Below are 121,683 nucleotides of genomic sequence, written 5' to 3' on the forward strand. Positions count from 1 at the left end.
AATAAATAAATAAATAAATAAATAAATAAATAAATAAATAACAAAAAAAAAACAAAAACTGGTAAAACAGGAGGTACACAGGAGTTATGTGCCTATAGCATTTCTAAAATCTAGAAGGACACATCAGACACATCTTCTTAGTTCCTCAATTAGGATAGAATGATTCACTGTACTTTTGGATCTACCCTCTGAACTTTTGGTTCCACCCTTTATTATGGAAGCTATCTCATGTTTGCAGCTGGGTCATGTTCTCAGCCTTCTTCCTGTATAAATTTGAGGATTGAAAGTTCAATTTTTATTTTTATTGTCCCTGCTCCTTTCAGTTCAAATTAGTGCTGTTTCCATAAGTATGACTATTTTTAAATCATACATTTGCTTTTTAAAGTTTTTATTTAAATTTCAGTTCATTAAAAAATAAAAAATAAATAAATTTCAGTTCATTAACATACAGTGTAATACTAGTTTCAGGTGTACAATATAGTGATTAAACGCTTCCATACCAGAAATGAACCCACAACTGTGTGGTCAATTTATCCTTGACAAGACAGGAAAGAATATCCAATGGAGAAAAAATAGTCTTTCAACAAGTGGTGCTGGGAAAACTGGACAGCAATATGCAAAATAATGAAACTGGGCCACTTTGTTATACCACACACAAAAATAAATTTAAAATGGATTAAAATCTAAATGTGAGAGCTGAAACCATAAAAATCCTGGAAGAAAAAAAAAATCCTGGAAGAGAACAAAATATGATTATTTTAAAAATCTTTGTGGTTCTCCTAGGAATCTTACTGAAATTTAATCCATTAGATAATAGGCACACTGCAAGTCTCTTCGAGATTGGACTCCCAGTGAGGCTACTGAAATACAACATACTTCAGATTCTTAGAAGCCCTACTATTTAAAGCAGAAGATCCATGAGACACACCTTTAAAACATTACAAGGACTCTTGTTTGACTGATTTTTCTAAGTTCTTTACAGGCATATTTTTCTTTTCATCTTTAGACCATGTTTTCCTGACCTTTTCCTATACTTAATCTTTGCCTGGAATCCATTTTTAAATGTTTACATCATTCATCATATGGAAAGTCCAGGAATTCTCCAAACCAGCAAATCCTTGATTTTTATGCTTAAACCGTTATTTCCTGAGCATCTCTCTCTCTTCTGGGATTTTACTACAGGCGACAAGAGGAAGCCAACTGGCATGTTCAACACTGTGCCTGGAAGTTACCCAATTCACTAAGGAAATTTTCTACTGTCCACAGTAGCGCTGAAGGCAGCATGTTACATGGAATCCCCTTCACTCTTGTTTCTAATAGTATTTTTCTGACTGTCCTTTGAGCCATCACTGTCCATCTCCTTGAGATTACCTGACTCCTATAAACAGTCTCTTTGCTTTTATTTCACTAACATTTTTCTTTTAAAGGCCTTCCACCTTTTACCTACTTGCTAATTTCAAAGCAATGCTCACCTTGTTTAAATTTTTGTTAGAGTAGCATCACACTCCCTATACCAAAATCTCTATTGATTATCCATTTCTACATAAACAATTACCCCCAAATGTAGTGGTTTAGCATAACAATAAATATGTTTTACCTCTTAGTTTCTTTAGACAAGAATTTAGGTGCTGCTTGACTGGGTAGTTCTTACTCAGGGTTACTCGTGAGGGTCAGTCAGACATCAGCTGGGGCTGGAGTGATCTGAAAGCACAAATGGCCTGGAGAATCCACTTGAAGATGGCTTGCTCACATGGCTATCAAGTTGATGTTGGCTGTTGGAGGAAAGTCTCAGTTCTTCTCATAGTACTATCTTGGTGTGTCATGACATGTTAGCTGGCTTCTCCATGAATAAGAGATTCAAAGGAACTAAGGCAAAAAATTTAACATGCTTTATGACTTAGCTTCAGAAATCAAACGGTGTCATTTCTGCACTGGTCACACTGCTCGGCCCTATTCACTGTTGGAAGGGACTACACAAAGCCTGAATATCAGAAGATAAGGGGCATTGTGAGCCATTTCAGAGACTAGCTATCCTGAGACTGCTCCCTTCAACCAAGACAGAAAATCAAATACAATACTGCATTCTGGGAGGAATGTCAAAGATTAGTGCCACACTAAAAGACTTACAGGATACAGAATAATGATCCCCACCATAGTCTCCACTTAATTCAACAGTCTTGTCCGTTTTAGGACTGGATGAATAAAGGTGGATGTCAGTAAGATTACTTCAAACAGCTAAATAATAGCCCTTCATTACTCCTAACTGTGGGAAATGAACAAGGGGTAGTGGAAGAGGAGGTGGGCGGGAGGATGGGGTGACGGGCCCTGAGGGGGGCACTTGATTGGATGAGCCCTGGGTGTTATACTATATGTTGGCAAATCGAAATCCAATACAAAAATATACAACAACAGGGGATCCCTGGGTGGCGCAGCGGTTTGGCGCCTGCCTTTGGCCCAGGGCGTGATCCTGGAGACCCTGGATCGAATCCCACGTCGGGCTCCCGGTGCATGGAGCCTGCTTCTCCCTCTGCCTGTGTCTCTGCCTCTCTCTCTCTCTCTGTGACTATCATAAACGAATAAAAATTAAAAAATATATATACAACAACAACAAAAAGAATAGCCCATCTTGCAGCTGCTTTGTGGGCTTTGGTATCTTCACTACAGTAGATTCATACAACTTTGGGTGTGTGGACTGTGGCTACTGATAAAATAAGTGTGTTTCTTCAATACTTTTCCGTAAGGAGTATCAGACAGTTCACAATCACATAGGATGGACTACAATACATATGCATTTATCTTGCTCCAAATTTGTATTATGTCTACTGCTTTCTGTTAAAAGATAGCCCCCAAAGATCAGGACTATCTAGAAATTCCATGAATATCACATTGGTACAGTATATTGATGATGTATTACCTATTGCTGCATAATGAAGTGTCCCAAACCTTAGGACTTAAAAAAAACCAATAAACATTTATTACCTCACATAGTTTCTGTTGATTAGGAATTTGGGAGAAACTGAGCTTAGTGGTTTGGGCTCAAGGTCTCTGAGGATTTTGTCATCAAGGTGTTGGTGAGGACTACAGTCATCTGAAGTCTTGACTGGTGGTAGAAGTCCCACTTTCATGTTGGCTCACCCAAGTGGGTGCTGATTATGCAGAAGAATACTTTGATCCATATGGATCACTCCACAGGGCTGTTTGAGGGTCCTCATAACATAGCAGGCAGCATCTCCTAGGAAAGCAAGGAAGTTTTCATGACCTTGCCTTGTAAATATTGCTCTATTCAATGTAAGGGGGAATACAAAAAAATGAGGAATAGCAGGGGTAGAGAATCACTGGGGATAGTCTTGGAAACTGGCTACCACACATGACATCATGTTAATTGGACCTGATAACTAAGAAATGGAAAGTACAGTTGATCCTTGTACAACATAGGGGTTGGTTTAGAGGTTCTGACTTCTGATGCAATTGAAAATTTGTGTATAACTTTTGACTCTTCAAAACCCTAACTACTAAGAGCCCACTGTTGGCTGGAAGGCTTATGAATAAAATAAGCAGCGAATTACCACGTTTTGTATATTATATGTATTATAGACTGTATTCTTTTTTTTTAATTTTTTTAAACTTTTATTTATTTATGATAGTCACACAGAGAGAGAGAGGCAGAGACACAGGCAGAGGGAGAAGCAGGCTCCATGCACCGGGAGCCCGACGTGGAATTCGATCCCGGGTCTCCAGGACCGTGCCCTGGGCCAAAGGCAGGCGCCAAACCGCTGCACCACCCAGGGATCCCTATAGACTGTATTCTTACAATAAAGTCAGCTAGAGAAAATAAAATATTACTAAGAAGATCATAAGAGAAAATTTATAGTACTGTGCTATATTTTAAAAATCCATGTATTAAGTAGACCTGGGCAATTCAAACCTGGGTTGTTCAAGAGTCAACTTTACTCTGCATGTCTGGTAAGTGATGTGCTCCAGACGGGGAGGGATAAATTCTGCAAAGATTCAAGGGCCTATCAAAACAGTTAAATGTTTCTGGGTTTATTGGTCTGGACTCTCTGGACTTCCCTCCAAAATAACGGACAAGTTATGTACCTTATACCTCCAACTGCTAAGAACAGAGCACAATGCTTAGTAGCCTGCTTTATGCTCCAGAAGTAGTACTTTCCATACTTATCTCACAATATTCTATCTCACTTATCATGTGGCACATGAATTCTTTTTTTTTAAAGATTTATTTATTTATTTATTTATTTATTTATTTATTTATTCATGATAGACAGAGATAGGGGGGCGGGCAGAGACACAGGCAGAAGGAGAAGCAGGCTCCATGCCAGGAGCCCAACATGGGATTCGATCCTGGGACTCCAGGATCGCTCCCTGGGCCAAAGGCAGGCGCCAACCTGCTGAGCCACCCAGGGATCTCCTGGCACATGAATTCTTGAATGGAGACTGCAAAAAGATGGTTTGCATTGCAGGTCAGGCTGCAGTAAAATAACTCTGCCCCTTCCTTGTGGTTCCCAAGATATCCCCATGGGAGAGGAAAAAATTTGGGTGGACCCCTCACAAGCCCCAGTAGGGAAGTTGCAGCACAGAACAAAGACTATTTCCTCATTTGTCCCCAACCTCAGTGTGCACTCTGCAATTATGCCAACTGTCCTGGCTAACTCTCAATTTGTCATTGCAGGTGGTATTTCCTCTGCCTGAAATATTTATCATTGTATGTCATGGCTCATTCTGTCATGTCTCTGCTTACATGCTATTTTATCATGAGTTAGGGAAGGACTATATTATAAAATTGCAACCCCCTACTCCTCACTCAGTACTGTCCTTTCTCTGCTCTATTTTCTCCAGAGGATTTAATGAAACACACAAAATTCTTCATTTATTTATTTATTTTTGTATATGATCCACATTAGAAGGCAAATTTGATGAGGGTAAGAATATTTGTCAATTTTTAAACTGTTGGATCCCCAATGTATATATAGGAAAGTGCCTATATAATAGTAAGTATTTATTGGATGGATAAATGCTAGACTCCCAATTTTATTGAATATCTAATGAACATCTTAATTTCAGTGTTCTTGAGATACTGATCATTATCTCTCATTGTGTATGGTAGGCAGACTACCTCCATCCAAAGATGTTCATATCCTAATCCTTGGAAATTGTGATACAACTTATGTAGATTACATGGAAAAGGAGAATTAGGTCGCAGATGAAATTAAGGTTGCTGATTAGCCGATCTTAAAATAAGAGTATTATCCTAGAGCAACTGAGTGGACTCAGTATAATCACAGGAGTCCTTAAAGCTGGAAGAGGGACAAGAGGAGGAGCTCAGAGTGCTGTGGTATTAGAAGAACATAACTAGCTTTTGCTAGCTTTAAAGATGGAAGAAGAGGGTGACAAGCCATGGAATGCAGGCAGCTTCTAGAAGCTGGAAGAGGCAAGGAAATGAACCCTTCCCAAGGCCAAAAGAAAGAATAGCCCTGCTAATGCCTTGGCATTAGCCTGGTGAGACCCCTGTCAGACTTAGGACCCCTCAGAACTAAGGTAATACATTTGTGTTAAGTCACTAAATTTTGTGGTGATTTGTTATGATTTCTATGGAAAATTAATACACTTCCTCCCTATTCTCTTTAGATCTACTTATTCTCCTACACCCTCTTTGTTACCAGGCATACAGTATAATACATGGTCATAACTTCCTTTCAGGAGTAGAGTTGGCCTCCTCAAATCCAGTTTCTATGTAGTTACTTCAGGAAACTTCAGCCTTCAGAAGACTAACTCCTACTTATTCACTCCTGTTTCCAGATCTGGAACGAAGCACATCTAAAGTTTGGATTCCTTTTTGTGTTTCTATTCTGTTTTTGATCAATAGAGATGCTAATCTTGTATTTAGGCACAGTTAAGTTTTATAACATTTTTAATGTCACCTTCCTTTCATAGTAAATCATGGTAAATTAAGTTTTATCCATTCTGCTTCTAAAATGTCCATGGGATTTGCCCCTTATTGAAATTGCCACTGGTACTGTTCTAACTTAAGTCTTAAGCATCTCTTTAAGGACTATTGCAGTAACTTCTTAACTAGTTTAGCTGTTTCCAGGCTTTCCCATTTTAAACCACTGTCTTCACTGCATACTGCCAGTTCTCATAAGATAAAAGGATGATGTTATTGACTACATTGTTGAAAAATCTTAACTAGCTCTTATTATATTTAAAGTCCGTAGTATTAAGAAACAAGTCGTACTAAGGCCACAGCCTTTGGAATCAAATCACCCGTGTTCTGAACTTTGTTTCAGTACAGGTTCTGGGTTAGAAAAATCTGGGTTTCCATCCTAGTTTTTCCATTTATTGCAAACCCAGGGCAAAATTCTATCCTCCAAAGAGATCATTGTGGTACTTACTCCAGAATGGTGAGGATTCTGTACTGTATGTAATACATATAAATTGCTTAATACAGTCACTGGCATAAAATGTGATCAATAAATATTAGCTGCTTAACTATGTAAGAAAGTATTCAATATTATTAAGATTCTAGCCCTTTATATTAGTCTGCTCAGACTCCCATAACAAAATACCAAAGACTGGGTAACTTAAGTAACATTAATTTTCTTACAATTTTGGAGGCTGCAAATACAAAGATCCAAGTGCCATCAAGGTTAGTTAATGGTAAGGCCTCTCTTCCTCACTTATCGACAGCATCTATCCTTACTGTGTCCTCACATAGCCTCTTGTCTATGTGCACAGGGTATCAGAGAGATCTCTGGTGTCTTCCTGTTATTATTAGGACAGCCATTCCATTGGGTTAGGACCCTATCATTATGACTTCATTTGACTTAATTACCTCTTTTAAGGAACGGTCTCTAAGTATAGTTATATTGAAGGTTAAGGCTTCAACATATGGAATTGGAGGGGACACAATTCAGTCTATGGTACCCTCCTTAACCTGACATTCCTGACTCATCTCCCTCTAGTGATATAAATGCCAGGCTCCTGCCACAGTAGTATTTCATGCCCAAAATGCACATCCTCCCTTTCTTCGCTAGTCAAAATTCTATCCAGTTCAAGTGCAGAAATAACTCTTCTTCCATCTTTGCTACTATGGTACTTTGTTCAAACCATTAGCATAGCTAACATAAGAATATTATTTTTCAGCTGAGTATTTCTTTTACATATGATGTTTTCTGTTAAACTTCATAATCATTGTATGATGTAATTATTATTAATAACTTTCCTTCGTGAATGCGGCAAGTGAGCCTCAAAGAGGTTGTTTATTCATCCTATCAAAATTGAGAACATTAAAAAATGTGCTTATTTGTAGAGGATGGTACTCTTCACTCACTGATCGTGAAACATTGAAAGAGAAGCAGGTTTTATGGGAAAAAAATGTTTTATTTGACACATAGCCAGTTCGAGCTACCTAGAACGTATCCAAGTATTATGGACAAATATTTGTGCAAATATTATGTACCCATTTAATATAGTCTTAGATTAACATACAATTTGGGATTTAATCTTCTCATTCTATAATATTAGCATAGTTAAGCATTAAATGGCAAATAATTTCTTTTGGTGGTTAGTGAAGAATAACGTGTTAGTGAAGAATGATGCTAAATTATTTATTTGTTTATTCTATATGCTCAAAATTCTTTTTGTTTTCACTCATATATTTTAATTTCTAAGCAGAGAATTTTTTTAAATCATGTAAGTGGACAGGATCTGAAGTGAATGACATCTTAAGAGATTATCTAGAGGTAGTCCTTTTATAGATAAAAAAAAACACAGTATAGCTAAAATGACTCATCCAAGATCACAGTATTCACATAAGAAGTAATATTCATATTTTCTCATTCCAATCAAAAGCCTGCTTTATGCCAGTGATTCTCAAACAGTATTCTGCAGAACATAAACTATGTGAGAAGCTTTGTGAATAAAATCATTTAGCTGTCTTTTAGCCTTGAATACAATCCTTTCTTAGAGACTTGCAGTGAACAGTTGTTTAATTTTGTTTAACCCGGAATTTAATGATTGAGCCCCCTCCCCAGCATGTATTAATGCTAGTAGAAAATGCTTTGGGAAATGATGCACTATGCCATACTTGAGAATGACAATGGTGGGCTTAAATGCTTGGTAGGAGAATTATCCTGCTGAGAAGAGGTTAGACTAATGCAAAGGATACACTTTCATTTGTTTGATGGATATACTCTGTTATTAGAAGATGTAGGGCAAATAAGAATAGTTTTATTAGTAACTGAGTATGGATTTGTTTGAGTAACTTGCCTAGAACATATTAATCATATTGTAGGGTAGGTTTTTTAAAGATATGATTTCTCCTAGGTAAAGGAATGCAAATACACTAAATTAGGAGTTTGAGGGCTTCCAGTTAGAGAATTGTTGTTTCCATGGTAGTTGCTAGGAACCAGGTAATGAAGTCATTGTACTCTGATGGAAATTTTGGGAAAGACAGGAAACTAAACACAGGGTTTGATAGAGTAATTAATTCTGTTGCTGTGAGGTAGTAAAGAAGGTTAGCAGGAATTAATCATGATGTAAATCTCAGCTCAGTTTTATGGCTGTGCCCTGACTTGAATCTGAATGAAAGGGATATATTACTAATAAAATTTACATATGAACAGAAAGTTTCTGATTTTTTAGTACTCTTTTAGGACTAAACCTCATTCATGCAACCTCTGTACATCTTTTTTTTTTTTTTAAGATTTTATTTATTCATTCATGAGAGACACACAGAGAGAGAGAGAGAGGCACAGACACAGGCAGAGGGAGAAGCAGGCTCCATGGAGGGAGCCCAACATGGGACTTGATCCCGGGACTCCAGGATCAGGCCCTGGGCCAAAGGCAGGCGCTAAACTGCTGAGCCACCCGGGCTGCCCCAACCTGTGTACATCTTAATAATACACATCATTTTAATCAAAACCAGAGATGGTTTTAAGAAAAAAAAATGCTAAAATATGGAGCAATATAAATACTTCAAAGTGAATCTACATAATTTTCAAGTAATTATAATAACAGAAAGGTATTATTGTTCTGTACTATATATAAATGCAACAAACTTGACTGCTTCCAATATGTGTTATGTTTATATATAATTAGTGAATAAGAGAATTTTAAATGAATATTAATTTGCATTTTTATTGTATGTAAGCAAGTTCACACTTTAGGTGTTATAACTAATGAATGAAGCAACATAAATAATTTAACATTAATCAAATATTCCTTGTTAAAAATATGTCCTAATTAAAAAATTTTAAACACTGCAAATAAAGAATATAGCCTAAAAGTGGAAAAGACCTATCAATGGACTGAAGATTTTGCCAGTCACTGTCGCTGGAGACTTAGAAAAATCACAGATCAAGAAATATTCTGTTTTTAAAATTACATTTTGGAAGTTTAGCCTTTTCCTCATATCTAAAATCAAGTCTATAACTACTATCTGTATATTAATGGAAAGAAAACAATCGTGGCCAACACCCCCGCCACTCACACAGGCTCTACAAACATAGACCCTTCTATGTCTTTCAGGAAGTGAAATAATCCCTTAAATTGTAAACCGCCAAGCAAATATTAGATGTTTAACTTGACCAATCAAATACTACTTCCCCTGATAGCTCATGTGCTGAAAGGTAATGAATTTTTAAATTTCCGTAAGGCAAGTATTAGTCCTTCATCTAATGCTTATTGCAATCCAGCAATGTTCAATGCTCCCCATGCTAAGTACTATGAATAAGACAAGTCCTTGACTTTCATAAATTTACATCCCAAGAGAATAAGTAATTCTTCGCAAATCCCAGGATGATGGTAACCATCGTAAGCAATTTCAGAAGCTAAAATTTTTACTCCAGATTGGAATGACCAGAATCATTTTTATTACAAAACGACATTTACACTATGTCTTGAAGAATGGATAAGATTTGCTTCGCAAAAATAGGGTCAAGAGAATCCCAAAGAGAATAAAAACTAGGAGGCTTATAGATATGGTTCAGGAACTCTGAGCAATTCTTTTAACTACAGCAAAGACGGCTGAAGTCAGAAATAAAGCATAAAGGAGCAAAGCCTTTTATCTGCAATCTGTAAGGAACCCATCCGATTTTTGCCCTTCTCTTTTAAATTCAAACCTTAGCCAATTCGTTCTCTTCTTTTCAAGCCGCACAAATGCAAATGTCTGCACAAACCAAGTGCAGCTGGATGCTTGTCAATGACTAAACCCTGGACTCCCCTCCACACATCCCACCCTTTCAAAAACTGGAGATGAAAACGCTCTACCTCTTCCAGACAGGCTGCTTTGAATGTCTATAAATAGCTTTGTAATCCTGCATTACATCTGGTAGAGACTTTTTTTTTTTTTTTTAAGATTTCATGTATTTATTCATGAGACAGAGAGAGAGAGGCAGAGGCACAGGCAGAGGGAGAAGCAGGCTCCATGCAGGGAGCCCGATGCGGGCCTCGATCCCACGACCCCGGGGTCACACCCTGGGCCTAAGGCAGGTGCTCAAGCCCTGACCCGCCCCCCCCCCCCCCCACGGGCGCCCCCAGGTAGAAACATTCCTAATGCAAATAAAACCACAGCCTCCGGTTATGTGTTGAATAGTTGGTTGGCCTTTACATGACTTACGGAGGCACCCAGTCTGAGTCTTCGAATTATGGGTGGCTCTCCACACAGACATGGATGTTTCCTCACCGAGACCCAACCACCGTCTTAGAGCCGTAGCTCAGTAGAATCAACATCACACATTTTAAAGGCGAGGCTCTGTTCCTACGCCCTACGGGCCTCGGAGCCTGCAGCCAGGACCAGGGCAGCGCGCCAAGGGAGGTGCTCCCGGTTGGTGACAACAGGCCCACGCCCAGGGAACGCGGCGCGCCAGCCCGGGTGAACACCGAGCACCCCACCTAAGGCCGGGGCTGAGACCTCGCAAGCCCGCTGCCTCCAGGGAGGTCCGAGGCTCTTCCGGCCCGCCACTTCCGCTTCCGGCGCGGCGACTCCCGGGCCCGCCCGGCGTCGGGGGGGGGGGGGCGGAGGCGGGGGCGGGGCGGTCGCGAACAGGGAGCCGGAAGTGGCCCGGCACTTCCGGTACGGGGAAACTCCTTGCTGCCGCTCGGGGCTGGCTTGACAGGCGCAGTGTCTGCAAGTAGCTCGGTGTCTCCTTGCGTCTTCCTCACGTCCACGCTCCGAGCTTCGTTTGCCGCAGCTGTCCCGCCACTCCTGTCTCCGCAGGCGCCCCTTCCCCATGTGCCGGGGCAGGAGTCCTGAAAGCGAAGACCCGCTCGCCGGTACCCCATCATGTCCGAACTGACTAAAGAGCTGATGGAGCTGGTGTGGGGCACCAAGAGCAGCCCCGGCCTCTCCGACACCATCTTCTGCCGCTGGACGCAAGGTACCCTGGCTGGGCTCTGGCTTCCCTGCACAGAGCCTCGCCGAGACGCCTCTGGCGCCACAGCCCCCCCCCCCCCCCCCCCCACGGCTTAACCCCCCTCCCGCCCTGCACTCTTGTCCCACTTGTCCTGCTCGGGTCTGAAACTGGACTTTCTAGAAACGCCCTGCCTGCCTTGGGGGTGGGGGTGGGGGAGTGGTTGAGCTGGAGAATGGTTACAGAGAGATGGTTACACTCAGGACCCGAAGTGCCTCTGCCCCTCCCTGGGCTGGAGAGACGGGGTGGTGATGGGGTGGTGATGGGATGGGGGGGGGGATGACACCGAGGGCGTGCCCTGTGCGCCCCCCCCCAGTCTTCACCCCCCCCCCCCCAACAAGGCTTCACGTTATTGGTGTTTGGTTTAATTTTGGGAGAGAGAGCCAAGTCCACTGGAAAGTCAAAGAGCCTTTGTTGTTTGTATCTTTTTTTTTTTTTTTTTTTTTTAAGATTCTATTTATTTATTCATGATAGAGAGGCAGAGGGAGAAGCAGGCTCCATCCCGGGAGCCCCGACGCGGGACTCGATCCTAGGACCCCAGGATCACGTCCTGGGCCAAAGGCAGGCGCTGAACCGCTGAGCCACCCGGGGATCCTCCCCTGTTTGTATCTTAACGATGTGGTTCGACGTAGGAGTCGGTGTATCAGTAGAGGGTTGCTTGCTGTCAGGTGCCCTCCCGACCCAACGTATCCCGGGTTTGGAGATGGGCTTAGTGATCTCTGAGGGTTAAAAGGAGCGTGGATCATAGCATTTCCTGTGCTGGTTTAAGGTTCCACACAGGATTTTGGAGTTACGTAAGGAGTTTTTTATTCATACGAGTAGTAATGAGATAAAAATTGCCATTTATTGAATTTCTGCGCTGTGCCAAGCTCTGCATTAGGTACTTCATACTAGTAGTTAGTTACCTGTGATTCTTAAATTATAACGAAGCACTGCGTCGCACACTAGGTAAGGTGACTTAGGAAAGACTTAGCAAAGTTAAGTGAGGTGAAGAGCCTTTGGAGTAGGAAGGGTCGTGTAATGGAAAACATCACAGGCCAGTAAATGATAGCTGTTCAGTGGTTGTTCAGTCGTTTATTTAGACAATACCAGTTCTCAAAGGATTTAGGGGAATTTTAGCGTAGTGACTCCCAAGTTCCTATTTCATAGTGTGTGTTTTGTAACAAAAATTCGGGGTTTAAGTAAATCCCTTCCTCTCTCTCCCAGATATGGCTCATTTAAGAGCTGGTAAAATTAGACCCATAATGTATTACGGGCAGCTTATTGAGTCCATCACTCTTGTTTTGCAAATGAGGAAAATGAGTGGTGGGGCTAAATGAACAGGCCAAAGTTGCACAAGTTGATAGAATGGGAGTGAATTTACAAGTCTCCCAGTTCTTAATATGGCTCTGTTTTCACTTGTTCCTGTGAGTTTCCAAACCTTAACATGTAATTAGTTTGGCTCTTTTTACACATTTTAATTACATCACTGAAGTCATATTTTCTGAAATCTTGGACGCCTGCATTTGCAGATTTTAAAGCTTACCTTCTACTTTGACTTCATTTATCCTAATAGTGAACTGCCCTGAGGTATAAGGGGCTTTGAAGATTTAAGAAAAATTTTACTTCCTGTGTAATTAGTCAGCATTGATTAAGCATTTACAACATAGAATAAGATAGTATTGAGCCTTTATGTTAAAACTGCAGATTCCGGGAGAATTCGGAGGCCTTTCTAAGGACTGGTTAAGCGAAGACTTTGGAACAGGTGTATTTTGGTCCCAGGTTCAAATGATTTGACTTAGTTAAGCCTCAGTTTCTTTCTCTATAAAATGCAGATAATAGTAGTGTCAACCTTACAGGGTCGTTGTGAGGATTGAAGGCATGTAAATCCACTGAGGCACTTAGCACGATATCTGACATTGGAAATTCTTAGGACTTCATTTAAAAAGTATTTAATTGGAAGGCTAAGCCAAAGATCACTCTCTGGCCATGACCTGATGATTACAAGAAATTATTGTTTATTTGACGAATACTTTATTTTTACTTTCATTATTTTTTTTTTATTGAAGCAAAGAGGATACGTGATAATTATTACTTAAAGTACGACGTTATGACATATGAGAATACTGTGCCAAGAAATTCCTTAACAGGATTCATTCAGCCACCACCTTTAAAGATATCTTTAAAGATAAAGATTTTTTTTTTTAGAATATGTTTATATTGTGGATATATAATTCTTCATGGTCTTATATTGATCAAGATTTTCAGGCAACCAAATATGTATTTTTAAGTTACCACCTCTGAATCAGAGGGAGGTTGTTAATTGGCTTTGCTTTGTTAACTGCCGTATTCATTTATTCATTTAGAGACAAAAATCATTGCTGACGATTGCTTTGGCAGTCATTTGGGATTATGAGAATAGGCACAAGACACTGCTGCACTTGCCTTACAGCATTTGTAATGTGACACCACCTTTGGCTCTATTTCCTAGTCTGTAACTTTGCTTTGACAACTGTAATCTTAAGAGTTTTTTGGAAGCAAGTTAAAGGTGTAAGATGTTTGGGGTAAATATTTGTGAAATTATGTTTACATTTTTGAATTAATATTGATCATGTTAATTTTTTTTGACACATTAAGACAAGCTGCAGGAGTTGCTGCAGCACAGAGTTGGATTTTTTAAATTAATTTGGCAGTTTCAGGTAATATGTGAAATCAGTGAGCCACAGAAGTGGCACATCGTTGTTTGAACTCATTTGGCAGTTTTAGATAATTCTCTCCTGCAGTTCCTTTTTCTTTGGGGGGAAAAAAGTTTGGTGGGGTTTTTGTTTTGTTTTGGGTTTTTTGCCAGTTTTTCTTTGAAAGACAAATTACATAATTTAAAGATTTGCAGTTGTTATTTTCTGACTTGGAAATTGAGTCTCCGGCTTTCTTTCCTCCTGCTTAATTTTCTGTGATCATTTTTTAAGAAAAGTATATTTTCTACCTCATTCAGAAGCACCATTTATCCTCTTTGTCCTTCTTCCCACAAACTACAGCAGTGTTCCAGGCCTCTGCAAGTCAGACTTGGTAGGTAGGATGGGAAGGAAGACAAGTAAGAAGCATAGCAAAATGAAGTACATGTAATAGTTAGAACATAAAGAAATAGAGAATTGTGGAATGGGGTGATGTGGATATGCCTTCATTTTAAGCTGAGATTTGAGCGAGCACCGGAAACAACTGAGTTATGCAGTTATCTGAAGAGTGTTCCAGGCAGAGAGACTAGCTGTTATAAAAAATGTGATGCAGGGGGATCCCTGGGTGGCGCAGCAGTTTGGCGCCTGACTTTGGCCCAGGGGCGCGATCCTGGAGACCCGGGATTGAATCCTACGTCGGGCTCCCGGTGCATGGAGCCTGCTTCTCCCTCTGCCTGTGTCTCTGCCTCTCTCTCTCTCTCTCTCTCTCTCTGTGTGACTATCATAAATAAATAAAAATTTTTTAAAAATGTGATGCAGAGTATTCCTGGCTTTTTGTTTAAGGAGCAGGAGGGAGACTAGTTCAGCTGAAGATGCAATGAAGGAAAGGAAGAGTAATAAAAAATGATGTGAGAAATCCCTTTCAAAGAATGACCAGTAAAGCCTTATAGGCCATGATAAGGGCTTTGGCATTTATTCTGAATGAAATGAGGGGTCATTGCAGGGTTTGGAGCAGAGAAGAGACATGGCATGACAAGTTTTTAAAAGGACTGATCTCACTGCTGGGTTTGAAGATAGACTGTAGTGGCTTGAGAGAGACAGCAGGATCAAATGAGAGACATTTGCAGTAGTGGTGGCTTAGTTGGACCAGGACAGTAGTGCTAGGGATGGTAGCAAGTGGTAGATAAACCAACTTCCAGCAGAACCAAAATAAAAGTCATCTAGAGCCGACAGGAATAAGTACTAATCTTATAAATTAAAACATTTTGACTTATTGGGAATTTCTGTTTTCTTTTTAGTATTGATTGTCTAGTTCAGTGTTCCGCAAACTTTTTCTGTAAGAGAGTGAGCTGCATTTATTGTTCTGTCTCAATAGTAATCTCTGCCATTGCAGCAAAAGCAGCCCTAGATAATATAGGTATGGCGGTGTTCCAAAACAGCATTTACAGAAACAGGTCAACCCCTGATCTAGATTATAAGCTCTTAGAAACTATTTTTTTTCCTTTTTTCCCTTTCCCCTAAGCTTTATTTATTTATTTATTTTTTTGTTTAACCTATAAGATTAACCCAAGAAGGAGAAATACATTTCCTATTTATATCAGTTCATTGTTTTGGGGGGGGGCTTATGGGAATGGGTTAGGGAATAGAGCTACAGTTGATTGAATTTGAACCTGTGGTATATGACAATTTTTGTTATGTAATATGAAAAAAAAGTTTAACAAATAACTTAGGATAAGTGAGGGATCAGTTAAAATATAAGTATCAAATGTATTTATAAGTTAATACATTTATTATTATAATAATTAACATTTTACCAAAGTAATAATGGTAAGTTATTATTATTACTACTACTACTACTATTATTATTATTATTATTATTATGAGAGAGTTAGCATGCATAAGCAGGGGGAGTGGCAGAGGGAGACAGAATTTTCAGCTGGCTCCCAGCCCAGGGCAGAGCCCAACTTGGGGCTTTGTCTCATGACTCTGAGATCATGACCGGAGTCGAAACCAAGAATCAGACACTTAACCGACTGAGCTACCCAGGCACCCTGAAACACCAGTATTGATTAATTTTTTCCAAAATGAGGGTAATGTGGATCATATCATTTCAGAAGTGTTTGTTGTTGGACACCTTTTATTTTTCTCAAGAATGGATATTCTTTTCTCCAACCTATCTGAATCATGTCACCTAAAATCCAGTTTTTCTAAACTTAAAATTTACAAGTTTATATGACAAAGTTAATTTCTTGGTACTTTGGATACATAATGTGTTTTTTTAGTTCAAAGTAACTATGATAATTTCTTACATTACACCATGCTTTACAGTTTCTGGAAGTCCTGTTTAATCCTTGCAACAAACATGAGAGATAACAAAGGATAAATGTAGTTTTCCTTATTTTAATAGATGAGGAAAATAAGGCACAGCTCAGATTTGATTTAACCAGTATTATCCAGTTTGTAATGATGATCCAAGTCTTTCTATGGGCTTTTGTTTACTTGAGAGCCTAGAATTATGGAGGCAGAAGTTAAAAATTGGTTTGAATAATATAGATACAGAGTAAGTCATGTAAGAGTAAAATATGGGAAAATTACGAAGAGGTTCATGGCTCAGGTTTAAATTAGTTAAGAGGTATAAAACAGATTTCTCTGTCTTCAGTACTATGAAATGTGATACAAAATTAAATATTTAGGATTAGATGGCTAATTTCAGATCTAATCAGAAAAAAACATTTTGTGAAAAGACAATTCCTTTTAAAGATAGGAAATATTGAATACATGAATACAAGAGAAATAACTATATCCTAAAAAATTTAAATTCAAGTGAAACCTTATTGTAAGGGGAGAAGCCTACTTAGCTTACTCCTATTTTAGAATACTTAATTTACATTTAGTTGACTTTATTTCATTTTGTGCCCTAATAGCCTTTGTTCATTATCACTTAACACAGTCAAACATGTATACTGTAATTATACAGAATATTAATGTAATTAAACAGAATTTGGAATACAGCAGATCTGCCTAGAATTCTCTCCATGAGGTTTTTATATCTAGCTTACAAAAGCAACTCACTATAATGCTTTTCAGCTATAAGTCCCACTCATGAATCTTGAAAACTACATTACATTATTAGTAATTCTAAGGAAGGTAAGAATGCATTACTGATTCATGTTTATTACATACCCCGAAGTTTGACAGAACCTAAGTTCGCCTCTACCCTTAGGCCCAACATCAGGGATCCTTTCCTTATTTCTAGTAGGAACAGAGCTAGATGGACTGGGGGACCTCTTGGCTGTATCTCCTGTTCTAGGTTGGACCTCTGTTTGGTTATCTTGACATGATAACCAGCACCATCAGATCTCATTTGTCCTTATTAAATTTGTTCTGTGCATTGTACTGTTTCTCATCCTCCCCGTAGCCTGTTGTCTATTCCGTTTCTCCCATGCTGCTGTGTATCGATGGAGAAAATTGTGGTCAGCATCTGCACAAATGTAGTCCTCAAACCTTAGCTGAGCCCTCAGTGTTTGTCTCAGTTCTTTATCTTGTCAGCCTTTCTTAACGTTTTTCAGAATTAACATTCTCCTCAATTTTCTCTCGTTCCCCTCATTCTTACTCAGTAATATCACTTCCTCTTTGCCTGTATATATAATTTAGAAGCCTGTTAAGATTCACTTCTAGGCCAGTGGCTCTGAAGATTTTGAACTCCAGGCCGTATTATACTCTGAAAAATTATTAAGGACTTCAATATGAAAAATAAAATTAATGAGACCTGAGGTATTGTTTTACATTCCTGTAAATCTCTTTGATGTCTGGCTCATTAGAAGATAGCTGGATCCTCACATTTACTTTCTGTTCAGTCTGTTGCGGTCATGTTGTTAGGAAGTGTAGAAAATCCAGCCTCACAAAGATTGTAATTGGTAAGGTGAGAGTCTTACAACAGCCTTTTCAGATAATTGTGGCCATCTGTCTTTGCTACTACACCACAACTTGACAGGTGGTAGTTTCTTAGAGGTTATTTGCAATATGGAATCTGAGCCACATGAATTCATTGGGAATTCATTCCCAATGAATGAATTTTTTGTACTCTGTTAAATTGAAAACCATTGGTTTTGTCTTATATTTTGAGTGGACCTTTACTTGAGCATTTATTTCTAACACTGTGCATTAGTTCTTTAGGAGTCGTTGGTCCACTGGTTTCTGCTGACATTTCCAAATGATAATACATTCCTTTTGACAGTATCAACAGTCCTATTACTATCACCACTGGTGTCATTAGAAAAATATCTAAGAATTGAGTCACTGTGTCAAGTTCACGGTGCTGGATGCGGGTTTTCCAAAATTTTAGTTATTGCTTGAAAGCCTGAAATTTTATCACTGGCAAAAATAACTGTCAGTTATTTTCCTTGAAGTATCAAGCTCACATCATTCACTTCATTCACTTCTGAGAAAGGGTTTGCCACAAACCCAAGTCTGAGTAATCATAGTCTGTCAGTAGCCTCTCAGAATAAAAACAGTGCTCTACAAAAAAGTACTTCCAGCTTGCAATTCAGAAAATTACACACATGCTTTTTCTTGAGACAAAGATCAGTCATCATCAAGGTATGTAGCAGAGGTGCTTTATGGATAGTTGCCATTTTGTCATGCAGAATATTTTTTAAAAGAACACTTTATTCAAGGTCAAGATTTAATAAAAGTAGCATCAGTAAGGGCATTCTTTAGTTAAATGGCTTTTTCTTTATGTTTGAAAGAGGGTGGTTTTATTTACCAGGATGGTGACTGCTAGTACAGTTAATGACACTGCCTTCATGTGTTCTAAGACACCAACAGTAACACCCACCATTGCTATTGTACCGTTGCTATGAATGTCAAGTGTAAAGGTCAAATAATGTCTTAGTATCCTCATATCCTTATGAGAATTATTTTTACCTCTAGTAGATCCCTTGAAAGGGTTTCAGATTTCCAAGGTTCTGTAGACCACACTTTGAGAACCTCTTTTTATCCAGTCCCGTCTCCTGCCTCCATCACTACACCACCACTCTTTCAAGACTTGGAGTCTTTAAACGTCCTCCTTCTCATATAATCACTCTTCTCTTTTTAAACTCATGGCCCTCAGTCTATATAAATAATAATTCTTTATCCAGCTACACTTTTCAGGTTACCATTTTTTTTACAATAATTTTTACCATTATTTTTGTCCAACCTAGAACAGGAGATACAGCCAGGAGGTCCCCCACTGCATCTAGCTCTGTTCCTAATGGAAATAAGGAATGGTTTAAAAAAAAAAAAAAAAAAAAGGTGAATCTCTTCACTTGTTTAAAAGTAGATCGCATTTACTTTTTGTCCTTGGATTCTGAATCACACCTCAACCCTTTAAAGTGGTTTTTCTCTCCAGTGCTCTAGGTTTCTTTTTTTGTATTTTCAGTGATGTGCTTAATCCAGTGTTTTAATTTATGTTTTTACTCAGTAGCATTTGTAGCAAATGACTACTCTTTACTTCCTGGAGGACTTCAGTGTGTTTGTTTTTCTCTTACCTTTCTAATCTTTGTCCTTTGCTCACTCAGCCTCTGCTTATTTTTTAACGTGCCCAACTCTGTCATCTTCGCTTTACATGTTCTCATTTACTTTGACTGCCATGTTGAAGATAATTCAGATTGCTGTGTTTAATCCTAATCCCAATTCCATCATCTTTGTTTTGCATTATCTCCTTTACTTTGACTGCCATGTTGAGGATGATTCAGATTGCTGTGTCTGATCCTAATCCCTGCCCTGAGTTCCAGACCCATGTTTCCCCACTTCTAAATGTTGCCAAGTGGTTATCTCACAACTAAACTTGGCATACCTAGAAACAAAATCCTCCGCTATCTTTCCTTGCAGCAGTCCAGAGAGCATGAACTACACAATATACTAGGAAAACAGTAATAAGAGAACAGGCAAGATACATGTAAGGCAAATAATAAGTAAATAAGCAATAATATATAGTAATCACAGATTATGAAAAATACTGGTTGTGCTGGGGATGGTAGGAGAGACCTACTAAGGTAGGATTATCAGGGAATATCTCTGAGGAGTTAACACCTAAAATGAGTCCTTAAGAATGAAAAGGGGAAAAAAAAGAATGAGAAGGATTCAGCTTTCTGAAAAGAGAAGGGGAAATGAATGGAGAAGGAATAGAGCTAACATAAAGATCTTGGGATGTTCTAAGGTCACTGTAGATAAAGTGAGAGTGAACTGAAGAAATGTGGGTTTGATAGTTATGGTGTCTTTTAAAGACATGAAAAGGAGTTTGACTTTCATTCTAATTGCCATGAGAAGCCACTGAAACGTATTAAGCAGGTTATGATAACATCTGATTTCCAAGTCTACCATATTCCTTTGGTAACTCTATGGTGAACAAATGACGATGGAGTGGGATCGGTGGGGAAAAATGAGGACATCTCATTGGAAACTCTTAACGGTACTCTAGGTGAGAGATGACAGTGGTTTAAACTTCAGGGTAGATCAGAGATGGGCTACAAATGGACATCTAGAAATCACGGTTTGGGGTCTTGAACCAAGAAGATCTTGCCTTAAAGTGACAGAGAAAGGTTAGCAAGTGTTTCAAGTGCAGGGCACAATATATTCAAAAAGGGTAAAAAACCTGAAAGAAAATAGATATTTGAGGACCTGAAAGAATCTCAGCCTGAAGTCTAAGAGGAAGAATGGTAAAGGATGAGTTAGGAGATTTAGGTAGAAACCAGATCATACAGGACACGTTAAGTAAATTAGACTCTGTTTATGTCTAGAGTTGTAATCTGGGCTGTATTTGAGGATTCCCTGATTATAACCAGTAATGGGAATCTTGGGAGTAGATGAGTTACCCAAGGAGAATGTATGAAATGAAAAGAACATAGATCCTAAAGCCAAGACATGAGGAACATTAGCTTTGAAGAGGAGTTGACCGAGGGGATGGAGAAGAAACTGAAAAGGGAAATTTGTAACAAGAGGGACCAGTAAAGCCAAGGGGCAAGGTTTTTCAGAAGAAATCTGTGGTTAGCATTTCAGGTGATTCTCTGGAGAGTAATTGAGAAGAGCTTGTGAAATCATCTGTACTGTTCATTGACCGAGTTGGTGAGAATGAATTTGGTGCAGTCATAGGTTGAAAACCAAATTTTGAGGGTTGAATAAATTGTGAGGTAAGGAGATTGAGACAGTGCATTTAGACAACTAAGTGGGCTTTGAAAGGGTGGTGGTTGGAGTTTGGGGTGGGTTTTTTTCTTTAATGGTCAACTGAATTTTTAAAAAAATTTAGACTTAACTTTTTTAGAGAAGTTTAAAGTTTATAGCAAACCTGTGGGGAAGCTACAGAAATTTCTCACATACCTCCTACTCCCACAGCATGTATAGGCTCTGCTATTATCATTACCCCCCACCAGAGTGGAGTATTTGTTAATAAATGAACCTGCACTGACATATCATCATCACCCAAGGTCCATAGTTTACAGCTCAGTCTTGGTGTTCTACATTCTCTGGGTTTGGACAAATGTATAATGACATTTATCCATCGTTATGGTTTCATAGTATTTTCACTGCACTAAAAGTCTACTGTGCTTTGCACATTCATCCCTCTTCCTCTCTCCCTCCACCAATCCCTGGAAACTACTCATCTTTTTACGGTTTACATAGTTTTGCCTTTTCCAGGATATCATATAGTTGGAATCATATGGTATGTAGCCTTTTCCAGTTGGTTACGTCCCTGAGTAATATGCACTTAAGGTTTCTCCATGTCTTTTTGTGACTTGTGAGCTCATTTATTTTTTAGTGCTGGATTATAGTTTGTTGTTTGGATGTACCACAGTTCATTTACCCCATTCACTTACTGAAGGACAGCTTAGTGGCTTCCAAGTATTAGCAATTATGAATAAAGGTGCTAGAAATATCTGTGTGGAGGTTTTTGTGTTGACATAAGTTTTCAGCTCTTTACTCAAAGTGCTTTTGATGGATTCTTAAGGAGGATTTTTTTGTTTATAAATATGTAAGATACATGTTTAAGTCCTATTTGAAAGAGAGGGATTGAAAGGTTAAGAGAGAGGAGGTGGGATGGAATAGGATCCTCTATGCAATTTCTTATCTCAGTTGCTCTCACCTGGTGTCTCAAGCTAGAAACTTCAGTCTGCTCTAATTTCTTTGCCCCACTTGCACACGCTCATCAAATCTTAATTTTTACCATAGGAAATACTGTTTAGGTGCAGTTTCTTCTCTCCACACTAATGTGAATTTTATTAAGTTGATACCATCTCCATATGGCTGTTCAAACAGTCTCCTCCCCGTTTTATTCCTTTAAAAAAGAGGGGAGAAAACAGTATGATCATATTACAGTTCAGTTAGGACTTGTCATGGTCTGGCCCTTCCCACTATTAACCTCTTGTCCGCTTTCCCTCTTCCAATGTACCATCTTCCCCATGCTACCCCCATACTATATACCCTCAGCTATATTAAATTTTCCTCTGCCCCATAAACTTGCCCTGCTCTCACCAAACCTTTTTCCTTTTAATAAAGGTGTTTTCTTCACCTAAAAATCATTCCTCATCTTCATCCTTGCAAATTCCTATTAAAAATCACCGAGTCCCCTGTTGTGACTTGACTCAGAGTAAATCATTCCTTTCTGTATCCAATAATACTGTATTCATACTTCTGTTTTATGTTCATTTGTTCATCTGTCTGTGTTCACCTGTATCATTGGCTCCTGTAGACCAGAGACTCTGTCATTCATGCATACATGCTGGATGCTTGCTGTAGTATCTTAGGTTCATTAAATGTTTGTGGGATGAATGACTAAAACTACAACAGTTAGTGAAACTTTACGTATTCCAAGCATATTGGAATTGGAAACCATCATTTTAAGATAACTAGACAGAGATCTAGGGAGGCGAAATGATTTCCCAGCAGTATTACAGAGAGCGTCCGTCACTCAGTCCTCTGGACTTCTGGCCCTGTGCTATCTGTAGGAACATCTACGGGTCACTCTCAGTCAGTGCTGGCTGGGTAATAGCGAAATTAAGATAGAGCTGGTTTGAACACATTCACTGTCTATGATGCCATTTAATTTTTAGTTTATACAATATGACTCAAAGATTGAAATGCAAAAAGATTCTGTATGGAAAGGGTCCTAAAAATTCTGGTTGAATTCAGTAGATAGACTCATCTTTCTTCAAATAAGTTATTTAATTTAGTGTTCTTTTACAGAGGTCCACACTTTATCCCCCTAGTCCATTTAGAGGGATCCCTAGGTAACAAAATTTTGTGTGTGCATGTGAGAGAGAATGAGAGAGAGTGCGTGCGTGTGTGTGTATGTGTGTGTGTGTGTGTCTGTTTACATGCATTTGGGGCACAGGGATGGGAGCATAGGCTCCAGATCTTTTTTCAGAGGGTTCCTTGATTCCCCCCCACCCCCCCGAAAGTTAAGAACCATTGTGCCTAAATAATTTGGAGATATTTTGCTTTTGTAATAAGTGATCTTTCTCAAGCAAAGTACATTAAAAATTCTTTGGGCTGCTGTTTGAATTACATTTTTAATCTTTGCTACTTGCTTTCATTTTTAGGGTTTGTGTTTAGTGAATCAGAGGGATCTGCATTAGAACAGTTTGAAGGTGGCCCCTGTGCTGTTATTGCACCTGTTCAGGTAACATAGACTACTTTACCAACTCCTTAGAGGGACATGTTCAAACGTTTCATACTTGACTTTTCATTTTCTAAACTGTCTATATGTAATGAGATATGATCAGTTATCTCTTTTGTTCATGTAAATTACTATAAATATCCAAAATAAAAAGTGAATTCAGAACATGGGCAGGTTATACAGCAATAGCCTTTCAGCTGTTTTTATTGTCAAGAAAACGTAATATGTGTTCCCTGACATTCAGAAAACGAGGAATTAATGATAATGACCTCTTTCTAATACAGTGATCCTGTCAAGTTATGATTTTTTATGCCGTTGTTAGGTATATCATAGCAATAGTATTATTTTCATTTGTTCTCTATGTAAAAATGATTTTCCTACAAAGTTGAAGATCAGTTAATATCTTCATGCTCTAAAACCCTACACATTTTAAAAATAAGTTGTATTTTATAGTTGTAGGCTGTAGCTTTGGCTTTTAAAATAAAATTGTAATAACTGACTTCAGAATTTCCACAATTTTTTTAAAAAGATTTTTTCTTTGCACAAGATAGTGTTAATCTGAATATATGTGTATGATTTTGCATCCTGATGTGTTGTTCAAATTTCAAAGGCTGATTTGCTGCAAATGTTACGTAGTTAAAACCATGAATTGAATTTTCAGTTTACTTTAATACCTAAATTGTCTGAACAGCAGTGTCATTTCACAACTGTGCTAAGAAGAGCTGGGATTTATTATGTTTTAATCAGCACGTTTTGAAAATACATATTTAATGTGATATATATTATTCATTGGGCATAAAGAATGCATTCCTGAACTGTTAGCTGCAAAGTAAATTTGTCTTATACCCCACATTATTAAATTAAAAATTTATATGATTCCAAAATATATCCTTTATGGATCATCATTTTATTTCTTCAAAGGGCAAAATTGATTTTTTTTTTTTTTTGCTTTAGTGGAATTATAAAAAAAATTAAGAAAAATTTGAATGTTTGAATGTTGCCTGGGAGTTACTTAATATAAATTTAACTGTAAATTAGTAGTAGAGTTGTTATACTTTTAGGCTGGGGCAGTTTTGGTTGCTAGCAGAATCTTATCTGAATTTGAAGATTCCTTGTCCTGTCTGTATTTAAATTAGGTTATATTGACACTGCCCCTACTGGATTTTTACTAAAAGTCTATTTTTACTAAAAGTCTATTTAACTATATTGTTAAATGTGAGATGTACCACAGGAGTCCCCTGTTTTATAAAATTCAGTATATTTCCACAATGATAGCTATTTTTGCAAGGGATAATTGTAATGTTCAAAGCCCTCTTGTATCTTTGAGGTGGTAATTTAGTTTCATAGTTACATAAATCTTTTCAATCAGAAGAATTTTGTGTTTTTTAAAAATATTTCAATGTAAAAGTCAGAACTACGCCATTGAGCCTAATGAAGGGAAATGAGCAAGTCCTAGATATTAAAACTTTTTTAAACTATAAAAATTAGAACATGATACTCTTGCCAAAAGAATAGGCATATTATGGAACCTAGTAGTTAATGCAGGAGTAGACCACGTTACATATAGCAATTTACCGAGAATTTATTATGTATCATGATAAAGAGGTAACTATAAATCAGTGGTAGAATAAAATGAAATTTAATGAATGTCACTGATAAGAGTGGTTGCCAGTTTGAGGGGAAAAAACTGAATGTAGGTCATCTGATACCATGTACCAAATATGTTCTTGGTACAATATTTAGCCACAGAAAAACAAATGCTACTATATTGTCAACACTAAGAGAAAGGGTGAGGTCCAGGCTCAGGAAAATATTTGCAGTGACTATTAGCATTAAGTGGATATTGTTTTTCTTATACAATGAACGTGTACAAATTGGTTAGAAAAACACTAAAACTCTAGTGGTGAAATAATGTGTATGCAGTCATAACAGGTGGAATAATGATGGACAGCCAAAGAATCATGATGTTCATCCTCACTAGGAATCCATAAAAGTACAAATAAAACAGTAACTAGATTCTATTACTTACTCTAAGTTTTAAATATAAAATAATTGCCAGTGCATGTAAGAGTAGGATGATGCTGGCATATTCATATTGCCATATAGTACATTTGTACTTTGATTTGGGGAAAGAATTTACATTATAACAGGAACCATAATGCAGATTTTTTTTGACAAAATCATTGTATTTCTTTGAGTCTTTCTTAAAGAAGTAATCCTTAATATGGAAAAAAGTTGTATTCAGTATGAAGTTTTTATATTTATAGTAGTAAAAGAAAAAATTTATAAACCTAATGTACTGTAGTTTAAATGTGAAATAAGGTTTGAGTAAATTTTGATAGCTCAATCGGCAATTAGTGATTAAGAATTATAGTTATGAATCCTGTGGGAAAACAGAAAAATGGGAAACATAATCACATACCCATTATGCTTCTCACTTGTAATAAAAATTTAAAGCAGGTATAAAAGAAAGACTGGAAGGAAGCATATCAAAGTATAACAGCGATCGTATTAGTGGTGAAATAATGGATATCCCACCTCACTTTTCCCAAGTTTTGTAATCTAGTTATATTCCTCAGTTTTATGGTTATTACCATACTAGGGAAAAGTTAGAAGCCCTTATTTGTAGTATTTGTAGATTTTACTTCTATTAAGAATGTTAGACTATTCCTTAGTTTTTTGTTCAAGCACTTTGAAATGATTGCTTATTAGGTGCCAGGTACTGTGCTAAGTGCATTATGTAGATTATTTCATATAATCCTCACTGCAACCTTTTAAAGTTTATGCTATTATTATTTTTGGTTAGTAAAGTAGTGGAACCAAGATGCACCCCTAGGTGTGTCTGACCTCTTAGCAATACACTACAGCTTTCAAACATGTGAGAAGCGTCAAAGAACTTCTTTCTTGGATCTGCCCCCTGTAGATTCAGATACAGTAGGTGGAGCCTAAGGATCTTCATTTTTAATAAACAAGTCAGGTGACTAGGATGGAAATGATCTTTCAACTGCATTTTGAGAAGGAAACACTATACTGAGCTGCTTTCTATCAATTCATGAGTGTAACATAGTTGACGCACTTAAGGAAAGTGAGAAAGCAATTTGTTTTTTCTTTTGAATCTTACAGTTTTTTTAGTTAAACCAGGAATTTAGGAACTCCTTATCTTATAATAAAGTGATGAGTCTCTTTATTCTCATATCACAAGTCAGAACTAATAGAGCAGAACCACCTTTGTATTTTGATTTCTTTTCCCCCAAGGAATCTAAGAGAAATGTAGTCTTTTCCCTATTTCTAGAGTCTTCACTTTGTGAATGAGCAGTAAGTTTCTTTAATTTTCAGGTTCTGTGTCTATTGTTTTGAGTCGGTTATTCTATTTGCCAGAAAATACATATTATGAAAGAAGAATTTTATGGATCTAGAATCAAGTTTATAGTAGTGTATTCTGAATAATATGCTCATTTACCATTGAATGTGAAGGGAAACTATCTGAAATTTTTTTAGCACTATTAAGTAGATAATAAAGGAGGTACAAATTAGGGTTGTTGTTTTTTTTTTCTATTTTAAAATAAAGGAAAATGAAGGTATGCTTATAATGCATTCTAATAACTATTGCTTTAATTGTATAAAGGCATTTCTTTTGAAGAAGCTCCTGTTTTCTTCAGAGAAGTCTTCTTGGAGGGATTGCCCAGGTATGATAGTGGTCTTCTATAAATTTTTCCTTCACCTTCTAATTTATAGATGATCTATGCAGCTTTCATTGGCATTAGTTGAACTGAAATTATTTATTTTAAAAAGTAAACTATAAATGGGATTTTTTTCTTGAGATTTATTTTTTTCAGTGTTTCAGAAAGTTCTGTGACTCCAAATTTTAATGTGTATACTCAGAAATTCCATTTCCCCAAGACTTCTAAGACAGAATAATAGAACAAAGGGCAAAACATTTGGCCTCTCACTAAAAGGTTGGGCCATTTCCTTGAACTGTTGAATGACAGTATGGGGTAAGGAAGAGTCCTTTGTGTTTTGTCTTAGCTCTGAGCAAGAACTCATAGTTATCTTTGTAATCCTGCAACTTTTAGGACTGTGCCTTACACAATGCAGATAATACTGCAAATAACTCTGGATTAAATCGCAAACTGTCCAAGCTGTCCTAGCATCTGCAATATGATTAGGTCAGAGAGCTGTGTGGTGCTGCCTGATAATAACAAACATTTGCTTAGTACTTGACAGTTCACAAAGTCTTTCCTTCCCTAAGTGAACAATTTCGGGTGAACCTCACAATGACTTCTGGAAGAACATGGGATATATTCTAATCCTAGTTTGGTATATAAAAGCAAAAACTGTTTCCATTCCAAACCATACCCATAGAATCTGTTGATTGTAAATTTAGGAGTTAAAGTGTCATTCGTGTCTTTTTTATTAATTAATAGCTGAAATGCAACATAAATTTTAGTAGAAAAGAAACCAAGAATACTATTAACATCAGTGTTTTATTGGTAAAATTTATAATATTTCTTGCATAGAAATATATTCACATTGATAAAATATATAGCATTGTTATAAATGTAAATGTCATGGTGGTTATAAAATAAAATGACATAATTCCTGCCTTCAAAAAACTGCTCATCTATTAAAAGAAGTAAAATTCTCCCCATAGCATAAAATTTTACATAGGGTACACATACACATCTTATCCCATTTGAAAGTTTCAGGGGGCAGCGCTGCTTTTGGAGAGCTATACTGCTTGAAAATGGAAGGTGGCTAAGTCTCAAGAACAAATTATCTGAGCATTTTTCTCATTGCCCTTTTCTATAGAGGTCTAATGTTCAGATCACCGCAGTCTAGTATCAGGAGTTTCTATATTATACAACATAACCATGATGGCATCTGCTGATGTCATGAATTGTGGTATTGTATATGCTGTGTGTTACCTCATTATCCTTACCCTGTGGGACAAGGAGATCAAAGATTAGACTAACTCAGAAATGAGGAAAAAATAGAAGTCTCAGCAGACCCTCACAATGTGCCTGGTTCTGACAGGAAAGGAGACCTCAGGGCTCCCGTTGCAGCCTAAGGAAGGGGAAAGATCAGTATCAGGTTATTCCAAGTAATGTATATATTCTTCCTCCTAATTTTTAATTCTTCATTTTTCAGCATTCTTTTTCTAATTAATGGCAATATTTAATAGTGATGACATTTTAACCCTCAAGCACTTTTTTTTTTAATGTAAGATTGGTTACTGGGGGGAGGGGAGGAATCTTCCACTTAAAATGCTTGATTTTCATTATTAAAACATTCTTAATATTGTTATCCATGATAGGATTTTTTTTTCAAATAAAATCATTATAACTGATACTTTGGTTATTTTTAGAGGAAGAGCGGAAGGAACTCCTTTGTCATACCTTATGTGATATTTTAGAAAGTGCTTGTTGTGACAACTCTGGATCTTACTGCCTGGTTTCCTGGTTAAGAGGAAAGACAACCGAGGAAACAGCTAGTATTTCTGGGAGTCCTGCAGAGTCTAGTTGCCAAGTGGAACATTCTTGTAAGATACATTTTTATTTCCTGAAGTAATTTCTTGTATCTTTGTTGTAATGAAACTACTGAAAAATTAAAAGATATATATTTAAAATTTTCATAATACATCTTTTTTAGCCTAAGCTTAATTGATGAGCCTTAATATTTTTCATTTCCCTGTCAGTTATTTTAGTTGCTGGAGGATATTGCACTTGTGTATCTTGCATTTTTGGAAAAAAGAAAGGAAATGCATCTATTAAACTTTTAAAAAAATTTTAGTTAATTTCTGCTTTATGACCCTCTCTGAGCTTTGGAATTCTCATTTAGAAAGTTTGAAGAACATAATCCTACATACTTTAGTTTTAGATGCTTTAATGTTGGTGTTTGTTTTTTTCTTTCTTTCTTTCTTTCTTTTTTTTTTTTTTTTTTGGTATTGGAAAAGGGATTTTTGGACATTAGAAAATTTCTTAAATATCTTTGGTTTCTTAGAGCAAAGATGGGGGCATTATTCTTCATTACATTTTGTTTGGTTTCCTCCTGAATTTTTTGGACATTGTGTAATACAGTCTACATGTAAGGATTATTTTAAGGTAGTTTTAAAAAAGAGATTTTATTCCTTCATTCAAGTTTTTCATTATTGGGGATTTCTCTTTAAATAATAGCTACTCTTATTCATAAAAAACATATATTCTGTGGATTTTTTAGCCTTTGAAAATTCTTATGTAATTGACCTCAAAACTGCCAGAATGAACTAGTAAAATGGAGACTTCTGGTTGTACTGAAGCTAAGTAAAGAGTTGCTTTTCTGTTTTTCTTTTCAGGAATTATCTTGCTAGTATGTGACTTTTGATAATTGGTAGCTCCGTGTGCTTATATTGAAAAAGTGACTTATTCTACCTATGATGCATTCTGTTAACTATCATCTCTGCAGAAATTATTTTTAAAGAAATTGGACACCTGATTTATAGAGAGTACGTTTTGATTACTCATGATACACATCTCAATTTCCATGTAGGATTATCCCTAAGGTATTACTGTCTCCACAGGCTGAAATGGCTCTGATAATGTCAGCGTCTTCTTTCTCTGCAGTGATAGTGGCAAATTCTCATAGTACATTTGCAAAGAATAATTTTTAAAATTTAAACAGTTGAATGACGTTTCCTTTTTAGGCCTTTCAAACATAGCCTTTCAAAAAGGATTTAACATACTTTTAGAGTTGATGATGACAGCTGAAGAAAACAAGTGGAAAATATTTACAAGGATGGTAGTCAAAAATCTTAAGATTGGTTTTAAAGTATTTTTCAGGTTTTACTGGGTTGCGTGGAAGCATGTTTAATAGTTGTATTTAGGACATGAAACTTCAGACAGAGGAAAGTTGTTTTAAAAAATTTTTAAAAAGTTGTTTTAAAGAATATCCTCTTAAAGCCAATCTATATATTAATATGCAAAAAAAAAATAGTAAGATCTTCTCTTTTAACATTTTTCATTTGTATTTTTGTAGTACACTCTGAACTTAACCATGGGGTATACTGTACATTTCTGTAGTTAGAGGTTAAATTGCTCTAGGTTAAATAGCCTCATAATGTATTCACTTTGGTATGTCAGTAACTAGGTGGGCATGTTAGATTTAGTTCCTCTTCAGAAAACATATTTTAGTAGTTTTCCACTTTGCTTTGCCTCATTTTAAAAGTGGACATGAAATCAAGCCGTATATTAAATCTGTTCTTAGTACTGTAAAAATTTTTAAAGTTTTGTTAACTGAAAATTTGAGAATTTGCCTTAGATGTTGACAATGCAAAGAACTTACATTACAGTTTTTATTCCGTATAACAATCTGTTTTACCTGTTCTTTCCTTTGTTCCCAGCTATGTTCTTTTTCTTGTGTTTTATATTTTTTCACCATCCTGCCTGCTAAGCTTTTTATTTTGCTTGCCTCTTTTCTCTAAACTATCTTTATGTCTACTTTCATAGTATATACCCAGTAAAATTATTTAGGTAATCAAGCACTGCAAAGCAATTAGTACAATTTGGAAAAGGTTAGGTCGAATTTTTATTTTATCCTGAAATTTTTACATGTGAACTGTTTTCTCCCTTGTCAATAGTACATTGTGCTCAAACATTAATTTCATTGGCTTGTGTGGTGTGTGTAGTTTTTGGCTTTTGGTAACGCACACTTGTTTGCAGTAGTGAATACTCAGGTTCAGTTTCAGTTTGTTTCCCACACAAATCAAAAGCTTATTGAAATTAACCCATTGGACTGGTAAAAATTTTTAAAAATAGTTTAAAACATTTGAAAATTAAAATGATTTTGAAAGGATAGCCTAATGAAACCTTTTTAATCGTAATTCAAAAAATCCTGATTTTGAATTCATGATGAATTAATTTCTTTCGTTCTCAAGTAAGAATTAATATTTAAAAGTACTAAGATTTGCTTTATAAAATATATATAAAATTGTTCATTGTGACAAATTTTTTAGAGTAGGCATTTTGATTCATGTATGAGAGCTTTAAAGATGTTATTTTTGTAAAGGGAGCCAAGACTCTCTGGATTCAGATCTCAGCTCTGCTTGTTGTTTGGTGGTGCTCTAGGGAAGCTTCTTCTCTGCCTCATGTCCTCTTCTATAAAATGGGGATAATTGTGTTGTTAGAGGACTGAATGAGATAAGGCATGTAGCACATTTAGAAGGAGGCCTGGCATGCAGTATAGAGTGCTGCATAAATATTATCTTGGATTTAAATGATTTCTTTCCTTTGTTATTTTTTAAATTTGTAATTGTACTGTATTAATCATAATCTAAATAAGTTACTGAAAACTTCTCTAATAATAGTTGTACAAACAAATGAGGAAACAAACTTAAAGCTGTTGTTGAACCTGTGTAGTTTCCAAGTGCTATGCCTTTTTATACACATTAGTTTAATAATAATTAAACATTAACCTACAGATTTTATATTATAAAGGAGGAAGATTAGCTATGATGATTTTATTTGGATCTATGAATTGAAAGATTATTTTAAAGTGCAGGACACATTTCAGTTGATGTGTGAAGCACTCTGTCAGTAATTTCTCTATTTTATATATTATCTTCGTATAACTGAATTGAAAATAAATGTTATTATTTAATCACCCTTCTACATTCTCAGTATTATACCCATTTTAGTTATAATCATGGTAACTAAGATGCTGAAATAGAAATTTGTGTAACAATAAAGTTGAAAACAAACAATTTTAAGGGAGTAAGGAAATAGGGAAAAATTTTGATTGCTTGAAAGTATTTACAGCCTGCTGTGTGTATCTTGTGTCATTTATTTGCCATGTGTAGTGCTGAAAAGTGTCTTTTATGTATAGCTGCCTTGGCTGTCGAAGAGCTTGGCTTTGAGCGATTTCATGCATTAATTCAGTAAGTAACATTGGAACATTTAAAATACTTACCTTGTGGACACATTGCCATTTTAAGTCTGTTCATACTTGGAAAGGTACTTAGATTTATGTACTTGAGGATTAATTTGTTACCAGTTTTTTAAAAAAAATAATTTCTAAATGTTTACTTAAATAAAACTGATTCCTAAATTAGCTACCAGAATGTGCTTTTCTATAATATTAAAAGCTTCTTCATCATTACAATGAAAAAAAACATTCTAGCTTAATGTTTCTCTGACCTGAAGGAATACAAAGATTTCTAATAGAATAAATATTTGAATTATTGTTTCTTGTTTACCAAAATATGCCTTCTGTGACTTTCATTAAAAGTGCCATATTTTCATTAGAACATTCAACTTTTTAGTATAAAAGGTAAGGATCGCTATGTTGATAGAATTACAGGTGGCATTTGAAACATGACATTAATTTTTTTAAAAGAAGCCACAAATGTACACCTTATCTTTGGATTCAGATATTTATTACATAATTTTCAGGCTTTACAGAGTCAAGTTTTCTTTTTTCTTGAAAACTTCTTAGAGAGGGCTACTTCATTTTTAAAAATGTATAATTATTGTAGAATTTATTGATGCCAGACAGTTCACCTAAGTGTTGAAGAGTTTTCCTGCCAAGTAGGCACTGTGTTTTAATGGTATATATTTAGCAACATTTGTCAGCAATAGCTTTTGCTTTTAATGGCTAAATTTGTATTTGGAAATTTGAGACACAAATCTCATTTGTATGTATACAGTTTAATGTATAAGGTGATTTAAAAATTTTCCCATTTGTCAATGGAATTATTCTCATCATGGTACTAATACTTAATTCTTTTCTCCCCCCAGAAAAAGATCATTCAGAAGTTTATCAGAATTAAAAGATGCTGTCTTGGACCAGTATTCAATGTGGGGAAACAAATTTGGAGTGTTGCTTTTTCTGTATTCTGTGTTACTGACAAAGGTTTGTTTAAGATGCTTCTTCTGGCTTTTATCAGTTTGAATTTCATACTGTTTTTCATGTTCTAATAAGTAATTTTATTTTAGATACTGTTTCTAAATCTCAGAATAAAAATCTCTTGTGCCCATGATAAGGAATCATCAAGTTCTCTTTCCTCACCACTCACTTAGTACTTAACCACTTTCAAACTTGGTTTTACTCCTAGTCTTCTGTGTTATAGAGGTTATCAATCATGTTCTAATTATGAAATGCACTCAGTTCTTCTGAATTTTATTTTCTTTCATCTTCACAGTATCTGGCATTTGACCTTAATGCCTTCTGAAACTTTCTGACCCTCAGTCCCTCTCTTAACTTACCTGATAAATCACTGTGCCTTTGTATAATATCTCACAATCTCACCTCCCCCACACATACCTTTTTTTTTGATAGCTTCATTTTCTTCTTTATCTCCTGCTCCTTTCTTTCCCCTTCTAAAATTTTATATTCTGGAAATTTTCAGTCCCTGTCTACCATAGACTTTTACTTTTATGGGCATTTTAATCTCTCAACTTTTATGTGGATAATTCCAGTGTGTACATCTCCTGTCCTGCCTTTTTTCCCCAACTGCTAATCTATCTGTAGCAGTCTGTTTCAGTTGAGTATCCTGCTTGATTTACCATATCTGCTATCAGACTTCTTTCATTTGATAGATGTTTATTGGGCGTTGACTCTATGCAAGCAACTAGAATTATAATGTAATATACATTTTTTAAAAAATAAATCCTCCAGTACTATAAAAAATAAATGGACACATTAATAATTCTACAATGGCACTGTTTTTTGGTGTTCATTTATTGCATGCACAAAGCATGAGGGGAAATAGAACAAGATATGTCTGAGTTATGGATTTGGTTTTTTGTTTTTGGGGACGAGGGGTTTGATGGAATCAAGAACAGACTTTCTCTAGTAAGGACCATGTGACAGAAGTAGTGTCTTGATGGATGAGGAAAAGTTTTCTAGATGAAAAGCTGTGGAAAGGTTTTCTGAGCCATGGAAACAGCAAGTATAAAGGCATAATAGATTGGGGGTTTAACATCAGAAGAACAATAAGGAGTTAAGTATTCCTGCAGCATAATACACCAGAAAGGCAGTGGTGAAAGATGAGATAGTACACTGATGTAAAAAGGCTCAGAACATGAAGGCCCTTGTATTCTCTGCAAAAAATAATTGCAATTTTACCTGGCCAAAATTAGAGCAAAAATTTTGGACAAGGTAATAGTAACATCTTTTCTGTTGATAAGTTTCCTTAAATTGAGGTGAGAGTTGCATGGGAGGGAGTTTAGATGGGGTAGGAGACCAGAGTCAGGACTATAAGAAAGAATGGTTATTGAACAGATGAACCTAAGCTAGGGCAGTGACCAGAGACATGGAAAAGAAAAAGAGTATTTAGAAGCATCTTCTAAATTTGGAAATTTAAAAACATTTTAGAAGCCTGTTTGAGAGAAAGAACGAAAAGTACTTTGTAGTTGGTTAGATGTGGTTAATAACAGTGTGTGGGATCTGAGATGACTGGTCTCTTATGAGTTTGGCTTTGTTCATTATTCCTCCCGTTTTTATGCTCAAAACTTTTGATACATCCTCTGTCTCTTGCCCTTTACAGGCAATAAACCATCATGTCTAGCTGGTCTTTGAAATGATGCCTCTCCCTCACCAGTGATTATGTCACTTATTCATATTATTCATTTTGGCTTTTATCATAGCCTGCTTTGTATCACTTTTAAGGAGGCAAGTGCAAAATATCATATTTGTTTGTATTGTCCTACAATATGTAGGCATTTGTTAAATATTTGGATTGCTGATTAATGTTTTTAGTCCTTAAAATAGCCTTAATCTGATAGAACCAGTGGTTAAAGTTAGGTGGTGAAAGACAGTTTCTCTTTGTTCTTGGGGGTTGATGAAACGAAAATGCCTCGGTCTCCTGCTTACCTAGATATTTGGGGATTTGGATATCCTTTGAGGAATTAAAAAATATCAGAAAACTAGTTTTTAAGAAAATAAGAAACTTCCTGCCCTCCTAGTTTTATACTTTGTCAGTACATGTTTAAATTACTGATATTTCTGAGAATGCAGTCAGAACGCTGTTTTCTTTTGTACTAGTTAGACGTTTTGTGTATTTAAATTAACATCTCTATCAACACTCATGTGTATGTCTTTAATACTAATATGTTTTTTAAAAAGCCTAAGTAAATATATCAGATGCCTTAGCAGGTGTATTAAGTCTGAATTTACTTTAGTCTGAAATTAAATGAATATTAACTCTTGGATTAAATAATTTTCTCCTGCCTCCTGGTAAAACTTAAATGTCTCTCAGTACCCCTTTAGCCAACATGCCATGAAATCTATTACCCATGAAACAGTCAGTGCTCTTTGTACAGAGTCTATGAAAGAAAAGATATTCTTGGAGAAGCTACTTCTTACATTATCATCTAATATATTCTCCCGCATCAAATCTGGGTAATATTTTGGGAGAAAATTTACTTAAATAAATGTTTTATTCATTTATGGTAAAAAATGGTCAATTATAAACTACTATAATTTTCATTTTAGTTTTTAAAATAAGCCAATGAATTTTTTGGTTCCTTTAGGGCATTGAAAACATAAAAAATGAAATTGAAGATTCAAATGAACCTTTGATAGATCCTGTATATGGACATGGCAGGTAATTAATTAAAATCCGTTATCTCCCTACATGGACTTAAGTTTTTAGAAACTTGACTTTAAGATAAAACACTACTAAGTCAGATAATTTTGTAAGTGTCAACAGCATAAAGCCTGTGGATTTGAGCAGTCCGTGCTTTATGCATTGCTTGCTTTAGGTATAAAATTATCATTTCCCTTCAGGTTTATGTATGCATTGCCCTTACTGTGGCACATACTTTCTTTTAAGATGACAGCAGGTGGTATTTTAACAAATTCTGTTTTATGTTCCACTTAATTTTTTAGCAAATGAAATTTATTCATTTTGACTTAGAAATAAGTCTATCCTTTCCTATTTGTAAATGCTTTCCTCTTGGGAGAAATATTTGTTCCTTATTTTTCTCTGAAATCACCCTCTTCCCCAAGCTCTTTATGTTTCTACTAGAATCAGTGGAATAGTGACAGTAACCCAACTCTATTATATAGGTCCTTCTCTTTAGATCTTTGTACCTCAGAGAGTAAAATTCAATCATTGATCAAACAAAAAAATAATAATTACCTATATATTTATAGATGATTATAAGTATTAAGTTTTTAGTCTTAGAAATCTTTTTCATCCATTTAAACGTGTGATGTCTTAAAGTTGTTAAATTTAGATGAATATATGCAACAGTAGATACCATTATGATGATACACTTAGTAATATATTTAGCAAAACTGTTTTTCAGTGGTGTGTATAAAATAAAAATGCAAGCTTTTCCCTAAGTTTGTTTTGTAACTAGCATAATGTAGAAGTCGTTACTTTATGTCTTACTACAGGGATCATTTGAGAAGAAAACTAGTTTATTCATATTTTAATTGCTTTTAAATTTTTATTAATAGCCAAAGTTTAATTAACCTCCTACTGACGGGACATGCTGTTTCTAATGTGTGGGATGGTGATAGAGAATGCTCAGGAATGAGTAAGTATATTTTTTTGGTGTGTTTCTCTCTTTGATAATGACTATTGCCCTAGAGTATGGTTGATTATTATTCATCTACTTAACGGCTCTGCAGTACTTAGAGGTTAAGATAAGTGCTTTAATATAGAAGAATCCTTACCTGTTTTCAAGATACTGTTATGTAAAAAGTGTGGAGTTTGGAGGCAAACTTGGATTGAGATTCCAAGTATAATACTTTACTCAAGTTACTTCTTCAACCTTTAGTTTTCTCTAGTATAAAATTGGGATTGTAGGACTAACTTCTTTAGAAAGTAATAAATAGATCTCTTATTATCTAAATCTAGAACATATTTATCCAGTGGTATCTGTAAGTCTCAGACACTATTGCATTTTCTTAAAATCGAGGAGAATTATAAATACTGTCATTTAAAATATTTGTTTGGTGAGTCTTGTGGTTTTCCCTATATTACATTTAATGTGTATAATTTCCTTTGAAATGCTGAGCAGATTTAATGCTACCTGAGAATTTTAAACCTCCCCCTCCACCACATCTCCATCTCTGATCTGTTACTTCTTTGCTGTAGCTTCATATGCTCCCAGGGACATTGAAGTGAAACACATTATCAGCCAATTTAAGAGCTAATACACAGTTCTGAATAGAATTCCCTTCTGCTTATTACGGGGTCAGTCTAAATTCAGTTATTTACACATTCAGCTTATATTAACTACTATGTACCTCTTTTTGGAGCATTTAAAGCCTAGAACAGGAAGCTTCTGTAGTTCACCAGGAAATTTATTTCTTCTGTAATGAGATGAAACCATCACCATGTAGCAGAAACAAATATTATGATTGAGTTGCTGCTTTTTACTCCCATTTAAATAAGTGAATCCTGATCTTAAATTTGAGTTTTTCCTCAAATTTTAGGAGTAGGTATAGTTAATTAAACAGGAAACAATACAATATTAAGGGGGGATAAGTCAGTAAAAATTACAGAATTTCAGGTTGAAAAGCACCCTAGCACAATCCAGCCCTTCGCTTTACTATTTCAGAAAAGTAAGAACTACCTTCCCTCCATACGTTAGATAAAATATGCAAGATTGTTCACTCAGTGTGTAGATTAGAATGAGAACCTAGTTTTGCTGATTGCTGGCAAAGGATAAAAAAATTCATGGACCAAAAACTACCCAAGATACCTTGTTCTGTTTTTTCTAAGTGAGTCCATCCTATTCTTGAACCTTCCTCTGATTCAAAGCTATGAAGGCATTTAATCCTGCCAGTTAAAGGTATGTCATTCTTCCTTCAGGAATAGGCACTCACCCACATGGTTCTCTACACCCTCTCTTTTTCCTTCCCCTGTGGTTTCTGGGGCCTGAAGTATTTTATATCCTCTTAGATGATCAGAGAAGGAATATCTGATTCCTGTCAAACCCTGGGTGAGGTACCTCATCTCACTTGTCCCTGTCCTTGCTACTCCTGCTGTGCTATGGCTAATAAATAACTCTTTCCACCTGGACTTAGTTGCGCTGCTCTGGCTCTTGATACTAGTGATCATGGTCCTCCTCTCCTCCTCCCAGAACCAGACTATTCTTACTATCGTCCTCGGCTTTTCCTCACCTATCCTCCCAGAGGCTTTCTTTTCTTGCCATGAATTTGTTACTTTCCTCATAGGATATTAGTTACCCAACTTTTGGTTCTTGTATATAAATTCATTATTTCCTGTTTCTTGAAATACTAGCTTTCAAAGCTATTGTCCTGCTGTGAATTTTTTTTTCAGTATAGTTTAAACATCAAAACTAAGCTGTGACTTCGAAATAGTTATCTTGGAAAAGAAAATAAGCAGGGCATATTTCTTTCATTTTCCCTTAATTGTTAGGAATGTTGACTTGAAGTTGAATCTATTTTCAGTCACGGACTTACAAATCTGTACGTTTTTCAGATTTATTGGATGTTTTTGAATCTGACAACATTCCAGGAGGTTGTGATATATGTAACATACAATGAAAAATTATAAAGAGTTACTAGTTGTAAAATCCTTAGGTAAGCTGCTTTACATCTTCTAGATTCAATTTCTGCAGTTATAAAATACGGAGCTTTAATGCCTTCCTCAAAGATATGTTTTGAAGATTAAGATCACATTTTAAAACACCTCAACTGGCTGTAGGGAGAACTCAGCTTTCCCTCAAAAGCGTACACACCTAGTTTGGGGAAATGAAAACGTGCACGCAAATTACTAGAATATGATGTAAAATGAAGCATGTTGAGAAAAAGTATTACAGAAGTTCAGAGGATGGAGAAAACTTCCTAATATGTTTATGTTGGGGTAAACAGAATTTAAATAGGAGCTAACATTTTAATGGGGCAAGATGGAATGAGTGAGAGGGCATTTTGAGAAAAATTGGAGGTTGTATTTAGGGGCTGGAGACAGATCAGACTAATTAGAGCCATGGTTCTTAATCCTGACTACATATTACCCCTTGGGGAGCTTATAAATAAATAAATCTGAATTCTGAGTGGAGGAGCCTGGGCATGATAATTTTAAAATTACCCCAAGATGGTTCTGACTTGCAGGCAGACTTGAGAACCAGTGGATGAAAGCACTGGATCTGCGAAGGGTTCTGGTAAGAGGAAAGATCATAAACATGGGGCTGGGTAAGAACTCAGAGGATCTCGAATACAAACAAGTTTACATTTTAGTTAGCAAGCATTAGGAAGAGAATCATTGAAGGTATTTGGACGGAAGAAAAAAGAGGAAGAAAAAAGAGCGCTAAGCTGAGATTTGAACAGGCATAGTCTGATTCCGTGTAAGGAGCATATTTAATCCTTACAGTAAACAGAATCTTGAGTGCGATGATAAATATATAAGATAATGTGGAAGAAGTTTATCTTATCAGTTTCATACCCTGAGAGGGAGGTAGTTGCCTCATTTATGGAGAGATACTGGTTTGAGAATTTAATCCAAAGATCTTGTCCCTGATACAAAGCTGGTGAATGAGCAATGCTGTATTTGTCATTGGAGGAGAATGAGGACTAAGAATAGACTATGAGTTTAGCAATTAATAAGATCTTTGCTTTAAAAGAGCAGTTGAGATAGAGATCAGATCATAGGGAGTAAATATTTTAGCAGTATAAGCAAGGAAATCTTACTGATGAAAGGAAAGGAGGGAAAGAAAGGAATTGATTGACAAGGTGAAGAGATGGTGTATGTAGGCTCTGTTTAAAGGGATGGAAGTCACTTAAGTTGTTTGTTGGCCAAGAGAAGGGAACCCCAAAGTAAATTGGGTCAAGAGTAACAGTAATCTCAGAAAGATGCACAGTTCTGCTAAAAAATGAGGAAAGAATGTGCTGAGAAATAGGCATATGAAGTGTGAAAGATTTAAATTGGGAAAACTTTTGAGATTTTGAAGTTTGCTGAGAGTGGACAGAGGTAAAGTTGGAGGCATAGAAAGAAGAGAAAGGGTTTGAGTCTACTATTATAAGAAGGAATAAAAAAAATGGATCACAGGAGAAATTTTTAAATGTGCAGTGAACAGTGAGAGGTAGAGATGAGTTTACATAGAGTGCTTTGGAGTGGTTCCAACCAGTAGAGCTTATAGTTAGGCTTTTTCCCAGCAGTAAGCATCAATCAGGCAGTTGAAAAGAAAATGAATGTTATGTATTATCCAGGAAAGGCCAAGAAGGCTCAATGGAAGATAAATAGGGCATTTTTCTTGCCTTTATTAAGAATATCAATGTTTGATCAGTCATATATTTCATATTTTATATATATAACATATAATAAACATTTTTTCCCAGTTTGTCTTTTGCCTTTAGTTTGCTTATGGTGAATATATATATGGTTACCATTTTTGACTGTTAGAAACAAATACTACAGTGAAGATTTTTGTATATAAATCTTCACATATTCAAGTATCCTTATAGATTTCTAAGAGTAGAAATGTATGCTAAAATTTTAAACATCTTTGAGTTTTATTAATAGCTTTATTGCGATAGAATTCCTAGATCACACATGATACTATTTAAAATGTATAATTCTGTGGTTTTTATTTACTTATTTCAGTTTCACGGTTTTTAGTGTTTCTTATACTTATGTAGCCATCACCAGATCAGTTTTAGAACATTTTTTTATCAGCCCAAAAAGGAACCCTTGTGCCCATTTACAGTCACTCCCCGTAATCCCCTGCCCCTCAGCATCTAGCAAATATTGATCTATTATCTGTTTCCACAGATTTGCTGAAATTGCGGATTTCTTGTAAATAGAATCACATAATATCTGGTCTTCTGTGACTAGCTTCTTTCACATGGCGTGTTTTCAAGGTTCATCCATGTTTTAGCATAGACCAGCACCATACTCCTTTTTATTGGTGAATAATATTCCATTGTAGAGATAGACCATATTTAATGTATTTATTCATCAGTTGATGGGAATTTGGCATCTTTCCATGTGGCTGTCCTGAATAATGTGGTTTCATTTTCCTTTGGTATCTACCCAGGAGTGAAAATCCTGGGTCATGTGGTAACTCATATATTTAATCTTTGAGGCACACCTGTAAAACTGTTAGATAATGATTGATTACCTTCTAAAAATCTGTCTTACCAACTCCTCATGTATCAACTTTGCTTTTAACAATGTAGGTGAGTTCCGTTTTTCTGCATCCTGGCCAATACTCAGAACCGTCCATCTTTAAATATGTCATCTTACTGATAAGTCCCATTTCTCTGATTGCTCCTGAGCCTGTATGTGATCATCTTTTTTGTGTGTATGTCAGCTTTTAGTATTTCCTCTTCTGGGAATTGCTTCTTTGTAGCTTCTAGCATTTGGGGGAGAAAGGTTATTGTCTTACTGTTGCTAGGAACTCTATAAATTCTTTGTGTTTTAAAAATGTGTTCTAAATATTTTCCCTCAGCCTTTTTTGTCCCTTAACTTTGCTAATGGTATCTTCCATTATACCAAAGATTTTCATTTTTATGAAGATAAATCATATCATCTTTTCTGTTATGGCTTCTGTTTTGTTTCTTTAATTTTTTTTCCTCGAATCGTTTTGTATTTCTCCCACCACAAAATTAAACTATGTCCTAGTATTTTCTTCAAATGCTTTTGTAGGCTTTTTTTTTTTAATGTTTAGCCCTTTAATCCATTTGAATTTTTTTATTTATGAGTGGTGTGAAATAGAGATCTACCTTTTTACTTTTTCCCAAAGAATTGCCTAATATCCTAACTTGTCATTTCTCTACCGGGCATACCTTCTTGATCAAATAACAGGTTTTCCCATATGTATGACACACTTTTTTATACTCTTCTGTTCCACTAATCTATTTGTGAGTTCTTATGCCAAAACTATCTTATTGTGTAGTTTTATGTTGTTTAATACTTGTCACATTTCCTATTATAATAAAAATAATATAAAATTATTATAGCTATTTTTACATTATCTAGTCCAGTGGAAGTTTTTTCATTTTTTTAAGTTGTAGTTTTAAGAAATTTGTGAGGTTACATTAAATTTGTAGATTATTTTAAAGAAGTGCCATCTTTACAGTACTAAGTCTTACCATTTACATCAGGGTTTTTTGTATCTTTTAATGAAAGTATATATTATTTAATGAAAGTATATATATTAATGATCGTATCATTTTAGTTCCCAAGTCATATAGGGATCTTATAGTTCCCAAATCCATGTACTTTATTCTACCTCAGCTGTCAAAACTCTTTTGCTTCTGCAATAGAGTACGAATAAAACTGCAGTAGAACTAGTCATCTAATTTCATTTTTGACCACACCCCCAGTCTTTCACAGTGGCTGGGGCGGGTATTTTAAAAACTAAGTCAGATCGTGACAATTTCTCACTTAAAACCATTCGATGACTGGCTTCCCCATGCACTTAAACTCCTTATGTATGTTCTCAAATCCTTCTGTGGTTTGGCCCTTACCTGCCATCTCTTTGTTTTGTACTATTGCATGTCTTCTGAGTGGAGATTTTCTTTGCTTCATTTGTCTACAAGCCAATTTTTTCTCTTTTCTACCCTTAAGTCATTCTGTTGTATTGGGTACTGTGTTTTATATGTATTGTACATTTACTGTTTGATGATTATTTGAATGTTTCTTCATTCTATGGGATTGACATAGAGTCCGTTTTTGCAAATCAAAAACTGAGAGCTTGCTTTTTCCTTTTTATTTTTTTAAGATTTTATTTATTTATTCATAAGAGACACAGAGGCTGAGACATAGGCAGAGGGAGAAGCAGACTCCATGCAGGGAACCCAATATGGGATTGATGTGGGACTTAATCTGGAAGTCCGGGATCATGCCCTGAGCCAAAGGCAGAAGCTCAACTGCTGAGCCACCCAGGCATCCCTCTTTTTCCTTTTTTTTTAATTTTTTATATATTTTTTATTTTTATTTATGATAATCACACACGGGGGGGGGGGGGGGCAGAAACATAGGCAGAGGGAGAAGCAGGCTCCATGCACCGGGAGTCTGACGTGGGATTCGATCCTGGGTCTCCAGGATCGCGCCCTGGGCCAAAGGCAGGCACCAAACCGCTGCACCACCCAAGGTTCCCCTCTTTTTCCTTTTTAATGTAAATCTTTCTTACAGTCCATCCAGGGTACACTTAAATAGTCATTGAAAGTTGATAAACTTGGGGTCCCTGGGTGGCGCAGCGGTTTGGCGCCTGCCTTTGGCCCAGGGCACGATCCTGGAGACCCGGGATCGAATCCCACGTCGGGCTCCCGGTGCATGGAGCCTGCTTCTCCCTCTGCCTATGTCTCTGCCTCTCTCTCTCTCTCTCTCTATCATGAATAAATTAAAAAAAAAAATTAAAAGAAAGTTGATAAACTTGTGATATGTAGATACAAAAAGAATCTAAACTGAAATTAAGTATTTTTAAAATTTAGTATTTTTGTATTTTTTAAGTAATATGAATTGCAATTAAATGGCTTAGTATACAAATTTTAAGTGTTTGGTTTATCATAATTTGTGTAATTTATCATAAGGGCAGAAGTGCTTATTTTCTCTATATTTTATTACTGTAGAAATACATTTAATTAGCTGGAGCTAAGTTGCCAGATAAAATACAGGACTCCCAGTTAAATTTGAATTGTGGATAAATCATTTTCAGTATAGGTATGTGCCATTCAATATTTGGAATATAATTTTACTAAAAAATTGGTTTTTCTTTTAAATCAGAAATTTAAGTGGGCACCTTGTGTTTTTATTTGCTAAATTTGGCAACCCTTGCTAGATACCAGCCTTGTAACAACCTGACTTCTTAGGAATAAACAACCAGTAAATGGGTTTGAAAAGCTCTTCACTTTCAAAAATAGATTTCACAAAGTTCATAGGTCAGATTGTGTATATGTATGCAATTTATGTATCGGTGAGATAGCCAGGTCTTTCTCAGTATCTTATTGCTTTTTAATTTAGCTATTCTAACATTCTTGCACATAAGTTCTTCTTAAATTTTTCTAACTACAGATTTTTTACCCTACTTACTCAAGGATATTACCCTACATAATTTCATCCTAGCTTATTTTTCAACCATCATGAATCTATTCTTGAACAAAATTATGCAACTTGCTCTTATGTCTTTGTTCATCTACTCCTTTTGCCGAAGACCTATATCCCTCCCATCTGTGCCTATGCAGTTCTTTGTTGCCTACTTCATATGCCATCCCTCCAAGGAGCACTTCTTGATTTTCACAGCTGAGCGTAATCTATCCTTACCTCTGAGCATTTTGTTTTCGTGGCACTTACACATTCTATTTTGATACCTATCATTTGTGGGGAGAGAGGGTGGTAAATTACAGTAAAAACACTTATGATGAGATCTACCTCAATGAATTTTTAAGTTAAGATACAGTATTAACTATAAATATAAAGTTGTACAGTGGATACCTAGAACTTACCTTACATGACTGCAGCTTTATTTGAGTACTCACTCCCCATTTCCTCCTCCTTCCAGCTCCTGGCAACCATCATTCTCCTCAGCTTCTACGAATTTGACTATTTTGGATATGTCATCTAAGCGGAATCATGCAGTATTTCTCCTCTGACTCGTGTATTTCACTTAGCATAGTGTCCTGAAAGTTCATTCCTGTTGCCACATATGATAGGATTTCCTTCTTTTTTAAGCATGAGTAATTTTCCATCATATGTATATATTACAGTTTCCTTAAGCATCCATTCGTTGTTAGACTTTTAGGTTGTTTCAACATCTTGGCGCTGGTAAATACTACTGTAGTGAGCATGGGAGCGCAGGTATTCTTTTGGATTGAATACCCAGAACTGGAATTGCTCTGGTAGTTGTATTTTTAATTTTTTGAGGAAACTCTATACTGTTTTCCATAGTTGGTACGCTATTTTACATTCCCACCCATAGTATACAAGATTTCCAGTTTCTGCATATCCTTACCAATGTCTTATGATTTGCCTTTTTTTTTTTTATAATGGCCAGGCAAACAGATGTGGGGTGATACTTATGTTAGGTTTTATTTTTTTTTATTTTTTTTTTTAATTTTTATTTATTTATGATAGTCACAGAGAGAGAGAGAGAGAGAGGCAGAGACACAGGCAGAGGGAGAAGCAGGCTCCATGCGCCGGGAGCCCGACGTGGGATTTGATCCTGGGTCTCCAGGATCACGCCCTGGGCCAAAGGCAGGCGCTAAACCGCTGCACCACCCAGGGATCCCTATGTTAGGTTTTAATTTGCAACTCTCTGATGATTAGTGATGTTGAGCATCTTTCATATTATTGTTGGTCATTTATATGTATTCTTTGGAGAAATGACTATTCATGTTCTTTGCCCAATTTTTAATTGAATTATTTGGGTTTTTGCAGCTGAGTTGTAGGAGCTCCTTATATATTTTGGTCATTAACCCCTTATCAGATACATGGTTTGCAAAAAGGATCTTGTCTGCCTCATCTTTGTATTCCTCATGGTAGCTTTGTATTCCTGAACTATGCAGCCTTGATGGGTTCTTTTCCCCCCTCAGTACTTGGCACTGAGGGTGTGTTTCTTAAATAAATGCAGTGCTGACTTGGAAACCAGATAACTGCATCAAATTTAAAAGGTCCAAGTGGGCCTTTGATAGATGTGCTGACAGCAGTGACAAGTGACAAAGTGGAAGAGAAGAGATAGGCAAACTGAGGAATATAAAACTCTGCATATAAATATATGTATGTATATATAGTCCTACTGAAACAGGGTTAATAGAGACTCCTCATGATTAATCTTAAATGTGAGGCTAAGAAAACAGAAAATTCTAAAATATAATGACACAATTACTAGGATTTGCTGCAAATACAAATTGATTTCATTGAGACTTATTGAGACAAGTCTTATTTAAGTAAGTTGTGTAAGTTATAATATGTGAGGTTGGTATGTCCTTACTACATTTACAACTTCATATACTAATAAATATTCTTAAGGATGCACATTAGCTATCAAAGATAAAAATCTTATCTTTGATAAAAATATATATACATATATATGTGCTTACTGACCTAATCTCAATAATTTATTACCCATGAATTATGAACAGCTAGTTTGGTATAGTTAGTAACATATTTATTATAAATATACTATTTTAGGTATTTAAAATTCCAAGGAGAAATAGATTGATGTAGTATCTAATCATAACACTAGGTGGTGGTATCTGATTTTAGAAATTAAAGTGTGGCACTATTTCTCAACATATACGTTCTTTGAACTTGAAAACGTTTAGTGCTTAAATCTCAGGAGAGGAAGCAAAACTTAGTAAGGCAATAGAGTACCATTTCTACTTCTTTGGGTTGCTTACACCCCTCACTCCTTTTTCCTTTTGAATGCTATAATCAAATGATTCACATATTTTTTGGTCTCATATGCTTGACACTTAGGAGTTTTTGGTTGTTGGGGTTTTTTTGTTTTGTTTTGTTTGCATTTGACACTTTTAAAAATGGAGATCTTGGGGCACCTGGATGTCTCAGTTAAGCATCTAACTCTTGATTTTGGCTCAGTTCATGATTTCAAGGTCGTGATCTCAAGCCCCATCAGGCTCCACACTAGGCATAGAGCCTGCTTAAAATTCTCTCCTGTTTATAGATTCAGTCTGTTGAGATATATCATTTGGACTCAGGAAAACTTCACTTTACACTTATAAAAGCTTGAGAATCAAAAAAAGGGCAATTAGCACCTTTTTTATGGAAATCATTTTGATTTCATATAGTCTCTAAAAGGGTCTCATGGACCTGTAAGAATCCTAACACACAATTTGAGAACTACAGCTGTATCTCCCCCAGTACCTGTAAGAAGCTAGTGAAAAAATATAAACTAGATGTATAATTTACATATAGATTCTGTTAATTTTGAATTTTCAAATCCAAAAGGTTGCACAACCAGTTTTTGGCTTACACTATCTGAATGTTGTACTTAACGATACATACATAGTATGACCAACAGTTGATATTATTATATTAATTAATTACAAAAATACAATATCTTAATAGAAAATGGATAAAACATGACCAGATGGTAAGAAGGAAACAAAGTTATATTTACATTGTATTTCAGTGGTCATAATTTTTAGCCACAAAAAAACAATGCTTTCTAGAAATATATATGGACCCAAATTACTGTTAGAGTTCCATTTAATGCACATTAGCTGAAAGCTGTAGTCTATAAAAAACTTGATTATCATCATAGTTACATCTCTGTTGTAGAATAATCTCGTCTTCATTGTCTGAGCTTTGTCTCTTCTTTCTTGGCCACATCCGTGACATCAGCTCTTATCTCTGTGCTGATTCCCAGAGCTCTGTTTTCTACCCTGACCTCTCTTCTTCATGCTCTTGAACCTAACTTCCAGTTGTGGATCCATCTCTAGCCAGAAGTCCTGAAGTTCTCTCCAGGCCAGCTTGTCTATAAACAAACTTCTGTTCTCAGGACTTCTTAATCCTTCCTTTTGTTAATCACCGTTTATCAAGTTCCCCAGATTAGAAACCTTTAAAAGAAGGCTTGAAATAGTCATCACTCTTTAAGTATATTGATTTTTCATACTTCTTTGTTGTTTCCTCTGCCTTGAATTTTCTTCATATTCTCTTCTTGGTGCCTAGAAAACTCCTACATGTGCTTAAAGATTTAACTCAAATGTTAATCCCCCTTTTATTTTATTTTTTCAAAGATTTATTCGAGAATGGGGGTGGGGGTAGAGAGAATCCTCAAGCAAACTCCCCCATGAGCACAGAGCCCCACATGGGGCTCTATCCCACAACCCGTGAAATCATGATCTGAGACAAAATTAAGAGTCAGACACTCAGCCAACTGAGCTACCCAGGCGCCCTTCAAATGTTTTCACTTCTATACACTCTCCCTAATTCAGTAAGCAGATGTTCTTTTATCACTTAAGATAAAGTGTGTATGGGGTACCTGGATGGCACAGTCCATTAAGTTTCAGACTCTTGGTTTCAGCTCAGGTCATGATCTCCAGGTCATGGGATCAGGGCCTGCTCCCCATGGGGCTCTCTGCTCAGCATGGAGTCTGCTTGAGACCCTCTCCCTCCTGTCCCCCCTCTGCCCCAACACCCTTGCATGCATGCATGTGCTCTCTCTCTCTCTATCAAATTAATAATAAAATCTTTTTTTTTAAAAGATAGTGTATATGTATGTATAAACATAGAAAAGACACCTTTTTTTTCCATCTCGCTTGATAAACTTAGCCTTTGTAAGGCAGATACCTTGTTCTGCTTGTACTTATTTCCCAAATCTTAAGCATACTGTATTTATAGGTGAAACAGATGGCATCAAAAGCCCATGTTTTAAGTATTATGCAAGTAGGTTCACTGCTATCCAGCGATAAATATTACAAATTAAGATTAGCATATTCTTTAAGTCAAGTCAATTCAAGTTAGCTGTTTTGCATGGATATTGTGAAGTATCTCTTCTTTATTTTTGCCAGTAATTCCTTCAGTTTCATAGGGGGAAATGTCCTCATTTTAAAAGCTAAAATTGAATATAAGATTTTATAAAAAATATACATCTGAAGCATCATATCACCCATCACAAACATGATCTAATGATATTTTATAATAAGTAGTAATATAATGATTTGATGAGAACTCTTTAACAATACGTGCTAGGTTTTAAAGTATACTTTTGGATAAAATTTAAAACTTTGGTATAAAATATATGTATGCATCTATATTTACATATAAATAATTTTCAGATTTATGTATGCTAATGCAGTACAAACTTTTTTTTTGTAGAACTTCTTGGTATACATGAACAAGCATCTGTAGGATTCTTAACATTAATGGAAGCTTTAAGATACTGTAAGGTAAGTTGATTTTTACGATATTTTCAGTGCTTTTTATTCACATGTCCACTGTTACAGTATTTTCTCCTCTGACAACATTTAGCTTACTGTTACTATATAGTTTTCAGTTCCTGATCTCCTTTCCTAAACTGACAGGCATATTAAGTTAAGCTGGCTGATCATGCCAAGTTTTCTGTTTGTAAGGTTTGTCCTTTTTGAGGGTAGAAAGGAGAACCCTTAAAAAAAAAAAACAATTTAAAAATAGAGACACCTATCACTGAAAATATATTTTTTGGTAAACCAAGGGAAAGGCTGTATTGTTTCTTCCTCATAACAGGTTGCTTCACTGAAACAACTGGCAATACTTATTAGGCAAAGGAAAAGAATTTGTTAGATGCCTAAGTTTTAACTTTTGTCTGTTCCATCTGAAAAATTATTTCACAATTAAACAAATTCCAATCATATCACAGCATTAACTTCTTTAACACATGGGCTAAGGTTAGGAACTGCCTTGAACCTCTCGTTTATTGATAGATATTTCGTTGCTTTCCTGCATAATCTGAAATATTTTGAATGTTCCAAATAGCTTTAAATGGTTAATAGTTCAAATCATTAATGATTTGCACCTAATGAGATGTCCTGATTTTGAAGGAAGGAAGAAGTAGATCTAATTTTCTTTTCCATTTTAGACTAGTGAGTCCATAGCAGTAGTTCAATGATGATGATTTGGTAAAGTAACAGTGTCTTGCCCTCTTTCTTTCTTCCTTTCTTTTTTCTTTCTTTTAACTGGAAGTGTTCTTCTTTCATGACAGCACTTGGAAAGGAGTGATACGGGTATGACAATCAAAGAGGTTTCATCCTGCCCTTATCCATTAGTAGGGATCATAGTATTACACAGTAGTAATTCTTTTACAAGCTAAAGCTGTTCTGAAATAGCCTGGCAACCAGAGCATTAAGCTGCATCCCGTTCTCCCAAGAAACACACACATTCATAGATCCTAAAAGTGTGTATGCATACATGCACATACCCATGCACAAATAAAAATGATAACTTCATAGAGGTGATGAATATGTGAGTTAACTTGATTTTGATGATTTTTTCACAGTGTTTCCCATACAAAAACATCAAGTTGCACACTTTTAATATATACAACATTCATATATCAAAGATATTTTAATAAAGCTGTTCTTTTTAAAGCACATGTGTGTGTTTTGCAGGAGGATCGGGTATGGAGGTGATAAACTGTGAAATCTTCACCATGTGGCCTATAATACCCTTATCTTGATCCTGTCTGTCCCTCTTCAGTTGCTTTGCTCTCTCTATTGCTGTGCTCTAGCCCTGCTGGTTTCCTGCCAGTTTCTCAAACACACCCAAGCCCTTTCCTGCCTAGTAAGACTTCATACTTGACGTCATTTCTGCCTGGAATACTCCAGCTTATAAATGGATAGGCTCCCTCTCCTCTTCAGGTCCTACTTAAAATGGTGCCTCAAAGACCTTTTCCTTGGCCATTCCTTCAGTGACTTTCTTTCACAATTTTGTAGGAATAGTCACTCTATAATGGTCTTTTCATTATTTATTTTTTTAATCTTGAATGTGCTTTTTTATTGTCATCCCCAGTGGATTATAGACTCTAAAGCTAGTAACGGTGTCTTTCTGGGTACATATTTGGTGTTCAGTAAACATTTTTTGAATGAATGAATGGCCAATTTCACCAGAATTGTAAGCTTTTCTAAACCATGCTTTTGCTTTTCTTTAGCTGTTAGGTAGAACAGGGGAATGCCTGTTTTCCTCCCTAAGATCTTAGGGGGAAAACAATAGTGGCTGTGTATTCTATTACATGTTGATCTAGAGTTGTAGCTGTAATTGGTATTTTATAAGATTTAAAGATTTTTCTAGTGGCAGGACACAACAAAAGGCAGAACTCTCTATTATTTACACCTCCAAACAAGAGAGGGCTACCAGACAGGATCACAGGGGAATTATACCTGTGAACAGGGTGACAACAAGGTGTGACCATAGGGCCAGTATTGGGATGGAGTTAGCTAGGTTTCATGGGCTCCCAGTGGACTGGATAATTTCAGTGAGCTCTGAGGCTCAGGACGCTCTCTGCTTGTCTGACACCTGGCTCCAGGGTACTTAGGGCCATACATAGTGGCCAGGAGTATGGGAGACCTGGAAGGGAGGTGGATGGGATGGTGTAATAAGGCTTTTTGAAAAACTATGTCACGCTGTGGTGTTTGTCTGTACATAACTGTAGATGTTCCTCTGATGACCTGTATACATTTACTTTTCACTATACATTTAGAGAATAGCATTAAGGAAATCATTGTGTTTGTATTAATTTTATGAATCTGAGCATTTCCGTTTTTTAGTATTGTAGCAAATTGCTCTTTACAAATTAACATTTTCATATCATTTTGACTATATGTGTTCATTAACACAAATGAAAGTCTTTATACGCACACATACAATGAAAAAGGTGATTCTGAGTGCTTTCGACTGTGCCCTTTTTTTTTTTTTAATAGATAAGCCACCTACTTAAAACCCACCATTTTGAAGTCTGCAATTCAGTGTTTTTTTCACAAAGTTGTGCAACCATCACCACTTACCTAATTTCAAAATGTTTTTCTTAACTCTGACACAATCCTCTAAACCCATAAGCAGTCACCTCCCTACTCCTTCCCAGCCTCTGGCAGCCTTCTTTCTCTGTGGTTTTGCCTATTCTGGACATTTCATCTAAATGGAATCATACAATGTGTAGCCTTTAGTGTCTGGCTTCAGACACTTAGCATAATGTTTGCAGTGTTCATTCTTGTTTTAACATGTAATAGTACTTGGTTCCTTTTTATAGCCAACTCTTCTGTTGTATTATTTATCAGTTTATCTTTTCATTGGCTGATGGACATTTGGGTTGTTTCTGCTTTTGTGCTACTACAAATAATACTGCTATGAACATCCATGTATGTAAGTTTTTTGTGAATGTTTTCATTTCTCTTGGATGTATACCCAGGAGTGAAATTGCTTGTCATATACTAATTATATGCTTAACTTGTTGGGGAACTGTCAGACTGTTTTTCCAAAGTGGCTACACTATTTATGCACTTTTATTTTTTATATTATTATAAGACACTTAATGAGTTTGTACCCTTTGATCCTACCATATATATAATCCTCATATTTTACTTCTACCTTAATTAAATACACACAAATGCACACTCATTTTCTAAAAGAGAAATTAAATAACATCTAAACTTTTCACCACAAGAGGCAGCTACCACATGAGGAGTGGTAGAAAACCTGATTTTTAATTCCAGCTCTCTACTAGTTACCTGTTTGAATTCATACAAGGCACCAATCCCATACACATCTCTGTCTCCTGATGTGAAATTGAAGGACTTGGGCTGAGTACCTCTAAAATCCCTTCTACTTTGAATCTGTGATCAGACCTTTTCCTTTGTCTTTGTCCTTTACTCTTACTCTCTTTTGTCCCCAAACCATCATCCTTCCTGCTCTCCTGGTTCACCACTGCCATCAGCATATCCAGCTCATCCTTCTCATCACAGGACAAAGAAACTGATGTTTCTGTGCATGGATACAAGAGAGTACCTATTTCCCACATGGCTAATGATAAGAAAAATTCCACAGGTCCATAGTGGGGGTTGAAAGCAGGGCGTCCTATCAGGGCTTTGACTGATGAGGCAAGAATTACCCTGACTGCTGTTAAGTAGCCACTTGGAATTTCCCCGTTTCAGGGAGTCTGTGTGAGAAAAGAAAATACAGCAAATTTGATTAGTAAGGTTGTTTTTAAGTCGTATTCTATCCTCATAAGAGTATAGAATTGATTGATGGGAACATGATGGGATTTCCCAAGTCTATTTTTTACTTGCTGATTTTAAACTTTCTCAGTCACACACAAAACTGATACTCTCAAATTTTGGATACTGTAGCTTTTGAAGATTAAATCTATAACTTTGAGGCAGGCTATAAGTATAACTTTTTGTACATTTTAAGGAGACTTTATATTGTAGAACTTTGAACTTCTCTCCAACCATGAAGAGTCAAGAGACAACATTCTTTTGTATTCTTAAATATTTTGGAGTATATATTTTGCTTTAGAGAGATGATTATATTGCCCTAGGTTCTTTGAAGACAGGATGTGCTTAAGGCTTTTTCCCTTTACTTATTCATAAATATATTCATTATTAATTTATAATTGTTTTCCTGATAAAGTAATTACCACCAAATTTATAGTTTCAGAGTTTGAGAACCATTCTTTCTATCTAGCAACTTCAGTAAAACCTAAGAATGATTCTTAGGGTTAAACTAAGTTTTTCCAGCTGTGTTAAATCTGTATTATTGATACTCTGATACAAAGGTGTGATGTAAGCTTAGCCCTGACAGTCTTTATAACATTGATTTTTACATTCAGCATTTGACCTTATGGGTAAGGCATTCTGGCACAATATATTATTCCATTTAAGTATGAATTGGACTTTTCAGTTATGCTTCGAATATTCATGGGCAAATATTCAGCAGGCAGTATAAAATTTTCATTTGTTTGTTTATTTTGCTACATTTGTTCTAGGTTGGTTCTTACTTGAAATCTCCAAAATTCCCTATTTGGATTGTTGGCAGTGAAACTCACCTCACCGTATTTTTTGCCAAGGTATGCTTATAGCAGGACTTTTTTTTTTTTTTTTTTTTTTTTTTAAGTATGACATCAGGCAACAAGTAATATAAGTCCATATTTAGTTTGGATCTTGTGCAAAATTCAGTATATTCCTACTAACAAGTGGATTGTTCCAAAATCTAAAAAAGTAATAGTAGAGAAAATATTGTTACACTGCTTTAGTTTTATAATTATTTCAGTAAAATCTGTCATTATTTTGTTAAAATTTCTTTATTTTTTGTGACTTTAGAGCTTTGGCTTTTGATATTTTTCAGAAATCAGTCTGTTAACTAAATTTAAAGGTTTTAGATTGCTCATTTCTAGAGAGGATAAGAATCTAATTTATATAATATAAGATAATTTGTTATAACATCTAGGAGAATATTTTTAAATCCATTAATAGTTCAGTGGTATAGAAGTGTTCTTTTAAGATGTTATATTTCCTGCAATAATATTAACATAGATTAAATGCACTTGAATATGTTTATTTTAAAATCTTGAAACAAACCCCTTTTCTAAATTTCATACTTTAACTATAGTATTTCTCCACAATGGAGTAGTTACAAGCTTTGGAGTCAGACTTCATTTGAATCCTAACCTTCCCATTTAAGAATGTGGTCCAGCCTCTCTTCTCATGTTTTTAAAACGGATTTCTGGTAATACCTAGCTTTTAAATTTGTAGTCCGATTTAAATATAAAATGTTCAGCAGTATTTAGTGCAAGTTATGTGCCTGGGAAATCTTGGCTGTTGCCATCATCATCATCCTCACTGCCATTGCACATGGGGATGCCTAGTGGAGTTGCTGATGTTGGAATAAAGGGAGAAAACAGAATTATTAATTTTGAGGTTCCTTATGTCTATAGGACTTTCCTGATTACCCCATACACTTTTTTAGATTGTACTTGTTAGTGTTATTTTGTGTCTGAAAGAAGTACGAATTGTATAAATTGTACCAAAGACTAAACTGACAGCACAAAGTCGTGTGGATTTATTTACTCCCTTTTTATTGGATTCCTTTTAATGCACTGCCTAAATCTAGGTAGTGGATTTAGAGCAAGATACATACTTACCTTTTCTTCAAGAGAAAAAGCTATAAAATATAACTCAAAAAGTACAGACTTTGACAGAAATACAGTCCTAGAAGTACTGATACGTTATATTTAGTCTGAAAGCTTGCTGTTTATTTCTCTCCTGAAGTAGAAAAGAAGTTAAACGCATAATGTAAAATATAGAAACTGAACACTTTAATTCCAGAGGGAAGGATATCATCATTTGACTGATTTTTGTGTCAAGTGTTCTAAATTTCCAGAAAAGAAAATCAGTTCCAATTTACATGCGAAAATGTAGTTTTAAGCTAATTTTTATTTTAATGCCTAGCTCCATTTTTCAGCACAGAAAAACTAATAAATTCTATGAAACAATGTAAGTTTCAAATATAAAAGATAATAAGATGAAAATATTTTAAATCTTAAAATTTATGATTGATACTTAAAAGATTTTGTCATTAAGTAGCAGAAAAGATTTTACAGAGGGTTAATAGAAGGAACAGTCAACTGAGCTATATAAGTATGGAGACATTTTGTATTTTATTTTTTATTTTTTTTAGTTTTGACATTTTGTATTTTAGCATCTAAATGTTAGGTTTGTTGAAAGATACCTTCTTTTTCTGTGAAACATACACTTCCTACCCACCTGCTGGTGTACTTTGGTGTTCCCATAGCATCGATCCTAACAATCTGATCCATTGTTCAATTGCACTTATCACACTTCCCATACCTTTTTGTGTGGTATGGTCTGCAATGAGCCTTGTGTGGGACAGGGACTCTCTTATTCATTTTAATCATAGACCTCAACCACGTACAACAAAGTGTTGAATGAGAGGCATAAAGTGCATAGAAACAGAAACCCCTGCCATGCCAGTTGTCCGCATGACAGAAGAGCTCTGTGTATGCCTTCTAAGTCAGACAAGATTTTCAGCTCTCTATGTATTTGCCTCCCTGAAGCTACTGATAATCATAATAGGAAAATGTACACATGCAGAAAGTGATTAGAGAGAATTTTATTTTATTTTTTAAAGATTTTATTATTTATTCATGAGAGACACACAGAGGCAGAAACACAGGCAGAGGGAGAAGCAGGCAAGCAGGCTCCCTATGGGGAATCCCAAGCGGGACTCGATCCCAGGACCCGAGCCAAAGGCAGACACTCAACCACTGAGCCACCCAGACATCCCTAGTAAGAATTTTATAGTAAAATTTTAGGTTCCTCAACTAGTACAAGTCCTAAAAATCACATATATCACCTTATTTCTCTTTTAGAACTCTTGAATTTTATACTAATTGTTATGTTTTTGTACTTACCTTGGTATCTCTGGATCTGGTACATAGTCTGGCACATAGTGTAGGGGATTCATTAATTCAGTGAATAAAGCCTATGCATGAATTTTCCACACTTGGGCTCCAGTGATATTTATATCTTGTAAAAATATTTTTTCATGACTCATTCTGAAGCTTCTTAAAAGCATGGGTACTTCCTCTTCAGTGTGTTTTAAAACAACTGAATTTAGATTGTTTAAATATGTTTCTTTAAAAAGAGTTGCAAGTAAAGAATTTTTCCCTTTGTGATAAAAGCTGGAAGATCACATACGTAGTAAGTGAGATCAGTAATGCTTGATGACATTAGGTCCAGTTTAAATTTTTTTTTAATGAAGTAGTCTTCTTTAATCTTCATCATGTAGACAATACTGTAAATTTTGCTGTTCTTTATATTACAAGACCTATTATTTGATCATTCTTGCTTTGATATTTTTGTATTTAAGAAAGTAATTTTGGCCTTGTTTTTGTTACTCAAAAAGTAATCTGGGGGTTTGTTTTTCTTCTTTATTTTTGAGTTTTGGCTTATTTATTTTGGGAGGGTTCACTCATTTTGTGTTCCATGGCCTGAAACATACAGCAGTTTAATGTAAATGCTGAGGTCTTTTTCTTTAAAACTGATAGGTTTGCATGGATATGTAGTTCATGTGCTGACCTCTTTGTGCTGATTATGATTAAGTAAAAAAGCCTGTTTAAAGGTCACAATTTTCAAAGTAATCTGTAATTTAACATTTTAAACTGCTTTTGAATAATAGTGTAATTCTTCATGCGACACGTCCGAGGTGATAGTAGTTGCAGCTGTCATCATTCGTGTGTATATTCATTTGTCAAATGTTTACTGGCACCTAGTATGTGCCTGGCATTTATGCCAGGTACTGTGAAGACAGTGGTGAGCAAAAGAGATGGGCTCCTGTTCTTACGGAGGTATACCTTCTAATGGGAGAGGCAGTAATCAAAGAATCACTTATAAAACTATAAAATTGTAACTATGGTGAGGGCTGACAAAGCACAGGTCTATAAAGCCCTAAGAATTTATCTTAGTTTTGGAAAATTATGAATGTTTCCTTGAAGAACTGCTGTCTACCCTGAGCATCGGGGTATTAGTAAGATGAAACTACAGGAAGAGAGAACAGAGCCTTCCTTAGATAGGTAGTAGTCAGAGCCAAAGACTGGTGGGAAAACACTGGAAGAGAAGGGTAGGAGTACTGAGGATTCAAGGGGAAAGGTATGAAATGAGGGTACAGAAGAAAAAGCAGGTCTTTGACAGACTGTTCAAAGAGTAATGATAGCAAAAATCAGTGGCAGGAATAGTTTTGGGGGAGATAGGAAAGAAACAGGACTAAATTTGCACTTTGCAAAGGACTATGGCTAATTGTGGAAAACAGACGTGCTGAAGGGTAACTTAGGGCGTGGGTATAGAAGACTTTTGTAGTATTTTGGGTAAGCAGAAGCTATAGGTTTGATCAGGGTAATGGCAGTAGATGTTGATGGAATATATAAATGTGAGAGATTTGTTCCTGAAGTAAGTTGACAAGAAGACCTTGTGACAGATTGGATTGGATAGACAGAGGTAGAGGAAGCCAGTGAGAGGAGGGTTGTTAATGATTAGTCTTAGGGTCTCAGCAAGAGCTCAGCAGCTTTGTTCTTATTGAATGTAACCCACTCATCAACCCACTTTAATCAAGCAATTAACTTTTCATTGAGCCAGTTGACACAGTCAAGAGGAAGGACTGAGTCACTGTAGTTTGAGGTGTCTCAACAAAATGACCCAGCCACATAACCCCACGGTACAGTTTACAAGTCCCACCCACATGGACAATGCTTGGAATGTTTACATGAAAAACAGAAATCAGAGCAGTAGGGGAGAAAGAACTCAATAAAATAAATTTATTTAAAAAAAAAAGGAAAGAATGGAGATCGTGTAGGGCAGTTAAGGGATCAAAAGAAAACTAAGAAACCAAAACCGTAAGAGAAGTTACTATATCCATGAAACTCTGAAGGCTATGAGGAAAGAAATTTGACAAACAAGAAACTGAAAACTTACTGAAAGAATTGAAAGACAAATTGAAGAAATCTCTCCCCTTGATCATTGGCAGTAGCTTCCTGACTGAAGACTATGCTGTTACCTTTAGAGGAGCTGTAGTATTTTCTTAATTCAGTAACTAAAATGACCCTGTGAAAATTTAAGTCACTTCCTGTTACTCTTCTGTTCAAAACCCTACAGTGGTTCCCCTTCATTAAGCATAAAAGCCAAAGTTCCTTAGAATAACTTGATAGACCCTACCTCACCTCATCTGATTGACTCCAGTTGCCTTTCTAATCACATTTCCTACTCCGCCTTCCAGTCTTGCTTGGCCACACTGATCTTTCCTCTACCTCAGGAAGGAGGCAGGCCCTTGCACTTGCTATTCCCCTTGCTTAAAATGATCCTGCCTCACTTGTCTGTATAAAGGATTCTTTTCGTGATCCTGCCTCACTTGTCTGTATAAAGGATTCTTTTCGTCCGTCAGCTTGGTATTCAAACATCATCTCCTTAGGCCTTCCCTGGCTGTCTCTTCTAAAATGCCAACCACTTCCTCTCTCTCCCTTTTCATTAACATTCTCACAGATATAGGTATATTTTAATTGAGGAGAAATTCACCTAACAAAATTAACCATTTTCAAGTGAACAATTTAGTGGTATTCAGTACATTCAGAATATTGTACAACCACCACCTGTTAGTTCCCAAACTTCCTCGTCACTCCATTATGAGACCCTGTGTCCATAAGCATGTACTCCCCATTTCTCTCCAGAGCCCTGCTTTCAGACTATCAATTTACCTATCCTGGATATTTCGTATAAATGGAATCCTACAACATGTGACCCTTTGTTGGGGATTCTTCCACTGAGTGTAATGTTTTTGAGGTTCTTCCTCCTTTGGCACATTATCATCACTACTCAGTCCTTCATAGGGCTGAAAGATGCTGTGTTGTATGCATAGAACACAATTCAGTTATCTGCTTGGTGGGCATTTGGTCTGTTGCCACCCTCGACTAGTGTGAATAACGCGGCTGTGAATGTTTTTTTACAAGCACTTGTTTGAGTCCCTGTTTTCAATTCTTTTTGGTAAATACCTAGTACTGGAATTGCTGGTTCAGGTGACAATTGTCTGTGCAACTTTCTGGGGAAACTGCCTAGCTGTTTCCACAGCAGCTACACTGTTCTGCGTTCCCAGCAGTAGTATACAAGGGTTCCAAGTTTTTCCACATCTTTGCCATCACTGGTTATTTTCCTCTTTTCTTTTTATTGTTATTATAACTGTTCTAGTGAGTGCTAAGTGGTCTTTATGATCTTGATTTGCATTTCCCTTATTAGTGATGAAGGGTGTTGATCTTTGATTTTATATACTTTTTGGCCATATGTATATGTTCTTTGGAGAAATGTTTATTCAAGTCCTTTGCCTATTTTTGAGTTGAGTTGTTGGGTTTTTTTGTTGTTGTTATTGAATTGTGTTTTTAATATGTTCTGGTTTTAGGTACATACTGTATACTGTATACTTGTTTTATAGATCTTTCTCACGAGTAAGCTCTCTGAAGGCAGGATTTTTGTCTGTTTTGTCTGTTGCTGTTTTCCACTGCCTATAACAGTACCAGACACAGTGTTGGTGCTCAGTAAATTTTTGTTGAACACATGAATTGCAGAAAACACTGAAGATTTGTCTCATCAAAAACTGTGATATAACCATGGCTGGTATTTGAATAAGTGGGGAGATGGGGACTTAGGAATGCTAAGTTGTCTTTGATCATAAGAATTTAGTAGATCTTAAAGCTTATAAATCATGAAATAACAGTTAATTTATGCAGTATCTGTATGGAGACTAGAGCAGAAGGACTCGCTTTTGCTCTTCTGTTTGATCAACTTAAATACACATACAGATTTTCTCCGAATTAGTGAATAAAAACAACTTTGATGAGAATTTGTAAATAAGCATTGTTACATACACATATACTCTATCATACTTAAAATCTATGCGCATGGTTTGAGGATGGGTAAGAAAATTGTTCCTATTCAGTGAAATAACTTTTAGGACTGTAAGTAATAAACTATAGTTTATTTTAAAAGAGGTCTAAAGTTTGTGATTCTAAATTTCAGTGCCATACTGTGTACTTAATAGTTATCCCTTGATATTTGATATGTCCAATAGTCAACTTTATTTTATTGGAACCTTCTTCCTGACCCATGGAGACTCAACACATTTTGTAGTATTGGAAGAGATTTTTCACAATTCAATTTTATCTGAAAATCAGTGATAAAAGTCAATTTAATAATTGACTTTTATGAGCAAGTAGAACTTCAGATTGATTATAACCATCTTTTTTTATCTTCTTTAAGTTTTTAAATTTAACTCTCCGCTACCTTTTATAAGTCCTCTTCCATCTGGCATAAAAAAGTGATCTTTCTTATTAAACCTCTGTGTCTAGGAAATAGCAAAAATGACATTGGACTCTTGATTTATCTAGAGAATATGGTTGCAAAACATACATAGAAGCCATCCTGTGTAAGTGGCTGTTTTATACTTAATATCGAGGGGGAATGGCACATAACCTAACTGCAGGGATCATATAGGAACTCAGTCATCAAGCACCAGGGGTCCCAACAATACTGCAATAATGAGGATATGGGTGAGATAAAATGCAGTATGTAAATGGACTGACTTCTTCAAAGAAGGAAACTTAATTTCCATTAAGGAGGATGGAGAATTCTCCAACTCATTTGAGCCATGACAGAATAAAATTTTCGTATCTGTACCTTGTGAGAAAGTATGCTTTGTAGGTAGGGTAGTAATGTTAAGTCATCTTACTAAACGTCATCATACCACGGTGCTTTTTTTTTTTTTTTTGATTCAAGTACCATGGTACTTTTGATAAACTGAAAATTTACTTGAGTAGTAGATGCTTGAATATAGAACCTATATTTTTAAACTTATCTTTCTTGAATTCTTTCCCTTAATTTAAAAAAATAGCTCTTATGGTTAAAACAAGCCTATAAAACATTTGTAACATTTCAAAGCATCTCTTAAAAGTCAGGTCTTTTCATACTGAAACATATATTTTAAATGCCCAAATTTCATCCGACGGAATGTTTGGGCAGTTGTCCACTTACCTTTTTCTTCTCCTCTAACCATCATTTTTCTCTTTTCTTTTTTTTTTTTTTGTCTTCCTTTTTTATATTTTGGTTTTAAGATTAAATTATTCGGGTCATTTTGATAATTTTCTCTTGAATTGGAATTAATTATGAAATGTTTCGAGCAAATTCAAGGATGAGAGCTTTACATTTGAAATTATACATACGTACGATTAGAATTCTCATCTACATTTTATAGTCTGGGACCAGCGAAAAATAATCTCTCCAAAATTGTACACTAGTAAGTGCCAAAGCCAGGATTCAAACTCCACAATCTTGTGACTCTGTAGTTTTTCACTACTTGTGTCCCATAGGATAACAAAAAAACAATTAGAATCGTATGTATAAAGTAGTAGACTTTTTTGTCTTGTTTTTATTGTGCATTTCAGTCTCTATAGGATAATAGCTTGCTGGTTCAATATAAAAATAGCTGGAACCCACCTATGTACATCTAGTTTCATCTTTGGAAGATCAGTGACTAATTTCCCTGGTAATCCATTTCATACTTTCTTTTGAAGTTGGAGGGATGAGTTTTACATCCCTTTTTGTTCTCTTTTATGGTTATAAAAAGGACTCTTTGTGAGTGTAGAGTATCACCGTTGACCTTTCCTGTGATAAAGCAGTTTTCCTTTTAGGTAAGAACACATGAAAACACATGACTGTTGAAACTAAGAATATATAAAGAAACTGAATGTAATGCAAAACATGTAGCTGTTCCTGCATGAGCTGACTGCTTTTACTGTAGTATCTGTTACTGAGAGTCTGCTGAGAATTCTTTATCCAGAGCAAGCTCTTTTGTGTATTAATCCTTAAGTGTAACATTAGGAAGACCACTGCAATTAAGTGTTAGGTTTCTTTTTTTTTTTTTTTTTTTTTTACGTGTTTAAACCTGGATAGCTCTACTTGACTGTTAATAGATTTCTCTACATTGTCATAAACACAATTTTAAGAAGTAAAACAATGCTTTATAGACTTTATTTGTTAAAAAGAAAATTCGCCTCTGTGTATCTTACATTTTTGGGTAGAAATCGTGGACCTTGGGATGCAGGTAAATTCAAAGTCTGGCATTCTGCAACTCGTAGACAGTGTTGCAGTTTGGGTTTGCTTTATTAATGCAGTTTTCATCCCATCCATTTATCTTAAGTAAATTTGTGAGTTTATGCTTATGTTTCAGAATGTCATGCCTTCTCTCTTACAGAAAGGAAATGGATTTGAGACCTAAAGTATTTTTATACTTAAAGTCGTAACTTGTCATGTGTGCTTTTAACACCTATCCTCAAACATAAGAATAGCATCTGGTATTTGAACGACTTGGAAAATTTGGGTAGAAGTCTACATAAATTAACAATTTTCAGTTATAAAAATTAGTGAAAAAAACTGTGAATTTTTAACCACAAACTGTTTCCTAACTGCTTCACACACTTTGGAGGTACCTCTCATCAGCTATCTGTAGGGTTATGCCACGGATTTGTGCCCTCATAATAAAGCTTTTATTTTTAACTATTTTTATCAGAGACCTTTCAAAATGTATTATAAATATTCTTGCCTCTTTAAACAAAGTAACAATTAAATTGCTTTTATGTTTTAATACCTACTTCTTTGAATGCCCTTAGGCAGCCATTTCTGTGTCTGGTTTTTATAATTTTTAGGAATTTAATTTTTCTCTTCGTTAATCATGTCAGCCTGCTGACTGAAGGAAGTCCTTATTTCCCTTTCAATTTGTTTCTAATAATTTTTTGTTACAGTAGAACCCAAATAATTGTCCAAACAAGGTAAAATATTGTTGATAGAAAGGCCTATGGTTGTTTGTCATGAGTAAAGTCTGTGAGTTTTAATTGGAATCAGCACCACTGATGGGTCGACACCTCTAGGTGTCTGTCGTAATTGATGAAAATAATTGCAGTAAATACACTGGATAGCAGAATAGAGCATAAGCATTACATCACGTATGTAATGTATAATAGAGTTAACAAATTTGTGATTTTATTTATCTATGCTTTTATGTTACCCTCTGCCCAGAATGTAATCAAAATCCTGCTCATTATTCATGGCCCAGCCTTGACATCTTTTGTGTTTTGACTCCTGCTTCTTACTCCCTTGTTGCTCCTAAAATTTCTTCCCTCTTTCTACCTTCTTGTGATTGCTGATATGAACTGCAATTTACCTGTTTTCCCACAGGACCTAGTGTAGCTAACATTAGGCATTGTACTAAGTACTATTGAAATGCAAAGATGAATGATACATTGTAATAGTGTTCTATTTCCATTTACTCAGTGCTGCCTGTGTGAGGCATTAATACTAACCATCTTGCATGCATTCCTCATTTAACCCTCAGGGCACCCCTGCTAGGTAAGTGCTGTTCCTCATCTACATTTAATAGTCTGGGACCAGTGAAAAATAATCTCCCCACAGTTATATACTAGTGAGTGCCAAAGCCAGGATTCAAACTCCAATCTTCTGACTCCGTAGTCTTTTACTACTTCTGTCCCATAGGATAACAAAACAAAACAAATAATTACACAAGGGTGGAATAGAGACTGGAAGAGAGAAGTGGGTGCAGAGGATCAGATACTTGAATTAAAGAACATGATAAGTTTTGACTTAATACGAAATGAGGGCTATATTCTAGGATTGGAGAAAAGATTAGGCAAAAAGACAAGAGATGTGAGATGTGATCGTCCATGCTGTATTTGGGGAGTAGTAATTGGAGAGGCTGAACCATATTGGTTGTGTTAGAAGATTAAGGAGGTTGCAAAGGTTGGGATCAGATACAGGACTAGTTGGAATAATCGTTTATTCCCAGACCATCTTCATTATACTATGTTGCATGCTTCTCTCTCTCTCTCTCTCTCTCTCTTTTTTTTTTTTTTGTTTGTTTACATGCTTCTCTTGATGTGGAAGACTTAACATGGATATGCAAGGCATGAAATATAAAGGATGTATGGAAGTAGAATAACTTTGATAATGAACAATAAGAACTTTTCTCTAAAGCTCTGATAAAACTTAGTATTAGAAATTTGAGTATTGTGACTACTTTTAATAGTCAAACCCTGTTGAAAATAATATAAAAGCAGGGCAGCCCGGGTGGCTCAGCAGTTTAGTACCGCCCTCAACCCAGGGCATGATCCTGGAGACCCAGGATCAAGTCCCACGTTGGGCTCCCTGCATGGAGCCTACTTCTTCTGCCTGTGTCTCTGCCTCTGTGTGTGTGTGTGTGTGTGTGTGTGTGTGTCTCATGAATAAATAAATAAAATCTTTAAAAAATAATAATATAAAAGGAGAAAGGATTTGGCGGTGGGGGTATGGTCAGGGTTGTCCCTTACTCTGCATTTGTACTAATGCAAGCATGCCAAGCTTAAGTTACATGGTGTTGTGTGAACTACAGTATAATGTTCATAAGTATTCATTTTCATATGAAACATAGAAAGTATATGTGGAGAGTCCCCTTTATGCAGCTTATATTATTAAAATCAGCGTCAGTGGATAAATGTGAAGGGAAAGACCAGGAAAACATAGGCCAGCTATGAACACAAAGAGCAAATATACATGTGGCAGAAGCAGAATCAAGCCCCAGCCAGAATATTAGGTTTTAATTCCTTTTGCCAGCTTCCTGAAGTAACCCTGAAGCTTCAGTGGTTTATTCAGTAAGGAGACAGTGAGAGCAGTCCATCTCAGATAGGAGGGTTAGTGACCACTAGAATTGTTTAGATTTGCCTGCACGTGTTGGTGATTGAAAGCATTTCAACAAGGTGAGTTTTGCCATATTTAAATCCTCTATAGGGGCAGCCCCGGTGGCTCTGCGGTTTGGTGCCTGCCTTCAGCCCAGGGTGTGATCCTGGAGACCTGGGATCCAGTCCCACATCGGGCTCCCTGCATGGAGCCTGCTTCATGTCTGCATATTTCCTTCTCTGCCTGTGTCTCTGCCTCTCTCTCTCTCTCTCTCTGTCTCTTTCTCTGTCATGAATAAATAAATAAAATCTTAAAAATAAATAAATAAATCTTCTATAGACCATGCACCCTGTATTTACCTGTACTGGGTATACCACTCCTACCATATCCCTTCTCTCCAGGCACACTCTGAAGCTTATTTCTCTCTTAATTCACATGGTGGCTGCAGTTGTGTTCCATGTGCCTTCTTCATTCCCAGATCTGGACTGAAGGAGGGAGCATCCTATGAGGAATGTGCATTTCTCCTGGTAGAGGGAAGAGAGAAAGACACTTGGCAACCACAGGTGGTATTTAAAACTTCTAGGAGCTAGCAGAATGTCTCTTTTGCTTATATTGCTCTGGCCAAACCCCATGTCAATGACAGTAGGAAGTATACCCCTCCCAGAGAGGTACTTCACATCCTATAGCCACAGGCAGTGGCAAATAATCCTCCTACAAATCAAAGAGGTGCAAGAAATTGAGAACAATACCCTCTACCACCATTAGGTTACTTTGTGTCCAGATGATTTAACAGACTTTAAAATGATTCAAATGATACAGAATCTCTACTTAGAAATAAGGAGGAAAACAAAAAAAAAAAAAAAAAAAGAAAAGAAATGAGGAATTTTCTATTTGATTTTTTATCTGGGTAGTCATTGAATATTACCTTTAATCAAAGAAATCAGAAAATCGATTTTCTTGAATCGTGTAGGTATTCATGTGCCTAGAGAGGAATGGCTTAGGTTTGCTGTTCTCTTAATGAAATTTGTTAGTTAAAAGGTCAACAGCTTTTCTCTGCCCAGTTCTTCAATATTAAGCAAGAGAATACAGAAAATGATTATAAATACACAGGAGATTCATTACTCAAAGTGGATGCCTTAGGCCTTAGGGATGAATGCTCTGGCAGGAATCAGGTGAGAAAGGCTGGAAGGATTATTAAGGGAAGTTGTATAGTTACAGTAATAGAAAAACCCATTCATCAATATTAATAGTAGTAGTAGTAATGATTTTAATCATGTCCATTGCATATTTCCTCCTGCCTTATTTCTACTTGTACATTTAGAGTTTTGTGTGTTTTTTTTGTTTGTTTGTTTTTTTGGAGAGAAAGCCTTGAGGGGCTTTCCTTTGTGTTCCTTTCCTGATTTCGGTAAGGCAACACAAATCAGCGCTACATAACAGTGGGCTGTTGTGGAGATAGCTGGGGGCTTTTGCACATTTTAGGGGAAGTAATGGCAGACTAAGGAAAAAGACCACTGTCCTAAGCTACTACTTTCTTTTGTTGTGCATTACCTGAAGAATATTATGTACTTGAGAGCGTCTGGTAATTGATTTAAAGTCTGTTTCATAGTGATTTCCAAAATAAGTATAGTGAGTTTAAGAGTCCTTATGAAATATAAAGTGATTTTAAAGCAAAACATTACTTAAGACTTAAAGGGAGATTATGTACCACGTTTTTCTTTTGAAGGGCCCTTCATGGCACTCAGATATGTTGTCTACAAGCTAAACTGTAATTTATATATGTGTGATCATTCCTGAAGTTAAAACTCTCAGAGGTTCTTTGATTACTGATGAGAGGAGATTGCTCTTGATAGTGATAAAAGGTATAATGAATAAACCTTAAAGACCTTTGCAGTAATGAGCTACTTATACCTACCCAATGAACTGAACACAGGCCTGCCTTATATTTCAGTAGGTGTTTAGAAAGATAGCTAATGTTACAACATTTTTAAAAGGTTTATGGTGAACAGCAAATAATTATAATAATAGTGCAGACAGAACTATGTGAAAAAGAGATATTTGTTTCATGACTGTAGGATATTAGATAGTCCCATTACAGCTTGGCTTTCTTTTCCCCCTTCTCTTCTATATAGCACTTTGCCAGTTAGGAAAGTTGGTTGAGGAGAGATAATTTTAAAAGCTATATTGTTTAGCAATCCCTATTGGCCAGTAAATTGGCTAAATAAAAACTGTTCATTTTAACATCCCTCTGATAAAAGCATCTGATTTGTATTTGACCAAGTAGAGAACTACTTTTAGAGTGAAAAGTAGTTAGGTTGGGTCTAATTAGGTTTAGTATCTTTTCCCAGTGGCAGTACCTAAAAGAGTTTCAGATGCAGTACACATGGAAATTTTGTTCTATTTAATAAAGCTAGTGATGAAGAAAATAAAATGCTTACAGGTATCCTTGCTGACTTGGATAACTCAGAATTCTATCATTGAAAACTATAATTCACTGGTTTTCTGAGGGTAGGGGATTGATACATGTTTGAATTTTATTTAGAAGGTAATTTTTTAAAGATAATTTTAATATTGTTCATCAAAATAAGCATATAGTTGCATATTTTTCTCTCTTCCATTAGACTGTGACCATAAATATACAGCCTAGGTATTTCTTTACTGCTTAATAGGCTTACTGGTATTCAGAAAGTTGTGGGTATACGGGTAGTTGTATACGGAAAATATATTAAATATGTAATCTAACAGCTATTGCTATAGGAAGTCTTGGAAATCTGAAGGGTAAAGTTCTCATTATTCCTCACACTATAGTATACATCTGTTACATGAGAGTTCTATTTTACTTCATCCTTTATGTTCAGCGAGAAAAATACAGCAGTTGTACCTCTCACTAAAATATTTTATCTTAAGATTGTAAAGGACACTTTCTCCATTGAATGAATTCTTTACTTCCCACTCAAACTGGCTATGCAAATATGAAATATATTTGACATATATTACCAAATTTACCACATGCATCATTCTGTTAAAGATCTTTAAACTAGGAATCTTGTTCAGAAGTGTTTAAAAACATTAAATAAATTGCTCAAAATTAGTGTTGGCATTTGTCATTTTAAATCATAAAGTTAAAAAGAGTTCAGCATGAAACACTTTAATGGAAATAGGCCTTTTTATACTTTACCAGATTTCATCCATAAGCCTTTAAACATTACATGAATTTAAACAAGCTTTAACAAGAGATCATTTTCTATAATAATCTGAAAAGCATTGTAAACATTCAAAGTAGGCAAGCCAATAATCAATTTAGAAGACTGTGCTGGCTTTTATTTGTGGATGAAAACTTTTGGAATATTTTCATTAGAATTTAATTTTGGGGGAAAGGGGAACCCTTTGCTTTTTTCCCCTTCCCTCTAGCATAAACACATCTTAAAATTAGTGGTATGGTTAAAAACAATTAATTTCTAAGGAGTTTAGCAAAGTAGCTATTAGTATATCCTTGGTACAAAAGGAGCAAAACAAGATTTTTTTAAAACAAAATCATTGATGACAAAATCTACTTTATTAGTAATGACCATTAGAGTTGCTGGTTTCATTATGTGGAACCTGACTGACTGGTGCCACTGGGTTGTATTTTGAAAGAAGAGGAATTTTCTGTTGAGGTAGTTCCCGTCTGGGTTGCTTGCTCACGTCCAGCGTTTTAAAGCTACGTGTTTCACACTTCTGAACTTCAGCCAGGAACTGGTCTAAATTCCTTTTCCGCAGTCTTCCATTCTGACATCTTTGAAGTAATCTGCTGTTGTCCATTTCCTTGTTGGTTCTCCAGCCCTGGCTGCCTCCAGTGCTCGGGTCCTGTTCCCACTAGCCTGTAAGCAGCTTGTGATCTGCAGGCATAGAGTGTTCATCGTGTGCTCAGCATTATGAGAGCTCCATGTTTCTACTTCGATATGTAACCATCACTTCCTAACCCCTAATGTTCAAAATCAAATTAATTCTTCCATCAATGCTGATTTCCCTTTCTCACTGCTGCTCTTCTCACAGTTCCAATCCCCTACCCACAGCTCTGCTAGTTCCTTTCTAGCTTGGATCCCCTGCCCTCTTTCTCTATGAGCAGAGAGCCAAAGTATCTTCTTTGTAAAACCTTACAAGGGACACCTTTATGTCCCCACATGTGTCAGAAAGAAGTCATGTTTAATAAGTGCCAGGGCACTTGGGGAAATATGTTCTTGACATTGTGGGGCAGCAAACTGGCCCAGAGGCCATATCAAGCCACCAACTATTTTTGTAAAATATTTATTGGAACACATCCACTCTCATTTGTTTATGTATTACTGTATTGTTTTGCTGCTGAGATCATATGGCCCTGTTTACACTCTGGCCCATTACAGAAAAATACGCCAGCCCCTGTTCTAAATGAACATCTGTTAAAGCAGAGTACACTAGGAGTTGTGCCCAAGCTTCAGATGATCTTCTATATCAGGCCAGCATATATAGCCTATTCAAACAAGAATAATATATTTCTAAAGCCAGGTTTTTGTATGTTCATAACTAGAGGTAGGAGATATACAGTGAATGTTTTCGTTATGTCTATTTTAATTTTCTATGTTAGCATAGTATATTATTTATTTATAGCTCTTAGAACTTAGAGATAAGGCATCAGGTAGTTCACTTTCAGTTCTTTTACATGCTTGCATTTTCTGACATCTTTAATGCAGCTCTATCTTCTCTCCTCAGCCAGAATTTCAGTGACAAATCCCCAGATTCCTACAGCCATTCTAAGGGGAAGAATCACAAAGAACTGGGGTTGGAAATAGTTAAGGAAAGCTTACAGTGAACTACATGGAGCAACTTTTGCCATTACAGTTTGGAAGTGATCATCGCAGCTACCATTATTATGGCCCCAGTGTTAGTAATTGCTCCCTAAATTGGAGAGCTGACACTGCAATCCTAGTGTCAATACAACGTTAACTATAGAGCTAAGTAAGGCTGTACTGGTGATGTGATATATTATAAAAAGGGAAGAATTTCTAAGAAATATTGTTCTAAACAATATTTGGCTAAATAAATGCAACCCAAGAATCTGGTAATATCAACCCAAATTACAAATGCATTCTTCCTTTGACCCAGCAATCCTACTGTGGTGCTCTGTCCTACAGATAAAACTGCACATGTGTGAAATTACATGATCAGATATATTTGGTCCACTGTTTAATACATGAAAGATTAGACACTAACTGGGTATCCAGTGGTGAAGGACTGGATCATAAAATCAGAAAGGTAAAAAAAAAAAAAAAAAAAATCAGGTATTTGAAAGGCCAGGTGAAAACATGCCACTTGACAGGCAATTATTTGCAAAGTAATACTGAAAATGCAGGGAAAGGAGAACCTAAAAACTGCTATCAAGAGGTACTAAATGGGAAAAAATTGAATATTACCATATTTTACTGTGTTATCAAATAGCACTTTTTTACTTCAATGCATGAAACGTGTAAGGGTTTGCATATATTGTTTCCCATTCCCATTTGGCTTATATTCCCAAATAAACTGAGTCACCTAGTCTAATGATAAGAACCTATGCTAATTAATTCTTATACTTTGTTCCTCCTTCTCTAACATAAAGTGGGGGCGATGATTAGGACAAAAGTTATTTATAAAAATTTATTTTTCCACAGAGGAACAGCATTTCAAATTGTATTTAACAACTTTATCCTAAACTTATTACAGAGATTTCAAGAAGGTGAAAGGAGGTACTTAGAAACTTGTTCTCTGATAAGGTTTGTGTGAGTGAATATAATTACAGACAAAAGCTCAGGCCAGTGTTAGGAATAGCCAAGCCCAGATTCCAGATATCTGTCAGTCAGGTAAAATTGCACAACAGCTCAACTACGTGGAGTAAAGGTTTGTGGAAAGTCTGAGATAACGCTAAATTTTGTGATTATTTTTTATAAATTGTAATATTGCTGCCAAGAAATCATGATACAGAATTAGTTTTATGGGGCAAGAATTCTGCTTTCTAGATATTTCCTCTGAGTTAAGAAAAAACGCTGGACGTGCAAAACTTGATGATCTGTGGTTAGGTATTGCCATTATATGCTTACTAAAGTCATAAATACCAAATGCATTTCTCTGTAATCGTTTGCTGTCCTATATATCTCTGGATTTAATTTTTAAATATTCAAAAAGTAGATATATTCTAAGTTATATTTCTTTTTATTTGAACAATGATATAAAGCAAAAGTGTAAGTCATTAGTTTTTGCAGGTTGCACTTTTATAGTAATTACATAATATTAAGACTTTTCAAGTTTTTTTTTTTTAAGATTTTATTTATTTATTTATGAGAGACACACACAGAGAGAGAGAGAGAGAGAGAGAGAGAGAGAGAAAGATGCAGACACAGGCAGAGAGAGAAGCAGGCTCCATGCAGGAAGCCCGATATGGGACTCGATCCCAGGACTCCAGGATCACAACCTGGGCCGAAGGCAGACACTTAACCGCTGAGCCACCCAGGCATGTTTTCATATAAAGATTCATTCAGTATCATATTCACAACTGTTGCCCATGGTTGTGGTAGTATTCCCATTTTTCAAATGTATAGTTAAGGCCCAGAGAGTTTGTAACTTAGTCACACACATCTGATAGAAATATGACTCAAAATCTTCTGATTCCCCATGTCCTAATTCCTCACCATAGCCTCGTATTTGTTCTGTTTATTTTTAAGATGATGATATTATTGTAGCTGGTTGATAGCATGCTTCTTATCTTTTCAGGATATGGCTTTAGTTGCTCCTGAGGCTCCTTCAGAACAAGCCAGGAGAGTTTTTCAAACCTATGATCCAGAAGGTAAAAGATTTTTATCATTTTATTATCATTGATTTAGTGTTTTAGATCTTTTTTTTTTTTTTTTTAAGATTTTATTTATTTATTCATGAGAGACACAGAGAGAGAGGCAGAGACACAGGCAGAGGGAGAAGCAGGCTCCATGCAGGGAGCCCAACGTGGGACTCGATCCCAGGTCTCCAGGATCACGGCCTGGGCCAAAGGCGGCGCTAAACCGCTGGTCCACCCAGGCTGCCTGGTGTTTTAGATCTTTAAATAATTTGAAATGTGATTGATAAACCTGAGTTTTACTCAAAAGCATTTTTGGATTATTGAATGAAGTGTAGGTTGCACTTCTTGAAAATTTTAAATGGGAAATGTGACAATGAGAACAAATAAGGATGCCTAAGTGATTGTCAGATTCTCACATGGCATAAGATTTGTAGGTTTCTTGGGATAACAAAGTTAGAGTTGCTTGAATCTTGACCTCTGATAGTCTGGGTTAAACAGGAAAATACCACCTTCTAGATAAGTGTTTTAAAAAGTTATTCCTTTATTCTGTTATTCAAATTAATATTAAAAAGTCTTCCAAAATACTTTTTTAAAAACCAAAATATAATTGACAAGTATTCTGTAAATTTAAGGTATACAAAGTGTTGCTTTGATAATTTATATATTGCAAAATGATAACTGCAGTAGGGTTAGCTAACACCTGTCATGTCACATAATTACCGTTTTTCTGTGGTGAGAACAATTAAGATCTAGTTCTTATCAACTTTGAAGTCTATAGTACAGTATTTTATACTATAATCACCATGCCGTGCATTAGCTCTCCAGAGCTTATTTATATACTAGTTGCAGGTAACATCTTAAACATCTCCCAGTTAACCTACCTCCCCAGCCCCTGGTAACCACCATTCTACTTTTTGTTTCCAAATTCAGCCTTTCTAGATCCCACATACAAGTGATGTTGTGCAGTGTTTCTTTTTCCCTTAGTGTAATGCCCTCAAGGTCCATCCATGTTTTTTCAGAAGGTAGGATTTCCTTTGTTAGCATAGCTGATCACTATTCCATTGTATAAAAACATCTTCTTTATCCATTTATCCATTGATGGACATTTTGTTTTCATATCTTGGCTGTTGAGAACAATCCTGCAGTGACTGGGGTAGCACAGATCTATCTTCACACTAGTGATTTCAGTACCTTTAGATAATACCAGTAGGATTGCTACATCATATGGTAGTTCTGCTTTCAGTGTTTTGATGAATTTTTGTATATGTTTTCCTTAATAGATGTACCATTTTATATTTTCGCCAACAGTGTATAATAGTGCTCTTTTCTCCATATACTATCAACACTTATCTTTTGTCCTTTGGATAAAAGCCATCCTAATGGGTGTGAGGGATGCCTTATTGTAGTTTTGATTTGCACTTTACTGATGATTAATGATATTAAGTGTCTTTTCATATGCCTATTGGCTGTTTGTATGTTACATCTATTCAGACTGAGCGCCCTTTTTCAATTGGATTATCTTCTTCCTCTTCTTTTTTTTTTTTTTCTTTTTGCTACTCTGTGAATTCTTAATGTGTTTTGGGTGTTAACTCCTTATGAGATAGTTTGGGAAGATTTTCTCCCATTCTGTAGGTTGCCTTTTTAATTTATTATTTCCTTTGCTATGCAGAGGCTCCTTAATTTAATACAGCCCCACTTGTTTATTTTAGGGTTATTTTTGCCTGTGTTTTGGTGTCTTATCCAAGAAATCATTGCTAAGACCAATGATACTGATCTTTTTTCCAGTGTTTTCTTAAAGGAATTTTACAGTTTCAGGTCTTACATTTAAGTCTCTGATCCATTTCTTTTTCTTTTTTTTTTTTTTAATGATCCATTTCAAGTTAATTTTTGTAAGTGGTGTAAGGAGTCTAGTCTCATTCCATTTCATAGCCATCTCATATGGATATCCCATTTTTCCAACACCATTTATTGAAGAGACTATGCTTTCTTCAGTGTGTGTTTGTGGCATCTTTGTCAAAAGTTAGTTGACCATGTATGAATGGGGTTATATCTGGGCTCTGTTCTGCTGAACTGGTCTATGTGCCTGTTTTATTTCAGAACCATACTCTTTTTATTATTATAGCTGTGTAATACTGGTTGAAAATCAGATAGTATGACGCCTCTGGCTTTATTTCTTTCTCAGGATTGCTTTGGGTGTGCAGTCTTCCGTGGTTCCAGACTATCTTTCTATTTGTGAAAAATTTCTTTAAAATGTTGATAGGGATTGCATTGAATCTGTATGTCACTTTGGTTACTATGGACATTTGCACAATATTCTTCCAATCCAAGTATACAGGATATGTTCCATTATGTCATCTTTGATCTCTCATCAATGTCTTACTTTTTGGTCTATAGGTCTTACATCTCCATCGTTAAACTTATTCCTAAATAATTCATTGTTCCAGTGCTATTGTAAATGGATTGCTTTCACTGGTGTATACAAATGCAACTGGTATCAGTATGATTTTACATCGTGCATATTTTCTGAAACCATTTATTAGTTCTGACAGTGTTTTAAGGGAGTCTTTTGGGTTTTAAATATGTAAGAAATTATGTCATCTATATATGCTTTTTCTTTTTCTTTTTCTTTTTTTTTTTTTTAAGATTTTATTCATTTATTCATGAGAGACACAGAGAAAGAGAGGCAGAGACACAGGCAGAGGGAGAAGCAGGCTCCATGCAGGGAGCCCGATGTTGGACTCAATCCCGGGTCTCCAGGATCACGCCCTGGGCTGCAGGCAGCACCAAACCGCTAAGCCACCAGCGCTGCCCACCTTTTCTTTTTCTTAACCAGTTGATATGGCTAGGATTTCAGTACTGTGGTAACTAGAAATGACAGGCATTCCTATCTTTTTTTTTTTTCTGATCTTAGAGGAAAAAGACTTTTTTTTGTCATAGAGTATGATAATAACTTGTAGGTTTGTCATATATGCCCCTTATTACACTAAGGAACATTGCATCTGTGTGAAAATTTTTTTGTTTTTAATTGTGAAAGGATTTGTATTATGTCAAATGCATTTTCTGCATATTGAGATGATACTTTATTTCATCTTATTAATGTGACATATACCGCATTTATTGATTTTTGTGTGTCGAACCATCCTTGCATCCTGGAATAAATCCTACTTGATCATAGTGTATGATCTTTTTAATGTGCTATGGGTTTGGTTTACTAATATTTTGTTGATAATTTTTGCATCTACATTCATCAGGGAGATTAACCTATAGTTTTCTTTCTGGTAGTGTCATTACCTGGCTTTGGTAGCAGGATGATGCCAGCCCCATCATATGGTTTAGGAGTGTACCCTCACCTTCAGTTTTTTGGTACAGTTTGAAAGGAACTGGCATTAATTCTTAAGTGTTTGGTAGAAACCATCTGTTCCTGGGCTTTTGTTTGTTAAGAGGTTTTAGATTACTTTGTCAATCTCCTTTTTGTTACTCACCTGTTAAGATTTTGTGTCTTCATGATTCTGTCTTGGTAGGTTGTATATTTCTAGAAATTAGTTCATTTCTTCTAAGTGGTCCAATTTGTTAGTGTATGATTGTTCATAGTAGCCACTTCTAATACTTTTATGTTTCTGTGGCATCAGTTTTAACATTTCCTCTTTCATTTCTGACTTTGAGCCCTCTCTTGTTCTTGGTGTGTACAGCTAGAGCCTTGTCTTTTTTTTCAAAAACAAGCTCTTAGTTTCATTGATCTTTTCTTTTGCTTTTCTGGTCTCTATTTCATTTGTTTCCATTCTGATCTTTGTTATTTCCTTCTTTCTGCTAACTATGGACTTAGTTTGTTTTCTAGTTTCTTGAGGTATGAGATTGAAATCTTAAACTTCTCTTAAAACTGCTTTTGCAGTATCCCATAGGTCTTGATATGTTGTGCTTCCATTTTCATTTGTTTGACAGTATTTCTTGATTTTCCTTTGAGTTATTTGACCCATTCATTGTTCATGAATCGCCATATATCTGTGAATTTTCCAACTTTCCCTCTGTTACTGATTTCTAGTTTCATACCTTGGTGGTCAGAAAAGACACTTATTATGATCTTAGTCTACTAAGCTTGATAAAACATTTTTGTGATCTATCATGTGATCTATCCCGAATATTCCAAGTGCATTTAAGAATATCCATGCTGTGCTTTGAATGGAATATTCTACATATGTCTAAAGTGTCATTTAAGTCCATTGTTTGCTTATTGATTTTCTGCATCAATCATCTGTCTATTGTTAAAGTGGGGTATTGAGTTCCTCTGTTATTTCAGTGCTATCCAAAATTCTCCCCCATGGATTAATGTGTTTAATATATTCAGGTCCTCCAATATATGGTGCATAAAGATTTATAATTGTTATATTCTCCTGATGAATTGATCCCTTTGTCATTTAATGACCTTCTTTTATCCTGTTACAGGTTTTGGCTTAAAATCTTGTTTTACCTGATATAATTACCCCTGTTCTCTTTGGTTTCCCATTTGCATGGAAAATTTTTTTTTGATCCTCTGAGAGTCCTTCAAGTTGAAGTGAGTCTTTTGTAGGCAGCATATATTTGGGTTTTGTTTTTTATCCATGTAGCCACTCTGTCTTTTCATTGGAGAATTTAAACCATTTAATGTTTGAGTAATTATTGGTAGGTAAGTACATACTGTTGCCATATTTTGAATTGCTTTCTGACTACAGTTCTGTAGTTCCTTTCTTCACTTGCTGTTTTGGTGAATTGATTTTATAGCAGTATGCTTGGATTCTTCATCGTTTATTGTAGATTTTTGCTCTGTGATTACTTTGAGGCCTTTAAGCTGATAACAATTTAACTTCAGTTACATCAAAAAGTCCTACCCCCATTCATGTGCCCTACCCATAATTTATTTTGATGTCCCAATATGCATTTCTTTATATAGTATATTAACATATCATAGCTATAATTATTTTTAACACTTTTGCCTCCTAACCTATATGCTAGAATTCAAAGTGATTTACACACCATCACAGAATCAGAACATTTTGTTTTGTTTGTCCATTGAGATATAATTGACATATAAGAGGTGTACAGCATAATGACTGAGTATATTGTGAAATGATCACAGTAAGTCAGGTTAACATCCATTTGCCATACAGTTTTCTTTTTCTTGTGGTGAGAAATTTTAAGGTCTATTCTCTGAGCACCTTTAAAACATGCAATACAATATTACCTCTAATCACCCTACTGTTGTAGTTGTTTATGTATGTTGGATATTAACCCTTTATCAGATACATCACTTGCAAATATTTTCGCCCATTTGATAGGTTGCCTTTTCGTTTTGTTGATCGTTTTCTTTGCTGTATAGCTTTAGTTTTTTGTATTTTTGCTTTTGTTGCCTTTCCTTTAGTGATAGTTGACAGTTTTACTTTATCCTTTCCCACTTGGATGCCTTTTCTTTTTCTTGCCTAATTGCTTGGCTATAACTTCTAATACTATGTTGAATAAAAATGGTGAGAGTGGACATCCTTGTTCCTGATCTTAGAGGAAAACGTTTCAGCTTTTCACTTTTGAGTGTGATGATAGCTGTGGGCTTGTCAAATACAACCTTTATTATGTTGGGTGATTCCCTTTATATCTACTATGTTGAGAGTTTTCATCATGAATAGATGTTCAGTTTTGTCAAAGGCTTTTTCTGCATCCTTTGAGATGATCATATGATTTTCTTATCTTTCATTCTGTTAACATGGCATATTGTATTGATTGGTGGATATCACACCATGCTTACATCCCTAGAATAAATCCCACTTGATTGTGGTATATGATACCTTTACTGTATTGTTGAATTTGGTTTGCCAATACTTTGAAAATTTTGCATCTGTGTTTATGAGGGATATCAGCCTGCAATTTTCCTTTCTTGTGCCATTTTTGTCTAGTTTGGGTATCAGAATAATCATGGCTTTCTGAAAAGAGTTTGGGAATATTCCTGCCTCTTCTGTTTTTGTAAGAGTCTGAGAAGAATTGGTATGTATTCTTTTAATGTATTTAGAATGAAGCCAGAAGGTCCTGGACTTTTGTTTGTTGACAGGTTTTTTTGATTACTGATTCAGTTCCCTTACAATTGATCTCTTGTAGGTGTCTAGAAATTTATCAATTTCTTATCTAGTTATCTAGTTATTTAGTATGTAATTGTTAATAGTCTCTTCTGATCATTTGTATTTTCTATGATCATGGTATCAGGTGTCCTATCTTCTGAGTCATCTCTTATTTTCTTGGTGCATCTAGTTAAAGGTTTCTCAATTCTGTTTTCAAAAAACACCTCTTGGAGACTAAAAAAAACATCAAACTATTTCATTTCTTTCCACTCTGATCCTTGTTCTTTGTTTCCCTTTCATTAATTTGGTGCTTCACTTATTCTTTTCTTTCCAGTTCCTTGAGCTATTTGACATAAACAAGCTTCTATTACACTTCCAATTGGGGGTTTTGAATATGACTATATATTCACTTTTACCAGTGAATTTTATGTTTATTTAAAATAGTTTTCAGGTTACTAATTTAGCATCCTTTCATTTCAGCTTTTAAAACCCAAGTACTTCTTGAGGGTAGACTCATGGTGATAAATTCCCTCAACTTTTGTCTATCTAGGAATATGTTAACCCAGCAAAATTGTCATTCAGAAAGGAAGGAGAGAGTAAGTATTCTTTGTTGACAGGTTTTTCTCTTGAGCACAAGCTCTCTTGGCTTGCAAGGTTTCTGCAGAGAATGCTGCCACTAGCCGCATTGAGATTCCATTGTAGGAGTCTTTTTTTTTTTCTGTTGCTGCTTTCAAATATCTCTTGGTTTTTTTGTTGTTGTTGTTGTTTTGTTTTGTTTTTTAGAGCTTGATTACAGTAATATGTCTTGGTGAAGATCTTTCAGGATCTTTCAGCTTCATGTACCTGGATGGCCATCGCTCTCCCCAGATTTGGAAAGTTTTCAGTTCTTTCCCTGCTCTCTTTTCCTTCTAGGACTTCCCTAATGCAAATATTGATTTTCTTGTTGATGCCCAACAGCTCTCTTAGGCCTTCTCATTCCTTTTCATTCTAATTTCTTCATTTTCCTTTGACTTGATAATTTTGAGGGTTGTTTTTTTTAATATGTATGTATTTATTTATTAATTTATACATGAGAGACAAAGAGACAAAAACACGGGCAGAGAGAGAGAGGCAGGCAAGGAGCCTGATGCGGGACTCGATGCCAGGACCCCAGGATCACACCCTGAGCCGAAGGCAGATGCACAACTCCTCAGCCACCCTGGCATTCTGATAATATAGAATTCTTTTGCCTAATTGAGCCTATTGTTCAAGCTCCTTGTTGCTTTTTCCATATCGTTGATTGTGGTGTTAAGGTCCAGATTTTTAGTTCCTTATGATTTCTACTTCTTTGAACTTTTTTGGTCACATACTGTTTTCTTAAATTCATTGCGTTTTCTGAATGCTCTTGAACTTTGAGGAATTTCCTTGAAACACTTATTTTGAGCTCTTTTTCAAATAACTTATGGATAATCATTTCTCTGTTGTCAGTTACTGGAAAATTACACTGTTCCTTAAACAATACTATTTTTGTGGGGTGTTATCTTCTTCATTTTTCTGGTGGCTTTGCATGTCTGTGCCATTGAGGTTGTAGTCACCTTTTCCCACCTTGTTGGACTGGCTTCACTGGGAGAAAGAATTTACCTGGAAGTGGCTTCAAGGGCATCAGCTAGGTGGGATACAGCATCTTTTATTTTGGAGAAGGCACAGTCTTTGTGCAGCTTCATCAGCTGAGTTTGACATTGAGCATAGTGTGGGGATCTTCTGTGGCTAAGACTGTATAGTTCCTACAGGTGGCAGTGGCTGGTAACACTATTGCAGTCCTCAGAGGCTGGGTCTGCTGGGATATTCCTGTTCTTCCCTTTTGCCTGTGGGTGGAAGTTCTTGCTGAGGTTATTTTCTGCTCTTTGCCTTGTACACTGGCACTCAGAGCATTACTCAGAGTGTCACAGAGTTCAAGATCAGGCACATAGGGAACTATCATAGTTCCTGGGGCACAGATGCACTTGCAGCTGTGACACTGGTGTCTGCAGTATACACGTGTGCAGATCTCCTGTAGAACTGGGCTTTAGAAGCTCACCATAGTGACTGGCTGGTGTGGGTCACACAGCAGTGGCAGGGGCCTCGGGCTGGTATCATGTAGTAGCAGCACAGCCTTCATATGTCTCAACTCGGCTCAGAAGGCAGTCACAGGCTGGCAGCACAATCTCATTGGTAGCCTATTAAAATAAAGCTCTATGTCAGGACCTGGGGAACTGAGCTCAGAGCAGTGGCAGCACATCCCCAAGAATGATGGTTCAGAACTGTGATACAAGATGCCTGAGTGTGAAGGCATTGGTAGCCCTTCCCAGCCATGATGTGCCAGATGGTGCCAGTCTGGGAGACCCAAGATGGAGCACAGACCTCTAGCTGCTCTAATCCCACATACAGTAGAATGCTGTGGTGCCTCCCCTCTCAGGGAGTGAGACAGCAGTCACGGAGTTCTCACTGCAGCAATAGCTCTGGGCAGCTACATCAGCTTGAATCAGCATTGGTGAGGACTGGCAAAGGCTGCAAATGTCCACAGGGGTGAGGTTCCTGGGGTTCTTCTGTTTTCCCTTATGCCATATGGTGAACTGTCTCTGAGAGGATCCCTCCAGGTATAAGAGAAATTATCATCATGATTTTCTTTGAACTTGTGCTTTTCCACCTAGGAGTTTCAGTTCGCATATACATCACTGCAGTGTCCATATCTTTAGCTAGGTTGGTTTGATCAACCTTGGATTTATATATAACTAAAACCAAGTGATGCCTGAAATACTATTCTAAATTACAATATAGGAAAACCTACATTGTTGAATCAGTAAAGTCCTTTTGAACTCCTAAATGGATTCAGATTTTTTATCTTGAAATTTTTTACTCTTGGGGATCTATTTTTTTCTTAACACTTAGTAACAGTATAGTTTTAGGCTAGTTGCTTTTGGGTCTATAAATCTGTTTTCCTATCAAATGAGAATAACTTATCTATTTCTTAGAAGCATCATGAGGATTAATAATGTGGAAAGAACCTTGCCCAGTGCTTAACATAGTTACTTTATAAATGGGCGTTCCTTTCTCTATATACCTCAACTGGTTTGTCACTGCAGTGACTTGACTTTGAGTTAGCTTCTTCCACAACTTAAGAAATATACTAGTTTATTTTCTCTTGGACTTAATCATCATCAGTTTTCAAAAATATATCATTCTAAATCTTTTAGTTGGAAAAAAAAATCTTTAGTTGGGCAGTAAAACTGAATGACCTCTTTCCCCCACTATTGAATGAAATTAAACTGAACTAAGTAAGGCTAATGAATAATCCCAAATTCAGAAATGAAAATAAACACCAAAAAAAAAAAGAAAATAAACACCAATATGTGTGCTCATAACCTAAAAAGAATCAGATAGCTGACATATACAAAGCGTTACACATGAGCTTTAGAGCAAATTCATAGTTCTATTTTTTTGTATCCCTTTTATGGGGGAAAGTATTTGGATATGTATGTCATATTCAGGGACTTTTTTTTTTACAAGTTTTAAAAATAAAATTTTAGAAGTAGGTTATAAGGTAGATTGATGTGACCAAAGATATGAAACAAAAGAATATTAGAATATTTTGAGGTATCAGAAACTCAGCTGGCTGCCCAGGAAGCAGGACCTGCACATCAGAGTGCCCACAGTGGGGGCTGCTTAGCCCCAGCAGCAGGGCATATGTAACCCACCCAGGGGCCACCCAGGAGCTCCTTGTTCTGCTGAACAGGAGGGAATTGGACCACAACACCACTACTTTCAAGAGCAGAAGGTATAGATGACCTTACCAACTGCATAGAAACAATTGAGGAAAGAGGACTATCTCCCAAATGAAAGAACAAGATAAAACTACAGAAAAAGAGCTAAACAGAATGGAGGTAAGCAATCTACCTGATAAAGAATTCAAAACAATGTTCATAAAGATACTAACGGAACTTTAGAGAGGAGTGGGTGAAATTTGTGGAAACTTCATCAAAGAGATAGAAATTATTAAAAAAAAAAAAAAGCAAAAAACCCCACAGGAGATGCAGTAACTAAAATGAAAAAAATGAAAAATACACCAGAGAGAATTAATGTAAGAACGGATCAGCAGTCTGAAGGACAGTAATAAAAAAGCAACAATGCTGAATAGCAAAAAAAAATTAAAAAGTGAGGCTGGGTTAGGAGACCATCATCAGCCATAGTAGTAATCTCATTGTAGCGGCCCCAGAAGGAGAGAAACACGGAGGAAAAACCTACTTGAAGAATTAACAGCTGAAAATCTACCTAATATGGAGAGGGAAACACATCCAGGTCCAGAAAGCACAGCGATCCCCAAACAAGATGAACCCACAGAGATCTACAACAAGAATGTAATAGAGAATCTGAGAAGCAAGAGGAAATGGAAGCAGTTGCATACAAGGGGAACCCTATAAGGCTATCAGCTCATTTTTTCAGCACAAACTTTGCAGGCCCGAAGGGAGAGGCTTAATATATTCAAGCTGAAAGGAAAAAACTTAGACCCAAGAATACTCAACCCAGCAAGGCTATCATTAAGAATTAAAGAAAAGATACAGTTTCCCACACCAACCAAAGTTAAAGTCATTCCTCACCATTAACCAGCCTTACAAGAAATGTTAAAGGGACTCCTTTAAGTGGAAAAAGGCCACAACTAGAAGAAAATTAGGAAAGGAAAAAGTTTCATTAGTAAACACAAAGACTATAGTCAGATGTCTTCCTAAACTGCTAAATATAGTAATGTTGGTATCAGCCTAGATTCAAATCCCACCTCTTATTTACTCAGTTGTGTGACGTTGGGCAAGTTCCTAATCTGATTTCTCCTCCCTAAAACGGACTTACTATCTACTTTACATGGTTATTCAAGAATAAATTGACCACGTCATTGTTAGAAAAAGGTGGCACAGAGCTTACTCAATTTTCTTCAGGATGCTGAATTCTACGTAGATGGTAGTTGAAATGATAGACAGATTTGTGTATTACACACAATGGGATTTGTTTTGTTTTTCTCTTGTTCTTTCTTCTCCCTCACCCCTCCCCTGATAAAATTACAAGCAACCCGGTTTGGGCAAAGGATATACATTTATATTTTTTTAAAAGAGCACTTTAAATGCTATTTCTTTTAAGTCAATAAGATATATTGACAGCCATCTTTTGCCTGATTATAATGTGCATTTGTGCAACCTTTGAGAATATTCATCAGTCATCCGAAAGTGCCTTTTGTTCAATTCAGTTTTCTTTCTTTCCCTTAAATGGTAACATTTTCATCTTGCTGCTTCCCTTCTTGCCCTGTGGTCACTGCCATTCTTCCCTTGCTGTCCCATGGTCAGCGCTGTTTCTTGTAGGCCACCCCCGCCGTAGTTTCTCTGAGTCCTGCCACCCTGTTTTGTAGCTTTTCTATCCTGTAATACAAGTGGTTCTGCAGCACAAGCATAAATTAACTACTCTTTTGTTTACAAAGCTTTTTTGTTTTTTTGTTCTTTTTGGGTTTTGGGGGGTTTTAAGATATTTATTTATTCATGAGAGACACAGAGAGAGAGAGGCAGAGACATAGGCAGAGGGAGAAGCAGGCTCCATGCAGGAAGCCCAGTGCAGCACTCGATCCTGGGACTCTTGGGACGATGTCCTGAGCCAAAAGCAGATGCTCAACCGCTGAGCCACCCAGGCATCCCTACAAAGCTTTTTTGGTTGAACCACGGTGCCTGAAATGGAGTACCTTGTTGGAACGTGAAGTTAGGACTAGCTGGCATAACTGTAACATAGGTCCTTGGGCAGCCAGTTGTGTCAAGCCTGGTGCTAGCCTGAGGCTATGGAATCCTTAATGCAGGAGCCCACATCTACTGGGGAATCAGATGATATACTAAGGCAAAGAGGCCAAGGAACGCTGAAACATGGAAATGTCGAAGGATAAAAGTTGCATACTTTTTTCTATGGGTTATATTAAATTGCAGCCATACATTATTAATTTTTAATAATAAGATTAGGTAAAGTATAATACAACATTTAGTAAAAAGGAGTTTATTATTTGACTGAAACAAATGACATTAAATCACCTAGATCTCAATTTTATTCTCTATTCCCAAGGAACTTGACTTTCTTATACCTACTACAGTTCTAAGTGCTGCCATGCTCCCACCACCACCACCTGTACCCCCATCTCCTCACAAGTTGTCTCCTGCCTCCTCTGTAAATTCCTGGGATTTACTTTCCTCCTGCAGCACAGTTTCACTAGTGACAAGACTTGCTAGGCTCTCCCTATTATTCCCTTGTCTTTTAGAACAGAAACCATGAATTCGGTGCAAATGGTGAGCTTATCAGGAAATTACTTTACTGTAACTTTGGCTCTCCTTTATCAGCACTTTTTTACATTGAGTTATTCCTTCTCTGCCACTTGACACTTTTTACAATCTGTTGATTTAAAACTTATTTTTAAAACACAGCTTTTCCCCCTTTCAAGCATTTTAAAACACATTGTAACTGCATTTGAATATTTACATGGTAACTGCTTGAGATCACAACTGGCATCCCCTTTTGTACTCTTTCCCCCCCTCCCTCCCCCGCTATTCCCCATTCTGAGCTTTAAAGCCTCTGGAAATCTGTTTATGTTCATCTGGTTAAGTTATCAATGTGTCCAAGCTCTAGAGCACTACCTAGGTCTGCATGACTGGTCAGCAAATGGTCCTCACTGGTATTTCTTCTGCTCTTTGTACCAAGGTATCATGGTATCTCTACTTCCATCGTCTCTCAGGAATTCGTTGTTTAACTACTAGATATCCTAAGCTTCATCTACTTTCAGACTTTTTAAAGAATTTGTCTGATACTTTATTTGGTATGATTCAAGAATAAAGTAACATCAAAATTGTCTCTTCTGATCAGGGGTATAGTAAAAGTCTTTGGTATATTATGAACATTGCATTACAGTCTAATTTTAAAATACTGTCTACATTTTGTGCATAATCACTGGGTTGGTAGTTATTGTCGTTCTACAGAATGTCTGTGCTTAAGATACTCATAGGTATCTTAAAAATATGTTGGAATGTTTATGCTTGAGGTTAATCATGTTTGAGTGAAGAAGGTTGTTTTCCTCATTGCTGTTTGCGTACTTTGTATGGCCAGTTAGCTTCTTCTGGGGGTGGAAGCTGAGTCTCTACTTATGTTAAGAGATCAGACTGTTTCTATCAGGTGGATATACATGATAACCCCCAAAACAAGAAAACCAGTGCAGAGAATTGTGCCTGTCATCTCGTGGCCAAAGAGTGTTGAGGTTTTAGCTGTGACTTAACTAAACAAATGAATTTTCTACCTTCTAAACTGATCAAAGTTAGGCTTACAAAGCTTGAATATTTTCACAGGTACCTGTAAACAAGTTCTTTACTCTCTGTGCCTCAAAGTAGTGGTAACTAGAAAATTTGGTATTAAGCCTTCACTTTTAAAAATTGTACATTTTTAATTATCTCCAATGATTCTTTGCCTTTTTGTCAAGTCCAGTTTTTCTTCAAATGAGAAAGCATCTGCTTACAAGGTTTAAGACTTTAAAACCTTAACTTCTTTATATCCTTTCTGCTAGAGTACTTGCTACATCCCAAAAGAACAACTCCATTTTATTCTGGATTATAGAAGCTTGTACATCTTGTTCTCCATGACAAGACTTTGTTTTTAAATTATCTAATTCCTGAAAAGGATATTGTTACAAAGTTGATTTAAAGCTGAAACAGTCTCCAGGAATGAGTAAATGGGTAAAGAAACTCAGGCATTGCACATTTAAGGGAATGAATTTGCTTGTTAAAACTGATTTCAATGGCCCTACACGCCTTTTTTTGTGTGTCAAGTGCTATTGCATCATCCAAGCTTGGGCCCTTTCCCAATGCTATTTCCTCAGCAAGCCCAAGAAAAGGAATATTTTCCATAAACTAGTCTTCATCAACCCTTTGATTCTGTTCTGAATTTCAACTTTTGAATTTTTCCCATTAAATCCATGGCTTTTATTTAAATCAAGTTCTTTATAGGGGTAGCTCATGTCTTATACTATCAGATAGCATAATAACATAATAACAGCACATAATAAACATTCTCTCAAAAAGAACATTATCATTGACATTATAATTAAAGGAATTTGTTGGTAAAGACTTACTCTAATTCAATTTGTTAAAGGGAATCTAAAGGTTCACATTTTTAATCAAAGATATACCTAACTTGCTAAATAATTATCACTTTAAATAGAAAAACACTTTTATCATTGAAATATATAAGCCTGTTTAAGGAGTAATTTGACTTTAAATCTGTGCCTCTGTTCCCAAGAAAACTAAAAGAAGAGAGCATCTAATAATAGGCACAGTTGCCTCTTAGGTGATTTTTTTCATAGCATTTCTTGAAGCAAACTCTTATTCTAAGATGCTAATGCTTTTTTTTTCCCACCCAGATAATGGATTCATACCTGATTCACTTCTAGAAGATGTGATGAAAGCATTGGACCTTGTTTCAGATCCTGAATAGTAAGCAGTAGGAAGTATTATTTAACTGATTCAAAAAGATTTCCATTAAATTTAAAACATTACATTTTTGCCTTTTTAAAAAAGTCTAAACCTGCATAGAGGAAGCTTAGTCTTTTATATAAAGAAAGATTTAGGAAGAAATCAAACTGATGAGTATAGCAAAGACTCAGCATACTGAAAATGCTCCTTTCCCCACTATTTTTCTTGCTACAAAATCTTTTCCATTTTTTAAAATTTTGTGCATAGGTGAAAGTAATGACAGTTATCTGTAATGTCTGTATTGCTAGTTGCCCGTCTTAGAAAGCCAGCAAGTTTCTGACTTCATGTTAAAGATGAAGACATTGATCAGAGACACTGGACATTCTGTATCATTAAATTGGCTAAAACCTTTGTGAGCAGCCCCAGTATGTTAGAGAATTTAGTTTACAGAACTGTCAGATGTTAATATCATGTCTTCTTCATTCTTTTATATTTTGTACATTGATACATCTATAACTTCTTTCATAAATTTGTGCTTTTTGTTATCCATGACAAAATCTTTCTCATTAAGAGGATATATTTTTGTATTTGAGCAATCGATATAAAGATCACCTATGATCTATGCTAACTTTTCCTTTTTCTGCCCTGTTTTTTTAGTCTGAAAAGTTATGTGATGAACAGATTTGAGCTTACAAAACACTGAAGGAAAGGATTCACAAAAGCATCATCAAACATAATATAGTCCTTAGAACTTGATCCTATTCTGTTTTTAAATAGTTTGTTTCATACTTTCAAAGAAAATACACCAAACATTTTCAAATTGCTCACATTTGAATTAGTTTGTCCAACTCTTACTACCTAGAGCTCTGATATTATGCATTATTAATAGACAGTTGTTTCCAACTTAAAGAGGAGGAAGTCAATTCAGAGAGTTGAACTTGTCATAATTATATATTTTGGAATTACGGTTTTTGTAAAATTTTTTTAACAGTTTTCCAAGTAAAGACCATCTTGTTTATATCACTGTAATATGCAAAAGAGAATTAAACTCCAGTAATTCTGGTTATTCACAATTCTTTTTTTTTTTTTTTAATTTTTATTTATTTATGATAGGCACAGAGTGAGAGAGAGAGAGAGGCAGAGACACAGGCAGAGGGAGAAGGAGGCTCCATGCACCGGGAGCCGGACGTGGGATTCGATCCCGCATCTCCAGGATCACGCCCTGGGCCAAAAGCAGGCGCTAAACCGCTGCGCCACCCAGGGATCCCTGGTTATTCACAATTCTTAAGAGAAAAAGGAAGAAAAGTTTTTTTCTCAAATTCTTACATATATGGCTATATATCACCTACTTTTCATTTTTTTAATCAGAATACATAAAATACCTTCAATTATAAAGTTAGTCCAGTTGAGTTAGATTGTTTTTTTAGAAGTAGCTGACAAATTGGACTGAGTTCTTCATTCTGTGTTTTGGCCTAGTCACATTTATGCTATGTGATGGCCTATAAACTAGCAGGGCCACATTAGGATTAATGAATTAAATGCATTAAATATGACCTTGCCTTCATATCCTAACCCGCAGCCCATACTCAGACCCGCTCAACTGTCATATCCTTTGCATGTTGCATAACAAGGAATAGTTAACCTGGCATGTACGATTTGGGAGAGAACATGGAAAATGAAAATTTTCTGCAAAGGCCGTTTTCATTTTTACAACTCTTGCCTACTTTCTAGTCACACATAACCCCTTTCACCAGCCTTGGCTCCACCTAAATGGCAAGGCTAAGCAAAGCACTGTTCACCATAGGCTGCTCCCAGAATAACATAGTATGTGCCACTCATTGCTTTCACTAGGCCTCAGCTCTCCAACAATAGTCTTTCCTCTTCACTCTTCAGGTTACATTATCTAAGAATTTTAAGCTACCTTCACATTTGGTTTCTGAAAGTAGCCTTTTGGGAGATGTTTTTGATTACCTGACAGACCACTGCCTTTTTTTCCTCTTTGAGCTTAAAAACCAAGGTTTAAGTTAAATGCCTCATTTGCTTCATAGGTGTATGCCTGAATTTAACAAGAAGAATGGCCTTTGGGAGGTTATAAGCCTGCGTTTACAAGCCAAGCTTTTTAAAATTACTTTACCTAATAAGGGACAATGTTCCAAAGTCATCATCATAATTTAAATTCTAAATAGTAACAGAGTACTCTGGTTTAAAAATACCCAAGTTTTGGCAAATTAGATGTCATTCCTGTGTATTTGTCATTAAGGGTCTAAAAAGAACAGCTCTTAAGATTTTTGGCAGGCAGATGTGTTATAGTACTAGTAATTTAATCTTTATGAAAGAAGGAAAATAAGCTTTTTCTCCTTTGGTATCCACTGTTTTTCTTTTTTTTTTTTTTTTTCCTCCCATAGTATAAATCTCATGAAGAATAAATTAGATCCAGAAGGATTAGGAATCATATTATTGGGTCCATTCCTTCAAGAATTTTTTCCCGATCAGGTAACATAGTTGAAGAAATAAATCTACTTAATGTTTTGTTCTGTTGGGATGAGCTTTTTGTGATTATTTCAGCACTTCTTTCCTACTCATGTAAGATGTTCTAACATGCACATAGAAGACGAAGAAAGCACTGTTATGATGTAAATATTTTCCCATACAGAGAGGATAGAAGGGTATGCGTGCTATAATACAATAATGCAAAATATCTGAGGAGGAGGTGGTGGAAGAGTGTACATACACCAGTATACACACACTATGGTACTGTTTCTCTAAAGGAAGGATAATATTCAGAAATATGTGTAATAAAAAGAGAAAGATCCTCTTTATCCACCTGAACCCTATTTTCCTTCTCTCGGGTCACTGTTATCATAGATGGTATGTATCTTTTTTGGAGCTTTGAATATATTTAAATAAATAGAGAAAGTAAAGGAGTCCGTAAGTAGTGGAGATGACAAAGTTCCAGGAGAATTTTAGAGTAAAAGGAGAACCTCTGAGTGGAGCTATGCTATTTCATATTAGGACATGTCTTCTAACTGGGCTTTGATAGGAGCTAGTCTCAATCTCCTGAGTTACATCTACATCATTGACAAAGCCAATTATTTTCTTCATGTTTCCTAGCTCAGTGAAGGACTTTACTGCTAAACCAGATGCTTTAGGCCAGGCATATTGGGATCATTTCCTCAGATACCATCATGGTTTAAGTTAAAGATCATTGTTTTAATAGAAATGCCAATTTCTGTATTGCCTCTCTTATAGAGAGGCCAAGCAGCAAAGTGACAGAGGGAAAATGTCAGGATATATCTTAATTGAAACCTGAAATACCAAATTATTATCTTTAACAGAATAGACAATGTTACACTTAATCTTGGTAATTAAAAGAGAGCCCATATTTTCTAAATCTGGATCTGTTATGGTTGGTGTTGAGTAAAGAAAGTGAGGTAAATTCAAAAAGTATATCACAAGATAGCTAGACTTCTTTAAATTTTAGTAAATGCTTCATGAAAAAAATAAAATTACTGGATTGTGATGTCCTGTTCACACTCCCAACTACTAGGGTTCTTTCAGAGTTCTTTTTTGGAATATAACAATGTGTTTTACATATCTTATAAGTGTTGAGTAAATTTATAGCATTAAATTAAAAATTACAGCACTGATTTTAGGGGCAGATTTTGAAAAGTGCTTGGGAAATATAAAAGTGGGATAGTTACCACCTCTTTTGGAAATCTGCATGTTAGATGTAATTCATCACAAGATAGTACTTGTAATTATCCTAAGAACTTACTAGTTCAAGAAACAGTTTTTTATGTTGTATTCCTTGAGCTAACTGAAGAGAATTTTAGTCCCCTGGTCTTTCCAAGTGTAATCTGCAAAAGCTGGTTAGAAATGCAAGTCTTCAGTTCCCTTCCCAATCAAACACCCTCCAGAGGAAGACCTCACATTCCCGCCTACTCACATGCTCAACTTTCTGTCACACCTCTTTGATCATACCCCACACCACTGAGGTCCTCTGTATAACGCTTTGTACCAACAGACCAATTTAGTGAAACTCAGTAAAGTTGCAAAACTGGGTCAGAAGGACAGCCAGGAGAATATATATCTAACTTCTGTAATCTCTACAAATGCTTAAAGTAGGTGCTAGGGAAGAGCATTTCTTGGCCTCAAGGAGAGAAATACAGAGAAGCATTTCAAGGCAATTTGTTTATAAGAATCGCAGAGCAACTGCCATCTTTTAAGCCCATAACTATGCATTGGCTACTGTGTGCCTTATAAATTAGGTACTATTCTCTGCCGCCGCCCCCCACCCCCCCATTTTGGCAATGAGGAAATTGAGGCTTTAGAGCATTTCAGAAAACCGCTTGAGGTCAGACAGCCAGACAGTGGCTAAGGAGTCCAGGGTCGGTAGTTCGCCAGTGTGTTACAACCACCTTCTGTTGATATTTTAGCATTTTGTGCCAACTGTTAATAACTGGAACTAAAGAATATAAGTTGTGTATCCATTCCAGTAAAATAAAGTATATTAACTCTGATAATAGCTCATTAACCAAGAAACTAATTCCATCAACTCATGTATACAATTAAGAAAATGACCAAGTTACTGATTTTTCTGTTTTATAAAGCATTTTGATAGATAACAAGAAAGCAAAAGCTTAGATCTCTTTTCTCAATTTTCAAGGGGTTTTAAAAAAATGAATATGCAAAGAGCCAACAACAAAAAGTCTTTTCATGGGAAAATGACTAATAGGTTTGCCTAAAACAGAAAATTCAGACAATTGAGTAGTAAAGGTAGATTAGGTTCTGTATTTTAGGATTCTTGGTTGCAGATGACAGCCTGAAATGACTGAAGTGGGAGGGCAAGGAAAGAACTGCAAGGAATAGCTTATAGGAGTTCAAGAACTGAAGCAGCAAGCCTCCTACAAAGATGGAGCCACCCTTGCCAACAGCTCTCTTCTCTTAGTTCCAAAAAAATGGAACAAATTCTGAGGAGGAGCAGGACCAGCTTTTGTCCCACATGCATCCTCGTATTAATCAAAGAGAAATCACTGGAGCCTGGTACCTTTTTGGTGGGGCCAGACCATGAATGACCTTAAAGCCAAGTTAAGAGAATTGAACTTGATCTTTAGCTAACTGGGAACAAAGGTTAAGGCAGTAGGAATAACAAATTTAATAAAATAGTAATTTAATAATATCCAATAAAGACTCCAAGCACTATAATTTTGCATTTTCATTCCCATAAGGCTCTTATCACTACCTAAAAACTGACAATATTTAGATGGGGGAGAAGGGTGGAAACCCCTAAACCGATATTGTGAGCCAAATGGAAAATACTGGTACCTAGATGTTGTTTGCAGGCTGACGAAAAGTGACATTACTGCTCTTATGTATTTACTGAGAGGAACAAATTATTTACAACCAGGAATAAAAAAGAGGTAAGATTTTAGGAAATATTTTTGTGTTTTTGAACCCTGTCCTTTAAAAAAATACTTCTCCACTTTCTTCTTTTCCCCAGAAGCAACTCTTTTAGTTTTAGGTTTTCTAGTAGATAAAGTCTTAAGGCTTCTTGCTTTATCAAAAGATTGCCCAACCAAAGGGTAAGGATTTAAGAAATCTGCATTTTCCTTTCAACTGCTAATTATAAATTGCCTATCATAAAAATATAATTTAAAATTCTAATATTTTATTTATAATAGGGTTCCAGTGGTCCAGAGTCATTTACTGTCTATCACTACAATGGATTGAAGCAGTCAAATTATAATGAGAAGGTATGGTCTTTCAGAGTAATTTGTCTTTATCTTAATTGGTAAATATGAGTATATATAACAAGGTTTGATTCCCATAAAATATTCCGAGTCTCTATTCTATTTATAATTACAATATATTTTAGAACAGGTTATGTTTTGATTTGATCAGTATATGTTAGTCATTGAGAGCTGCATTGGAGTTTTGGGACAATAATTTCACCAGGACAAAATAATTACATGTCCATGCATTTTGTTGTACATACATCTTGGCTGTACAGATTTTTTTTTAATTTTTTTTTTATTTATTTATGATAGTCACAGAGAGAGAGGCAAAGACATAGGCAGAAGGAGAAGCAGGCTCCATGCACCAGGAGCCCGAAGTGGGATTTGATCCCGGGTCTCCAGGATCGCGCCCTGGGCCAAAGGCAGGCGCCAAACCACTGCGCCACCCAGGGATCCCTGTACAGATATTTTAAATCAGGTTTTGCCTATCATATAGGTCCTGTTTTATCTGATAATTGTAATAACTGGAATTAAATTCTTTATGGGCGATTTTTCAGAAAAGGAAATTGTGCTGTGGGGAGTTGATAACGTGAGTTGTAGTTTTATTATACCAAATTTATTGCATCACAACTAGAAAGTACTCTTAATGAAAATAAAGATGCAAATGTGTTTTTATGGAAACCCCCAGTTAAAGCCAGTAAAGTTGTTTCTTTGGGCTATTAGTCAAATAGCTTAGCTTTTATATTGGAAGAACATAACTATAATCGTGTACCAAACACTGAATATATAAAAATATAGATACTTTAGAGGAAAGCAGTCTGTATTTAACATATCCCTACAAAGAGAAATTAATGACTGACTTACGTAATGTACACAGTGAGCCCTTACAATGAGTTAGGGAATTAGTATATTTTATTTCATAGAGAGTTCTGAAAGTTTATTATTGCAAATTAAATCAGAATAAAACTGGTTTCCAATATCCACCTGCCCATGTACGTTTTGTATGATCATCACCACTGTACATAAACACCTGGGCTAGTTTTATCTGCCAGGCTTCTTCTACTTATCTGTTTATGTCCTGATACCCTTAATTTTTTCTCCATGATTTCTCATGAGTACTGACTGAGTACACATGAATAGCATTTCACAGTTATAATAGTAAATTTATGACAAACATTCAGTTTGCTTCCAGCTCCGGAAACTTACACTTTTAAATGGAAAGAAAATGAAGTCCTCCCCTAAAGGAGGACTCTATTACTGTTACAGCTTCTCCTCTCATGCAGCAGCATGACCATTCCAAGGGCCTCCATATTAAAGCAGTGAGAACTAAATGTTATATAAATATTTTTTCCAACTGGAATATATTAATTAAAGGATGATTTTTCCTTTATAAGAAACAACCTGCATGTATTTTAGGGTTCAAATATGCTCTTTTTTTTTTAATTATGATCTTAAAATTTAAAAGTCAACTGCTAATATACTCTCAGTTAAAATGTATATCACCGTCTTGTTTACAAAATTTCTATTGAAATAAAATTAAGGTTCCATATGAAACAATATGCAGTGTGGTATTTGCTAGCCCATGAGAAATTTTATATCCTTCAATTTGCTAAGAATATCGGTTGATTTTTGTGGCTTTCTTTGTTCAACAGGTAATGTATGTTGAAGGGACAGCCGTTGTTATGGGTTTTGAAGATCCCATGCTACAAACAGATGACACTCCTATTAAACGTTGTCTCCAAACCAAATGGCCATACATTGAATTACTGTGGACCACAGATCGCTCTCCTTCACTAAACTAATTTGCCTAAGTATTTATAAGGAAGATTGTAATAGCAGATGTTGAAAGAGGGATGCAAGACTGGCAGTTGGCTACATTAAGCTATACACTGGTATCACTAATTGTAAATAACAAAACTTTTTCAGTGTTTAAGATATGTTTAAATTATTTGTTTTAAAGCTTTATGTTAAAGGTTACCCTATTTTAACTCTATGTGAAATTTACTAGCAAAATTAAGCTTTAATCCGACTTCATCACTTTTACAGATAATTGGTCATTTATCAAATTATAAACATCCTAATACTCTACAGCATTTGTATACTGAGTATCAAAGTTACTATTTATAAACTTATACATTGGGTTTTTATTTCAATCAGACATTTTATGGTTTCAGTGATTCTGGCTTGCAGTCTATCAGCTTCCACGCTGAAATGTACAAAAGTTAAATCTTTGTTATTTCTTCTCTAAAATCTGGTTTCCATTAGGAATACTGATAAATTATCAACCTGGATTCTTTGCCAATTGGCTTAGCTCTGGCATGTTTATAAAAAGTAGAAACTATAAGGGAACATTACCATTTATTCACTGATATAGAGGATGTATTTCAAAAAATGATAGGTAAGAGAATCTATTTGATAGTCTTAACACTGTTAACTTTTACTGTATTGCCAAATACACTTTTCCAAATTTATCCCAGCAGCCCTATAAGCCAGCTTTCTTGTATATTTATGTGATAAGTGCATGAGAACATCTGTTATTACATTAGTATATTGCATTATTTATTATGATCCTGGTGGATGGTCTAAATAAACACTTTTTTTCTTTAACTGTAGCTTTGCATTTTTTATATTAGTGACTCAAAGGAAACAAATACTTTACAGTGTTTCTGCCCAGCAATCCTGAGAACAGTAACACCCTGGAAAGGAGACCAAACCATATACTGACTTGAGAGTTCTAAATAGCCAGGAACACTAGACCCTGAGCAGACAGTGACAGAAGCCCCATCCTGTGTATTTTAGGGAGAGATTACTGTATTTCACTAAGTTTGTTGCCCAGCAATTTTGAAGTGTGAATAGCCAGAAATACTTTCTTTCCTTCACTTGAGTATTTGGTTTTTGGGTTTGTTTTTGTTTTTGTTTTAATGATTTTATTTATTCATGAGAGACACACAGAGGCAGAGGCACAAGGAGAAGCAGGCTCCCCAGATGCTCAACCACTGAGCCACCCAGGCATCCCAATAAGTGTTAAGTGTCCTCTTAGGAATTTAAGAACTGAATTTTAGGGTGTCTAGGTGGCTCAGGTGGTTAAGCGTGAGTCTTCAGGTAAGGTCATGATCTCAGGGTCCTGGGATTGTGCTCTGCATTGGGCTCCCTGCTCAGTGGGGTGTCTGCTTTTCTCTCTCTCTGCTCCAGCTCTCTGTCTCTCTCAAATAAGTAAACAAAATCTTAAAAAAAAAAAGAATTTTACCTTCAGGTAAAATTAGCTAAATATGTATTTGCTCTGAATTCATTTGGGGTTTTCTTTAAATTTTATTTTTATAGATGTTAACGCTAATATAAGTAGGCTTTAGCATAAGAAAAAAGTAACACAAGACTTTATGTATGCTTTTTGGTGACATTATGTTCAGGCACATGATACTAGCTACTAGAATTACAGCTGTGCGATGTCTTTTTGTTGTTAATCTTAGCTACTTCCAAATGTACATAAAACACATTGTGCTAACTCTGGTCCCAAATTCCATAGGATTATGAAAAAGCATAGATTTTCTCATAAACATTGAGCCTACAAAACAGCATATACTTTTTACGATTGTTATATAACAAACCATCCCAAAAACTTCATGGCATAAAACAATTGTTTTACAAATGGTTATTTTATTCCTCTGTGGCCGAGGAGTATAAACAGAGCACAGTGGGGAGTGCTGGTCTCCTTCTCAATCTGGATACTCAGCTGGGAGACTGGAGGAATCTTTACTCACAGGACTGGACCTTGGCTCTGTCTAAGCAACAGATAGAGGACACTATACATAAAACTCTAGATATGTTTTCTTTACACATGCAAGAGTGGATGACTATATGCTACTATATGCTGGGCCATAAAGCAGTCTAGAAAAACCCCCAAAAGTTTGGAAATTAAGCAGCACACTCCTAAATAACCCAGTGGTTGAAGAGAAAGTGAAAGTTAGAACATGTTTTAACTGAATCATGATGAAAATGAAACAGCAAAAATTACAGATGTAACTAGCAATGCTTAGAGGGAAATGAATGGCTTTAAATATATTATTAAAGGTTTGGAAATTGGAAAGCTAGGATTTCGTCTCAAAGTAAATCAAAGAAAATAAGAGAAAAGGAGTTACATACAAAAGAAAGATTTTGTAGTCCTTCTTCACACCATATACAAAAAATAAAATGATCAGAGGTCTTAATTGTAGAAGCTAAAACCATAAAATTCCCAGAAGAAACAGAAGCCTTCATGACCTTGAGCCCGTAGCAATGGTTTTCTCAAAATACCAAATACAAAAGGATTGTCTGGACTTCACCAAAATTAAAACCGTTGTGTGTGAATGGACCTCATTCAGAAATTCTCCCATAGAATGGGAGAAAAATATTCCAAAATCCTATGTATCATAGGGAATTTGTGTCTAGAATGTGTAAAGAATTCATAATAAAAATAAGTATTTTTCATTGTGCAAATGATTTGAAGACCTGTATCTCCAAAGGTGAAATACAGCTATCCATCTAGTAAACATGAAAAGATGCTCAACATAATTTATCCTTAAGGAAAATCAAATCAAAACCACAAAATACCATTTCACACCTACTAGGATATCTAAAATCAAAATGGGAACTATTGTTGGCAAAGAGGTAGAGAAATTGGGACCCTCACATTGGTGGCGATGTGAAATGGTAAAGTCACTTTAGAAAAATAGTTGGTACAGTTTCTCAAAAAGTTAAATACAGAATTAGCATATCATCCAGCAATTCAATCCTAGCTACATTTACACAAAACATATTTACACAACAGCTTTTTTGTGGGCATTCATAGTGAGTTATTCATACCCAAAAATGGCAACAACCATAAATGTCCATCAAATGATGGGTAAATGTAGTATATACATACAACTGAGTATATTTGACAAAAAAAAAAATACTAATTACTGACATATGCTACAACATAGGTGAAACTGAAAACTTTAAAATAGGATAAAGAACCCTATCACAAAAAAAAACATTTATTATACAATTCAATTTATGTGAAATGTCCAGAATGAGCAAGCCATAGAGACAGCAATGGGATTAGCAGCCCCCAGGGGTTGAGGATAAATGGAGTAGAGGAACATAACCGGAGAATAACTGATACATAATTCTGAATATACTAAAAAACACTGTGAACTGTTAAGAATTTAAGAAAAAGGAAATAGATATATAATAGGAAAAAAGCAAATCCAGAAGTTTATTCATTGACAGAAACTAATAAAATTGATAAACCTTCTAATAAGACTAAGAAAAAAATAAGAATGAAGATGTATTTATACACAATGGCATATTACTCAGCCATCAAAAAGATTGAAATCTTGCCATTTGCAATGATGTGGAGGGAATTAGAGGGCATTATGCTAAGCGAAATAAGTCAGAGAAAGACAAGTACCATATGATCTCACTTGTCAAATTTCAAGAAACAACTGATGAACATAGGGGAAGGGAAGGAAAAAATAAGGTAACAGAGGGAGGCAAACCATAAGAGACTCTTAACTATAGGAAACAAACAGTTGCTAGAGGGGAGGTGAGTTGGGAGCATGAGGCAATTAATTGAGTGACGGACATTAAGGCGGGTACTTGATATACTGACTGCTGGATGTTATATGCAATGGATAAATCACTAAGTTTTACCTCTAAAACTAATAATACATGTTCTGTTAAGTAACTTCAATATAAATAAAATCTAAAATCTGAAAAAATTAGGAAAAGACAAACGATAAATTCTCCAGGTATTTAAGAAATGAGGATATTACTATTATGGCAATAAATTTTAAAAATTAGATGAAATGACTAATTATTTGAAAAATAAAGCAGAACTGATACAAGAAAATCTTAAATCCATTTAAAAAGTTTAATCAATACTTTAAAGCCTTCCCTCAAAGAAAGTTCTTCAGGACTTCACTAGCAAATACTTCCAAACACTGAGAAATAAATAATACAAGTAACCCCAGAAAATAAACAAAAGAATATTTCGTGAACCCAAAATGCACTGAGAGGAGGCCACAACCTGACAAAGACATTACAAGAAAGATTACAACCAAATATTTCCTATGATCACGGACACAAAAATCCTATAAAATAGGAAACCCATGAATAAATCTCTGTGTGTGTACAATGTGCTTATATGTAATACATAACTAGTGAGAATTGCAGAAGCATTAAGATCATTTAATGTTAAAAAAAAACTGATTTAACAGATACAGGTGAAAAAACATTATTTGCTAAGTGTCTGTAACCAATAGAGAAAAGGCATTTGGTACGTTTTCATAGGTAACCTAGACATAAATGTTAAGAACAAGTAAATGGAATAAAAATTTTTTTCTGTAAGCTTTTTAAATAGTTTCCTGGATCTTACATATTTGAAATATTGAAGTTTTGCTAAATGAGTTAAGTTAAATTTATTGAAAATCTATGGGATACCTGGCCTGGCTCAGTCAGTGGAACATGCAACTCTTGACCTCAAGATTGTAGGTTCAAGCCCATATTGGATGTAAAGATTACTTAAAAGTAGCATTTTGTTTTAAAAAAAAGTTAAATTCATTGAAAAATCTAGACCATTTCCCAGTAAAATAATGCAACAATTACTGTACATAAGTTTATCTACTTTTGGCTTCTTAATACAGAGAAAAGATATTGGAAAATAGAAACAGGCATAGGTTTCCAAAAATTATGAAATATATTCATAAATTTGCAAATTTAAAGAATGCTAGTAAAACAGTTTGCAGTCATTTACTTCTTATTTTCAGTAGACATTGGGGTTTCTATGGATTAAGAATTCAAAATAATATACGAATTAAGTCTACTCAAAGTAATAAGGAAATTATCTTTGTATGCCAGGAAAGTAGGATTTGTTTTCAGTAAGAGAATGTATGAGAAATGGAAATACACTTTTTTGTTGTTGAGGGAAAAGAAAGCAATTTTGTCATAAAGTGAATGTGATTATTTAGAGAGGGAAAACAGGACAAAATCAGAATGTAAAAAAGAAAGTTGAGCAAGTATGTGGAAAAGGAATCTTTAATGTGTGGTCAATCTGGCTAAGATTAAAATTATTTTAAAATGAATTCTAAAAAAAATAATAAAAAATAAAAAAATAAAATGAATTCTAATATCAGAAGTAAGCTGGTGTAAATTTAGAACTTGATTTTCTTTCTGTTAAAAAGACAGTATTCTTGGACTTCTGGTCTGCTTTTGGTAACAGATTGTGAAGGTTTATCTTTAAATTATTAAGTTCTGTGATAATCTGTGATCCAATTTAGGCAAACATTTTTAGAACTTTTGACATTTTTTCTCCAAACTTTGCAAAATCAAACTCTAAGAGAAATCTTTTTGACCTGGAATATTCCAGTCGGTTTTGTTAAAGTAACTTGGTTTATTTGATATGTAAATTATATGGGGTAATTAGGTTTATTTGATCTGTACATTATATGGAAAACATTGTCAATAAGTAATTCTAAGCCTCCTTTATATAGTATTTATATAGAACTTCTAAGATTGTAGCGTGAAGTCCATTCTCCTTCTGTAAGAAATAGCCCCTCATTGCCAGACTTTTGCCATTCTGATGTCCTTTTAGTGTGGCAATGGTGTGCTCCTGAGTCAGAAAATAAGATGAGTGAATGATGGCTCTAGCAGTCAGGGCTTTGGGAAACCCAAGATAACCACTTAGCTCTCCCTGGCACCATGACAAACCCCGTTTTTCAGTTTTTGCATTCCTTCGCCCACCATCGTGCACTTAAACGGACTCCAGTTATGAATAGACATTGACAGAGAGAATCCTATAAAATTTTCTGAGTGCTCTACCAACAATGTCTGACCTGTTAGATCCATAATCCTAGAAAAACTGGTTTTGTTCCCAGAGGCTTCAGGCCTCCTTCTGGACCCCCTGAACACCTGTACTTCTACTTCATTCAACTGCCACTTAGTATGAGTTAGCCATATGTTCTTGTTACTGTACATAACAATCCTGGATGGATTGAAGCTTTGTCTGATGCAAGGCTGCTGTCCTCACGGTGGCAAAGAAACTGTTAAGAGAATGTTTCCCACTTGGCATACCTTCCTCAAACTACAGTGATCGAGGCGCCCAGTTCACAGAGCCTATTCTATGAGCCTTAACAAAGACCTAGCAACCTTCTTGGAAAAACCACTGTCCCTCTCATTCTCAATCTTCAGGCAAAGTCAAGAGAACTGATGGGATCCTCAGACTTAAAAGTAGTAAACTTGCCGAAGCTACCAGACTTCCCTGGCCTAAGCTATTGTTTTTAGTCTTGCTGGCTAATAATCAGTATCCCCTTTGGGAAACAAACTCTTTCCACGCAGGACAGCCACTGACAGACCAATGTCTATTGCTATACAACTTTCTGCTGATCTCTTACTATCTCATGCTAACATGACCAGCTGTGATAAATCTTTAACGTCTTATATCAAAGCAGGTCATCAACAGATTAAAGACAACTTCTTGGGTTCCAGTTTAAAGGATCCTGTTGGTCAATAGTGTGAAGCCTGGTGATCGGATATTCTGGAAATGTCATCAGAGAAAAACAGCCCTCAAACCTCATTGGAAAGTACGTTACCAAGTGATCCTGACCACTGACAAGGCTGCAATATTAGAAAGCACTGAGCCTTGGATAAAGATCTCATAGTTGAACAAGTCTTCACCGGGCATCAGGTCCTGAATAGATACTGAAGACCTCCACATCAAGTAGATGAGGAAGAGAAGCAGCTGACATTGGGGTAGACTGCTTCTACCCAAGATGACAGATAACTGAATATTAAAATATTTGTTCTTTCCCGTTACTTTGGCATTGCCCTGGAAAGATAATGCCTTCCTCTCTACCTCCCAGGCCATTGGAACAACACAGAGAACAATATTTGAACCACTGAGAAAATCTACCCCTAACTTTCCACAAGCAAAGTAAGATATCCCATTGATCAACTGCCCTGATGCTACATAATCATGTTAGAAAAGACCTGCTAACAGGTTTTCATGATTCAGGATGCACTCCTGGCTTGTCCCTACTTCCGTGTTTAAAGATAAATGTACATGAGACTATAATCAGGAACTTCATAATTCTTGAAGTTACTGAAAAATCTGCTAAAGCATTAGCTGTCCAATAAAGCTCCTTAGACTTGGCCAAACGTTGTAGTTGGTAACAGGATAGCTCTTGATTATCTTTTAGCTAAGCAAGGAGGAGTCTGTGCTGTGGCTAACATCACTTGCTATATCTGGATTAACACTTCTTGGGAAGTGAAACTCAATTACAGAAGATCACTGAGCAAGCCACTTGGTTTAAAAAGGTGACTCCCTTCAATGGGATCTTGCTTCAGAAGAATCTCCCATGTGTTTTGATTGCATTCTTCAATTGCATTAAGTCAATTTTCCTTTCAGTCCTGATGTCTGCATTGACCTCTACCTGTTGTGGGCTGTGCTTGCTCTCTGTGATGTTAGTGAGACACATGCTGACCACCTCTGAGGGGGAGTGTGACTGCAGAAGGGTGTCAAGGGAGGGTGTTAGCAAAATTGGCCCTGAGCCACTAGTCCCAGGCCAGATACCCAGTGCTGCAGTAGCCGGAGTTGTGGAGTGTGGTAGTGGTAGTAGCCAGGGGTGAGTGACATCTGTGCATCCAGGCCTGGGTGTAGCACATATTCTCTGTGCATAGTGGTGGGGCATGGAGCATAGTGGCTAGAGCACATGGTATCTGCACACATGGCAGCTGGGTGGGGTGCACAGAGTGTAGCAAAACTGGCGCTGAGCCCAGGTCTCAGGCCAGCAGGCTTGGACTGGGTGAGTCCTCAGGAAAATTTATGGGTGAGGCACACTGCTAGCAAGTTATGTAACAAATGTCTTTGTAGTACCAACTCCCACAGGTGGCTCTGTTTTTATGCTGGGTTGGGGAAGCAAAAGGACACCTGCCAGTTCCTTTGATCCAAGAGAAGTATCCCCAACATGCTCTGAAATCAGTATAAACAGATCTCCCTCCCTCCCACTGTGGAAACTGTGCTCCTATGTTGCCTCTCCTCAGGCTGTTGTCTCTTTAAGGGCAGGGACCAGGCTATCAGTCACCTTCCAGGCTCACCCAGTACTGAGGCAGCTGACTTTTAAAACCCCAGCCTCCAAACCAAAACTTACATGGAAACAAATGAAAATAAAAACACAATCATCTAAAATCTTGGGGATGCAGCAAAAGCAGTTTGAAGAGGAAAGTTCATAGCAATACGAGCCTACCTTAAGAAGCAAGAAAAAAATCTGCAACAACCTAGCTCTTAAAACTAAAGGAGCTAAAAAGAACAACAAACAAAACCCCAAACCAGCAGAAGGAAGGAAATAATAAAGATTAGGTCAGAAATAAATTATATAGAAACTAAAAAAATAATAGAACAGGTCGATGAAACCAGGAGCTGGTTCTTTGAGAAGACTAACAAAAATTGATAAACTTCTAGCCAGACTCATAAAAGAGAGAGAGAGTGACAGGGAGAGAAAGGACCCAAATAAACAAAATCACAAGTTAAAGAGGAAAAATAACTATACCACAGGAATACAAATAATTGTAAGACAATATTATGAAAAACTACATGCCAACCATTAGAAAATCTAGAAGAAATAAATTCTTATAAACATATAACCTACCAAAACTAAAGCAGGAAGAAATAGAAATTTTGAACAGACCAATTACCAGCAAGGAGATTGAATCAGTAATAAAAAAAACTCCCAAAAAAAGTCCAGGACCAGATGGCTTCGCAGGAAAATTGGATCAAGCATTTAAAGATGAATTTATACCTATTCTACCCAAACTGTTCCAAAAACTAGAAGGAAAACTTCCAAATACATTCTATAAGGCCAGTATCATCCCTATACCAGAACCAGATAAAGACACCACAAAAAAGAATTACAGGCCAATCTCTGTGGAACAGACATGGAAAAATCCTCAACAAAATACTAGCAAACAGAATCCAACAATACAGTAAAAAAAAAAAAAAAAGTCATTCAACATGATCAAGTGGGATTTATTACTGTGATGCAAGCATGGTTCAATATTCACAAATCAATCGATGTGTTACATCACATCAATAAGAAAAAGGATAAAAACCATATGATGATCTCAATAGATACAGAAAAAGCAGCTGACAAAGTACAAAACCCATTCATAAAAGTCCTTAACAAAGTAGGTTTAGAGGTAACATAACATAATAAAGCCCATAAATATGAAGAGCTTACATTATACTTAATAGAGAAAAACTGAGAGCTTTCACCCTAAGGCCAGAAATAAGACGATGGCCACTTTCACCACTTTTATTCAACAGAGTACTGAAAGTCTTACACACAGCAATTAGACAACATAAAGAAATAAAAGGCATCCAAATCAGTAAGGAAGAAGTAAAATTTTCACTTCTACAGATGATATGAGGCTATATAGAAAATCCTAAAGGGGTGCCTGGGTGGCTCAAACGGTTACGTGTATGCCTTTGGCTCAGGTCATGATCTCAGGACCCTGGGATTGAGCCCTGAATTGGGGTCCCTGCTCCTGGGGAGCCCACTTCTCCCTGCCCCTCTGCCCCCTCCCCACTCATGCTCACTTGCTCTCTAACCCAAATAAATAGAATCTTTAAAAGAAAGAAACAAAGCAAGCAAGCAAGCCAGCCCTAAAGACTCCACCAAAAAATTAGAACTGATTAAATTCAGTAAAGTTGAAAGATACAAAATCAGTATACAGAAATCTGTTGCACTTCTACACACGAATAATGAAGCAGCATAAAGAGAAATTTAAAAAACAACCCCATTTACAATTACACCAAAAATAACCTAGAATAACTATTATAACACTGAATGTTTAACTGAAATTAAAATAAAAACTTTAAAAAAAGAAAGAACAAATCAGATAGTTGGAACAATCACAAAGATTTGAGAAACAAATAGAGCAAACTGGACCACTTTCTTACACGATACACAAAAATAAACTCAAAATGGCTGAAGGACCTAAATGTGAGACAGGAAACCATAAAAATCTTGGAAGAGAGCCACTAAGAGCTGGGTTTTATTTTTAAAAAAAAAATTTTTAAGTGACAAGCAATTAGTTAGACTCACCAAGAAAAAAAAAGAGAGGACCCAAATGAAATCAGAAATGAAAGTGAAGAAGTTACAGTCAATACCACAGAAATATATAGGATCACAGGAGACTACTATGAACAATTATATGTCAAAATACCTAGAAGAAATGGATAAATTCCTGAAGACAAACTATCAAAACTGAATCATGAATAGAAAATCTGAACAGACTAATTACTAGTAAGGAGATTAAACTGGTAACTAGAAACTTCCCAACAAAATAAGTCCATGACCAGATGCTTTCACTGGTCAATTTTACCAAATATTTAAAGAAAAATTAACACCAATCCAGCTCATACTGCTCCAAAACTACAAGAGGCAGAAACCATTCCAAACTCATTGTGTAAGGCCAGTATTGCCCTGATATCAAAACCACCCCCAAAGAAAAAAAACTACAGACCAATATGAACATAGATGCAAAAATGCTCAACAAAATATTAGAAAACTGAATTCAAGAATTCATTATAAGGATCACATACCATGATAAGTGGGATTTATCCCTGGGATGCAAAAAGGGCTCAACAAAAACAGATCAACAAATATGATACATTAATAAAATGAAATGAAAATTTAATATTAAATAGTCCATGCTACCCAAAGCAAACTACAGATTAAACACAATCTGTATCAAAACTCTATTGACATTTTTCACAGAAATAGTAGAAACCATCTCAGAATGTGCATGGTACCACAGAAGACCCCAAAGAGCCAAAGCAATCACAAGAAATCAGATAAAAGACAGAGGCATCACATTTCCTGATCTCAAACTATATCACAAAGCTAGTGTCAAGACAGTGTAGTATACAAAAATAGACACACGGACCAATAGAACAGGAGAACCCAGAATTAAATCCCTACACATGCAGTCAACTAATATTTGATAAGGGAGCCAGGAACATCTGGTAGGGAAAGGTTAGTCTTTTCAACAAATGGTCATGGGAAAACTGAATAAATACACACAGAAAAAATAAATTAATTCAAAATTGACTAAAGATCTAAACATAACACCTGAAATAATAAAACTCCTGAAAGAAATATAAGGAAGAAGCTCTTTGACGCTGGTGTCAGCATTGATTTTTTAGATATGTCTCCAAAAGATACATGAAAAAAATATATAGGGGCAATAGGGTGGCTATCCATTGGGAATTTGCTCAGGTCATGATCCTAGGGTCAAGCCCATGTGATGTCGGACGCCCTCCTTGGTGAGGAGCCTGCTTCTCCCTCTCCCCCTCTTCTACCTGCTGCTCCCCCTGCTTGGGCATTCTCTTTCTGTGTCAAATAAACAAACAAAATCTTTTTAAAAAAGGGGGGGGGGGATTCTTCACATGGGACTACATTAAACTTAAAAGCTCCTGCACAGCAAAAGAAACCATCAACAAATGAAAAGGCAACCTACAGAATTGGGGACAATATTTGTAAGCCCATAGTAAGGTGTGAATATCTATAATTTATAAAGAACTTGTACAACTCATTTTTTTAAAAGATTTATTTATTTGAGAGAGAGAGAGGCAGAGCATGAGCAGGGCCAGAGAGAGAGAGAAAGAGAGAGATAAACAGGCTCCTTGCTGAGCAGGACCCCGAGATCATGACCTAAGCTGAAGGCAGACACTCAACTGACTGGGCCACCCAGGCACCTCTTATACAACTCAATATTCAAAAAAACAAAACAAAACAAAAAAACCTCCTAACAATTGGATTTACAAATGGGCATAGAAAACTGAATATTTTTCCAAAGACATCCTAAAGGCCAGCAGGTGCAAGATAAAGCATTCAACAGCAGTAAGTAATCATCAGTGAAATGCAAATCAAAGCCACACTATCTCCTCACACCTGTTATGAATGGTTATCATCAAGATGATGAGATAACACAATAGGCAGGGATGTGGAGAAAAGGGAATCCTCGCGTGTTCTTGGTGGGATTGTAAACCAGTTCGGCCACTGTGGAGAACAGTATGGGGGGTTCCTCAAAAACTTAAAACCAGAACTGTCATGCAATCCAGAGATCCTACTTCTGAGTGTACATCCAAAGGAAATGAAAGCAAGTTACCAAAGGGATGGATGCGCTCCCATGTTCGCTGAAGCATTATTCACAATAGGCAAGACATGGAAACAACCTTAAAGTCCATCATGGGATGAACGGATAAAGATGATTTACAATGGAATGCTGTTCTCCCAAGAGAAAAAAGGAAACCTTGCCATCTGTGCCAACATGGATGGACTTCGAGGCTATTCTACTGAGTGAAAGAAATCAGACACAAACACTGTATTATATCATTTATATGTAGACTAAAAATAAAGAACTCATAGACTCAGAGAACATATTGGTGGTTGTCAGAGGCAGGGGTTGGTTTGGGGGTGGGTGAAATGGGCCAAGGGGCTCCAAAGGTATAAACCTCCAGTTACAAGATCCAGGATAAGTCCCGCAGGTGTAACCTGCAGCATGGTGCATATAGTTAACAATACTGTAATACATATTTGAATATCGCTAAGAGAGGAGATCTTTAAAGTTCTCATCATAAGAACAAAGGTCTGTAACTGTGTGTGGTGATGGATGTTAACTAAACTTACTGTGATTTTCATTTTGCAATACAGTAATCATATATCAAATCGTTCAATTATATACCTTGGACTACTACAGTGTTATAGATCAATTATATCTCAATTGAAAAAGGAGGTTAATGATAGGGATGTATAAATAATTATTGATGAACTAGGGACGCCTGGGTGTCTCAGTGGTTGAGCGTCTGTCTGCCTTTGGCCCAGGGCGTGATCCTGGAATCCTGGGATCGAGTCCCACGTCGGGCTCCCTGCATGGAGCCTGCTTCTCCCTCTGCCTGTCTCTCTGCCTCTCTCTGTGTGTCTCTCATGGATAAATAAATAAAATCTTTAAGTTATTGATGAACTAAGCAAAAGAGACAGAGAAAGGCTAATGAAACAAACATATCCCTTTTCTTTCAAAATCAAACACTGACTGCTGAATGAGTCACCCAGGAAACCACTGATCTTTTAGGCTTACCCCAGTCCATTCCAGAAAGATGGATGATCAAACAGAAAGAGCACTAGATTTGAGATTATAAAATCTGATTTTAAATCCTGGCCCTATCACTTATATGACTTTCTCATTTAGCAAGCGTGCACCTGCTAGATGCCAGGTGGTGTGAGGACTAAGTCACTAATGTTTGCATTTGAATTCCTCTGCTGTAAAATGGGAATAATTACACCCGTCTCACAGGGTTACTACCCAAGTTAAATGAAATAAGCTGTGACTGTTCTGGACTCCCATTTAGGCTCAGTAGTGGCCAATTGAAAACATTTTCTCTTGCCTAATTCCTCACCATAAGATTCTTGATAACAATCAGAAAAAAGGGCCAACTAGGAACAAAGGTCACACTGCAGGTCAAGTTCAGCATTAGTTCTGACAGTACCTCAGGTATTGCTTTCACAAAGTCTTTCAGTTATAATAAGAGATACCATTTTTATGGGGTCTCTGCACCAGCCACTGGTCTTAAGACTTTTCAACAACCCTACTACAGTTTCACAAGCACAGTACCTAAAGTTTGGAGATGAAGTTACTGTGCATAATCAATCACACGATCAGAATGTGGCAGAGCCGAGATACAAGGCTGGTTTTGTCTGTCCCTTGTACCCTGGCCCTGACCACCAGGGAGCCACGGGGGTCCTGAGTCCAGAGAACAGTCAATGTCACCCATGCTTTCAAAGACAGGGCGACTTTGCACAACTTACTGCAATGAGGCACAACAAGACCTCGTCTCATCTCTTTGGGCAACTTGCTTAAATACCTTTACTTGCACTATGTGTAAGATCAAGTTGAAAATGATATTCATGTTCATTCACAAGAACTTAGTGATTCTCGCCGCACATACTAAATAAGCATTAAAAATAAAGCATTCCAGCACATACTAGATGATCAATGGATTTTTTGTTGTTGTTTTCCTGCTCACCTCTTCCTCGTGAAGAAGATGGAATGTGAAAATCACAGTATGCCATATGGCCTGGGAGACACTTGCACTGCATTCCAAATTACACCAGCCCAGAATTTGTAAAAAAAATAACTATCTAATTGGAGGGGAAAAGATACACCACGTGACTTCCTGGCATACAGACACAGTGTGTATCCTATCACTGTATGTAGCTTAAAACAATTTTCTAAGTATGCAAAAAATGTTTTGCCAGGGAAATATTTTGATTTGAGTAGAAGACTCACAGTACAAGAATTTTTTTTTTACCATGTTCCAAATCAGAATTAATGCTAAACATCTCCCCTGAAGAACACTAACTCATTCTATCAACACAGTGGTTACATTATGCAATAATATTTTCCCCCTTGTCAATGCACTTTTTCTCTTGTTCACACTAACTGGTGTTACATATTAAACCAATTGGCTAATTCTAAACAAATATTTTGAGTGGAAAAGCAAATGCGAGCAATTTCTAGCTGTCTTGCAGAATTAAATGAAAACATTTTGTCACATAGACGCACATATAATCATGTAAAAATTTAATAGGGGAAATGCGCCATGTCAAAAATCACACTGTTCCAGAAAAACAAACAAAGAAATGGTACTTTTTTCACGTACTAAATTCCCTATAACGTCTTGCTTAGTTACTGTCACACTTCTCATCTACTGATTTCCTATTTCAAGTAAGTCGGTACCACTTTTTCCTATACGGCAGAGTTCCAGAATCCTAATGGAAATACACAACCTTGCAACAGGTTGGAGCCAAAAGCTAACCTAGTGGATGTTTCTGAGGGCACAGTGGACCCCTGTCACTGGTCCTAGCTCTCACTAGCTAGGCAGCCCTGAATACGTTGCTCTGTTACTATCTTGTTTTCCTCACCCATGAAATGGGTTGTTTTGAGAATTCTAAGTATTTTGCACGCACTTTCTGGCTCCAAGTAAATACTCAGTAGGTGGTGGGATTTACAATCTTTATCACTGATTTTCAGGTTATTTGCTTGCCGACTAATGACTCCATTTCCTGATCAACCAAAAAAAGAAAAGTAGTCCTTTTCTAAAGGAGATGGTACACAAATCTTTTGGGACTAGACAGGAAAAAAAATAGAACTACGTTAAAAATATTCAGGCTCCCAAACAGTCCAACTTCTTGTGGAACAGGGTGACAGTTTCCAGTACATTCCCCAGTGTGGCTCTGCATCCTCAGTTACAATCAGTGAGTCCTGGGGCTTCTACGAGGTAGCAACCAAATCTCATCCCCACCTTATTGAACAAACTGGGGACTCAACCGTGGTGTGTCTGGTTGTTATTCAATACAGTACCCACTTGTAATCCATGTTAATAATCACCCACTCGGGATCCCTGGGTGGCACAGCAGTTTGGCGCCTGCCTTTGGCCCAGGGTGCGATCCTGGAGACCCGGGATCGAATCCCACGTCGGGCTCCCGGTGCATGGAGCCTGCTTCTCCCTCTGCCTGTGTCTCTGCCTCTCTCTCTCTCACTGTGTGCCTATCATAAATAAATAAAAAAAAATTAAAAAAAAATAATCACCCACTCAAGCAAGGGAAATTTCATAATTTTTTTTTTAAAGATTTTATTTGAGAGAGAGAGAGAGAGAGAGAGCATGCATGTGTGAGCACAAGCAGGGAAGGAGCAGACAGAGAGGGGGAAGCAGACTCTGCTGAGCAGGGAGCCTGACATGGGGCTTGATCCCAGGACCCCAAGATCATGACCTGGGCCAAAGGCAGACGTTTAACCAACTGAGCCACCCAGCCGTCCTGTGAATTGATTTTTCTCTTCAACGGTTGCAGTTATAAGTTGCCCACTGTCCCCAGTATACATGTGACACCTGGTACAACCACTGTAAAAGGTAATTAAGAGTGAGGTAACATATTAAGATTCAGCTGACTAGAGGTCCCATAATCCAACAAATGAGGATACCCGGTGGCCCTACTGAATCTTGCCTGGTGAAATCTGAAATGGGATTGGTGATGAGATGAGCTTAAACACCTCGGGCGATGGCACAAAAAAAGGCTGCTTTGGGTATAAAGGATTCATTCTCTCTCCTCATATAGAGCCAACCTTGAGCAGACAACAGCATTGGCTTGGCTGCCCAGGAGTCCTACGTTCATGGAACAATTGCACGTGGGGCGTGGGCACAGACTCTTGGGCCGAGGAGTTGAGGTCCCATGCTAAGAGGTCTAGGAAGAGGCCATACAGAGGGTGGAGGTTGCTGAGAGGTGGGAGGAGACCAAACATAACCCCCCTGGGGCAACGTTTCTAAGAAGAAAAGGTGTGGTAGCCAGGACAGGGGTACTTAGGAGCTAGAACCAGACACCCCCAAAGGGGTGAAATCCAAGATGGGGGAACTCTTTACAAACAGCAGGCAGGAGCACTATTCAGAAAGACACGGAGGCTACCTGTTAGAGTTCAGGTTACATCCCCACTCCCCAGGTGGGCAATCAGAAACTCAGAGGCTGAGGCCCAACGCTGCTGGTAAGTGGTAGAGCAGGGGCTCCAACCCGAGTCCTTGAGCAGGACCTACCCGTCCCTAAGCCGAACAACGCTGGATTGATGAGCAGGGAGCCTTGGTCTCCAGGGGCGGGGAGCCAAGCCAGTTAGTACCCTTCCTTCTGCAGTCAATTCTCTGCCACCTCCAGTACGGGTCCTTCTCCTTCCCCATGTTGCACTGGTTCACCAGCTACTGTCCTACCATCACTTTCCTCCTTCCTTGAGTAAGAAATTGAGAGAGAGGGGTGGCGCAGAGAGGGTCTCTGGGGTGGTCTGTCTGTGTGGGAATGCAATATTCAAAGGGCATTTCCTGCTCAAATCATGTTTGGGAGCCTATACTGGGGCTTCCCTCCCTAAAACCAAATGAAAGAGGCATCAGGGGAAACACTTTTCATAACCCTGGGTGCTTGCAACACTGAGAGATCTTCCTGGACAGCATCCTGGGGATCCGTTCCTCTGCTGTTCTGAACCAGACTGAAGAGAACTGGAGAAGCCAACCCGACACAGAACGACCTGCAATTCTCCTTCTTGGGGGTGCTGGAGGGCAGTTGTGCTTGAACTCCCTCCAGGGGCCCACTAGGAAGCAGCCCAAGCTCAGCATCCCTCTAGTATGTCACACGTCAGAGAACTGCAGAAGGGAGCCCCTCAGCACCCTGTAACCAACTCATCCATATCCCACCTCCCCCCCATCCCCCGCAGCACCACTGGGAACCCATAAATGAGACCATCAATGGCAGGTTACTTTCACCCGGGAAACAATACCCGGGAAATGAGTACAGCCAGCCAAGAGAGGGCAGCAAGACCTTCCAGTTACATCCCTTCTCTCTCCCTCTCTCCTTGCCCAGCACATTGGAGCAACATCACCAGCACTTTGCTCACTCCCAGTCCAAGTAGGCAAGGTCCCTACGTAAGGGGGGGAAATGGAGGGAGATAAGCTTGATACTGAGTTTGAAACTCGAGTCTTAGATTCATTTCATAACTTCAAGTGAGTTGAAAGTTAAAGACTCTTAAAGTAATTTAATCTCCACCCTGCCCCCTGCGCCCCCACCCCACACAATCAAACCAGCAAAGGAACCTGTCAGTTTTACCTTCAAAATACGTCCATAATCCAACCACCTCTCACCACCATATTGCTTCTCTTCTGCGTGCAAGCCACCACCCTTTTTCCTAGAATACTCCAAAAAGCCTCCCCAGTTGTATCCTGGTTCCCAAAACCTTGCCCCTCTACAGCTTATTTTTAACAAACCAGATGGAACAATCCTCTTAAAATGCAGCTCAGATCATGTCACTTTCCTGTGCAAAACCCTCCAGTGGTTGCCTTTCTTGTTCAGAATCAAAGCTTAAGTCCTTACACTGGCCAATGTTGCCAGACATGATCTGTACCCACCCTACCCCCCACTCTCTCTCATCTTATGCCTAGAACTACCCTATAAAGACACTCATATGTTCTAGCCACAACTGGCCTCTTGGCCAATTTTCAAACTGTCACGCACACTCCAGAAACAGCAGCCAACCTACAAAGGCCATATAATGTAATTTTTGTCATTGTTTTTTAAGGTTGTTACCACGTAGCTAACTCTAAGCTAACTGATACACTTATTTAATTATCTGTATTTTCCCACTAGAATGTAGGCTCAGTCAGGACAAGGGTGTGTGCTTGTTTTGCTCATGACTCGATCACCAGTGTTGTTTTCTTTTTAAAGATTTAATTTATTTATTCATGAGAGTCACAGAGAGAGAGGCAGAGATACAGGCAGAGGGAGAAGCAGGCTCCCTGCAGGGAGCCCAGTGCAGGACTCGATCCCAGGAGCCTGGATCATGACCTGAGCCAAAGGTGTACCACTGAGGTGTACCACTCTACCACTGAGCCACCCAGGTGTCCTCAATCACCAGTGTTTAACACATAGTGGAAACTCAGTAAGCATTTGCCGAATGAATTACTGTATCCAAGAATTTGTTGAAGGATGAGAAAGGGAACTTCTGACAAATTATGGTTTAAGCCAGCAACTGAGGGGTAAAAAGATAAAATGTTTTGACACAGTACCACACAGTTATCACACAATAATGAGCCAGTCATCTGTGTGCTTGGTACATAGCAAATGGTGCATTAAGGTTGTGTTATGCCTAGGATTGTTTGTATGTCAAGGACATACAATTGAAATTAGGGTAGAAAGGCCAAAGGCATTTCAAGAAGGGAAAACTCTGTGTTGGGGCTGGGATGCTGGGACGCTGGGATAGTGGGAAATTCCATATGGCCTTGCTCATGTGGCTGAGCTGATGCAGACTGGCCACTGGGAGTTCACATGGGGTGGTGTCCAGGGTCCTCAATTCTTTTTCCACATGGACCTCATCACATAACTGCTTGAGCTTCAGCACAACACAGAAGCTGGACTCAAAGGGAGTGCTCCAAGAGAACAAGTCTCAAAGTGCTCGTGCCAAGCAATCCTCCACTCGTGTTTCATTAGCTGGTGTTTCAAGGGCCAACATTAGACACATGGCCAAGCTCAGAGATCGTGAACAAGGTGACTCCATCAGGACAGGAGCATCAGGGAACATGGGGCATTGGGAAAGCCAAAGGAACAACTTCTCACAGCCATCTCAGGAAGTGTCTGGACCACAGACTCAACATCCAGCATCTAAAATTAATCACTTAATCCAAGTGTAAACTCATTTGAGAGATCATTTCACTCAAACCAACTTCGCAAGAGCCTGATTTATAAATTATGTGTCAATTATTCAATTTTTCCTGGGAACTCTGCCTATATTCAAACCCAGTGTCATTCACGTATGGCCAACAGGTCCTTAGTTACTTGGTGAGCAAGCCATCAGTAAAAAGGATAAAAAATTAAAAAAAATAAAAATTCTGCCTTGATAAAAGGATATTATGGCAAGCTAATAACACCTAGTACTATCATTCTCCAAGTCAAAGAATATTTTCATCTCGGTCACTGGAATTGGGCATTAGAGTCAAAGCAAGGAGCCCCACAGGCAATGCTAGACAGAGCAACTTTATTTCACTCTTTAAAATTTCTACTCTAGAGTCTTAAATATTGGCTCATGCAATTATTCCACATTTAAATACCACCAGATTACCAAGGACACATCTACTAGTTTAACTTTAAATTGATGGTTTCTGGATAAAATTCAAAGATACCCATTTCAACAGCAAAATATGTACATAATATCTCACATTTAATTATTCTGATAGTTAATCACATTCACTTCTTTATGCTTCTACTTCACAACAATTGTACAGAGTGATATTTTTGTACTTGCCTCTGACTCCTAAAAGGAATATACCCTATTTGGGCATAACATTTGAACACAAATTTTTAGAAACAGCAGCCTGGCATCACTCTCCAGAATGCTAGAAAAATATAGAAAGACCGAAGATGGAAAAACAGATCAATGATATGGGCCATGACTAGGAAAGGGAAGAAGGAATGTGAAAAAACACAGCAAAGAAAGATCAATGGGACTTGCTTTGAGGGTTGTATGGGATTGAGGTACAAATAAAAGGGAAGAAATAAAGAGGACTCCAAACTTTTCATTTAGAGGATTGAAAAAACACAACTTGAGAAAGAAAAATTGCTTAGAATTAGATGGAAGAATAGGATGAGGAGTTATTGGAGGCAAGGGCTAAGTTTCCGCAGGTATGTTCTGAGCTCCCACAATGTGCCACAGTGGTCTACGCTCCAGGTCCCCGTGGGGGTTGAGACAAAGACATTGTCCTCAGGGAGCTTAAATTCTGCTGGAGGAAGGCAGACTGTAAACATGTAGGCGAATAAGGTAACTTCCCTAATAATGATTTACAAATGCCATGAAGGAAATCCAAACAGGAAATGGAGAGAGAGTGAATGAGGCTAATAGGAGAGATGGCAACGACATCACCTCAGAAGGTCAGGTAAACCGGAGAGCTGGGGGATGAGAGTGAGCTGGTGAGGGAAGCATCTGAGAAGGCAAGCCAGGCAGAGGGAGCAGCACATGCAAAGGCCCTGCAGCGCGGAGTAGCTTTGCATGTTTGTGGGTTAGCACTGAGAGAGACGAGGTAGGACATCAGTTTGGGAAAGGCAAGCAGAAATACGATTAACACCTGGGCTTCGAGCCATGGTGAGAAGTTTGGATTTTACTCTTTAAGTGATGGGGTGCCACTGGAGAAGGTGAAACAAGCAGGTGACAGGATCTCATATAAAAGAGCACTCATCCTATTGTCAAATCAACATGCTGTACACCCTAAACTGCCACATAAGTCCATCTGCAGGAGGCAGGGGGATGCTCTAGATGCTTTATAAAGGTGTCTCATAAAGGTGCAGAAGTAGGGGTGAGAGACCAGCTAGGGAGCTACTGCAGGACTTGGGGTAGGAGCAGTAGAGGTGAGAACTGTCCTATTGATGGTGGATATACTGTGATGGAAGGCCCTATGATGCATTCAAGGGGGGATGTGAGCAAAAGAGTTGAGCACCTAAGATGATCACCTGCAGACCCCAGAGAGAGACAGTGGGAGACACACACAAGGTGAGATATGAGGGACAGCAAAAATAGGGTTGCGAGATACTCAGGATGGGGGTATTTTCTAGATAATTAAAAGTATAGTGTAAGAATTTAGGGGAGAAGTTAGGGAGGCATAAGTTTAAGACTTATTAGCTTGATGGGGCACCTGAGTGGCCCAGTTGGTTGGGTGTCTGCCTTCAGCTCAGGTCATGATCCCAGCGTTCTGGGACGGAGCCCCACATCGGACTTCTGGCTCAGTGGGGAGTCTGCTTCTCCCTCTGCCCCTTCCCGTGCTTATGCTTTCACTCTCTCTCTCAAATAAATTAATAAAAATCTTTTAAGAATTAAAAAAAAAACTTTCAAAGTTTAAATTAAACATGTTTTAAAGAGTTATTAGCTTGAGTATGATGGCTGACATGTTCATGCACCCTAACAGACTAAGCAGAGTGGGAATAGCGAGTCATGCCAAAGGGAATAGTCCTATTTAGAGACTAACAAGATGAAGGAGAGTCACAGGGCCATTTACAGACACAATGGCCCGAGGAGGGAGAGCGCCAAGTATACTGAAGCTGTGACTGACGGGCTCCAGGTCTCAGATGATTTTGTCTCTTAGCAATGCCCAATATAGGGACTTGTTTGTTGGTGTGTCTACATTGTCCTGACCCAAGAAAATGTTTCTTAAATCTGAGAGGAAGTCCAAAAGACTTTAGGGATCCGGCAGGATGAGGTCTTGGAAAAGGCCAGGTAATTCAAAAACAACAACTTTTGGCAACCGTTGACAATGGAATCAATTAAAACAACAATGATAGATACTGCTGGACACCTATTAAATGGGAAAGAACCCACAACACTGACAACATCAGTTGTGGGCTGAGAGGTGGAGCAACACAAACTCATTCACCGGTAAGAACACAAAATGGTACCGTCACTTTAGAAGACAGGTTGGCAGTTTCTTACAAAATTAAACCCCACCTTACCATATGATCTAGCAATCACACTTCTTGGTATTAACCAAAAAATGTCAAAAGACTGTGTCCACCTCAAAACCTGCACATCGGGGGATCCCTGGGTGGCTCAGTGGTTTGGCGCCTGCCTTTGGCCCAGGGCTTGATCCTGGAGTCCCGAGATCGAGTGTCGCGTCGGGCTGTTTCTCCTTCTGCCTGTGTCTCTGCCTCTCTCTTTCTCTCTCTCTCTATCATGAATAAATAAATAAATAAATCTTAAAAAAAAAACCCGCACATGGAAGTGTATAGCAGCCTTATTCATAATTACCAAAACTTGGAAGGAACCAAAATAACCTTCAGTAGGTGAATGAATAAAGTTATTGTGGGACATCCAGACAATAGCATATTTTAACAGCACACACACACACAAAAAAAGAAATGAATTTTCAAGCCATGGAAAGACATGGAAGAAATTGAAATGCATACTGCTGAGTGCACGAAGCCCGTCTGAAAAACGTACATAGTTTGTGATTCCAACTATAAGACATTTTGGAAAAAGCAAAATTGGAAAAAGTAAAAAGATCAGTGGTTGCCAAATGTTAGTGGGCAGGGATGAATAGAGCACAGAGGATTTTTTAGGGCAGTGGAACTATTCTGTGGGATATTGTCATGGTGGATACATGTTATACATTTGTCAACAAAATGTACACCACCAAGCGTGAACCCTAAGGTAAACTATGGACTTTGGATAATTATGATGTGTCAGTGTAGATTCCTCAATTGTAACACATGCCCCACACTGGTGGGGGTGTTGATAATGGGGGAGGCTGTGCTTGGTAGGAAGCATAAGGTATATGGGAAATCTCAGTGCTTCCTGTTCAATTTTTCTGTTAACCTAAAGCTGCTCTTTTAGTTTAATAAAAAAAAAAAAAAAAAAAAGAATCAGAGTTGTGTGGCCCAAAGTAAAAGAACAGAAACCCAGAAGCACAGCCAGAACAGTCCGTGAGATAAGCACGATTGCTGCTTTTTTGTTAGGTAAAATCCACTCTTCCCATTGCTCAGGCCAAAAACCATGGTGCTGTCGTCATTCCTCCCCTTCTCAAGTTCATGAGCAAATACTGTTGGCTGTACCTTCAAAATACATCCGGAAGGTAATTGCTTCTTTGCATCTCTTTGATCTTTTCTTCCTAGGTCATTGCAAAAGCTCCTAATTAGGCCTCTGTATTTCCCACCTTGATTTCTCAAGATCCGATTTTCAGTGCAGGAGCCAAGGGATCCTGTGAAGGTCAGAGCCAAAAGTCATGCCTCCCCTCAAAAACCCCTAGATCTGGGGCACCTAGGGGACTCCATCAGTTAAGCATCCGACTCTTGATTTTGGCTCAGGTCATAACTCAAGGTCATGAAATTGAGCTGTCAGGCCCTATGCTCAACATGGAGTTTTCTAGAGATTTTCTCTCTCCCTCTACCCCACCCGCTACTTTGTGTGTGTGTGTGTGTGCGCGCGCGAGTGTGCATGCACATATGTGCACACTCAAATAAGTAAACACTTCTTGATAGAACTCTCTCTCTCAAATAAGTAAATCTTAAAAAAAAAAAAATCCCGCAGACTTCCCATCTCACTTAGAGTACATATCCTTTTATGGCCGAAAAGTCCCCTCCATTGTGTGGCCTCCTCATCCTCTCCCCTGTGTCTCACCTCCCTCACCCTCTCCTCCATCCACGCTGCTTCCCTGTGCTCCAGACCCACGGGGAATGGCCTGAGTGCCTCCTGCTCTTTCTGCCCAGAGTGTTTTCTCCCCAAGATACCCACATGGCTCACACACTCATTTCCTCTAGATCTGTAAGATTTTATTTATTTATTCATGAGAGACAGAGAGAGAGAGAGAGAGAGAGAGAGAGAGGCAGAGACACAGGCAGAGGGAGAAGCAGGCTCCATGCAGGGAGCCCGATGTGGGACTCGATCCCGCGTCTCCAGGATCACGCCCTGGGCTGAAGGCAGGCGCTCAACTGCTGAGCCACCCAGGCACCCCTCATTTCCTCTAGATCTTTATACAACATCTTATCAGTGAGGCCTTCCCTGTCTACTGTGTATAAATTAGCAGCAGCCCCCAACCTGCTTCTGATCAGGCATTTTGCCCTCTTCCTTACCCTGTGTTACTTTTCTCCAAGCCATTTTTTTTTCTTTTTTTTTTTTTTTACCATTTGGTCTGTCTTTACTGGTTTATAATTTTTATGGTCTGCCTTTCCTCTCTGGAATGTGAGTTTCGTGATTTGAAAGACTTTCATCTACTTCTGCTGTATCTCTCCACCTAGTGCCTGGCCCATCTCAGGCACCTGAAAGACATTTGTTGGATGAATGAATGAATGAATGAATGAATGATAGAAGAAAGTCCCAACTTTTTAAAAGTTCATGCGACAAATAAATTGAAAAGTCAGAGACAGCGTGCTGCAATGTCTCTATCTTAGTCCATTTGAGCTGCTTTAACTATGTACTATAGTAAGCGGCTTATGAACAATGAGAATTTATTTGTCACAGATGTGGGGGCTGGGAATTCCAAGATCAGGTGCCAGCAGGGTCAGTGTCTGGTGAGAGCCTGCTTCCTGGCTCACAGCCAGCCTTCATTTCACTGTGTGCTCACCTGGTGGGAGGCAAGGCAGCTCTCTGGGGTCTCTTTGTTGAGGGCACTAATCCATTCAATAGGACTCTGCTCTTCTGACCTAAACACCTCCCAAAGGCCCCATTTCCAAATATCATTTCATTGGAGATTAGGTTTCAACATATGGATCTCAGAGAGATACATTAGTCTATACTAGTCCCCTCGCAAAGTTTTGCCAAATAATTTGAGAACAAATGATATATTGCTGATTTTTATTGATTATAGGAGATCTGCTCCTCTGATTATTCTACACTGACCCATCAAACTGATCTATGTTTTCTATCTTTCACTTACATCTGACTTTTAAAGCTCATTCACTCATTATAATCTTTATGAACTACATTAAGTTCTTAGGATGCATGGAGTTGATTATAAACTCCAATGAAGCCTGAACTTAGAAGGCCTTTGCTTCTCAGTTGGCTATTTTTGGATGTCTTTGCTTGAACACTGCAACCAAAAGGAAAAACAAAAAAGCACTACTTACTCTCAAGGACTAGACAACAACTGTCCTGTTTATTAAAACCTGATAAACTTTTCAAACTCTGTTTATCATTCATTCACAAACAAAGCAAACTGCAAACAGGCCAAGCATGTTTTTGATGACGCGTCAGTTTGTGACCACTAAGAAATTACAGCAAAAGGAGAAATCACTCATCCTTTTCTCTTGGTGCTTTTAACTACACTTACCAAGGCAACAGATAAAACCAGCTTAAGGTTTTTAACAGCATCACTCAAGCAGGGAAAACATTCATCACTACAATTAAGTAGCACCACTGATATTTTCCTTTTTATCTTCTGTTGATAGTTAAAGGAAAATATGGATTACCTTCATTGAGCCATTTAAAAATGCAACCAAAATTCCAGATTTTGTGATATCTTTACAATCACAGCTTTTTCTTTTCTATGGCTTTGCTATTGCTATTCTATCCTCACCATCCCTTCAAACTTCCTTATTTAGCCAGGAAATACGTGGAACTTAATTAAGAAGAGTGAAGTATCTCAGTATTCTCAACGTGAGAGAACACTAGAAGTTCAGACACTGTTGTGCTATGTAGCAATAAAACAGACATCAGGCTAAAAGTTGTCTGTTACTTCTATTAAGAACTTTGCAAGGTAAAATCTCATTGTGAGTCTCCATCGTCTGTCTCTATGGGAACTGTAAAACATCAACACATGATCTGAAACATACAGTATTTCTCCTACTGAACACAACAAACCACAGTTGAGTTGGAAAAATTCTTTCATAGCTAAATTGTTATCCATAGATCAGTATTTACTCTCATATTTCTTAAATTGAGGTTGGGATTAAGAACACTTCTTCGGCCCATCTGTCCATGTAATAGAACTATAATAATTAATATAGTGTGATACAGACCCAGGAACAGAGAGATGAAGGTAGCAAAATAGAAATTGTAGAAATGAGCTCATGGTGCACAAGCACAAATTTAATATGTAGTATTTCAAAGCAAAGAGATAAAGATGGATTATTTGTATGCTAATATGCATCTATTTGAGGAAAAAAAAATAGTTAGATCCTACCTCATACCCGGTAATAAAATGTATTCAAATGCATTTGACCCTCTAACAGTTCTCCTACGGGTTCTGTTAAAGATAGAGACGTAGACCCTTCAGAACTTACTCCTTCCATGAACACAATATATCTACCACTATATGTGAAATATTTCTCTCTGAAAGAAATTCAGAAACTAGCCAAGTTAACTTCTACACAGTAGAGAAATCCTACCATAAATCCCACCTCTGGCACATACATTTAGAAGGGAACTCACAACTCTCAGCTTCTCTCTTAGGAGTCAAAAAGTTGCATCTACCATCTAGTACCTCAATTTTTAAGACCTGCACCTGAGAGATTGGCCCCCAAAACACCTAGCTCTAAAGAGCAGTGATGCTTGGGACCACAGGACCCAAAAGGCTATACAAGCAGGATCACAAGGACTCACTGTGGCTAACCTCCCAAGGCTCAGTACAAAAGCAGCTGACTAAAATGCCCATCTCCTAGTCTTTCCATGAAAGAGATCTATTTGCTTATCTTCAGCCTGAAGTTCAGACTCCTAATTTAATACAAATCTAGGCATTGACTACAATCTTCTGCAAAGACTGGCGAGATCAATGGACACCATCTTTGTGCACTCTCTTTCTCTCTCTCTCTCTCTGCCTGCCTCCTGTCTCCATGAAAGGAGCTCTTGCAGCTTTCATCCACAAGACATAGCACTTGATTGCCTGGCTCTGGAGGTTACTTTCACCAATCCCAAAGGTCTGTAACAAAGAAACTGCCTATTCCTCCGGAGCTCAGTGCAAAGGGAGCAGATAGAAACACCTATCTCCCAGTCCCTCCCTGAAAGAGGCCTACTTGTGTACTTTAAAAGAAGCCACCTAGTGCTATCTATTTCCCTCTTAGAACTGCTTTTGCTGGGGCACCTGGGTGCCTTAGTGGT

At 36.9% G+C, this 121,683-nt stretch overlaps 1 protein-coding gene across 4 annotated transcripts; it reads left to right on the forward strand.

Moving 5' to 3' along the window:
* Positions 1–11,068: 11,068 nt before the first annotated feature.
* Positions 11,069–95,121, forward strand: MINDY3 (MINDY lysine 48 deubiquitinase 3). 4 transcript variants are annotated; one of them, XM_077897079.1, is made up of 15 exons: positions 11,070–11,396; positions 23,659–23,738; positions 27,361–27,421; positions 29,101–29,274; positions 32,592–32,643; positions 33,503–33,617; positions 36,239–36,312; positions 37,173–37,252; positions 49,468–49,538; positions 54,104–54,184; positions 72,153–72,225; positions 86,728–86,800; positions 89,185–89,272; positions 92,461–92,532; positions 94,167–95,121. In XM_077897079.1, the coding sequence occupies exons 1-15, from the start codon at positions 11,303–11,305 to the stop codon at positions 94,314–94,316; spliced, it is 1,338 nt and encodes a 445-aa protein (XP_077753205.1). In that variant the 5' UTR covers positions 11,070–11,302; the 3' UTR covers positions 94,317–95,121. The 4 variants fall into 4 exon arrangements, with proteins under 4 accessions (XP_077753206.1, XP_077753205.1, XP_077753208.1 ...); XM_077897080.1 differs by lacking the exon at positions 54,104–54,184 and having other exon boundaries at positions 11,069–11,396; XM_077897081.1 differs by lacking the exons at positions 11,070–11,396; positions 23,659–23,738; positions 27,361–27,421 and having other exon boundaries at positions 29,151–29,274; positions 32,566–32,643.
* Positions 95,122–121,683: the final 26,562 nt, after the last annotated feature.

The sequence above is a fragment of the Canis aureus genome, chromosome 5 (assembly GCF_053574225.1).
Source record: "Canis aureus isolate CA01 chromosome 5, VMU_Caureus_v.1.0, whole genome shotgun sequence".
In the NCBI taxonomy this organism is placed as follows: Eukaryota; Metazoa; Chordata; class Mammalia; order Carnivora; family Canidae; genus Canis; species Canis aureus.

What these genes read in the sequence shown, in the direction of transcription:
- MINDY3 (XM_077897079.1), top strand. Translation starts at nt 11,303, where the DNA reads ATGTCCGAACTGACTAAAGAGCTGATGGAGCTGGTGTGGGGCACCAAG. An exon ending in ATTCTGTGTTACTGACAAAG is followed by an intron (nt 33,618 to 36,238) that starts GTTTGTTTAAGA and finishes TGGTTCCTTTAG; the next exon opens with GGCATTGAAAACATAAAAAA. An exon ending in AGTCAAATTATAATGAGAAG is followed by an intron (nt 92,533 to 94,166) that starts GTATGGTCTTTC and finishes TTTGTTCAACAG; the next exon opens with GTAATGTATGTTGAAGGGAC.